At 44.5% G+C, this 144,179-nt stretch overlaps 1 protein-coding gene and 1 pseudogene across 1 annotated transcript; both read right to left on the bottom strand.

Annotated features, from left to right (window-relative positions):
* Positions 1-38,111: 38,111 nt before the first annotated feature.
* LY86 (lymphocyte antigen 86) lies at positions 38,112-102,580 on the bottom strand. Its single transcript, XM_059686052.1, has 5 exons — positions 102,368-102,580; positions 66,393-66,479; positions 64,691-64,819; positions 45,540-45,592; positions 38,112-41,654 (listed from the first exon to the last, which is right to left on the bottom strand). Exons 1-5 carry the CDS (start codon positions 102,492-102,494, stop codon positions 41,571-41,573), a joined length of 480 nt encoding a protein of 159 aa, XP_059542035.1. The 5' UTR covers positions 102,495-102,580; the 3' UTR covers positions 38,112-41,570.
* Positions 102,581-120,861: 18,281 nt separating this feature from the next.
* LOC132229705 (guanine nucleotide-binding protein G(I)/G(S)/G(O) subunit gamma-5-like) lies at positions 120,862-123,855 on the bottom strand (annotated as a pseudogene).
* Positions 123,856-144,179: the final 20,324 nt, after the last annotated feature.

The following is a 144,179-nucleotide window of genomic DNA, read 5'->3' as shown; positions in this document are numbered from 1 at the left end:
TTTTCAATATCTTGCACTCTCTCTCTTCTCCTTCTGGCCACCCAAAATGTGAATGTTGGTATGCTTGAAGTTGTCCCAGAGACTCCTTACACTATCTTCATATTTTTGGATTCTTTTTTCTTTTTGCTCTTCTGATTTAGTGTGTTTTTTTTTCTTCCTTATAGTCCAATTTGTTGATTTGATTCTCAGAATCCTCTATTCTACTGTTGAATCCCTATAAATTATTCTTTATTTCAGTTAGTGTATGCTTAATTTCTGACTGGTCCTTTTCCATGTCTTTGATGTTCTCACTAACGTTCTTGAAAGTCTCATTAAGATACTTGAAAGTCTCACTAAGTCCCTTGAAGCTCTCATTAAGATTCTTGAGCAACCTTGGTAAATTAGTCCATGCAGCTGGGCCCATGCATTTAGTTCTTTTTCTGGATATTTCTTCTGTTCTTTCATTTGTGACATGTTTCTTTGTCTCTGCATTTTGGATGCTTCCCTTTGTTTGTTTCTTTATATTAGGTAGAGCTGTTATGTCTCCTGAAATTGGTAGAGTGGTGTTGTGTAATCAGTGTCCTGTAGGGTCCAGTGGCTCAGCCTCCCCATCACCTGAACTGTGTGGTCTGTGTGCACAGTTTTGTTGTAGTTCAGCCTTGATTGCTGTTGGTGTCACTGGGAAGAGTTGAACTCCAGGCCAATTGTCTATAGCTGTGACTATAGTGGGACAGCTGCTGTGCAGGAAATACCCTTATGGAGTAGGACTTGCTTTAGTGGGGCTTTGGTGCTCACTGAGTCTTCCCCTTGAGTGTGTCACTCGTAGATGTGTAGAGTTGTAACCTAGTATGGTCTGAAGCTGTGCACTGGCTCTGGGGCCTCCTGGGAGGTGCAAAGTCAACTACTGCTTAGGGCTACCTGGCAGGAGCTTATGAGTGATCTTCAGATGGCTGCTATTTGTATTGGGCTTGGAAGTGCCCAGGTGAGGCCAATCTGTGAAGCAAGGCAGACCGCTGTTAGTGCTGAGTCTCGCTGATGCCAGCTGCTGCTTGTTTGAGAGATCTGAAGCCTGAGCCAGGATAGGCCATTCATATGGAAAAGCTGCTGCAAACAGCTTGGGTAGGGCTAAAAGTTGGAGGGGTGGGGTCTCAGGAAATCAACAGGATGGAGGGAACAGTGTTAGCAAGGCTGATGAAAACTCAGATATGGCTGCCAGTCAGCTCTGCGTTGGGGGGAGGTCTCAGCATAGGAACAATGACTTCTGTGAACACCAATGTCTTGGAGAAAGCCGCCCCTGAGTTCTTGCTCCTGAGTTCTTATTCCAATGCCAATGCCAGCCAGTCCAGTTTCTTTCTGTATGTCCCTGGATCCTCCCAAAGCCACTGCTCCAGTGCTGGAGCTTAGAGGAAGAAGGACTATGTAAGTTCATGTGCTTGCCCTCTAAAAGTAACTTTCTGGGTCTCCAGTAGCCTCTGTGCCACTCAGCCACATCGCTGCTGCTTTTTACAGCCCAAAGTTACAGGGGCTTCTTTTCCCAGCTCCGGAATCCTGGGCTAGGGATCTGGTGTAGAGCTGAGACTCATTGTTCCTCATGGGAGGCCTCTGCAGCTAAAATATCCCTCCTGATTAAACAAACATGGGTGTAGGACCAGCCCATTCTACACCTCAACTCTCCTACCAGTCTCAATGTACTTTCTTCTTTACTTCACTTTCATTCAGCCAGATTTCAGGCAATTCTGAATGATGGTTATTCTGTATTTTATTTGTAATTTTGATGTGGTTGTGGGTGGTGGTGAGTACCAGCATTTACCTATGCCATCATCTTGGTTCTCTATTCCTCTTTATTTTTAATTTATTTTATTTTTATTGATTTTAGAGAGAAAGGGAGAGGGAGAGAGAAATAGAAACATCAGTGATGAGAGAATTATTGATTGACTGCCTCCTGCATGCCCCTCACTGGGGATTGAGCCCACAACCCAGGCATGTGCCCTGACTGGGAATCGAACCATGATCTCCTGGTTCATAGAATGATGCTCAACCACTGAGCCACACAGGCAGGGCTCTAATTCTCTTTCTTGATTGAAATTGAAAAGATGTGCAAAAACTACCAGGTTAATGAGTGAATGCCTCGAACTATGACCAGCATAGCACCTGTGATCAGGGCTACTATTTGTTTAATTTGTTGTAGATTATAGTCATTCCCTAGGATCTATTCGGTTTCTGCAGGGGCCAAACTGGTGAATTAAATGGAAATATGATTGGTACCACCACTTTGTACACTTGAGGTCTTTAATGATGGTACAAAGTTCTGTCAGCCACCTCAGAATACAATATTATTTTTGATTTACCACCTTGGGTGATAGGGGTATTTTCATAGTTTTATATTTGGTATTATTCACTATGATAGGTCTTACCCTAAAGCGAGGGACCCAATGTTGAAGCTAATCCAACTACTGGGAATGTCAATTACAATTTTACACTTAGGGATCAAGGAAATGACCAAAGGGATGTCAGTGGACTCAGCAGGACCACAGTGAGCTGTACATTAACCAGGACTCCATTTATTGCCTGGCCTTGTAGACTTCCACACTAACAGGGATATCCAAATGTCAATGTCAATACAGACCCTATGTGTCCATATACCTTGAATTGTCTTGGTCTTCCCTTTTCCCCATTGATTACTCACTAGTGAAAGACCTTTAGGAAACAATTATTATCATGGGTTGAATTGTGTCTCCTCAAAGAAGATATTTTGAAGTCCTGTGAATGTGAATAGGATCTTTGCAGATTTAACCAGGCTGAGATGAGTTTAGTTCATCAGGGTGGGCCCTAATCCAGTATGACCCAAGTCCTTATAACAAGAGGAAAGTTGGACACAGAGACAGACATTCACAGAGGGACAATGGTGTGAAGACATGGAAAAGTTAATGTGAAGATGGAGAATTGGAGTGATACACCAAGGAATGGCAAACCACCAGAAACTAGCAAAAATACAAGGAAGAATTCTCCTCCAGGCTTTAGAGGGAGCATGCCCTGCCAACATCTTGACTTCAGACTTCTGGCCTTCAGACTGAGAGAGAATAATTTTTGTTATTGTCAACCACCTAATTGTAGTACTTTGTTACGGCAGCCCTAGGAAACTAATACAACTGTTGTCACAGTACAGCTTGCCATGGTGTTGCAGAGTCCTACCTTTTTAGTCAATGGATTTCAACTCTGCAGATTGGCTCAGATCTAGAAACTACATAAGGGATAATGATATTTTACTGGGACAGCCTTTGCAGCCTTCTGCTACTCTATTTTTGCCTTTGTTGTTGTTGCAGATATTAAGCAGCACCTTCCTTAGAAGCCTGTTTTTTGCCCTTGAGGACACCAGGCTCTGTTAATCAATTCCACAACTCCCTGATGGTCATGCCTCTTCCGCTGCCTCTGTGACCTCACTAGTGGGTAGGGTGGTTGCAGCCTTGTGGCTTCTGGTGGTCAAGCACAGCTTCCTGGCTGCTAGTGTTTCAGGGCCCTCATTCTAACCATGGATATCTACGTCCAGCTCTGGGGCCACCCTTCCTATGGTCAGCCTTGGATTGCACAGCCTTGGGATGCACTGAGCATCATGGTGATGCTGGTGCCCCCTCACCAGTGTATTCCTAATGCCTTGGTGAAGGTGTGTCCTCTGGCCTCCTATGGGGAATCATCCACTGGTCAATCTTCTGCCTCACCCAGTGTGCCCATTCCAGCATGCCCTCAGCCCCTTCATCCCTTCCTTGGCCACTTGCCAGGGCAGCTTGGAAACTTCTCCTCCACCCAGCATCGCCCAGTCGTTTATTCAGCAGAGCATTTGTCCATCCCCTGGAGTCCTTGCCAAGATATTAAATTCTGACTCTGGGGAATTGCCATTGAGTCAATGAATTTCTCCTTTCTCCAGTCTTATATTCTGGCTCTTTTGATCAAGTCCCTTCATAAATCAGTGCCAGGAACGCTTTCCTAGCTCCTGCCAGTAGATGTGACTCAATCTCAAGGCAACTTTGGTAGGTAATATCTTTCCTTCCTTATCAGGCACAGCACATACCCGAACAGGTTATGCGGGACTTGACTGTAGTTATCACTTAGGAGTGGAGCAAAGAGGTGGGGAGTTCCTCAGGGGCAGTAGCTACCTTATAAGGAAGACTAGGAAGACCCTCAAATGAGATGGAGGTGTCATCCAGTGGGAGAGAAGAGAAAAAGAGCACCTGCAATGCAGGTCTAAGAAAGTTTCCACCAGGCTGGTGGGGAGTCACAAAGCCAGAGTCCTTCGTTAAAGGAGCCCATATCTTCTAGACACAAGGCGTCCCTCCCTTCTGAGTGCAAGACACCCAGGTCCTGGTTAGTGAAATGAGGCTGATACTTATCATACAGGAAGCTGTGAGGACTGAATGAGACAGTGCCTGAGAATGAACCCCATTGAGGGTGACAAAATATACCACTTTCCTTTTCACATCCAAGGCAGATGACACAAATTCATGATAGCATTTTTCACAGGGAGGCCTGATTCAGCCCCTGAAACATTCTCAATATAAAGTAGCAAGTAGTATATGAAATAAAGTATTATTCTTAAATAGGATCTAGGCACTGACCTAACTCCCTAACCTCAAAAACTCTTTGTTGGGAGTCCCAAGACATTTCAAGGGCTTATTAAACTGGTCTCTGTGAGCATATTCTGTAACTTCCAGGTATTCTGTTAGGATACTGTTATCTAAACAGTGCACAGCAAAACTTTGGTTCATGGGGAGGACATTCATTTCCTTGAGTTCTTTGCCAATTTTTGATGTAGGGAAGTTGAGGGTGGGGGCTCTGGTAACCATGGTGTAGAGAGGAGGGAGGACAGTTGTGTGTGTGTGTGTGTGTGTGTGTGTGCATGTGCATGTGCATGCAGAAATAGAGTTGGTGGAGTTGTGGATGGGGTTGTAAAGGGTCTATTTCTCTATAGGGTGTGGGGGAAGTATGTGCTTCTCTGAGGGTTCCCACAGGGACACAGACCTGTGTTAACTGAGCAAAGGTTTAGAAATATTGTGTTACTAGAGGCCTGGTGCATGATATTAGTGCACGGGGTGGGGGTGGGGGTGGGGGCGGGGCATGTCCCTCAGCCCAGCCTGCGCCCTCTTACAATCCAGGACCCTTTGAGTAGGATCCCTAGGCCTTGCGGGCAATCAGGGTCTATCAGGTCTTTCCTTCCCCCAGCTGCTGGCAGCTGGTCCCACCCCTGCCCCTGCCACCAGTTGCCTCCCTCTGCAGGTGACAGGAGTAGAGTGTGATTGCTTGGCTGGCCTGGGCCTCCCTCTGAGGGGCGATTGTGGGGCATTGGTGGGGCCCCCTGACCAATGGCATTGCACCGCCTTGGCTGGCCTGGCACTAGTGTGTGTCATAGTGTGATCGTCTGCAAGGTCGTCCAGATGGTTGTTCTGGTGTTAGTTCGGTCGGTCGGTTTGCATATTACACTTTTATTATTATAGAAAATGGTATTCAACCCCCAAATCTTCTGTGTTTAGTTGAGTAAAGATGAAGGGAAAGGGAAAACTTTCTTCTGTCTGCTTCTTTTTCTTTCACTCTCCCAACTAATCAGACTGGTTTGGGCAGCTCTGGATGGAATGGAAATGGATTCTTCTCAAAACAGCCATAGGTCCTATTGAGACACACAGACACACACACCACAACATCACCACCACAACCAATGTTTTCAGCAGTGTTCATACAAGAGACATTGCAAAGAAGCCGGAAGTATTTCCTGGGTCAGCAAAACTCTGACACACATACACGATGTCTGGTAGTGACACCATCTTCTCATTGTTTTATTGAATCTTTTTTTTTCCTTTTAACTGATGGAGGAAATGGGTCACATTCTCTTCCCTTCCTCCTTTCCCCTAAAAGCTGTCTACATGTACACTTTTCTATTTACTTGGTGTCAAGGAACAAAATTCTCATTATTTTCTGGCATATAAACTTCTGCCTTTAATGCCTATATGACAGCCTCAGGGAAATCTCTTTTCCTAGCCCTACTTTGTCCTTCCGAGGAAGAATCTGTTCGTGGAGGCCTCTCTTAGTGCAGGCTATAAGAGGCCAAGAGGTTATTGGTTAAAATTTGGGATTTCTATACTTTCTGTATGCTTCTTTTTTCTCTTGCTCATTGTATGACATTGGCACATCTTGATTTTTGCTGATTATTTCAGAATACTTCTCTATTTAAAGAGGTAATTTGTGTGTGTGTGTGTGTGTGTGTTTGTGTTGAGAAGGGAAATGAAGGAAGAAAGGAGGATAGGAAATCAAATATAGGGGTGGAAATATGGCACAATTCCTGCTGGGCCAGAAACATTGGCCAGTGTTACCAAAGAAGGAACCCAGGAAGGCTTTTCTAAAGCAGAACTCTGGATTTTCTAAAGGTGTGGCTGCTTGGCTATGTGGAGAGCTGGGTTGCCCAATTCTAGAGGACTCTGAATCACAGGGTGAGATGTTTGCACGTAATGGAGAGTGAAGAGCAATCAGAGCTACATATGCCAGGGAGTGCCATGTGCAGGCTGGCCCAGAGGTGGGGGATGGGTATGGGTGGGGGAGCTCGGTGGGGGAGGTGCATAGGTGCTGTTGGAATTCCCCAAGCAGAGGGAGAAAGACTTGAACTGTGATGGGGCAGTCAGAGAGAACCACTTCAGAGATTTATACACAGCCACTGCTTGGAGGTGAGTCAGGGAAGAGGGGGGAGACAGAGGCAGAGCCTCCAGAGTGAGGAGGGTACATCTGAAAGGTGACAGGGCCTTCAGGGGAGCAGGAAGATCAGAAGAAAGGAGAGCTTTCGTGTGGAGGGGATGATTTTTGTTTTACATAGGTAGAGCTGATGGTGCCAGCAGAAGGCTTGGCAGGAAACACCCAGTTTGACACGACACGTGTGGATCAGGCCTTCAGGAAAGGAGCTAATGTGGCTATAAGCTCATCTGCATGGAGGGGAAGATTGAGAGGAGATGAGACACTGAGGGATCATGATTAGTTAGAAAGTTTGGATCTCTAAAATCCATGTTGACATTTTAAGGATTGATCTGTTTATCTATCTATCTATCTATCTATCTATCTATCTATCTATCTATCTATCTATCTATGTTATGAGCTGAATTCATATTTTAAAGTCCTAATCCCCACTACCTCAGAATGTGGCTGAATCAGAAAATAGGGGTGGCTAAGAAATTTGGACAAATAAAGAGACACACACACATACACACAGAAGATGACTTGGTGAGGACTCAAGGAGAAGGAAGCCGACTACAAGCCCAGGAGGGAAGCTTTAGAAGGGACCAACCTTGCCAACACCTTGATATTTGACTTCTATACATTAGAAAATGTTTTTGCCTACAACAAAACAAAAAATACCTAACCTTATAGTTGAAAAAGAGGCTAAATAGGCTCAAAGGGGCTGCCTCGAAGCAGGAGGTCTAACAAAGATATCATATTAGCACTGATCATTTTTGAATATGCAGCAAAGTTAGGTGATCCTTTTATATTTTTTATGCCAAAGGAGTTTTCTAAGTCCTAATGAATAGATTAGAAAGCATGCTAGATATTCCTTCCTATGCAGCAACTCACTGCATGAATGTGCTCTCATGAAATTAGATCAGTATGGGAAAGATGGGAGTACACCTGCCTAAGATTCAGTTCAAAAACTCCACACACATTTGTATGTTGTGGGACCATGAAAAAGCAGTGGTAGATGCAAAGATCTGCCATCTTCCTGATGGCAGGACACTGCTGTGTTCTGGGCCCATATAAGCAGCACCTGTCTTATGACTCACATCATCCTCAGCCCTTGCCTTGGGGCTTGTAAGTGTGGAAAGGAAAGATGGGTGCTGTGTTGCAGGCCAGGCCTATCTTGAGCCGCAAGCACAGGGCACTGGGCATAAGCAGAGCCTGAGCTCACAAGGGTGACATCACCGTGGTTCCCTAAGGCCTTGCTGAGCCTCCCTTCATCTAAGCCAAGCATGTCAAACTCACAGCACCTGGGCTGCATGTGGCCCACAATGAATATTTTTGTGGCCCAGCCAATATAAAGGTATGTAAGAAACGTTTTAATAAAAATTTCATAACTTAATTTTTATAATATCCTGTTACACATGATTATTCATAATTAACAATATTTGCTAATGACTAATTACTATAATCGTGTTGCGTTCATTTCCCTTATGCACCTTATGTGCAGGCGCACCATTTCTCTCCACTAATACTAGCAGCAGATATTTTAGCAGCCGATTGCCATGTCATTAGTCTTGGACTGACTTGTTTGGTGTGCGCAACAGGAAATGTTTTGCTTTTGGAGAACAAGAAAAAATAGGTTTATTTGCATTATGCTTACTAATTTGTGCAGTTCTTCAGTGTCTGGTAAGTTAATATTCAATAAAAATATTAATTTTTATTTAAATGTTCTATTATTTTATGTTAACAATGACTCATTAATCTCAGCCCTTTGTATTCAGCATGTCTTTATTGAAATAAACCTATGTTTCTATGAAAATTGAAGCTTTTGTTTTTTTGTGGCCCACATAAACTTCAACCTTGTTTATTTGGCCTGTGTTAGCCTTTGAGTTTGACATGCTTGATCTAAGCCATCAGAACTCCTCTGTGGTCCTTGGAAAGGTCCGCTTGTGCTGAGGTTATTAGGAGGCCATGCACTGCAAGAAAAATATTTAGCACTGTGCCCAGAACATGGAAAGCAATCAGTCAATAATAGCGTTAACCATTATTAATGCACTAGAGGCCTGGTGCACAAAATTCGTGCATGGGGGGGGGTGTCCCTCAGCCTGGCCTGCACCCTTTCCAATGTGGGACATTCCTCTCACAATCCAGGACCCCTGGCTCCAAACCGGTCGCCTGCCTACCTGATCACCCCTAACCACCTCTGCCTGCCTGCCTGATCGCCCGTAACTGCCTCTGCCTGCCGGCCTGATTGCCCCCTAACCGTTCTCCTGCAGGCCTGATTGCCACCTAACCGTTCTCCTGCCAGCCTGATTGCCCCCAACTGCCCTCCCCTGCTGGCCTGATTGCCCCCCTAACTGCTTGCTCCCCTGTGCTGGCCTGATCTCAGCCCTAACTGCTTGCTCCCCTACTGGCCTGATTGCCTCTAACTGCCTCTGCCTCGGTCCCCGCCACTGTGGCTTTGCCCGGAAGCAAGTCAGACGTCTGGAAGATGTCTGGTAGATCCAGTCTAATTAGCATATTACCCTTTTATTAGTATAGATACTTGCCATCCTTCTTACTTAAGCTATGTTTAATCTTGGTATTTGGGTCCCTTATATAACTTAATCATGGTAGCTTCAAAAATGTTTGTCAAATAATTAAGAGTAGGACAGCAGGAATTTTCTTTTTTAACATCATAGTGTTACAAAGTAATGTTTGCTTTGCACGGTAGTGTGGGACTGGCGAAGCTGAAACTGTGCAAAGCAATCTCAATAATAATGATCAATGATCAATAAGATTCTTTCCTGAATTTCAAAATTTTGTCAAAATATTAAGAACTCTCTTATCATTGGTTATAAATATATAAGGAGAATTATAAATTGCAAAATGAATATTAACTTAGCATACTATAAAACCTTAGAAATACTGAGAAATAATGTTTTATTTCTTTGTTAAAAATTTCCAGAGTTCTAAACAGTAATTTTTTATTATAAAGCTTATAGTATGGACCAAGCCTCTCTTCTATGCCTTGGTGAATGGTCATACTCCTTTCTAAATCTGGGTCAGCTTCCAACATTCAATTTTTTTACACTTTCAGTGCCATGAAATATCTCCAAGAGGTCCTTTACTATGGACTGTTTTTTGCAGCATCTTCATCCTTTTTGTCACAGCCACTTCCCTCACTTTTTTCAGCAAGTTCACTAAGTCCATCGGCTGTGTGTAGAATCTCTTGAACAATAGCAGCACCAGCGGGTATTACTCTACAACTCTGTTTACATTTGATTAAACTTCCACTTCCAGCCTTATCACTTTTTTGTTTCTCTCTTTTGATTATCCATTTCTGTAAAATGTCACATGGGTTTATCACCGGGAGACAAGAGGCCATGCAGCGACATGCTCTGCTGCCTGTGTGTGACCTGATAACAGATGCACAGTGACCAGTCGCCCATGGACCCTGAAGGAAGTGACAAGACTGGTCCCTGGTTATGACGCACGTCTGTAATTTATGTAGTGACCTGTGGCCTGGGGAGCGGCAGCAGAGTTGTACTTGATGAATTATGTACAGTTAAGGTACTGTAGTAACTGAATTTGGAACCGTGTTGTTGGGGGCTGGTGTTATTTAACTCTCGTTACCATGGAGTAACTGAAATTTGTGCATCTGGGAAATGTGTGAGGGGGGACGGCCTGTATATTCCATCATGTGATGTGTTCCTGATGGAATAGTATAAATGAGCTTTTCTGTTATTCTTGACCTTCAAGTTATAGAAGTTCTTGTTGATGGCACCATGCGTGAATGAGCTTTACTCCTCCAAGAAATGGCATTTTCAACCCTCCTACTCGAATCCATTGCTCAAAAGGCATCAGAGGGCAATTTGTTTCCCTGAGGCTTTCTGCAGATGTGTCCGTGCTGTGCTACTCAGAGTGGGTTTCTGGATGGTGACTGAGCGTGGGAGCAGGGTTAGAGTTAAAGAGGCTGCAGGCTTTCCCAGAAAGTTCGGTATGTTCATGTGCATCATGATGCTCCCGAGATACATCATGTTTCCCAGAGTGTCATTGGTTAATAACAGCTTTATGGGAAATATCTTAGTCTGCTAGGGCTGTCATAACAAAACCCCACAGGCTGGGAGGCTAAGCAGCAGAGGTTTATTTTCTCACAGTTCTGGAGGCTGGAAGCAAGTTAAGCTGCAAGCAGGTTGGTTTCTCCTGAGGTCTCCGTCCTTGCCTTGAAGACGGCCACCTTCTCTCTGTGTCCTCACCTGGTCTTCCCTTTGTATGCACATCTCTCTGTGCCTGAATATCTTCTTTTGAAGACACAAGTGAGATTGTATATAGGGCCCACAGTAACAGTCTCCTCTTAACTGAATAAGGCCTTATCTTCAAATGCAGCCACACTCTGAAGTATTAGGGTTTCAACATACTAGTATGAATTGAGAGAAAGGGACATAATTCAGCCCATAAGAGGAAGTAAGGAAACATAGCACACTAATTATTAAATGAATTCCGATTTTAGAAATTTAAAAGAACTAGAAAAAAATGAGCGATAGAATCAAGGAAGTGTCCTAGCATACACTATCCTATCTAATAAAAGAGAAACATGGTAATTAGCCATACCTCCGCTACCCTTCCCATTGGCTAATCAGGGTGATATGCAAATTAACTGCCAGCCAAGATGGCGGCCGGCAGCCAGGCAGCTTGAAGCGAGCATGAGGCTTGCTTGCTTCAGTGACGGAGGATTCCAACGTTCCCGGCCTGCAGCTGCTGGCCTCTGAGCTTGCAATTTGAAACATTGTTACAAATATAGAATCTAAACAAACTCCAGAAACCTGCTTTCAGCCAGCCTGGATCTCAGAGCTGGAGTTGAAACAGTGTTTCGATTATAGAACCCAAACAAACCAGATACCTGCTTTTAGCAGCGGAGGCCTAAGAGCTGGAGCCAAGCCTCAGAGCTAAAGCTGGCCCAGAATAAAAAAAGAAAAAGAAAAAAAGGAGCGGTTGGGAGCTTCAGTCACCTGCCAGCCTGAAAACAGTCCTCAGCCCCTCACCCAGGCTGACCAGGCACCCAAGTGGACCCCCACCCTGATCCAGGACACCCTTCAGGGCAAACCAGCTGGCCCCAACCCATGCACCAGGCCTCTATCCTATATAGTAAAAGGGTAATATGCCTCCTAGCACCGGGATCAGTGGAGCCGTGAGGCCTCCCGGCACTGGGATCAGCGTGACAGGGGGCAGCACCTAAACCCCCTGATCGCCCTGCGGCTCTGTGTGTGACAGGGGCATGGCCACAACCTCCCTATCTGCCCTGCTCTGTTCGTGACAGGGGAAGGAGCCCCAAACCCCTGATCAGCCCTGCTCTGTGCCTGATAGGGGGAGCTCCCCAACCCCCTGATCGCCCTGCAGCTCTGTGTGTGACAGGGTGTGGCGCCCCAACCACCTGATTGGCCCTGCTCTGTGTCTGACAGGGTGCGGCGCCCCCCCTCCCCCCCACGGGCCCTGCTCTGTGTGTGACGGGGTAGAGCCATAACTTCCCCATCGGCCCTGCCCTGAGTGTGACAGGGTGCGGTGCCCCAACCCCCTGATCCACCCTGCTCTTTGTGTGACAGGGGGCGGTGCCCCAACTCCCCTATCGGCCCTACTCTGTGAGTGACAGGGGGGAGCTCCTCAATCCCCTGATGGGCCCTGCTCTATGCCTGACAGGGGGCAGCGCCCCAATCCCTTGATTGGCCCTGCTCTGTCAGTGACAGCGGGTGGCGCCGAAACCTCCCCATCGACCCTGCCTTGAGTGTGACAGGGGGCAGTGCCCCAACCCCCCAATCGGCCCTACCCTGAGCGTGACTGAGGGTGGCATCGCAACCTCCCGATCCGCCCTGCTCTGTTCATGACAGGGGGCGGTGCCCCAACTCCCCAATCAGCCCTGCTCTGAGCCCAACCAGGGGCTGCACCTAGGGATTGGGCCTGCCCTCTGCCACCCGGGAGCAGGCCTAAGCCAGCAGGTCGTTATCTCCCGAGGGGGTCCCAGACTGCGAGAGGGCACAGGCCAGTCTGAGGGACCCCCCCCCCCCGAGTGCACAAATTTTTGTGCACTGGGCCTCTAGTTTATCAATATTTGACCCTGGCACACCTTTTTCATAAATCATCTCATTAAATGGTATTCTTTGGATCATACTTCATATAAAATGTTGACATGGCTGTTAAATAGTAAGAAATAACTCCCACATTTTTATAAAATATAGAGAAATATATCTACTAAAATAAGATTTGGTTTGGGAGCTCCTGGTTGTCTAAATATGTTCATAGAAAAGTTACTGCAACCGTCAGAGGCTTAAGCTCTTGGTCTTCAAGTACAAGTTTAAGGGCTCCTTTACTGTGTCACTTGCAGAATGTTCCTCTCCAAGGGGTGTGATCCCTTCCTTTCCGATCCTTACTCTGCGGGTCTGCTTAGTGCTAAATCCACTCACACCAGTCAGGACTCTCTGGTTTGCACATGTGCCTCCTCCCAACTTGGGGTGCCCCTAGCTTCCCAATGCAGTTCTCCTGAACCCTGGTGAGGGACATATGCAGGACTTCCCCCACCACTCAAATATGCTCAACTTGGAACTCGGGGCCAATGGGGTGGGGGCAGGGACCAACACATAAATGCTCCTGTCACTCATCCCTCAGGCGGATGATTCTGAGATGCACTCCAAATTCACCAGCAAGGTCTTTCTCCAGGCATCTGCCTTGGTGGGCAATTTGATAACACCTCTTTGTATTGACTTCTCCTGTTTCCCTCACCCTTTCCCTGGACCCTCTTCCCAAATAAACTACTGCCTGTAACACTCTGCTTTTGGGGAAACCCAGGCTAAGGTAGATGGGCTCTCATAACTGGCCAGGCCCAAGTCCTAGGCCTTTGCCTGGGCTCCCCAATGGGAGTGGGGTAGGATGAGGTGCTATGGTTAGAGTGGGGAAGGCTGGATGCCCAGTGGAAAGGAGGGCTGTTTCCAGAGGCAGAGTGGAAACAGCTGCACAGACCCAAATCAGGAGGGAGCGAGAATGAGAAGGATTACCCACTACACATAATGGCTGTGAGCAGTGGTGGGAACCAGACTCCTAGGAACATGCTTTACTGAGTGGTCAGGCTGGAGGTTCACCCACAGTAACGCCAACGTGGTATTTAGCATTCCTTCTGTGTTCCACCCGTTAGGATATGAAACAGCCACGTCTCCCAAATTTTCAGTCCCCAGAACACACTTATAGAAGAGGTAAGACTATTATTTTCATGATAAAGATGGAAAGCCAAGGCAAAGTGAATAATTGAGCTCCCCAAACCAGAAAAGAAAGTCGCTGCTGAGTCTGGGATTACATGTGGGCGTCCTGCCCAGGCAGTTGAGCCCCACCTTTTACTGGAACCAACCCCAGGGAAGAAGTTTGCTGGTTTCCTGGAAGGCAGAGGTTTGCATGTGCATGCCCCGTGCAGGGCCTCTATCTGGGTGCAGCCAGGACAGGGCTGCAGTGGGTGCGCCTAAGGAAAGGGAGGGGAGAGAAACCACTCCGAGTGAGCCAGGCTTGGGATTGGCCGCGTCATCACTCACCGGGTCCCATGCCAGGACTTGCCACCAGAGAAGTCTCTTTGACTTTGTCCACGGACACCAGAGGACAGAAAGGAGCTCGTTTTGTCTTCAGACTTGAGTCATGCTAACATCCTATTCTTAAAATAAAGATCACTGTTTGGTAAAATGCAAAAGAAAATGACCCACTCGTTAGCTGTTATTTTTTTATGTGTTGGTGAAAAGCATGATTTTCAGGAGGAATTGTCTCCACTCAGAAGTCTCTGTGAAATACAGACAAAAACAGCCTTCGGTGGTTTTTGTTGTTTTTTTCTGATGGTGGTTTTGGTTTACTTTCAGTCCTTGGGCTGTATATTTAAGGAGAATAAATAGGGGATCAAATGTGTTTGGCATTTATGAATGGCATTTACATGGGTTACTTTCTTTGCTCCTATGGAACCCTATGGGCCATGTACTATACTCACCCTTTTCCAGATGAGCAACCTGGAGCTTAGAGAGGATCCGTCACATGAGCAGCGCTGGGCAAGTTGAGAGAAAACCAGCCCCCCAGCCTGGCTGTGCCTGACCCCCAAGCCAGTGCTGCTCCGCCCTCGCTGCCTCCAGGCTACCTAACTGCACCTGGTCTGGCTTCCCGCTTCCCACACTGCACTGCTGACCACACAGCGGACACGCTGCAGACCTTCTGGGCCGAGGCAACAAGAATCCCAATCATGAAGTTAAGGGCTTGTCATGTTTTTTCAGACGAGATCGGGCGCGTTCAGGGTGGTATGGCCGTAGACTGTCATGTTTTTTCAAATGCATTTTTTCCTAGCTTTTATTATAGATGTCAGTTTTTTCTCTTTCCTCAAAATCTACACACACACACACACACACACACACACACACACACACACCTGGGAGGGAGGAAGTGGATTCAGGAGACAGCAGAAGTCTGAGTGACTGTATGCATAGTTAGGCTACAATAACAAAGTACCATAGACTGGGTGGCTTAAGAACAACAGAAATTTAGTTCTCACAGGTCGGAGGCTGGGAGTGTGAGGTCAAGGTACCAGCAGGGTTAGGTGAGGGCCCTCTTTTGGGGGGGGGGGTGTCTCAGACTTCTTGTTGTGCCCACATGTGGCAGAAGGTAGGTGAGAGAGAGCTCCCTGGGGCCCCCTCATAAGGGTGCAATCCCATCATGAGCACTCCACCCTCATGACCTAATCACCCCAAAGGCCCCACTTCCTGATACTGGGGGTTGGGTTTCAAGGTATTAATTTTGTGAGCAACACAAACATTCAGTCCATTGCACCCATTTTGTTGATTCTAGAAGGAACATTTTCTCATGCCGTAGCCATCTATAATCTCTGTGTCTTACACTCGCTGTCAACTAAACAGCTCATGTCATAGTTGTCATTGCCACTGGCTGAGCATCAAAGCTCAGGGAAGACAATTGTGGAACACTTTTAAAAGAAACATGGCCTACGGCTTCACCAGAACTCTCCTGAAAGTGCTTGGTGACTCACAGGACGATGATGTCTGGAAAAACATGGATTTCCAAGTCCTACATCCAAGAGCGACCCCCGAAAGATGAATTCTGGATGTGACGCAGTTTTAGCCACACCTTAACCAAGTTGTTAGTTAGCCTACATTTCCTTTCTGTGTGTGCAGGAGAGTGAGTGACATATGGTTTAAAATTCTGTGTCCAAATAGGTCTAAAAGAACTCTTTTAATACATTTAAGATAAAAATTCTAAGTGCTAAGAAAGCATTGTGACACTTATTTAGTGTTTCATGAAATAGCAATGTGTCTGACATAGTGAAGTTTTAGATTCCATGAAATGCAGTAGGATTCATGTTTTATGTTTCAATATCATCAATCTGTTTCTAATGTATTCCTGGAGAAGCATGTGAGCCATCTTGCCATTAAGCTATTTTCAAAATCTCATGGAAGCCTGCCAATGGTTTTAAATTGAGCTACGCAACTCTTGCTCTTGGGTGGAGAAGTTCCAATATTGTAAGGCTACATTTCTGGGTATATTTTTTGGTAAGTTTTTGTTAATCCTGGCATTTGTCTAAAGCAAAATAATAATAATAATGAAATAAGAGCAAAATGCTTGCATCATAAATTGTGCCATCCAGAGAACAACAGCTCAGTTGTGCAGAGTGAATGTAGCTTTGACAAAAGCACTTCACTTCAAAGCCTTGCCTCTTTGCTCCTGCATTGATGAACTCGCCACTAGGGACATGAGTGTCCTTGAGTTCCCTTGGTCATGTCCCATGGGTTTATTTATTAATGTGTTTAAATAGAACCTTTAACTTTACCATTGGTGCTTTTAGAAAAACACTAATATCATAAAAAATATTTCAACTTTAAATTACTTCCCACCCACCTCAAGTTTCATGAAGTTCATATCTGGGCATAAAGAGAAATCAATATATTAGTCTAGCTCAAAGGCCAATGGACTTTGGTTTTGTCACACATTTAGAGATAACAAATGTCTCATAAAACAGACCTTTGTTTCCTCTTTGCACCATTCTTTACAGGGCCATGCAGCCATTATGTCTGGCTGAGAGCAGCTTCTAGGCTGGCAGGAAGCTGTCTTTCCAAGAAAGCAGGATGCAGAATCCCCAGTTGGTGTGCACCTGCGTTAAACACTGCTCCCTCCTCCACCCAGCTCCCCATCTGGGATCTGGTGTCCTGTGGGCCTTTCGAACAAGCAGCTCCTCTCCCTCCCCAACACTGAAGCCAAGGTCCTCAGGGTCCCCCCTCTGCCCACCATGGCGGGGAACCCGGGCTCTTCCTTCCACGGGCCCTCTCCTCCCTGCTGGCCTGGAGCCTCTGGGGATCCAGGTTGGGGGCCAGAGTTTGCTCCCAGTGTCCCAATACCTCAAGAGGGAGAAGTGGCTCCTCTGCTTAAAACCTTTCCATGGAGCCCCAATTGCCCTCAGGGTAAGGTCCAAAGTCTGAAAGTGGCTTCCAAAATCCTCAAGATCTCCCCCAGCATCTGTGCATCTTCCGCCATGTGCTCTCTGTCCCCTGGCCCCCGCATCACTGCTTCTGCCACTCTGAACGTAGTTTGGTCCCTCAGACTTGTCAGCTTGCCCTGGTTCCCTGGTCTCTGCACAAGGCCTTGCGTGGGCCGATTGGCTTTTAGGGAGTCCTGCAAGTGCACCGCCCCAAACCTCATTGTTCTGATGGGAAAACACATTTCAAACCAACTTCAAACCCACACTTGCAGTTGTCCGTTGGCTGTAAGCTGGGGCCTGTGCAGATTTTGTTAAACAAATCGAGTTACATCAGAGGACTTTGGGCCTGGCAGCTAACCCCCTCCTCCTGTAGGACCCGCTTTGTAGAGCTTTGCAATTCCCACACGGAAGTGTGACCCATTGTGTGCTTGCCTTGTTTGGCAATAGATCCGGGCAAATGCTAAACTCCAAGAGTGCAAGCTCTCAGGGGCCATCAGCCAGACAGCCAGCACCAGGCCCTGAAGCAATGGTAAGTGCCACACCCACTCCTCAAAAGACAGCTGGGCCAGTGCAGGCTCCTGCTCAGGGGTGAATAGGTGTGAAATTGGCATTGACAAGCCGGTGCTTTTCATTGTGTGGCCTCTGCGAGTGCCCACCTTCTTTCTGACCTTGGCAGGACACCTTCCCTTCCCTGTAATTCAAACCTGTGTCATAGCCTTGGCTGTGCCCCCAGGTCCCTGATGCCATATAAGCAAACATTTCTAGTTCCTCTTATCGAGTCGGCAGGTGACTTTTCTCTGGCCACAGTGAAAGCAGAAGCCCGTTGAGGTAAGCCCTGGGTGGGGGGACAGAGTCAGGGTCACACCAGGGGGTAGCATCTGAGGGGCAGGACCTTGGGTGGGCTCTCTGGAAGCAGATCATGGATGGAAAGGGTGAATCTCAAGGGCATCTTGGCTGAAGCGAAGGCGTGCCCAGGCAGACCCAGTGGGTGTGTTTGGTGGGGAGAGGGACTCTGCGTGTGCGCACGCGCGGGTCTTTATAGATTGGCGGGTATGACCAGCCCCGGGGCTGGCTGAACGATTTTGTGACCATTTTCAGGTCAGGTCTCCCTCTGTGATAACTGCTGTTTATTGAGCGCTGATATAGCTCTGCTTTGTCCTAAGGACTCATGCGCGTGACTCCTTTAGCCTCACACCAATCCCCGCAGCACGTGCTATTTCCCACGTGGCGCCCAAGGAAACCCGTGGGAGAGTTACGCTGCTTTCCCAACCCCCCAGGCCAGGTCCTTCTGAGCTCCGGCCAGAGTATTCTCTCATTTGTTTTCCTGGGGACGATATGGAAATGGGGACTGCTTCCCCTCCAAAGACGCGGTAGAGAAAGGAAACCCGGAGCACATGGCCAGGATTTCCCTCGGGCTCGTCCAAGCATGTCCCAGTAAACCCTCCAGTTTGTGGACCTCGATTTAACGAACTTCGGATTCAACAGACAAAATTCCCGGTCCATATGTCATGTGACGATTAAGACGCCATCAATTTTAAAATGGTTTTAACCAAGATTAGCTTATAATTAAATTAACAGGTTGTTGTTTTTTGTTATTAATTCACTTATTTTAAACAAATTTTAGTGAATAGGCTACATGTTGGAAAAACTTTAGTAATTTCGCCTGCATAAATACATATTACATATATACAACTGTCGTCTACATATTTAAATCCAAGAGTCAGCGCTCATAGACAATGCTCGGGGAATGATTAGCTCATGACCACACCGCATCCTATGTGGTGACTGGTTCTGTTGTCGGGTGGCGTGACCTTCTGCAGCAGTTTGGATGCACACAGGCCAACGTTCCCACGTGCGCTAAACCTCGGCCCAGCCGTGTGCACGTTGACTCTGGTGACTGGTGAGTGCACGCGTTTACTAGACCTATTCAGTATAAATGCAAAATTACAGTCATACATGTAGAAAACTTTTCTGTGAAATTAAACTTCTCATACACTCTCGATTTTAATTACACAAACATGTCTGCATAAATAAACAGGTAAATTAACCAATTTGTCAATTTTTCAATGTGCGCACATAGAAAACCTACTTTATTACATAATGGACTTTCATCTTTAACAGACACCCCCTCGGCCAAATTAGTCCATTATATCGAGGTTTTACTGTATTAGAAATAGAATAAAAATGTCTGGATGCTGAACACATCTAAGGCTAGAAAAACCCACTTAACTTGTGCCCTTCCTACTGTCTTCTTTCCATTGCCACCTTATCCCCTGCTCAAAGCCTTCGAATGACATCCACTGACCACGGGCACAAGTCTCAACTCCTAACGTGGCTTCCCAAATCCTCCAGGGTCCCTTGCAAAGATAGCAATGATACCATTTCAGTTAAACCCCTCGCAGGCGACACTATCAGACCTGTGTTGCATGAGGAAGACACTTGGGTGCTGCTGATGGGAAACCACTTGGTCTGAGTGACCCAGAACAGTTATGTCCTGCAGAATCCTTCAGCGTGCTAAGCCTTCCTGAGCCGAGACCAGTCTCGCAGCCTCCCACCATCCTGAGGGCCCACCTGACAGTGCTGGGCTTCCCTGCAGGCCAGTGTGCCCGCTCCCGCTGCCTAAAACGCGCAGCTCATCTTGCTTCTGGGAACTGTTTATTGAAGATCTAGCTATAGCTGGGATAGTTTGACAACGTGTGAGGCACAAACATTCTTTATCGGCAGGATGAGGTTAGTTTCTGTTTGGGCCTGGTGTTTTTGTAAGAAGGAAATAGCTTTCATAAGCATCAGATTAGATCCAGGAAGCATCCACAGGGCAGTGAAAGCTGATAGAGGCAGAGCATCAGGATTTCTCATTGGTCACTACTGCCACCTCCTGGCTGATTCTGTTTACTACATAGCATGGGCTTCCTGGGAAACCTTAAGATCACATACCCTATTTTCTCTCTATTTACAAGCTCAGTGTGGTACAAAGAAGAAAAAAAAAAGAGCGAGAAAGTATTTAGATAGAGTATTTATTGGTATTTTTATATTAGAACAATGTAAATCAGAGATAAGGATGATTAATAAAAACAGGGACTATTCTCATTTGAGACAATGAGGAAAAGAATTCATCTGAGCAATTTATTATACCTTCTGACTTGCCTTTGTCCAAAGTAAGTGTTCAGCCCTTGTATGAGTTTCTTAAATCTTCTTCCCATTCTCTAAAGTTGCCATCTTAGCAATTTTAGGGAATTTTACCAATCATTTTGGAAAATGAGTGTAAAATTAAGGACTTCAGTAGAATTACAACATAAAAATTATTTGGTCTAAAGCATGCCTTTAAATTATGCAATAAAATATTAGATTTAATATTAGTCCTCATCATCATTTCATATTGGTTTTATTCTTAGGGTATTAATCTCTAGAAATTTAAATTCTAAGTTATAAAAAGGTTTATTGTAGCACACTTTATTTAGCCTCACCTGAGAATATTTTTTCCATTGAATTTTTTCTTTTTTTGAGAAAGAGTGGAAGGGAGGCAAGAGGGGGAGAGAAAGAGAAACATTGGTGTGAGAGAGACACATTGATTAATTGCCTCCCACATGCACCTTGACCTAGGCTAGGGAATCTGTAGCCAAGGTACATGTCCTTGACCCGAATCCAACCCAAGACACTTCAGTCTGCCAGCCCACACTCTAATCACTAAGAAAATAAGCTAGGGCTATAACACACTTTCAATCTATAATAATAAAAGCATAATATGCAAATTGACCAAACGACTGAACAGCAGAACAACTGTCTGGATGCCCTTCTGGATGGCCACATTATGACACACACTGGTGCCAGGCCAGCCAAGGCAGGTGCAATGTGATTGCTCAGGGGGGCCCCACCATCGCCCCACAATTGCCCCACAGAGGGAGACCCAGGCCACTGGCCGGTGGGGCAATTGATGGTGGAAGGGGGCTCCGTGATTGCGGAGCCTCAGCCGCGTGGGCAGGGCCTCTCTCTTTGGAGGAGCCGCGTGATTGATCACCCCACAGAGGGAGGCCCAGGCCACCCAGCCAGCAGCCACAGAGGGAGGCCCAGGCCACCTGGCTGGCGGCACTGTGGTGGGTGGGTGGGACCTCCCTCTGCGAGGTGATTGATCTGAGGACCCCACAATCGATCGCCCACAGAGGGAGGTCCAGGCCACCACCCAGAGATGCTGTGGCATGTGTGCAGGCCGGCCAGCAATGGCCTTGCAGAGGGAGGCCCAGGCCAGCCAAGCGATTGCACCCCACACCTGTCATCCACAGAGGGAGGCAACCAGTGGTGGGGGAGGGGGAGCAGTGCCACACAGATGGCAAGCAGTGGCAGCAGTAGGGGCAGGGCCAGCTTCCGGCAGCTGGGGAAAGGAAAGCCCTGATAGGCCCTGATCGCCAGCCAGGCCTAAGGACCCTACCTGTGGGGTCCTGGATTGGGAGAGGGTGCAGGTCGGGCTGAGGGATACTCCTCCCGTGCACAAATTTTGTGCACCGGGCCTCTAGCGCACATATACTGACAGAGGTAAAGCTAAGTTTTTTCAGTTATTTAAGTTACATTTTGGGGGGGAGGTTGCATTTTACTTTTAATATCAAATGTGCTGAGATCACAGGCGGGCGGTTTCCAAACTGTATTAAGGATATGGGCAGAAACTGCTCAGAATCCTTAGTCCCCTTCTCCTCAGCAGATTCTCAGCTGGCCCACGGCCACTGTGTTACTCTGGGTATTATGAGAAACAGATGCTAAGAAGGAATTAAACATGCAAGGATCTTATTAGGGGGACCATCTGTTAGCGAAGATGGGAGGAAGCTAAGGAGGACTGGCAGGGCCACCAGGCCCCGGTGCAGGTCTGACCACAAGTGCAGGAGAGAAGGAAGGAAGGAAGGAAGGAAGGAAGGAAGGAAGGAAGGAAGGAAGGAAGGAAGGATCTTAAACTCCTGTGTGGTTCTAAGGAAAGTTCTGCAAAGCTCTCAGCAATCCCTGTGACAGGCAGATTTCAGAGATAACCCCTGTGACCTCTGCCTCCTGGTACCCATGCCCTTGTGTAATCCCTTCCCTTTGAGGGTGGGAAGACCTAGTGACTAGCTTCGAATGAATAAAAAATGGCAAAAGTGATGGGATGTCACTTCCATGATGTTGTTATAAAGGACTGAGACTTCCAGCTTACTGGACTCTCTTGCTAATTTTGGTGAAGTTGACTGCCATGGGAAGGTCCCATGTAACAAGGGACTGAGGGCAGCCTCCAGCCAACAGCCAGGAAAGAGCGAGGCCCTTAGTCAACAGCCCACAAGATGCTGAATCCTGATGCCAACCACCAGGTGAGCTGGAAAGCAGATCCTTCCCTGGCAGGCCTCAGATGAAACACGGCCCTGGCTGACGCTTGAACGTTAGCCTTATGAGCGTTCTTGAAGCAGAGGATCCAGATAAACTGCACCTGAATTCCCGCCCCACAGAAACTGTGAAACAACCCAAACTGTGTTGTTTACCCACTGCATTCTGGTGTAATTTGCTACATAGCAACAGATAATTAATGCAGTTCTCCGGTAAATGTTGCCCATCAATGACGGCTCACGGACTCCTAGAAACAAAGCCGCTTCAGTCTTCCCGATGCGCTCTGCCTGTGGCTGGCTGGAAGGAGCCTGCAGGAAGCATGATCTCAATGCAGATGTGGTGGTGGATTTCACAGTTACACTTCCTCACTCAGAGATCTGAGCGGCGCATTCTCATTGCTGCCAAAGACACTCAGAACAAAGACTACGTTTCCCATCCTCCCTTGAAGCTTGGATGGCACTGTGATTGAGTTCTGGTCAATGTGGCATATGTGCAAGCCATATACTGTATACTGTATACTGTATACAACTTTCGGGAAGTGCCCTTTAAAAGAACTTAAACAGAACTTAATTCTAATTTTTTAAAAACTTACATTTTCTGTGTAAAGTCTGAAGGTTAAAGGAGTAGATATTTCCCAGAAGATAAATCATGGTACAGAGAAAAGTTTAATTACCTGGGACTATTACTGAGTCACCTTTATTCCATACTAGAGGCCCAGTGCACGAAATTCATGCACTCGGAGGGGGGGGGGGCGGGGGTTCCCTCAGCCCAGCCTGCACCCTCTTGCAGTCTGGGAGCCCTCGGGGGATGTCCAACTGCCACGGAGGCAGGAGAGGCTCCCTCCACCGCCGCTGTGCTTGCCAGCCATGAGCCCAGCTCAGGGCTTCTGGCCGAGTGGTGCTTCCCTTGTGGGAGTGCACTGACCACCAGGGGGAAGCTTCTGCTTTGAGCATCTGCCTCCTGGTAGTCAGTGCGAATCATAGCGACCGGTTGTTCTGCCGTTCGGTCGATTTGCGTGTTAGCCTTTTATTATATAGGACTAGAGGCCCGGTGCACAAATTCATGCACCAGTGAGGTCCCTCAACCTGGCCTGAGGGATTGGTTTGAAATTGGCTCTCTGACATTCCCCAAGGGGTCCCGGATTCTGAGAGGGCACAGGCCAGGCCAAGGGACTCCACCGGGGCTGGGGAGGGATGTGGGAGTCTGTCCAGCCAGGGAGGGACCGTGGGAGGGCTCCAGGGCGTGTCCAGCTTGTCTTACTCAGTCCTGATCTGCCGGACCCCAGCAGCAAGCTAACCTACCCGTTGGAGCATATGCCCTCTTGTGGTCAGTGCATGTCATAGCAACTGGTTAACTGGTTGACTGTCTTCCCCCTGGTGGTCAGTGCACATCATAGTGAGCAGTTAAGTGGCCTTAGCATATCATTAGCATATTATGCTTTGATTGGTTGAATGGCCAACTAGATGACCAGACACTTAGCATATTAGGCTTTTATTATATAGGATGGTGAGTGACGGTGGTGGCAGATAGATCTCACCTTCCTATTGCGAGGATGGTGCCCCCCTTGGCAAGAGCAAGAGAAGGGAATCACTCACGTCCATCATGGAGAAGTCTTTGAAAACAGCACGTGAGAAAGCAGCTAAAACCCCCCTACTGTGTGCCAGGCTAAGAACGTGGGCCTCAGAGGCTAACAGAGTTTGTTGAAGGAAGAGACTAAGAAGGAAACCAGATTGATTTGAATTGCTGTCAAATCTGTTGAAAACTAACTTGCTCTAAACTAATTCTTTCTGAAGCTTTCAAAGATTGAGACCATAAAAATGCTACCCTTTGTCAGACTTGTCTTTGATTCAACCCAGAACCATTCTTTGGCCATGGCCCAGGGGAGGGTATTTTCCAGAAGGATATGAAATCCTCTCTGGTGACTTTCAAACCATGAATTTACTCATCAAAACTTGTTGCACCATTTTTTGTCCTCATGTGCGTTATCAATGTGTGGCATCAGAGGGTTAGCAAGTTTCAGATTTACAAAGTGTCCCATAGGTTGGGAGGCAGATGGAGGGTGGGCCAACACCTGAGCCTGGAAACACACCAGCCTTGCCTGGGCTTGGCTTTGCCACTGAACTGCATGGGTTATTCTGGGCAAGTGCTTAATCTGTGAGACTCATTTGTAACCGAGAGTTAAAACAGCCCCTCGTTTATGGGCTTGCGGTGAGGATTAAGTTTAATAATGCACGAAGAGTCATAGAGGCTCAGAAGAGTGCTGGGCATGTGGTGGATGCCTGGTAAGCATCAGCTACTCCTGTCAATATTAATACCCCATCTCCAGTCCTGTGCCATCAGGATGGTGTCCACTGGTCACATGTGGCCGTTGAGCACTCGACATGAGGCTTGTCCAAACTGAGACACGCTGTAAGTGTAAAATACAGACTAGATTTTGAAGACTTCGTAGGGAAGCAAGAATGTAAAATATTTCCCTGATAATTTTTAAAAATATTGATTACATGTTGAAATGATAAAATGTTTTATATATTGTGTTAAATAAATTATACTATTAAAATTAATTTTACCTGTTTTTTTCTTCTTTTTAAAAGTGGCTACTAGATAATTTTAAATTTCATATGTGGCTGACCTCATATGACACAGCTTGGTCCAGGGCACATAGACGGGGTGAGTGGTAAAGTGAAACAGGAGCTTGAGGTCCATGTGAACAGTATCTTGTGGTTGTCAGGGGTGTGGACAATGAAGGCAGAGGCTCAGGGGAGGAAATCTACTTCTGGGGACACTGTGGATACTGATGCAATTTAGTTCCACAGATATTGACTGAGGTCAAGGGGTGGGCACCTGAGGAAGCAGCACTCAGTCACGGGAGTCTAAAGACAGGCTGACTATCTGGGGTCCAGATGACAGCGTCAGTCTGGAGAGGTGCAAACCAGGGACCAGGGTGGAGCATATTGTTGACAGAGAACCGAATGGCAAGGTATTACCCTCGACCAAGGGGGCAGAGACTTAAGGTTAGGAATCCGCTTCCCAGGGCCGCTGTTGGTGCTGACATAATTCAATTCTGCAGATGATGATTGGAAGTTACTACATCCCGCACCCCCTGTTAGCAGCTGGAGAAAACACTGCCTGCCTGCCTTCAAGGTGCTCACAGTCTTGTGGGGCAGACGGTGGAGGACAGGCAGACAGATAGCTACAACGCAGAGTGATAACATGCTGTGCTAGGAGGCAGTGGGAGCTCATTGCAGAGAAGTGAGTCCATTCTGTGGATAAAGAGCAGTGGCCCAGAGAAAGCAACATCTCAACTAAGATGTGTGGGAAAGTAGCCAGGAAAGAGGGAGACACACATTTAGGGTAAGGGAGCAGCATGTGCAAAGGCCCAGGGGTCAGGAGAGCGTTATGGCTCCAGGAGCTGCAAGAGGCTCAGTGTTGCTTCAGAGCGAAGTGAAAGGTGGGGATGGCTGGAAGCTGGAGAAAGGAAGGGAGGCCAGACTATGAGGGGACAAAGTGCGGGGTAGGGTGGGCTTTAAAGAGTTTTAAACAGAGGGGTGACAAGCCAGTTTTGTGCTTTGGAAAGATCGCTTTGATTACACTGTGGGGGGTCTGGTTCTGGATAACATGAATTAAACACACTCCACCCTCCCTCTCCTACTGGGTCAGCTATAAAACCGGGACAGAATGCGTGGGCTGCTATGTGAGGACTCTGAACGGTAAATAACAGCAAGTGCACTGGGGAAGAGGGCCAGCATCTGAAGGGCCTCTAAGTCGGCAGAGAGTTTACATTTGCACTCTCTAAAAAAAAAAATCCTCAGGTGAGAATTAACGGAACAAAGAAAACACAGTGTCTTAGAACATAATATCCAAAATATCCGGGAAATAACCCAGCATTAGTTAGTATACAAAGAACCAGGAGCAGTTTAACTGGCAGGAGAAGGAACCAACAGAGGCCAAAACCAAGACATCGTGGATGTTGGGATCATCTGACAAAGACTTGAAGGCAGCAATTATAAGAATGTTCCAAGAAGTAAAGGGAACTCCTCTCCAAGTCAGTGGGAAATAGAAAGTCTCAGCAAATATAAAAAATACTAAGTAGAAGAGAGAAACAAATGGGAATTTTAGAATGAAAAATATGGTAACCAACTTTTTAAAAACTGAATGGTCTCGATGGAGATGATAGAGGAAAGAGTCAGTGAGCTTGAAGACGGAGCAATAGAGATGACCCAGTATGAATAATGGAATGCTCAGCTCTGACATTCAAAGCTGATTTTTACAGCCTGACAATAAGCGTTGGTAAGGAGAGCATTTTCTGATACTTTCAGCTCCTATTTAGCATCTTTAAGGACCAAGCCTGGGGGCTCAGATGTTAGAGGTCTTTCCATAGCACAGAGAAGGGCCTGTCTTGGCTCTGTGGCCTACTGCTCTGGGTAGAGGAAAGAGGGAAGATCCATCCCATCTTAAACTGGGAGATGATGAGGGGAAAAATAGTGAGAAAGAGGCGGGAGAGGTAGCTGGTTGGAAGTTTGTTGCAATTTTCCCTCTTTATGCTGGAGAGGGTTGAGTGTCAGAGTGTCCACGTGTGCTGAAGCTGGCTTGTAATTTACCAACTCTTGAGGGCTGATTATTGAAATTTCAGGAATTTATAGGCTGATTGTTACATAGTTGGCAGCTAGAAACTGGATCTGGTGGGAATGTTTGTAAATACATAAAATCCCTGGAGAGCCTGTTGTTTAACTTGCACACCTCTGGGGACAGATGGACCAAGGAGAAATGGGAGTGCTTTCCCTCTGCACCATTTGACAGACGGGAGGAAAGTGCTATGGGGGCACATGTGCCAGCATGGGTGATCCAGCATGGCAGGTGACATGGTTGGACAGGGACTGGGTCTGGTTAACACTCTCAACCTTACCTAGTTTCTCATATGGCAAAATGCTGAGTTGAAAGCCACTGAGTCAGACTTGGAGCCCATTGTGGTAAGGTGAGGGGCCCACCCAGAGCCTGACAGAAAACTCAGAGGCAGCAGTGAGAGCTGAGGAAGGCTGAACCAGTGGGAGAACTCACTAACCGTGGTCGGCAAACTGCGGCTCGTGAGCTACATACGGCTCTTTGGCCCCTTGAGTGTGGCTCTTCCTAAGCCTTAGGAGTACCCTAATTAAGTTAATAGCAATGTACCTATCTATACAGTTTACGTTTAAAAAATTTGGCTCTCAAAAGAAATTTCAATCGTTGTACTGTTGATATTTGGCTCTGTTGACTAATGAGTTTGCCCACCACTGCACTAGGAGAGAATGGGTCCCAGGTTCATGAGGCACAATGTCGTCAGCAGACTGGCAGATCTAACAGACAAGGGCAGGCCAACTCCACTGTAGTGCCAGATTGGCCGAGGAGAGCATGGCTGAGGACAGATCGTGGATCCCCCAACTCCTTACCCTGCACCGTGAGGTCAAAGGAGCCCTCCTCCCTCAGACATCAGATCCATCTTGGAAGGGGAGGCTTGGAAACAGGAGACTGAGACATAAGCCACCAAGAATGAATACCCAAGGGGCTGCATAAGTTACTGCATCTAAGGTTGAAAATCAGCCTCTACATCAATGGTCTCTCCTCTGCCACCTGACAGGTGGGCGCAGGAGGAAACCAGGTCAGGTACAAACCCAAACTAAGAAAAAAGGTTTTCTTTCCTCTCCGACTGGCAGTGTAAATTTGCCACCAATGACACTTGGAAAATAAACAAATAGCACAATCGGTGCTTATTCATATGTATAATCATGAATCTTTTAAAAGCTGAGCCTTCCTCAGCACTTCGTCTATACTTTGCAGATGGAAAAGAGGCTGGAGGCACTGCACGTGAGGAAGTTGAGGACACAATGATGAACCTGGGTGCCTCTCCATGAGGTGGGGTTTTGCCCTCAGGCTGGTAAATCCAGAAACTAATTTTTATTATTTCTCCCTGAAATAACCAGGATCAGAGGAAGTGGCTCATCTTCAACTCGGGAGAGGAGAACCGATAAAGAATACTGAGTTCGCCCAGCCGGCGTGGCTCAGTGGTTGAGCGTCGACTTATGAACTACTAGGAGGTCATGGTTCAGTTCCCAGTCAGGGCACATGCCCGGGTTGCAGGCTCCATTCCCAGCATGGGGCGTGCAGGAGGCAGCCAATCAGTGAGTCTCTCTCATCATTGATGTTTCTATCTCTCTCTCCCTCTCCCTTCCTCTTTGAAATCAATAAAAATATATTTTTTAAAAAAGAATACTGAGTTCATTTAGTTGCTGTGAAAAGGTACCTGTAACTGCAGTGGACTGGGATGCTTGAAGATACAAGGTGTTAGGGTAAAAGAAAATCTGAGGTAATTTAGTCCAGGACACTGACCTCGAAGAGGGGAGAACTCACTCAGAGTTAGGCAGCTTCCCCTGGCGACCCCACCCTGTTTTATAAGGACTCTAGGACTGAGCCAGTCTCTGCTGTTGCACAAAGGGTCTATGTGAGAAACCAAGTCACAGTGAGAAGGTTGCTTAGCGCCCGCAGAATAAACGAGGGAGTAGCCAACCGTCAGAGGCTCACACCTGACTCAGCTCTCTTTTCCTAAACTCCATGAAGAAGACCCGAGGTCATGAAATGTTTAGTTAGGGCATATTCATTCTGAGTGAAGTGCTAAGCCCAGCGCACATTCTCGATTGGATTTCAATATGTCCCAAGTCACTTGTGATTATAACAAATGATGACAGCTTCCATTATCGAGCATTTGCTCTGTCATGTTGCGTTGAGCACTTTACTGCCTTTATCTCTATTGACGGACTTACAAATTCTCGCTAAGGGTCTGCTATTTCCACCTCGGAACGTGGCCTTCCCCACAGCGGTGGCCTCTGGGAGCTGTGGAGCTGAACTCCATCCCCGCCTGGGTGTCCCGCCTCCTCTCAGCCCCGACCTGCAGGCCTGTGAGTGTGGAAGGGCTTTGAGGGCTGGGGAGTTCCTGGGGCCCACGTGGCTCTGGCAAGCTCACACTTCCTCTTTGACATGGATTCAAATCTCCATGTTGGCTGCAGAGCTGCTTCAGAGAATAAATAGAGGCACTGACTGAAAGTTGGAAATGTTTACGCGATATTGAATTTTCCAGAGATACAAACACAAGATGAAAAGTGTGTGCCAGTGGTCTGGATTCATGGTCTACACCAAGCCTGTCAAACTCAAAGGCTCACACGGGCCAAATAAACAAAGTGTAAGTTTATGTGGGCCGCAAAAAAACAAAAGCTTCAATTTTCATACAAGTGTAGGATTATTTCAATAGACATGCTGAATACAAAGGGCTGAAATTAATGAGTCATCATTAACATAAAATAATAGAACATTTTAATAAAAATTAATATTTTTTTCTTGAACATTAACTTACCAGACACTAAAGAACACAAATTAATAAGCGTAATGCAAATAAACCTATTTTTCTTGTTCTCTGAAAGCGAAATATTTCCTGTTGCGCACACCAAACAAGTCAGTCCAAGACTAATGACATAGCAATTGGCTGCTAAAATATTCACTGCTAGTATTAGTGGCAAGAAACTGTGCACCTGCACATAAGGCGCTTAAGGGAAATGGATCCAACACGATTATAGTAATCAGTCATTAGTGAAAGCTGTAGTTCGTTATTATTAATTATGTATAACAGGATATGGTAAAAATTAAGTTACAAAACTTTTATTAAAACGTTTCTAACATACTGTTACATTGGCTGGGCCACAGATATATTCGTTGCGGGCTGCAAGTTTGACATGCTTGGTCTACACCTTGGGATCTGGAGCAACGTGGGTCTCTGTAAGAGCAAATGGCAGGAGAGTCACTGTGAGCTGCCAGGAGCCTCCAGGACCGGGCTGGAAGCAGAGAAGCTACCGGTGCCTGGGTGCAGCTGAGCAGCCACAGAACTCCTAAAAGCTGATGGAAACAGGAGGCTGGGGCAGAGGGATGTGTGTGTAGGGAGAGGGAAGTGACAAGGAAAAGAGTAAAGAAAACCTGGCTTAGACTCCAAGGCAGAAGATGGCATGTTGGGGATAGGCTCCTGGCCTTTTTGCTGTCTCCTCCGGGTCTGGCCATTTAGATCAATAGAAGAGCTGATAACAACACACTAGAGATTGACTAAGAGCTTCCGTAGTATTTCTGTTTCATTTTCTAACCAGTGATTGAAATTTTAAAAAAATCCACAAAGACCTTTCTTATTGTGGTAAAATATGCATAACATACATTTACCATTTTAAGCTCTTGTTCAGCGGCATTGGGTACCTTCATATTGTTGTGTAGCCATCACCACCTTCCATCTCCAGAACTTTTTCATCATCTCAAACTGAAACTCTGTCCCCATTAAGCACCTTCTCCCATTTCCCCTCCCCAGACCCTGGCACCCACCATTCTACACTCTGTCTCTATGAATTTGACTTATCTAGGTACACGTTATATAAATATAGGGTGAGCAAAAATGTATACACACAATTGGAATAATTATAAAGGCAGTGTTTACTAAAATACATTTCATTTTCAAAATTGAGCTATCAGCTGTTAAAATGTGTATACATTTTTTGGGATACCCTGTAGAATTAAATTAAGTCCTTTTCGTATGACTTATTTCACTGGTCATAAGTCCTCAAGGTTCATCCATTTGCAGCATGTAGAATTTCCTACCTTTTTAAGGCTGTGTAACTTTCCATTGTATGTGTATGCCACATTTTGTTCATCCATTCACCCCCAGATGGGTACTTGGTTGTTTTCACCTTCGGTTATCGTAAACAATGCTGCTATAAACACGGGTGTGCAAATATCTGCTCAAGTCCCTGTTCTCAGTTCTTTTGGGTATGTACCCAGAAAGGGAGCTGCTGGGACATGTGGTAGTTCTGTGTTTAATTGTTTTCGGGAAATGCCATACCATGCACAAGTACTTTTACACTAACTCTGGCTACTCAGACAAACCTATTATCTCTCTATAACTAACTATGAATGATTCAAGATTATCAGATACTTTGTTACTTGGTGGCCGTGGGTTAGAATTTTTTTTAAAATTATTTTTTAGAGACAGAGGAGGGGAGAGGGAGAGAGAGAGAGAAACATCAATGCAAAAGCAAAATATCACAATCCCCCCACTGGGAATGAGCCCACAACCTGGGCAGGTGCCCTGACTGTGAATCTAACCAGCAACCTTTTCAGTGCAAGGGATGACACCCAACCAACTGAGCCACGTGGGCCAGGGCTGGGTTGGAATATTTTAATTTAATACGGGATACATTTTATTTTTTAAAAAATGTGAAAATGGTCTCACTAAATCAGCTTCTCCTTTGAGAGCCCGGTCTGTGTCCCCCAGTCCTGTTGAGTGAGGAAGAAAGAACAGGGCCCCAAAGATGTCCCCGGGTGAATCCCCAGAACCTGCTACCTTACATGGTAAGGGGACTTCGCAGGTGTGATTGGGGCCTTGACCTGAAAGCATTCACCATGCCGCCTGTTCACAGAGCCCCGGCCTCCAGCGCAGGGCCTCCGGGTGGGGCATGACCATCACGCACTGAAACACGAGACAGGTTTGCAGGCATGTCAGCACCAGGGGGAGACAGGCCAGGCTAGGCCGGGTTGGGGAGCCAAGTGGCCCCAAAGCAGGACGGCAGTGAGGCTGGGACTTTTAGTAGCTTCAGGAGCTTGGACAACAGCCCCAGTGCGGGCTGACGCGCTGCTCACGCAAACTTCTCGCCTCCAGACTTTATCAAAACGTGGTTCTGCTAAGAATGGCTCTACTTAAATTGCTGATACTGGTTTCAGTCACAGTAAATGGGTCATTCATTTAACCTCTTTGAACCCAATTTTTTTAAAAAAAAACAAAAACTTTTAAGTGGGGGTAGTATTACCTCCCAGAGTAGCAGTGACTTTTAAATTACCTAATTTATGAAAAAGTGCCTAGTAGGTTGCCCCTAAAAGCAATCCCATCATAAGCACTAAGGACTAAAAACACCATTTCCGGCGAAATGCAGAGCTGAGGCGTTCTAGGTCACCGATTCTCAGTGAAGCATTCTCTTTTGCTTTCACTCTTTCTGGGGTATTTGAACAAATTTGTTTGCTTGCCATGCATCTGAGCCTCCAGTTTCCTTCTTTTCTTCAGAAAAAGGGGAAGAGGGTGAGAGGGGTGGGTGGAGGGAACCTTCTCAGTGTTATGAATCTCAAGCAGGCCCAGAGCTTCGCTGTCTGCATTTCTCTGATAAGAGGTATTTTCCTGTCCCATGAAGAGAGTTTGAATCTGTTCCCAGCCTCAGTTAAAGTGACTGCTACCCTCACAAAGAACAAAGATTTTTGAGAACAATTTAAACAATGTCTTTGAATACGGTTTTATTTTAGTGTCAATATCTGCCAAAATTTTAAGATCAAAGACTTCTGAATAGATTTATACAATGCTTTGCAAAAAACTTAGATTATTGGAAGGGTGTGTCAAACATTCACGGTTCCGTTTTCTTTTCCTTGCCCACTAAGAAAAATAGTTTCAGAATTAATTCCTTTTTCTTTTTAAAAATTAGTTGGTCAACTATATGTAACATAAAAGTTACTTTTTAAACCATTTTGAAGCTTCCAGTGGCACTAAGTGCATTACTTTGTGGAACCATCTCCACTGTCCATCTCCAGACTGTGTCGTCATCCCAAAATCAACTTCGTGTTTTTTCAGATGCAACTTGCATCAGGGAATTGAGAGCCCACGTTTTCTTTTTGACTGCATTCAGAATTCCAATGTTCTACATCAATATCACACAGTTGTTTGGATACTTGTATGTAGCTAAAAATGACTCAAAGGAGGAAGGGGAGAGGAAATATGTATCAAGTGCCACCAAGCCCAACGTGTTACATATTTCACACAACAATCTGTGAAGCAGAAACTGTTATCCCATTTTACAGATAAGGAACCTGAGGCACAGAAGAATTAAGCAGCTTGCCCAAGGTCACGTAGCTAGGAAGTGATGGAGCTGAGACTCAATGCTTGTCAGTTTTTCAATGGAACCATATTCTCAAGTTGAAACCACAAACATTTTTTTAAAAATCAAAAGGAGTTAATTCTGAAACTATTTCCTTAGTGGGCAAGGAAAAGAAAATGGGACCATGAATGTTTAATACTTGACACACCCTTCCAAAAATCTAAGTTTTTTGCAAAGTATTCACTAAATTCTTTTTTGCAAAACATTGTATGAATTTATTTCAGCACAAAGGAAAGGAGGGGGAAAGGACTGGGTGAAATGTGAACTTTAGGACTGTTGGATTGTTAGCTACTGAAAGATACTTCCAGCAAAGCCTGGGTTTTGTTTTGTTGGAAAATTTTAAGAGCTAATAGTCAACTCTTTTCTGGCCTCACGTATCCTTGGACTGAAAGGACCTCTAAAGGATTTCTGTGATTTGTGTTTGCATTAAAGTAGCTCCATTGTTACCTTTCTTTGTGAAATAGTGACACTAGGGACAAAGATGAAGAAGGGACAGAGACAGAGAGCGAGTGGCAATGGGATACGGCAGAGGGGTGGATGCCTGGACAGGGCCGTTGCTCCCAGACGTCCCTGTTTTGCTTGGAATGTTACATCTGAGCTGGAGGAGGTGAGTGCTGAGAGGAAGCAGATGGTTCCTTCACTCATACAAGGATGCGTGGACTTTGCAAGGGAAGTTTCATCCTCTACAGAGATGAGCTGGAAACGTATGCCTGATGTCTCAGTTCTGGTACTGTTCCTGGGGCTGCTTCTTAGGAAGATGTGGTTAGAGTTGTATCATATGATATTAACTAATTATTGTCAAATCTTTGTAATAGATAATATATGGTAATTGTTTTACTTGCATTGTATCTCCAAATGACATGAAGACATAGGTTCTGTTATTGTCGCTATTTAACAGACGAGGGGATGGAGGTCACAGAGCCGAGAGGTGGCAGGACCAGGACTCAGCGGAGACCCACCTGAACTCCAAGTCCATGCTCCTTCCCACCATGACGTTCTGACACCTAGTGCCGAAGTCACATTCTCATAGGTACTGAACTTGGCTCCACTACTTACTGCCCTGTGCTCTCTCATTAAGTCTCAGTTCTAGAATGTTATGAACAATGGGAATTGGCCTACTTACTTCACTGGATTGCTATGAGGATTAACTAAAATAATCCACGAGAAAATATTGGCTACATTGTAGGTACATGATATGGATTGAATTATATCTCTCCCCCAAAAGATGTGTTGAGTCCTAACTCCCAGAACCTAAGAATGTGATCTTATTTGGAAATAGGGTCTTTGAAGAGGTAATCAAATTAAAATTAGGTCATTGAAGTGGCCCCTAATTCAATATGACTGATGTCCCTATGAAAGGGGAACTGTGTGGACATATGCAGACCTGCACCGAGGGAAGATGATGTGAAGGCGGCAGCGAGAGGCCACGTGAAGGTAGAGGATGGGAATGATGCATCCATAGCCGAGGGATGTCTGGGGGCACCAGGAGCGGGAGCGGCACAGAATAACTCTTCCCTTCCCTGGCACCTTCAGAGGGAGCATGGACCATCGCTACCCTGATTTTGGACTTCTGGCCTCCAGAACGGCGAGACAATAAATTTCCATTGTTCTAAGCCACTCATCTGTGCTACTTTTTTGTTACACCAGGCCTAGCAAATGAATACAGTACACAGTCAATGTTTTTCTCCCCTCCTTAGACCAGTACTTCAACAAAAATCTTAAATCAGGTGCTGGAGATTTATTCAAAGGAGAACAAGGCCTTGTTCTTCTCTCAAGATGCTTATGTCCCAGTAGGGCAGACAAAAGGTACACACGCGATTGCAATTGAACGTGGCAGTGTCATGATGCTTCAGTCAAGGCCAGGGGAGGGTGCCAGGGGAGCCCCCAAGGGCCGCCCTTAACCCAGCCTGGGCATCAGAGATGGACGGCTTCTTAGAGGGAGAGGTATTCCACACATGATGGAGTAGTGTTTCTGACAAGAGCAAGGCTGTCATGGAGCCAGGTTGCTAATGACTTTGTTGTTATAATGGAACAAACTCAGTTCCAAGCTGATGTGCAAAATGACCTGGGACAAGCAAGGTTAGAGACAAGCCTATGTGATTGGTTCACTTAGCAGTTTTGACTCCAGAGTAACTTTAGCGAGGGTGCCTCCCCGTGGAGTTTGGTGGGTTGGTAATGGCGCGTGGGGCTTGGGGCAGAGGAGGGTGATAATGAGATCAGGGCACATCGATCACCAGGCAGAGGCCAAGGTCTTCCTGAGGCAGAATAGTCCCCTTAGTTGGCTCTTTCTTCAACACGGTCCATATGGAGGGACAAGATTCCAAAGCTTGAGCTAGGCCCTGGGTAAGGCCGTATAGGCTGTGGACTGCACAAGGGGAGATGCGGGACTGAAATCCACATGCACTCACTTACCAAGCAACGTGCCGGGCCTGGGCCCAGGCCTGCCCAGAGGACCAGTTCCCCTTCGCTTTGCATTAAGGTGTCATCGGGCAGGGAAGCCCTGCTCAGCAGCAAAACTGGAATTTCTTATGTGTCGACCTGTGGCTTCCTAGGAAGACACTGGAACAATGATAACGTAATAGATATCACTGACTTACCACTTCACTTGCCTATTACAGAGTCCCTCACACTCTTCTCACATTCCCTGCTGGTTATTTCTGGACACTCAAGTCAGCTCAAGAGCAGTGCTTTCCTATTTCATTCGTTAGCACCCTCCTCCCGGGGCTGGTGTCCAAGTTCTTAAGGCCACTTGGAGGCAGACCATTGCTGCTACTGCTGTTTGGGGCGGGGGTGGGGTGGGGTGGGGAGGGGTGGGGGAAGCATGGCTCATGCCCAGGCCTGGTTCTCTCTCCCCTCTTTGTGCTCCCTCCCCTCCTGCCCTAGGTTCATGGAACAGGCCAAGCTGTGCTAAGCCCTCTTGATCCTGTACCACATGGCCATGGAGGCCCCCCCCAAATGCCACTGGTGTCCTCGAGTTTCTCAGAAACCGTTGTGAAGTCAGCTCCTGGCCTGACTTCTGGCTGCAGCTTCTCTCTCCTCGTGACTCTGTCTCGCATCTGAGTGGCTGGGTGGGGACACAAGGCACCAGGTCCTCCTTCCTCCTCTCCCTCTGCCCCCAGGAGCTCACCCACAAGGTGATGCCACCATCATCACTTCCACCCAAATATCCAGAAGAGATGACACGTGGGCTTTGCCAACAGGATTGATTTCCTTCCACAGTTGTGCTGGTTTTAATTCCTAATTTTCAGAGCTGTTATTGAGATTAAGTATTGAATGCAGGTGAAATACCTCACACGTGCCCAGCACATAGCAAATGCTCAAATCATTGGTAGCTTTTAACGAATTGTTGCTGTTATTGCTGCTGTTCTGCCTTCTCAGATGTTGTCTTTCTACAACTCACACATCTTAACCTTTTTAGTCCACCTTTATGTGGAAACCTTGCTGTATCCCTTTGATCATTTCAATAATATTCTCTGGCCCCTTCTCAAATGTGCCCCCACCACCTCTGAGTGGAAGAGCAGGGGGAAGGGGGGGACGAGGGTGGAAGCCACGATACAGTGACACAGTTCACGTGCATGGATGTGTTTTCCTCTGTTGTTAGCTGGGTTTCAGGGAATCCATAAAAATATCAGCTTGGGGAAGAACTCATTGTTTTCAGCTAAAGTAACATTGATACATACATTCTTTTCCTCAGCAACAAGGAGACCAGGAGGCTGAAGGAGAGGATTCCGTCTTGTCATACATGTTAAAGAAAAGCTGGTTTAGAGGAGAGAAAAAAATTCAGGCTGGTCCATGTGAAGGCAGCTGAAGGCTTCTGTCCCAGAAGGAACAACTGAAGTTATTTACTGACTAGAAGTGAGTAGCTCTTTCCCACTCCTCTGGAGCCACCTCGGCCAGATAAAAGGGTCGGGAATTAGGCAGGAGCATGTTTGCTGACTGGGAGCCGTGCAGCTGGTGCAAGCCTGAAGTTTCCCTGCTGGCTCCATGAGCTCCCTCTCCCGAACGAGTCCCCTGAAATCAGGACATGGCCCTTCCCGTTCTCTCACTAGCTAGTTTGGGTTATTTATTTATTTTTATTTCTTTTGGAGGCAGACGTAATTGTTAAAGTTGCAGATGTCACATTTAGTTCTTCACATCTTGGACATATATCTTTTTTCTTTTCTTTTTAAAACAAGTTTAATTAAAAATGACACACATTTTCTTTCCTAGGCTCTTTTGGCCCAGTTATCTTCTGTTTGGGGGGAAATTTATATTCAAATGTTTCCCTTAAATTCTTTTCCAAATTAATGGCCAACGCACACAGCTCAGCAAATAAGACTCCACCCCAGGTCTAATAAAACCAGCTCCATTTAGAAGAAATCAAGGCGCCGAGGCACCATCCAGGCCTGGGCGAGGACTGTGGGCTGTGGCTGGAGCAGCCCCGTAACTAGGAGAGGGGAGTTAGGAGAGGCTTCGGCTCTACGGGGGAACACCGGCCCTTAGGGACCCACCGGTCAACTTGCAGAAAGCCTAACTCCCAGGGTGATGGTATTCAGAAGTGAGCCTTTGTAGGTGATTAGGGAATTAGTGCCCTTCTAGAAGGGCACCCCACCCCCCACCCCAGCCCTGAGCTCCCTCCCCCCTCCCACCAGCTGAAGACCCAGTGAGAAAACAGCTGCCTATGCACCGGGGAGCAGGCCCTCCCCAGGCACCAAATCGGCCTGCGCCTTGACCTGGGACTCCCCAGTCTCCAGAACTGTGAGAAATAAATTTCTGTTATTTAAATAAAGTCACTGGCTTATGGTATTTTTATTATAGCAGCTTTAAGAGATTAGGCACCAGCTTATAACAGTCACTCACTTCATGTTACATGCAGGCATTGTTCCAAGCACTTTGCATGCATTTTCTCATTTGATTTTCACCGTATTCCTATAAGGTAGGTATTATTATTGTCCACACTTACAGACGAAGAAGCTGAGGCTCAGAGAATTTAAGTCACTTGCTGAGTTAATAGCTAGGGAAGTTAGACCAGAAACTAGCCTAATTCTAGTTGTGTTCTGGACTCTAGTATCCCTCCCCTCTTTTTTCTTTACCTCTTTCACTCCCCTTTCCCCCCAGTTTCCACTTAGCGAAATGGGTTCCAGAGGGACTAACATCAGTCCAGCTCTGGGGGTGGGCCATGTGACTTAGGCTAAGCCAATCAGTGCCAGGCCAAAGTGACTGGCCAGGATTAGTCATGTGACCCGAGACCTTGCACTCAGAATGAATGACAGCATTTTGGATAAAGTTGTCTCTCATTTTTTTTTGTACTTTGGACATGTGAAATTATTTGCAGTTATAGGAAAGACTGTTTGAGGGTGAAACCAATATTTAGGGAGGTGAGAGGCGAAGGAATTATAGAGAAATGGGGGTGAAATGCTGAGGACAGTGTGAACTGCTGCAGCAAACCACGGCTGAGCCAGAACCCTGCAGCTGGGCAGTCACAGGGGCCCAGAGGTCCCCATGTGTGCAAGCCAGTTTGAAAGGGGTTTTTTCTCAGAGACCAAACAGGTTGAAAGATGTGATCACACTGTCCCAAAGGAATCTTCAGCATTCTGCTGAACACTAGCCTGGCGAAGCTTCCCTTGGGCACCCGCATTTCCTTAAAAAAAAAGTAAACACAGAGAGTTACAATTTCCCTTAAAATATAAAGGAGGTCTGTGGCACCATGGTGACGGGCTGGCTGGTTTCTGCAGCGTCCTTTGGTTCTGGGGGCATAGCATAATCTTGAACCAACTCACCGTTTTTAGGGAAGTTTATTGAGGAGAAACTTTAGAATTCTTGATGATGTTTTTGAAACAATAGCAAACTTTGTTTATGAGAAAATGAAAAGTAAAGTAAGTTCTCTGTTCATGCACACTCGCCCTCACCCTTAGGTGCACACATAGATGGTGCACACTCGCCCTTACCCCCAGGTGCACACATAGACGGTTCACCTAAGAGAGCTTGCCTGGAGCTGCCAGCTCCTCAATGCCTCCTGCTTCTGGAGGGCAGCTCCCAACTTCATCCCAGTCACTCTGTTCTGCCAGAGGGTTAAAGAGTGATCATGATTTTGGGCGTTTCTCCCACCAGGACTTTGTATTTTAACAGGAGACTTGTAGACAGTGGGTAATTTTCTCAGTTTGCAAGAGTGAAACTCAAAGTGAAATTTAAGGCCCAGGGCAGGACACTAAGGACAGACATATTTTGGGCCAGAGAAACACTTTCCTTTTCTCTCAGATCACAACACCCTTAGTGCAACTGCTGTGCATGCAGTCATGGCCAAGGTTAGCTCCGCATATGAAAATCCTTGTTTAACCCACACCTATAGCATCTGAAACTCTCAATCACACACACACACACACACACACACACACACACTGTTGAATTTTTAAGAAGAGGGCAAAGCATAGGAAAGGCAACAGCTGAGCTGTAGAACTATAAGAAGTGAGCTGTCCCTATTCCTCGGCCCATCGTTGGAAGGCTGACAGCTGACCAGCAGCTGGCACATGTGGGTACCCAGAATCTACCCCAGGCCTTTGCTAGAATAGGGATGCTTACTGAAGAGGGTGCAGGGGAGAGTCTTGCTAGAGGGAACCGTAAGGGTCAGAAACTCAGCTTGCTTTTTGTGTGCTTAGCAGTATCACCCTGTGTGTGGTCAGAAGTTGTCTCCTGAGCCTGGCACGGCCACAGCTGGTCTTTCCTCCTGAGCACTTAGGGGCACAGGCAGGCCACACTGTAATTTTGTCTCTCTATAATCTCAAAGAGCCTCAGATTCTGGTTTTAAAGTTTGGATTCACCAGGTATTTATGGATTGCTATTCTAGGTAGCTTAATTATATGCAGACAGTAATTGACAGCAATGAACTTTTTAAAATGATGGCATGTTTTCCTCTTTAATCTCTAATATAGTGGCACTGTCATGGATAGAAAAAAATCTGCAAATGATAAAGTCAACCCAGTCACCTATCTCCAGCCCCTTTGCAGGACAACAGGTCAGACAGGCATTGGGCCCAGGGACATAGGAAGGGGGGTTGGGGAAGACTCAGGATGGCAAAGGGGTTGTGGGGCCCACCAATTGGTTCTGCAGATGCCAGGACAGGAGAAGATGGGGCTGCCAAAATGGCTTTGACAGCAGGCCAGCCACCGGCTCATAACAGAGGGCACTGAGGTGCTTCTGTGTGTGAATAAATGTGTCCACTGGCCAACATGTGGCTTTGTAATATTGTAGGGGACCGCACGCACCAGGAAGGCAGGGACAGTGCCTGCTTTGCTCCCTGGAGTACCAGGCTGAGCGCAGGGCCTGGTACATAGCTCTGCAGCTATCCATCAAATAAGACTTTGATGTCACTCTTTATGAGGTTTCATCAGCTTCTCTGCCCTTGAGGTCCAGGGCGCGGCTTTCCCAGTAGAAGGGTAGGCATGTTTCCCCAGTGCACTAGCTTTAGCAGGGCCACCATCCTCCGGAATCTCTTAGAACAGCGGTTCTCAACCTGTAGGTTGCGACCCCTTTGGGGGTCGAATGACCCTTTCACAGGGGTCACCTACGACCATCGGAAAACACATATATAATTACATATTGTTTTTGTGATTAATCACTATGCCTTAATTATGTTCAATTTGTAACAATGAAATTGGGGGTCACCACAACATGAGGAACTGTATTAAAGGGTCGCGGAACTAGGAAGGTTGAGAACCACTGTCTTAGAACCACCCATGCTGCACCAGGCCCCGGCGCTGCGTCTGCAGGAAATGACATAACTACAGGACTGTACTCAGATTCTGTGAAGAACCATGACCGGCTGTCGGCCAGCTTTCTTTATTCTGGTACCTGAGGAAGTGCTCCTAGGGAGCTGCAGCGGGGCGTCTGGTGTGAGGTGCCCACTTACAGAAGGATGGGCCCTCAGGGCAGCTTAGTGACCACCAGGAGGCTCCTTAGAAGCAGGTGATTGCGGGCGCTTCATTCCACATGTGGGGTCTGGGGCCCACGGTGCTGGGCTAAGTCAGCGCCCGCACCTTCAGCAAGCCTTCTCTCAGAGGTTCTGCTTACATGGTAGGTTCAGTTGGAGATGCCTGGAATTTCCACATGACAAGGCTGCTGTGCTATTGAGCTGCTCAGGAGCAAATGATGGTCGCATTGGCACAGGCCACCATGGAATGGTTTTCATTATACAGTTTCAGCAAAACCTGGTGTTCTCCCTGCAAGGGACACAAGGAGAGCATGAGGTGTGTGAGCCATCGAGTAATCGACCACCCAATAAAGAGCCATCAAGCACCTTCCATGTGAGGCACTGCTCTGGGCCCTGGGGATAAAGTAGAAGCAGACAAGCCGAACCTCGCCCTGTGAAGCCTATGGCTCGCTGGACACGCAGACAGCACATGTGATCACTAGCTGTGTATGAGGTGTGTCACATGCTGACATTACACAGGAAGGGGTGGTGGGAGTGCGGGGCAGAGCTGGGAGGGCAGGGCAGGATGGGGCTAGGGATGGCTTGCAATTTTAAGTAGGCTGGTTAAGGCAGACCCGTGGAGAAGGTGCAGAGGCCGCCATGCTGCTTGGGGCGAGGTTAAGGACCAGTGAAGTGTTCAGTGGGGTTCAGGGAGAGGGAACCCCAGGGGCAGGGAGAGGAGATGAGGTCAGGGAGGTCTCACTGGCCATGGGAATGCTGCCTTCAGCCCTGAAAGGGATGGAGGTCATGAAGTGTTTTTCCCGGGGGAGTGGTTTGACCTGGTGCATGTTAACAGGTCCCTGTGGCTGCCTCTAGCCCGAGGCTGCAGGGAGAGAGGGGGCAGCAGGAAGGGCAGGTGGGAGGCGACTCAGCAAACAAGGTGAGAGATGCTGATTTGGAGCTGATGGTGGACAGGGAGTGGGGGTTGGATTCTGGGTAGATTTTGTAAGAAGAGCTGATATGATTTACTAAGGAAACCCATGTGGGTGGGAGAGAGAGGGGTGAAGGGTGACCCCAAGGATTCTGGCCTGAGCAAGTAGAAGGATAAAGTGTCATTTGCTGAGACAGGGAAGACCTCTGGGGGAGCAAAATTCAACTCTATGAAACCAACATGCTCTGTCAGAAAAAGCATCGCTGTCTTTCAGGTTTCCTTTCTGGCAACAACACTCCACAGAGGGATCCTTCTGTCTGTGATAGTGGCTGCTGCACAGGCCTGTGTGGAGCTGCAGAAAGATCCCAGGGGTTAACCACATCTGCTTTGCTCCCAACAGAAGCCCTGCCCAGCCCCCACAGGTCCACATGGCAAGCGTCTGTAGACTCAGCAGTCTGGAGAGGAAAAGCTTGAGGCGGGCAGCGGCAACACTAAGCAGGGCAAGGGCCCAAGAGGGAAGGACGCAGGAGGCTCCTGGCACATCTTCGAGGCGCCTGTCACGGGAGGAAGGAAAGGGGTCCAATCTGTGTAAGCCAGAGGGAAGGGTAAATCAGATCGCCGGGTAGAAGTCGCATGAAAGGCAGTTTTTGTTAGAAGAGAACAACTTCCTAGCAATTAGCAGAGGTCCAGGAGCAAGCGGGTTCCCCCCACTGAAAACTGTATTCGAAGCACCCAGGTTCCGGTTCCACTTGGGATGGTGTCTTGGGCATGGGGATTGATTGGAACACCCCAGGCACCATTCAGCTCGAGGCTTCTGTGCTGTATAGGCTCCCGTGGGTCTGACTGCTCACATGTGGAGCAGCTGTGGTTACAGGAGCAGTGTCAGGAATTTAACCAAAGCAGTGTAAAAGAGAAGTAATTATGAGTAAAAACCAGCTCAAATTTGCATCTGATTATGTTTAATTATCACCATCTATTTTTCTTGTAACTGCCCATGTGCATTTACGTCCATACCCTATAAAATTATTGAAAACAAAATAAAGTTTTTATTATTGCTTTATAAGCCTAATGTCAGATGTAGTATTTGAAGGAAGGGTTTCTAGATTATGAACTACAAGCTATAGATACTCTGGCTTAAGAGGCAATAGTATTTAGGCAACTGTGCCCGACTCTAGGCAGGTGGAAGGACATGCTAGAAGACAGGGGGCAGCGGAGGGACAAGGGACAGAACGGTGGCCTTTCTGCTGTTGAGGCTAGCACCGAATGTGTGAGTTAGGAACATGCAGTCCCTGGCACTTATGCAGTTCGGGCTGTACCTACAAGTTGTCCATGTGCTTTGGAGGCCCAAGGATCTTGAGCTGTAATCCAGAAAACAGCAGTCACAGAGAGATGCAGGGCCCAGGCGGGCTTCCATCTGGGCCCAGGCACCGCTTATGAAAAGTAAAGAATACCGAGACACCGAAGATGGACTGCTGGGCGGAAGTTTTCAGCCAAGCTGGTACCGAATTAGCACAGAGCCCATCTCCAGGGGATTTGGTGGGAGGAGGGGATTTTTTCAAACCAAAAGGCTTCGCACTGTGTCTGTCCCATATTAGGAAGGGAAGCCTTTGAGCCTTGCAGGCTGGCCGTCAGCCAGGTACCCTGAGCTGACCGCAGCTGGTCCTCGGCCAGCATGGGAGCCCACGTGGGGATTAAGCCTCCAGCTGCCTCTGCTGCTTATGTGACAGGCCGCATGTGTCCCACTTGGGTTATTTCCCCTGTTGGGTCTGGCAAGGTGTCAGCAGGCTGTGGGGTGGGGGCTGGGGGAATAGCGCTGGCCAGGTTTCTGCTTCCCAGGCCCAGGCCTCAGAAGAGGAGGAGGCAAGAGGACCGGGCAAAGACAGTCTGTAGATGCTTAAACATCCAGACACAGAGTCAGGAGACCTCACTGCATCTTTGCCCTCATGTTGGGCAATAATCTCATTGAGCATTTTTCCTGGCAACAAACCTTTGTACAGCTCTGGTAAATTTTATTTCAGAGGGATTCCATGACTGTAAGGAGTTCTCTACCCTTCTATTTCATAGCAATTGCTAACAGAAACTGGTTTATTAAAAAAAAAAAGCCAATAATGCAAGATGAAAGTCAATTGTTTGCAAATTTTAAGTCAATCTCCAGTGTGTGTGTGGGGGGGGGGGGGAGGGAGAAGGTGGTATCAGAAAGAAAATGAGTAAGGAAAAAGAATTCAAATAGCAAAGATTTATAGAAAAATTTATCTGGAGAATTTAGACCCCACATTTTAGAAATGAAGAGAATTTGCAAAACTCATATTATACTGAAAGCTTGCAGAGAAAGCTCTGGAGAAGAAAAACCCGGGGCGGGCGGGGTAGGCGGGGGGAGTTCCCAGCTACTCGAGCGATGCTAGTGCAGGTCCCAGATGGCCTACAGACAACACAGCTTTGACCTTAGGAACCAGAGGCTAGGATAGAAAGGAAACACAAGAGAAATGGAATGAAATTAAACACATTTTCTTTTAATGAAGAAGGACCCTTTTGGAGGACAAAAATGATGATGTTAAAAACAAAAAATTTAAAGATTATTACATTTTTTCTGCTTATTTTTATGTTGTTCCATAAGGTTCTCTGAGGAGTAGCATATTGAAAATGTATTGCTTATGTCAGAGCTGTTTGCATGCAGCCATCTAATAAAATCACATGGTTTTGAGAAAAAATGGAATTAGTGGAAAATTCTACTCTTAACTGTGAGGCTCTCCCGTGAACACTCAGGATGTGGACACTTCATTTACTCAGTGGCAGCCCCTAATAGCAGTGTAAGGATGCGAACTGGGGCACCTGTCAGCCCTCGTGGTTGTGTTTATTCCTTTCTCTGAAAGGCCAGCCTTACTGAGCGCTAAAGACAGCCAGCCTGTGCCTGCCTCCCACACCCCAGAAGCTGCAGTTACATGGAGTCCCCACAGGCAGGGCAGCCCTGAAGGGACACATCCCTCTATGCAGGAGGTGTTGACCTAGAGGATCCCCAAAGGTCTGACATGACATAAAATGTCAAATACCAAAATGACAAAACCAGTTCATCAAACATTTGAAATTGCCCACTATGAGGTTGAGGGTTTTCTTACTGGTGGCCTATGAAGGGTTAACTGTTTAATTCCCTATTCCTCCTCCTCCCCCACCTCCTTCTCCTCTACCCCCCATTCTTCTGTTCTCCTTGGAGAAACTGCTCAATATAATAATTAAGTAACAAAAAAAAATGGAAAAACAAAACCTTACCTTGGGAATTTCAAATCCAAGATTAGTGGCAGGGCCAGCATAATAAATCTGCTCTGAAAAATAAACAAAACATACATAGTGTTATACAACCATTTAAAACAAAAATGATTTCTCATATTTTCTGTCCTCACTGTGCCCTGGGGATCCAGTAGTGAAGAAAAAGATCTTTGTCCAAACACTGCTGATATTCTAATGAGGACACTGACAGCACATAAACAGTAGCTAGGATGTAAAAAGTGCTGGAAGGAGACATCAGGTAAGACGAGCCAGGCAGGTGGTGTGATGGTGAAGAGGCCAGGCTGCAGCTAGGCTGAGCAGGGTTAAATCCAGAAACCATCTCTGAAGATTGTTTGACCTTGGACAGTTCTTACCTCCTTGGGCTCAGTTTCCTTGTTTTTAAGATGAATATAATAATGACAATAACAGTGCTCACTTCATCAAGCTGTGAAAAATAAAAGAAGTAATCATTGGAAAGCACCAATGTCTGGGAAGCAGTCAGTAAATATTTCTAAAGGTGTGTACTGGAGACACCATGTTTGATAGGATGGCTGGTCAGGGAAGGTGTCTCTAAGGAGATGACATTGGAGCTAAGCCCTGAGGGAGGAAAGCGAGGTGGCCATTTAAACATCTGGGAGAAGAGAACCCCAGGGCACCAGAAAGAGGACAAAGGCCCTGATATGGACAAGAGTTTGGGGAGGAAGGACAGAGGGATATGAGAGTGCTGAAGTATAGTGAACAAAAGGGCCCATGTAAAAAAGTGGTAAAAAGTCGAATGACAAATGTGTACAGAGGCCTAGAATGGAGGCCATTCAGTGGCTAAGGAGAGTGATGGATTAGTGAAGCATGAGGGTGGTGATGGAGAAAAATGAATACAATCATGACTACACTGGGAGACAGGACTTACTGATGAGTTGCATGTGGAGGGCAAAGGAGAGTTTAGGCTTGAGCACCTGGGTAGATAGGGGTGTTATTTACTGAGATAGGAGAGCCTGGGGAGGAAGACCTTTGCGTAGGGACAGTGATTAAAGATAATACCCCAGTGATTATCTTTGGGGTGATTATTAAGGGACCTTGAGAGCAGTAGGATGCATGAATCTGGAATTTTTGAAAGAGATTAGAGGTGGAGTATGAATATTGGAGTCATTAACATGTATATGGTGATAAGCACATAGGGCAGTATGAGAGCACCCCCCCCCCCCATTCCCAGGAAAATAAAATTAATAGGTAGAAAAGGGAGAAGAGCCAGAACCACTCCTGAGGCCCTCTAACGTCCAGGAGAGGGACAGAGGAGAAGCCAGCCAAGGCAATCAAGAAGGAACAGATGTGGAGAGGAGGGCAACCAGAAGTGGATCAAAGAAGCCAGATGGATATTCTTCAAAAGAGGAGGGTGTGGCTCAGTTGGTTGGAGCATCATCCCATACACCAAAAGGTGGCAGGTTTGATTCCTGGTCAGGGCACATACTCAGATTGTGGGTTTGATCCCTGGTTGGGGCACATTCCAGAGGCAACTGATTGATGTTTCATTCTCATGTCAATGTTTCTCTTTCTCTCTCTAATCAATTAAAAAAGGAGGATATTATCAACTGTGTTGAATGATATTCAAAAATTTGTTTAAGGACAAAAATTTGCAATAGATTTGGCAATTTGGATGTCATTTAGTGACCTTGACAAGATCATTGGAGAAGTGAGAACAAATGCCCAGATAGGGTGGGTTGAAGAGTGATATGGAGGTAAGAAAGTAAAAAAGTTTTTCTATAGAGAGAAGCAGAAAAGAAATGAACAACAATTAGAGGAGAGTGTAGGGTTGAGTGGCTTCTTTAAGACAAGAGATATTGCTCCATGTTTGTAATTTGAAGGGAATTATCTTGTAGAAAGAGAGGGATTGAAGATGCAGAAGAGATGAAATAACTGAAAGAATGAAGTGTTTAGGAAGATGAGAGGGAAGGGATTTGCCTTTGAGGGGAGCACAAAGATTGCTCCCATAGTTATGAGGTTGAAAAGATAGTAGAACAGATTCAGATATAGATATATTTGTAGATTTGCCAGTGGACCAATGGCAGGGCTCCAAACTGATTACTTCTGTTTTGTTTTTGTTTGTTTTTTGTTTTTTTCAGTGAAGGTCATGGGCAGAGATGTAAGGAAAACCTGAGGGTGACGACTATAATCCATTGAGGAGCAAGAAGATGGCATAAAATAGTTATGGACAGTGGGGAAGAAATTTACTTGAAAAACACAGTAGGACTACTAGGCAACGTTGTTGAGTGTGCTTTTTTTTTTTTTTGAGACTTGTGGCTATGAATTTAAAGATTCTCTGGTTGGTTAATATTTATATTTTCTCAGCAACATTCAGTAGCTCTGATGCAAAAATAGAGAGGGTAGATGGTTGGATTAGAGTTTTACTGGACAAAAATGATAAGGAGAGAAAGGCAAGGATACTAGGAATAGACACAGGGAAAAGCTTATCATAACAGCATGGGACCTAAGGAGGGTAAGGAAAAAAATGAAGGCAGGAGGAGTTGGTTAATAGCAAAAACAATGTTGGAGTCTGTTGAATGAAGTTTCCAGTATTGCAATTAAGGTCATAGAATAGCTAAGCTGGGAGGATATGGTGAAGCCAGAGGTCAGAAGGCTTGACTCAGATTTCAGAAGTAGAGCATTTACTGGCAATGACAGGATGCAGGGCTGATATGGGAGAGCAGTTGAAGGAGAATGATGGAAATGGTTATTAGAAGTAAGGAAGTTTAGGAACTGAGGTATCATGGTGCTGGGTGGGCCATCCATGTCAACATTAAGTCAGGAGAAAGGATGGAACCTTGTCCAGTTCCTCAGATGGTGACTGTCTCCCCGCACTGTGCACGGAGCATATTATAAGCAGAGGCTAAGAGCAGAGACTCTGGAGCCAGAATCTCCTGGCTGGGTCTGAATCTTGGCTCTTCTTCCTACTAACTGGGCAAGTCATCCAACCTTTCTGTGTCTCAGTTTCCCTATTAGGAAATGTGGGTGATAATAACATCTATCTCACAGGGTTCTTGTGAACATCAAATGAGTTCATACATGTAAATCTCTTATAACAGCACCTGGCACATGGTAAGCAATCATTAAGTGTTAGCCTTTAATATATTCATCCACCAATCCACATGACTGGGGTCCATCTGTTATAAACCAGGTATTATTCTAGGTGCGGGACATGACAGTAGACAAGAATATTATGGGAACCATTTGAATCACTGATCACCTGGAATTGTAATCATTTGCTTACAGGCCTGCTTTACTCACTAGACTGGGCTTCTGTGCCTTCTTGTTTGCATGGTTCTGATCACATTGCACAGAGTCTGACACACAGCCAGGTGCAATATATGGTTATTGAATGAGGTTACTGTATGAGCAGATCCAGAGTCAGGACATGGGTTTGCCAACCAACTTCATTCTTGCTCTTGCTATTGTATCCTTCTGGAAGTGTCTGGGCCTGGGATGTGCTGACACAAGAGGCTGGGTTAGGGAATGAGTCACTCGGAACAAACGACAGGGTATGAGGGAGGAGGGATGGTGGAGGAGGAAGGAGGTGATAAATGCTTATTGCTGTTAGCTACTGAACTCTTTTAATGACACAGAGACTTCCTGCTTCACACAGGACCTGTTCAGTAAATATTTGGAGACAGATCAAACTCTCCACATTAAAAGGGACTTTGGGCCAGGGGCAGCATGGCTGGGGCAAGAGCAGCTGTCCACGTGGAACAATACCAGGAGGGTGAGGATAATATTCCTTTAAAAGGCTTCCCCAGGGCCATCTGAGGCTGAACTTTTACCAGGAGATCGTTGTGAGTACAGACTTTGGCTTCTGTTAAATGCCCATGTCCTCAGCATATAGATCCTTCCTTAAGGACCACATGCAAATGCAGCGTGTGCCAGGTGGCCGACGCCCCCATTTTATGGCACTCTATGTACTGGTCCAGTCATGTTTAAAAGGAAGTACATATTTGGGTATGGATATGGGGAGTTTTATTGGAAATTACTACTCTATATTGTGTGGTATTTGAAACAGAGATGTTAACATTCTGGACCTTGTCCTTAATAATCTTCCAGTGCACCAGGAGGAGAAGCAATAATTAAGCTATACAGACGTTAACTGTGAGAAGTCAGTGGTGTGGGGGGGTAGTGTGCATCACAGGTGCAGAGGGCTCAGAGGGGCGGTCTGGAATTCATTTGTACTGCTGGCGTGTTGCAACCTGAGGGCAGACCATTCACATTGAATCTATGGTGCCCCCTGGAACTGGGCAACACAGTGCCCCAGCTACCAGTACATGATTTCATTTTAGGAAAGAATCTCTTTCGCAGTGGGTACTCTCTGACCCAAGCCAGGACACTCTGAGAGAGGGACAGAGAGACCCAGGACCAATCTCTTCTGGCAAGAGACGGTTTGTTTCATTTCAACTCACCAGTCTCTAGAGCTGCCCGCTTTCTGCCTGGCACAGCAGCCTTCTCACTGATTCTGTGATTCCTTTTGAGAAAATGTCTTTGTTTTTGTTGACTAGAATAGGTTTTACCTTCTGCAACTCAGGGATTTTGACTGCTGAGGGCATGAACCAATAAAAAATCACTCATGCTGGACATCAGGGCATGGGACACAGTGTGGCTCAAGAGCAAAGTCCAAGGATGGGGACTGAGAGTTCCCGTCCATGTCTGGTCCGACTGGATGCTCTTGGGCATGTGTCCTACCTACTTATGTTTCTACTTATTGTTCTAAAGTGGCATCATGCTGACGACCTGACCTAGGAGGCACACACTTGGGATCAGGACCTGCCTCTCCTAGTCACTAAGTGCTGGTGGGCCATTTGCTTAACCATCCTGTGACTCAGCGTCCTAACTGCAGAATATAAATAGGGCCCTCTCCTGCGGGGCGTTAAGAGGACTTAAGAACTTGTATGCGAACTCGCTGAGCAAAATGGGATGCCCCGTAAGGGTAGAAATAGTAATCATTTGTTATATTATTGTTCCTGGATATGACGTATGAGGGCTCACTTGGCGGCTGCTGAGGAGCAGAGCGAGACTAGGTTTGGGAGCTTTTTGCCAAGCCCATGTACACAGCTAAGACCTGTTGCTGCCCTTTCTTTTTCTTTCTTTTTTTTTTTCCTTTTTAAATTTCTGCCTAAGTAAAAAGGCTGAGCATGGCTCTTTGAAGAATACCATGGGAATGATATCAAACCTTTTGCTCATTTAATGTTCAAAGATTTGGTAATTTACTGATTTGTGCTCTTCACTATTAATGGGCTCTTTACTGGGGTGAGAGGGAGTTATTAAATCAAACACTTTACCATTTCAACAGGAGCTGTTCTGGGGGCCCATGAAGTCATGAGCATTGCTGCAAGCAATGCATGAAACTGTCTTTTTTTTTTTTAACCTGATGAAACAACACCTAAAATTAAATTCCTGCTCCTTCCTTCCTTCCTCAGATCCTCTCTGATTCTGTGATTCCTTTAATTAACATTTTCACACCCCAGTACTATAAAAAGAGCCCCAGTATATCTCTACCACTTCTTTCTTTCCTTCATTTAAAATCATTAGCAGTTTAAATGTACAGTGAATTAAAGGAATTCACCCTCTGGCTCTGAAGACCTGAAGTCATTTCTGTGAATAGGCCTTTTGACCCAGATCATTGTGTGGTTGGCACATAGAGTCTTTTAGAGAGGAAATTGACTTGAAAATTGTGAAGATGAAACATCACAGAGGGTTTTGGGTTAGACTGACATGAGACTCGGGCTGCCGCCCGGCCCTTTGTTCTCAGTAACCAGGATGTGGCCTGGTCCAATGCATGGCCTTCCTGCCATTTCCTAGTCCTTCTATTGAAATTCCCTCATTTTCCAAATTTATTACAAAAATGTCCAATTTATAAATATTATGAGGGTGCTTGACAGGAAAATATAGAGTTCAATTTATAGATCGATTAGTATATTCAGAACAAGTTTTTAAAAATTATCACTTATTTATTTATTCAGCATTTGAGTCTGTTTCCTACCTGCCCAGCGCAGCGGGGGTTGGGAGACAGCAATGCCTGGAGGAGCACAGCCCTCACCCTGTCCTCCTGTGCGTGGGGACCTCCAGGTCTGGGAAGGCCCATTGCAGCAGCTCCTGTGGGCTGTGGTCCCACGGTGAGGAGGGAGGAGGGAGAATGCTGCAGGCAGACCAAGAGTCTCCTCTTTGGAGTGGGAGGGAGCGAGTGTATGAGGCCATTGTGGTGAGCTCTAAACACGGTCTGCTTTTCTCTCCCTGCCTTGCGTATTTCCTTAAAGAGACCCCAGGTCTGGCAGCTGGAGGGGCCAGTCCCCCTGCTCCTCACCTCCTCCTCGCTGCAGCCATGAGCTCTGTTTTTTTCTGTCTCTGGCCTGGAGGCTTTTGCATTTCTGGTCCCACAGGGTGCAGAGCCGGTTCTTGGTTAGACATCATTTAAATTAATAATGAGCTTGCCTGGGGCTGGGGACTCAGAAGAGTGCCCATTGCCTCCAGGGTGACTGCCTGTGCCAGAATCCCCGTGGGGCCGGAGAACCTTGAGGTTTCAAGGTTTCAGTGGATTCCAGGCAGTGTGAGTAGGTAGCTCTAGGATAGGCCCAGGTCCAGTGTTTATATTTTATATTATTTTTTAGTCCTAATTGTCAGTTTCCTCTTCATCTCCCGGCCGTATTTCCTGTTATTCTCTAGAGCAGCTGCAGTCCTTTTTGTCTGTCCTGCAGTGCATAGCCCTGCCTGCACCATCTCAGAGGTGGTCCTGCAGCCACACCACATACAGCTGTACAGACCTGCCCGGCCGAGGGGGTAGTAGGAGCAGAAATCTAGCTCCTGTCCCGCTGAGCCGGACTGTGCAGCCTGGGGCTGGACTGGCTCCCACCTGCAGATACTTCTGGTATCCTGTGCACATTCCCTTGCCCAACCTGACGTCACGCCAGCCGTGGTGAGCATCAGCTGCACTTCTGCCATATCCCAGGCCAAGTGCTTGCCCCTCCACAGTAGTCTGCTGCAAAGCAGCCCATGGGGGGAAGTTCAGGGGCTCTATTGCCCAGGGAAATCCTCAACTTAGAAGCCTTAGAACCAGGGATAAATGCCATTGATTCCTAACCTTCAGAGGGATAATTCTGAGACACACATTATAGCTGCCCAAGTTCTCCACACTGGTCATCAGCTCTTTGACCCCTCACTTCTTGGCCCTTCCTTTTTCACTGAGTCCCTCTTGCTCCTCTCCTACTCTTGCTTCCTGGTCTCACATCCCAATAAACGATTCACCCCCAGGGTTTTGTTTCTGACTTTGCTGGGAGGACCCCAAACTAAGAACGCTTCCTGGTGGAAAGTACACCTTCTCTTAAAATTCATATGAGGGCCCATGGGAGCTATGGGTAGTTCCAGAAAACTGTTTCTGATGACAGAGCCACCCAGCCAAGAAGCTAAATCTGAACACCCTATAACCTGTTCTATGACTTTTGTTCCGAAGAGCAGCAAGGAGAATGAATGCCCTGGACTGCCCCCGTGGGGCTCTGAGCCTCCCACTTTGGGAGAAGACAGAGGCTGTCCACATTTGGACAAAATGGAAGGTGCTTGGGCCGACAGCTGAGCTAGAGAGTAAAATTGCTAACATAAACTAATCCAGATGAGTTCAGGACAGACTGTTAAAAACACTTAGAGCAACATAGAAGGCACTAGGTGAGTGCTGCCTAACAGAGCATTCTGCAGAGATGGGGCTCGGCTATGCTTGCAACCTCAAACCTGGTGGCCACTGGCCACGTGTGGCCATTAAGAACTTGAAATGTGGCTAATGTGACTGATGAACTGAATTTTAAATTTAATTTAAATGTAAATTATTTTAAATAGCCACACGTGACTAGTGACTGCCAACCTGGACAGAGCAGATTTAGATTAGCACTGTCCAACAGAAATATAATGTGAGCCATTTATGTAATTGAAAATTTTCTAGTAGCCACATTTGAAAAATAGGAAAGAGAAACAAGTAGAATTAATTTAATAATATATGTATTTTAACCTGAATATTTAAAATATTATATTTTCAATAGGTAACCAATATAAAACATATTAAAGATGTTTAAAATTATTTTTATACTTTTATTTTGCACAAAGTCTTTAAAATTCAGTGTGTATTCTACATTTAGAGCACATCTCACTTTGGACGGGCCACATTCCTGGCGCTCTGTGGCCACAGGTGGCTAGTGGCTACATTCTAGAGAGAGTGCCAATTATGAAGTCATTGAAGAGGAACTGAGGCTCAAAAAGTGAAATGATTCATTTCAACGGTATTCCTCCTTCAAGACCTTTCTGTCTTTACTGCCCCAGTTCCCTCCAGGAGATACATAACTCTGGCAGTTAGGAGGGAAAGAGAATTTCAGCTATTTTCTCTATCAACCTATTTCTGGATTTCTGTGGGTAAACACTTAACTCTCAAAATACAACTTGTGAATTGGTGGGCTGATTGGATTTCCAGAAATGGAAATGAAGAGATGGTGATGGGAGGAGACAGAGGAGAAGAAATGGAGTTGATCTCCAGAAACCTGGGACAGCCACAGGAAAGAGCAATGTGATTAGAAATAATGAAATAGACATCACGGGGCCGGGTGGGGAATTGGAGGGGGCGGGGCTTTTGCAGGTTGAGGGCCTCTTGGGTCCACACACATCAGAGCTCTCAGGATGCTGTTAAAATGCAAACCCACTGATCCCTGGGATCAGAGCTTTGATGTGATGTGGGGAGCTGGCAGTCAGCCTCCTTAATTAGCTTCCCAATGATTCCTGCACGCAGGTGAGTGTTTGAGTCATTGAGCAAACTTATGAAATTCCATAGGAGGCCCGGATTTGTAAAGGAGCTTGTATTGTGTTAGAAAATGGAAAATGCTTCTGGCCCTAGATCATCACTAGTCTCAATGTGCTGAGCTCAACTATAGCAGACTCGGCTGATGTCACGGTAGTTTCCCCGTATTATTAGCTCCTGCTAAGAGGCTTCAATTTGAGGAAGGAGGGGAAGCTCCCAGGCTATAGGATTTCGTAATAGGCAATGCGTTTCCTTTTGTTTGTTTGGTTTTTATTTGTTCTTAGAAAGAAAAAGTCCTCTTAGGCTTGGTCACTGCTGGTGCCTTTTCTATGGTGACCATTGTTTCTAGCTCTGTTTTTTACAGAGTAAGAGTGGGAAGTTTCTGTTAATTCAATACTAAACTGCTGTTTTTGCTGACTCCCTATGAATTTGTAGCAGCGGCTGCTACCCTGTACTCATAAGAAGGAATCCACAGCTGCCCGAAACATTTTGAAGTGTGCAGACAAAGAATAAAACATGAAGAGAAGAGAGGCTGAAGGCTGAGGAGATGGTGCTGCCAATCTCCATTTCCCTGAGCAGTGCACATGGGGCTGTCTCCCCAGGGGTGCAAACGGGCCTGCAGCCCCCACTTTGTCAGCCGCTAGAGGCCACGCAGCTTGGACCAAAGTCAAGTTTCTGCTACCTCTGAGGGAAAAGGCCTTAAATTCTAAGCCTCAAAAGCTGTACTGCCTCTCCGGGCCTTGTGAAAGCGCAGACTTGCACTCGGAGATGGATGACTTCAGGGCTCAGTGCCCTTGCTTGAGAACTCCCTAATCAGCTGCAGGAAGTGGCAAGCATTTATCACTTATCGAGTGCTTACCCTGTGCCAAACAGCTTTCTGCGCTAACGCCTTCACACAGATGATCCCATTTTGTCTTTATAACAGTTGTTTAAGGTTACTTGTATTTTCCTCATCGTACAGATGAAGAAACTGAGGCTCAGAGAGATGAACTTGCCTGCAGTCACATAACGATAAGTGGCAGTAGAGGTCCAGCTCTGTGCGTCTAGCTTCAAACCCTGTGCTTATTATGTGCTAGGCTGGTGGCTCTCAAGCGTGGTCCCTGGATCAACAGTTACTGGGGACTTGTGAGAAATGCAGATTCCCCGGCTTCTCCCCAGCTGTACTGAATTGCAAACTGGGGGTGGGGCCCACAGTCTGTGGTGGAGCAAGTCTGCCAGGTGATGCTGACGCTCAGGCAGGAGAACCACTGACTGGGCGGGACCCTGCTCCGGATGCAGCAAGTGTGATGCGGCAGGCAACAGAACACTCCTTCAGAATAATATTGGTTTTGGTAGCATGCTGCCTGCAACTACAAAATGACAGCGCAAATGATGATGGCGGGAGAAACTGCCATTTCCCAGGTGGCAGAGAACATCACTCGCCCTGCAGGCCTATTGATTCATCCATGGCAAGCGAAGCCACGAGTTCCCACCGAAGCCACTTTGTCATCGGGGCTATTAGCAATAGTTGATGAAGGATGGAACCAGAAGCTGCGGTTGGGAGAGACTGAGAATAAGGTGCGGGACCAGCAGAGCAGAAAGCCTGAAGCAAATGAGCTTATAGAGCAGATGGTCTAATGGCCCAGAAATTGAAGGTGAACAAACAGATAGGACAGAAGTGCTATCCCGGTAAAGACAGGCTTTAAAATTGAGGCCTTCGCCTTCTCCTATAGCACAAACCAATGGCCGCACTCCTGGCACATGCATTTGTTAATGGTGGTGCAGCGGGTGTTAAACAGATGAGAGGCGAGGCCCCCTGTAGGGGTGCGTGACTGTGGGTGTGTTTTATGGAGGTGCTAGGTCATCAGCATAGATTAATGGTGGAGCTTCTTCCAGGTAGCACTTGGCCTGGAAGGTGGTTTTTGCCTGTCTTTTACCAGAGAAATGCAATGTGTAAGGCATTTTGCAGAGAGCATTTATAGGAATTTTTCCAAGTTAAGGCAATTTCCAAATGTCCTCCATTATATAAACCTGTGAAAAGGAGCACATAGAAAAATAGATATCTAAGGCAATAGAAATCTAGCCAATGAAATCTGAATTGCTATTCGGACTGAATTTTGTATAGTTACAAAGATTGAGAAAACTCAGCAATTAAAGATGTTTCAAGGATGGCGAGACACATGTGTTCAGTATGAACTGGGACAGATGAGAAATGCTCTAGCAGTGAGGAAGGACAGGGAGCCAATGTGAGTACCTGCTATGCTTGTATCTTCGTCTTATCTGTACATGTAAAATCAGTATTATTGCAGAATCTTGTAGCTGCTATCAGAGAAAATATCCACCCTGTGGACAATCTCATGTCAGACTTTAAATACATTTCTCAGGGGATCTACTCTGTTGTGCATTGAAATTCATCTAATTATGATGTATTCCCCACTTTAAACAAACAGTGAAAGCAGGAAAGTTCAGATTTACACAAAAGATACATCAGGGAGCAGTTATTTTTTCATCTAAAGAATTCTTCAGCTTACAAAAGGTGTCACTGCAATATTTAATTGCAAGCTTTCCAGATGCATTGAAAATTAAATCCACAACCAATTTTTTCTGTAGCTCACACACTGCATGAAGTGAAGTGTATCCATATCTGGTACATGTATTTCATAATTGATTTTGCTCCTACTGAAAGTGGTTAGTGCTCATGTACAGGGGTGGTGCACCCCGCACCAGCAGTTCTTGTGGGGCCTGCTGTCTTCAGCACCTTTCTGGGATCTGTCACACATGTAAGATCAAGTCCTCACAGTTTTCATCATGTTTCAACCATTTCAATCACAGTCTCCTAGTTTATAATCATAGTATGTACACACACACACACACACACACACACACACACACACACAAACACACTTCACTTATTTAACTTCTCCAAGCCTTTATTTTAATTTTAGTTGGTTTTGGCAAGAGGGTAGGTACAATTGATATCCACAAGTCAATCCATAAAACAATAAACAAGTCATTTTTGAAAGCCAATTACTACTTAGTGCTGTGAAACCAATGCCTTTTGCCTGGGTTGACCTACCCTGGCTAGAACTCCCAGAGGCTTGGGCTGAAACAAGCATAACAGTTGATGTGTCTTTTGTCATCAAGAGTGAAAATCCTGTCTTCATTCTATTTACTTTATGACCTTAATCTGGGTCTTTGCCCAGATCTCCAGGCTTATGTCCAGTTGAGAGTCTGCTTTCTACATAGTCCTATACAATATATTCTAGACAGCCAAAACATGAGCCACTCTGTTCCTTTGAGTAATTTTCACCCTAGATGTATTTTTGGGAGGTGAGCGGGTCTTAGAGGGACTCATTCATACTTCCCAGATTATAAATCCTACAATCAATTTTTTGCTCTATTTCACTTATTGTTTCACTCTCATCTTCCTAAAATGGGATATTCTAGGAAACTTGTTTAACAAAATGAACCCCATTTTGTTGAGAATGGACATCAATGTGTGTTGAACTCTTGATAAATCAGAACAGAATAAAAGAGACTGGGGTGAACTCAACTCATTTCCAAGCTAGACAGGCTGTGGGTGCCTTGTTTGTGGTGTTGCTTTGTGCTGACAAACCCAGACTTTGGGAGAAGTCAGACAATTGTGGGATAATCTTGTTGGGGCTGTGGGAATGGACCACACCTCCATGGTTAAATGTCAGGTTTCCCTGAAGAGAGTGGGCATTTCTATGGGCACTTATTCTGAAAGGAAATCAAGCCTAGGTCAGAAAATGAGAACTGTAGGGGCTAACCTTAGACAGAGGTGAGAAAAAAACCCAGCACAATTCATTTCCATATTGTCTGTAGCCCCTTTCACACTGTCACAGCAGAGTTGAGTAGAGAAAATATCATCTGCAAAGCCTAAAATGCCTGCTATTTTGTCCTTTACAGAAAAAGTTTGCAGACTGGTTACCTAAAGGGCTTGATAAAGTACAGAATTGTAAGCTCTAAACACTGAGTTGCTAATTTAGTAAGTCTGGGTAGAAAGTAAAAATTTGCATTATCAAAATTTCTTGGATGAGGCTGATGTTGCTAGTTGGGGGACCACACTTGGAGAAACACTGCCTTATGTAATGGATGGTTATGCCCCAAAATGATGATTTGATTTCTATAATTTGGTCATGTCTTTTGATCACTTCTCAGTCTTAGTGGAGGGCTAAAATGAGATATACTTCTCCAGCAGTTTCATTTATGTTCCAAGAGGATTGGTAGCAGACAGGATAAGAGCAAGTCTCTGGAACCCAACGTTTTGGGGAGAAACCCAGCTCCACTGCCTGCTTTCTTTGTGACTCAGGGTAAGTTACGTAACCTCTCTGGGTCTCAATTTCCTCATATGTTAACATGAGGCTAGTAGCAGTAGTTTCTATATGTCATAAGGTTGGTGCAAACAGTAGAGTAGTTATTGCCTGGAAAGGTCCCTGACACATATTGTGCAATGCCTACCTGGGGCTAAGGTCCTACTCCTTCCTCAGCTTTGGCTGAACATTGAAATCACCTGGCTTGGGTCTTACCACCAGAGATTCTGAATTAATTGGTCTGGGAATCTTGAAAATTGTAAAGGGAGATTATAATGCATCATTGCCTAATCTATATATATAAAAGCCTAAGTGACTGGATGACCGACCGGTAGCTATGATGCACACTGACCACCAGGGGGCAGATGCTCATTGTAGGAGCTTCCCCCTGGTGGTCAGTGCACTCCCACAGCCAACCTCCTGCGGCCAGCCAACCTCCCACAGTCTCTCCTCCTGACTGGCCAGCCCAGATCAGCCCCAATCAGCTGGGAGGGACCCCACCCATGCATGAATTTGTGCACCAAGCCTCTAGTAGAAATATAATGATGGTAGCATGTATAATTTCATGTGGTTTTTATTTTTTTTTGGGGGGGGGTGCACATTTAAATAGGTAAAATTAATTTTAACAATTTGTTAATAATATATTTTATTGCTGATAAATGTAATAATGATATATTTTATTCAAGTCAATAGATCCCAAATATTATCATTTAAACTGATGACCAATATAACAATTTGATTGAGATATCTTGCTCTTTTTCATATTAAGTCTTTAAAATTGAGTCTGTATTTTATACTTGCAGTACATCTCAACTTAGACTAGCTATGTTTTCATGGCTGAGAAGCCACATGTGCCTAACGTGTAACCAAGACAACAGCATGGGACTAAGTAATGTGTAACCTGGGGAAAGGGCACAGTTGGTGACTGTGGACGAGGCAAAACCTGACTAACCACATAGAGGTTCTACCAACATTACTGTTCTTAACTTAAATATTAAGAAAGTTACTGCAGCTTCCTTCCTTAGGGTTTGTAATTGGGTGTAGTTATTAAGGACATTCAATTTAATTGGTGTGGAGCTTATGGAGCTAGTTTAAAAGCATGAAGATCAAGTAAAGCAGATTAATCTATGTGATGAGTAGAGAAAAGACCTAAACTAGCATTAACGGAGTGGGAATTAAAATAGTGGCCCATTTTGATCCCTTCTCAATGAACCTGGGTACAGGGGGCTAAAAGTATCTCAGAGAAAGGATATAGAATGTATATAATTAAAGGAGTAACCATGTATCCTATATAATAAAAGCCTAATATGCAAATTGTCCCCTCAACTAGGAGTTCAACCAGGAGTTAGACCAGGAGTTTGACCAGAGGGTGGGACCAGCCAGCCGACCACAGGAAGTGAGGCCCCGGCCTGCGGCAGGCAGCTGCCAGGGAAAGGGAAGTCCTGGCTGGCAGCCGGCAGCTGCTAGGGACCCTACCCATGCACCAATTTTGTGCACTGGGCCTCTAGTATTTATTATAAAAGCAAAAGAGATTTCCAAAAAAATAAAAATAAAGATCTGCAGTTCCATCACTTAGAGATAACCACCATTCAGCATGTAGGTGTATGCTATTTTAAAGCTTTTTTTGGTGTATACACTTACATACACTTAAACAAAAACAGGATGTAATAGTGATTACTCTTTTATAGCAAGCTTCTTTGTCACTTAACAATAGCCTTATATGTTTATTTTAATGTAATTTAATATTCTCCTACAAAGCCATTTAAATACCTTTGTTTGGCCTGACAATAGTCTACTTAGTCAATCCTCTATGATTGGAATTAGAAGCTATTGCGCCCAAATTACCAATGCCAAAAGACTATCACTTGGTTTTCAAATCCAATTTGCTCTTGTCTTAGCTAGCTAGGAAGATGCAGAAGGAAAGAGAACATTTTGTCCACACAGTCTCACTAAGTCTGACCCATTTTATGTTTTTATCTGGCTCGGATTACAGTCAGCGGTGTGCAGGTTGCAGAGGGGTGAACTCTAATGCCATGGAAGTATCAAACAATTCATCTGCAACTGACACCATAATGGGCTGTCCACAGGGGATGCCAAGTTTTCTCACTGCTCTGCTAAGAAGAACCTGTGAACCCCAGAGGGACTTTGCTTTGGTTTAAAATGTCAACAACAGCTTATGCTCAGGTTTGTATTGCCTTAGGTACTCCTTGGTGCATGTTTTTCTCTTAATTCTGGTCTTAGAAGTCCTCACTTCTTTTCAGCAGCATCATTCCTGCACTGGGTTGATGGGTGAGTTAAAAAAATGTAATAACCCAAGAAGCCTCTGAATTTAAGGTTTTGGTTTCTCTGGTTTAGTAATTTACATAATTATTTGTGCATGTAGCATTTGTATATTACTTTTCTGATCATTATATATATATATATATATATATATATATATATATGAAATTTCTTGGCAATTTCCCGAGTTCTGGCTTCTCAGCTTGACTACGAAGCTATAAACTCCATGACAACAAAGCAAATAAATGTCTGAAGGGCTGCCCAGCATTTGGATAAGGCAAAACCAGGTTTTTGAGCTGCCAAACAGAATTGAACACTTTAATTTGGGGGACAATATCTCTTCTGTTTTATTAATTCTACTAGAGGCCCGGTGCATGAATTCATGCACTGGTGGGGTCCAGCCAGCCAACCCCTGATGGGAGCCATGGGCAAGCAACTGCGGGCAGTTTGTCGGCCCCGCCCCTGATCAGGTTCCAGGGACCCGCTCTGGAGCAGAGCCTATGGGGTTGAGGGGCCACTGGCGTTGTGGAGCTGTTGTTCCGCTGTTCAGTCAATTTGCATATTACCCTTTTATTCTATAGGATTAAAACCACTCACTGAGGAAAAATAGGTTTTCTTAAATGTGGAAGATCAAGATAATTTACTGGTTGCTGGGATTGGATGTGCCTGTGTCTTTGTGGCATGTGTAAGCATCATAGATAGTCACTTAGGAGGTGGAATACTTGCATTCATTTTGTCACATGCAAATTCAATAAAACAAGAATTTATTGCATCTTTACTCTGTGCTGGTCTCTCTTTGCAAAGTCTACAGAGACAGAGAGGAGCAAGAAATATTCCTGTCTCCAAGGAGTTCAAAGTTTGAAGTGCCTGCTTTCAAAGGACACACACATACTAGCATACATGCACACACATAATATAACTAGAATACAAAATACAACGATGGCTGAGATAAGTGGGGATGGGATACACCAAGGGCATCCAGAGGGAACAACTAACTGGCTTGGGGTAGGAGGAAGGTTTCTGAGAGGAGGTGATACTTGAGTGAAGTCTGGAGGCGAAGGGCAGCATCAGAATAGCACCACGTGTGTCAAAACACAGGGTGTGGTCAGAAAGTGGCAAATAACTCAATGAAGCTGTAGCTGAAGGTGCATGTGGGCCAAGATGTGGCAGGAGAAGCTGATTAGAGTGCAATCCGTGATGAACCTTGCTCACTGAAGAACTTAGACTTTGTTCTATAGAAATGAGAACCCCTGAAATGGAACTCCCATTTGACCCTGTGATCCCACTTCTAGGAATATATCCCAAGAAACCAGAAACACCAATCAGAAAGGATATATGCACCCCTATGTTCATAGCAGCACAATTCACCATAGCTAAGATCTGGAAACAGCCTAAGTGCCCATCAGTAGATGAATGGATTAGAAAACTGTGGTACATCTACACGATGGAATACTATGCTGCTGTAAAAAAGAAGGAACTCTTACCATTTGCAACGGCATGGATGGAACTGGAGAGCATTATGCTAAGTGAAATAAGCCAGTCAATGAAGGAAAAATACCACATGATCTCACTCATTCATGGATAATAAAGACCATTATAAACTTATGAACAATAATAAATACTGAGGCAGAGTTGCCTCAAACTGATTGTCAAACTGCAGCAGGAAGGCCAGGGAGGGTTGGGGGGCAGGAGGGAGCGGGGTAAGAGATCAACAGAAGGACTTGTATGCATGCATGTAAGCATAACCAATGGACATAAGACACTAGGGGGTAGGGGAGGCCAGGGGATTGTCAAGGGCGGGGGAAAAAAAGAAAAAGGAAACATATGTAATACGCTTTGTAATACTTTAAGCAATAAAATAATAATAAAAAAAAGAAATGGGAACCCCTGAAATCTTTTGGGAAGGGGGTGACACGATCAACACTGTATTTGGGAAGACTACCCCTTCCCGCAGCAGCAGTAAGGAACTAGGAAAACCAGTCTGGAGGTCATTTCCACCTTCCAGGAAGGAGATGGGGAGATTTGATCTGGAGAATAGAAGGAAGTAGGAACGTAGGAACAAAAGGACAGCCCAGTATGGGTTCTTTCTTACTAAGTTAGTAGTACTTCCAAGCATACCTGTTTCCACATTTGGGTTCAAAAATAATTATTTTGGGGGAAAATTGGAAAGATAAGCAAACATGGGAGATAGGACTGTAGATGCTGACTCTAGGTGGCAGCCTACTGAGTTGTCAGTCTTCTCGGAGGTTATTATTTAATTATCAACTCAAGATGCTTTGAATTCCTCAAAACATTTTATAAAATCAGGAATGCTTGTAGACTACCAGCATTATTATGCTGTGCACAAACCAGATATACTAGTATATAATGAATGCTGAAAAGCCGGTAACCGAATTTCAAATAACTTCAAGGCAAACAGGAAAATAATTCTATATTACATTTTTCAGACTTTCCATTTTCCAAGAGGTCAACCTGTTGGGAATGAACTATAACTCTCACGTTTCCTTGGCATTTTGTTTGTGCCTCTGTAATGCACACACCACACAGAATTTTGTGGGTTTCTAGTCTCCTCTAGGCCCTCATCAATGTCCTTGAAGGCAGAAACCATCCTTGGTCCATCTTCAGGCTCCCCAAAGTGCTTTTCACACAGTAGAGACTTAGTATTGAAGGAAGGGAGGAAGGGAGGAAGGGAGAAGTGAATGAGGAAGAAGGGAAGGAAGGAAAGAAAAAGTGGCTGATTGTGGGGTGAGGAGTCTGAGACAGGAATGGCTGAGGACAGGTAGAAAAAGTTCAATAGGGACCAGCTACTGAACAGCCCTCTGTGCTGAGGAAATACATGGATGCGCCTGCGTTTGCATCGTCACTATGGGAAGGGGATCCAATTTCTTTAGAGCCTTTGTTTGGAAGCATAATTAGGTGATTTCCCTCCAGCTTCCCTGAATGAGGAAATATATGAGTGAGTATCTCAAGGGTGTGGGATTAGGGGCATGTTCCCCCTTGGCCAATGGGAATGGTAAGGAGACCCTGGGAAGAGGAAAGGAACAATTTCTGGGGAAGGAAAGTCACAGAGCAGACCCAACTTTTGGTTAAATAAACAGAGGCATCTCAGGGTCTTGATGAAGATGGGGGTTGGGGGTGAGGACTGGGAGGAGAGGAGAGGTGGAAAAGGCTGGCGGGGTCTCCTGGGCTCTACTGAGGTATGGATGGCAGGGATGGCGGCCTAGTGGGTGGAGAAAGAGTGATAATACCATGGGTTTTACACATCTGTACTTTGAATGTAGCCACCTACTGCCCCATCAGTCAATGACTCAAATGAGAAAGACTACAGTAAAATGCTGACAGTCAGAAAGTTTCCCATTTTTTTTCTTTTTCAGTATCCATTGCTATATTGAGGAGACCCTGCCAGTAAAGAGATTGCTGAGGAGAAACTTGGAAACACTGAACAGCAATGGATTTGGAGAAGCTACTGATTCTGTTGCCAACCTTCCTTTTTTTTATTTTAATAAATGAAGTGCCATCATTAACACATGTTGTATTTGTAAAGTACCTTATTTATGGGTGTTTAATTTGATTTTCACACCCACCTTATCAGGTAGGCCCTGTGGACGAGCCTTATGGTTATTTTTATGTAACAGCATACGACACAGCACTTAGATGCTGACATGTGAGGTGAAACTTGTCCACAGATTCCCGCCAGGGTGTCCTGACTTCAGCAGGACCTGGGCCTCAGCCATCAGTGAGAAAGACAGACAGCTTACCTCCTTTCCTTCTTCCACAGAAAGAAAACTTGGGGAGATCCTCTTCACAGATGGGATAGGAGTAATTCAAAAAGGGCACTCCTTCCGTCAGGAGACTTGCATCAAGAAACAACTCTTTTATGTCCTCTCCTAAAGGAAAAGAGATGGGCTTTACCTAGTGTGGGTTTCTGCATATCAAAGCATTCAAAATTTATACAAGTATGAGCCCCAAGAACTTGCATTTCCAGCAGTCTGTGCTGCACAGGGAACCGTTTTCTTGGTAAAACAACATTTAGGCCAGTGGTTCTCAGCCTGTGGGTCGCGACCCCTTTGGGGGTCGAACGACCCTTTCACGGGGGTCACCTAAGACCATCGGAAAACACATATTGAATATATAATTACATATTGTTTTTGTGATTAATCACTATGCTTTAATTATGTTCAATTTGTAACAATGAAAATACATCCTGCATATCAGATATTTACATTACGATTCATAACGGTAGCAAAATTACAGTTATGAAGTAGCAACAAAAATAATTTTATGGTTGGGGGTCACCACAACATGAGGAACTGTATTAAAGGGTCGCGGCATTAGGAAGGTTGAGAACCACTGATTTAGGCAGTGGTGCAGGGGACTGTGGTGCCAGCCCTGAGTATGAGATGAGGTGCTTTCACAAACTTGATCTGCTTGGAGGAGATAGTTTATCTGGTGCGCTCCCCTGTCCTGATGCCATGTCCCCTTAATGTGGTGGCTGCAGGTCTGGCTTCTATCACTTTTCAGCCCCATAGTATTAGATACCTCACTGACAGCGCCGGGGTGTGGGCAAGCCTGCACACCCCCACTGTTGCTGGGCAGATGTGGTAGCATAGTTACACAGGAAGCTTCAGGGTGCTCTGCAGTTTTGGCTTCCAATTCTTTCTGAAACTTTCTTTCATTCCTCTTTTTATGTTCTGCTCCATTCTCCTTTCATTCTGCATTTCTCTGTCTCTCCTCATAGCATTTATTGAGCTGCTGCTATAGAGTCCAGACGTTGTGTGAGGTTTGAGAAATACAAGGATGCATGAGAGTCCTTAGACTCTGGGAATGTTCCCTCTATCTCTGTGGACTGACTCCCCATGCTAAGTTTATTAAATCCTCTGCTCTGGTTTTGATAAACTCTTTTAGAAAAGCGATACTCTAGTAACTATAGCAATATGACGATTAATTGTTATGGCATGACCATACAAATGTAAACAATCAGAAAGCATTGGAGCTCATTGATTGGGGTGGAGTGAGAAGATATTACACGCGTTTCACTGAGTCAAGATTGAAGAACTTATATTAGCTGTTTGGGAAATGAAATAACACAAAGACTAGCCATGTTGCTGGTTGTAGACTTGTTCGTTGCTGAAATAACTAAACAGAAACTCTCTCCTGAGCAAACATCAATGCTTAAGCTCAAAATATTTTCTTTCTCTGTTGGGTATACTGATTCCAGGTGCTTATATCATACAAATGAGTGCCTAGAGTCTTTTCAGTACAAAAATCACAACATTAAATGAGAGTTTTACTCTATCTGGATGCTACCCAGAGAGAGAACTGAAGAGGAAGATGGAAGTAGATTTAATTCCACAGAGTGCTGGGGAGCAGGGGCTGAGCCAGCCACACCAGTTAATACAAGTAATTGGGTGAGTGAGCCAGGAAGAGGTTGTTTTATTTCATGTCAATAGTTTTACTTACTCAGAATGATTCCAAATCTAATGTTGATATTTGATTTTAAATGTTCGGAACACTGGTCAATAGAAAAGCCAAAATCTTGTAATGGATCTGCCAAGAGAAAAACAGCAGATTAGGTGTGAATACACCATATACTCTGCAGACTCATATTCAAAATTCACACCATTGATATTAATTTTTCTATATGAGTCACTAAGCTTGATTAAAAAACATACTGCCCAATACATTTTCTGCATAGGTCTATGATGCTTTCAACAACCCCTCCCAGTCTCTGCGAAGCCAACGCTGCCCAATGTCACGTTCAGTCTGAGAAGTGAGCACGGTGTCTTTTTGGTGGGTTACATCTTCACTTGTTAAATTTTTATCATTGCTTGAATCTTTTTATTTCCTGAACTTAGACTTAAAATTGCTCATTGATTACTCAAAACACTTCCCAAAGTATTTATTATTATAATTAAAACAGAAGAATCTATATGCAGATTTTCAAAATTAAGACCTGCCTTAAAAATTCCATCCCAGTCCATCCCATCCTATTCAATGTAATACTTTTTCCTCAAATATTTCACTATATGTAAGGTATCATGTTAGATCTGATAAGGGCTACAAAGATAATTTTTTAAACACATAACTTCTACTTATTCAAAAAACTCCAATGGCTTATCTATCCCCTAGAAGAGTGTCAAGAAATGCTCTACTGGCCCCATCTTCCACCCTCCATGTCACAAAGCCATCCTCCATTCCCTGAGGTCGGGGCTGCAATGTAAGCACCCAGGAAGTTCCCACCATGTTTGAGTTACGCACGCGCTTCCTCCCATTTATAATGGTCTCACCCCTTTGGGCCATTGTCTAAGTACTAAGGTGTTGCTCATTCTCCTTGTCTTTGTGAAGGCTTCCCTGATAGTCCCCGACATATTTGTTTGCTCCTGAATTCTTAAAACAGTTATGTCTGAAATACTTTTTAAAGTGTACAAACATGTATGAGTTTATACTTTGCTCTTTGATTTACCCCATAACGCAGAACTCCTAAAAAGTAGGAGCTGGTGTTTTGTTTTCCATTCCTTTTTCCTTATGTTTCTCACCGGGCCTGAGCGAGGAGAGCTGGGTCTACATTGCACTAGTCACTGAGCTGTGCACTTTATTTATGAGTTTTCCATTGAATTCTTCAGACTCCTAGCATCTAGCAGAGAGCCTCATGATCAGACACATGGCAAGCACTGGATAAATCACATAATGAATGGATGAAAGGGCCGTGTAGTAAGCCACTATCTCTCAGCTCCAAACCCAGCCTCGAAACTCTTGCTTTGTGAAGCTGGGGCTCTTTGAAATAACGTTTCTCCTCTGCTAGAGGTGCCAGAGGGAAACTGAGGCTGAGCGGGAGGAGGGACTTGCTCCTTCCTGAGTACTTGCTGGTGCTTGAGAGTGTCACCTGGCAAGGGCGTGTCACCCTGGCAGTGGCAATTGGTTCATGTCCAGCTCTCGTTTGCACCTTCCTGGAATCAGCAGAAGCTCAGCTTTGCAGGCCCCGAAGCTCCTGTGATGACAGTTCCTCAGAAGCTGTCACCCCTTCCCCCAGAAGTGGGTGTCTCAGCCCCACAGGGCTCTTCTTTCAAGCATCTAGTCAGCTGTGGGCAAACTATGGCCCGCGGGCCGGATCCGGCCTGTTTGAAATGAATAAAACTAAAAAAAAAAAAAAAAATGCCGAAACCGGTTTGGCTCAGTGGATAGAGCGTCGGCCTGCGGACTGAAAGGTCCCAGGTTCGATTCCGGTCAAGGGCATGTACCAGGGTTGCGGGCACATCCCCAGTAGGAGATGTGCAAGAGGCAGCTAATCGATGTTTCTCTCTCATCGATGTTTCTAACTCTCTATCTCTCCCTTCCTCTCTGTAAAAAATCAATAAAATATATTTAAAAAAAAAAAAAAAGACCGTACCCTTTTATGTAATGAATTTTACTCTGAATTTATATTAGTTCACACAAACACTCCATCCATGCTTTTGTTCCGGCCCTCCGGTCCAGTTTAAGAACCCATTTTGGCCCTCGAGTCAAAAAGTTTGCCCACCCCTGGAGGTTCTAATAGCTCCAACCACTGCCCTCTGCTCTCCCAGCCTTTGGGGTGGTAACTGCATCTTCACTGCCCCCTTTTTGTTTTTTTTGGTTCTCTAAGAACTGCTTAGGCAATTCCCTATATTAAATTCTCTGTGTTAAAATAACTGACGTGGTCCTGTTTTCCTGACCAGGTCCAGACTGCTGCAACAAATAATGATCTTGAGAGATAGGTATGATTTTCCCCGTTTCATAGATAAAAACATATAGACTCAGAGAGGTGCTATTAACTAGCAGGGTCAAGATTAAAACCAGAATAAAAAACAAAGAAAGAAAGAAACAAACGCAGAATTGCCGCTTAGTGTTGTGCAGAGGCTTTCACAAAGCAGAGCCTCAAAGATGCATGTTAATTACTTGATTTGCAAGATCGCCTGGAATATTTGTGTGCAGGCCTGTGGCATCTGCTAGTTCTCTTTCATAACTGGTTTCAATTTCAGCTGAGCTATGAGCTCACATTTGTCAGTGATAGTGTGCCAGACAGTTTTATCACCCACATTGCTGACCTGGAGGATGCATAATTGTCTGTGGTTTTGCTGTGGAAATGATCGCTAGGCAATTTCAGCCTTGCAAACCGAATCTAGTGACCTTTAATCTGGCCACTAACTTTTCTAGGGGGAAAAGCCTTTTTCTCTTCTGCTCATTTTACTTCCTAAACATCTCTGTGCTGCCCAAGGGCTTCCTTCAGCTTGGAAAGTAGGAGCAGCGGGTAAAAATGCAATCTTTCTGTTACATATTTGGCACTCGGTGTTGAAAAAGAGAGTCCAACTAACAGATGTTTAGAAAAGTACATCTGAAAATTGTGAATACATTTAGGTTGCTATCTGAGGAAAAATAAAAGAGGCCAAGTGTGTAATGCTTAGCTACTTAGCAGTTACAGAATGATACTGTACGTTTATTAATATTTAAAGGTAGAGATAGAGAGAATAAACTAAGGACAAAATAAGGAAATAAAATATGTCTTTGATACTGGAAAAATATTGTTAGGAAAATAATCGTAATAAGGAACAAAGTCACAAAGAAAGCAGTAGGCTACTTCTTTCTGAAGATGTGTTTATAAACACAGAAAATGAGATTTCTGGAAAAGCGCCCTGGGCTTGGCGATCTTTCCTATCAGTTATTTTCGTTTTACATTTGAGAGTGAATATGCAGCTTGCAGTCATCTTGGGGGACATGATATCAGTTCCTCCCATTCCCCAATTCCATCCTTAGAATCTCATATCCTCCCCCTATTGGTTTGTGTTTGCACTCAGGGACTCAGCATGCTCTAATATCGTCTGTAGGCCTCTGACATTCCTACGTCAGATGCTGCCAAGCGGGGTCCCCAGCCTCAGGGCCCACATAATGCCTTAAGATTATAGGGGTTCCACATAGTTGTTTGCTGAATTAATAATAGGAGTTACATGCACGTTTTTTGTGGTGTTGTGCATCGTGGGAGGCATCTTTAGCCTCTCCCCACTAGATACCAGCAGCACGCCTGCCCCCAACTCCAGCTGTGAGGACCAAAAATGTCTTTAGACATTGACAAATATCCCCTGGGGGACAAGCTAACGTTGTGGAGAACGGCTGCTTTAAAGAATTGCTTTGTCAGTTACCAGATTACCAACTGTCTCAGAATCACCTGCCAGAATAAAAGGTGGTGGATTGCATTTTTAAAGTTCTCTTTATAAAGAATTTGAACTGATCGGGGGCGAGGCGAGACTTTCCCTTGGACACTTGCTCAGGTGATTTGTAACACATGCACATCACCTGCACTTGGATGTTGTGAAAGAGTAAATTGGGAAATTTAGTGCGAATTGGTGTTCTCAGGCTTCCAGGGCAGAGAGAATGTTTCCTCCAGACTCATCATTGTAGAGAGAGCAGCAAACAAACTGAGCAAAGAAGCAAAGCTTCATGGTAAAACATACAGTCTGTTCATGTGAAATATTTTTCCTCAGCTTCTAAGCTCCTTGTTGACATGTATGGCTTCCACCCAAAGGAAGACGGTACTTAGAGTGAGTGAGTCCAGCTTGCCCCAAATGCCCTGCTGCCCCCACCATCCTGGGACATGGGTGCATGGAAGCAGCCTCACCCCCTACCCCCCAGACAGTTGAGAGCCAGTCCCTGGGACTGAGAAGAGGCTCTTGGAAAGCAGCGCAACATCTGCCTGGCTCGCCAAGGGCAGCAGCAGTCAGCGTGTCCTGGAACTGCTTGGGGATCACCCACGGAGTAGAACAGCCCTAGGTAAACAGGAGGCGTAGCCTGTGCAGGGTCTGACGTGTCTCAGCTCTGGGAACATGCTTGTGCCTGAAGCTCTGGAGGTGGCCTGTGCTCTCCGGGGCCGGCTGGGACTGGGTGGTCGTCCAGGAGAAGACAAGCTCGCCTGGGTATTTTCTAACCAGTGTTCGGGTCTCAGCTGGACCCAGGGGAGGGAAACAAACCCACTGACACAGCCTTGGGAGGGGCATTCCCCACCAAGGACAGGGAGGCTGCGAGCCTGGGGGCCCTGGGCAGTGCAGGCCTCTGGGCCCGGCAGTGTGGTCCCAGGCTCCATGGCATTAAGTCCCGAGCCAGGGCATTGCTGGGCAACCTGCAGCCTGGCCACTGGTTAGGTGGTTTGAGGGATAGAGGAGGAGCCGACTCTCAGGCTGCTCATGCCATTTTTATATTTCATGGCTCTGCTTGAGGGGTTTTGTTTGACTTCATATTTGGACATAATTATATTTGCACAGAAAGTTGCAAAGAGATAAAGAGAGGTTTTAGGTACCTTTTACCCAGCTTCCCCCCATGGTAACATCTGACATAAAATATAGCACAGTATGAAAACTAGGAAACTGACATAGATATAATCCACAGCACTTATTCAGACTTTTTAGGTTTTAAAAACTAATGCGAGGTGGGTGAGCATTGGCTCTCCTGCCCCCTGAGAGGTGGAGTTCTTACAGCAGCGCCACCCTGAAAAGGAGCTGGTACTCCTCCAGCCTCATCTCCGCTCGCCTCCCAGGTTCATATCCAAGTCCATCCCCAAGCTTGTCCATGTCCTTCCTGCTACATGAAGTTTGTCTCCCTCTCTCTTCTCTTTCCCTCTCCCTCTTCCTGCTGCTCTCCTCTCTTCTGCTCTCTTCCCACCTCTCTCTTCTTCTCCCTCCTCTCACTCCCATACTTCTCTACCCCTCCTTCCAGGCCCCCTCCCCCTCTCTCTCTGTCTGTCTCTTTTTTTCCCTTCCCTTCACCCTTCCCCTCTCCCTTTTTGTCTTTGCACCCATCCAGTACTTAGATGGATGACATCTGAGACCCAGAACACTGCCTTTTCTTCTAATACTATACCTTAACCTTCTGGTTCACCCCCTGGAACCCCATTACTTTAGGAACTGGTGTTGCTTCCTACATGTTCTGTGAGCAGAATACAGGCTGACTGTAGGAGTTAGAAATTACAAAGCATATTTCATAGCATGCTTTTAATAGAGGCATAGCTTGGGGAGGGGAGGGAAGGACAATAGAGAATGGGAAGGCTTTACCATTAACACACAGCTTAGCTGCACTGGCGAGATCAACTCTAACAGTTTATGGTGAGAAGAACACTTGGGCAAAGAGACTGTGAGTGAAGCTGGTTTGCTTCTGGTTGCTTAATAAAATAGTACCAGGTAGCTTCTTGTTATTTAATAAAAGGGGTATATTAGGGTTCTCTAGAGAATATATATATATATATATATATATATATATATATATATATATATATATTCTATTGTATATGTATAATATTCAGGGTGTCCCAAAAATGTATACACACTTTAAAAGCTGATAGCTGTTAAATGAAAATGAAATGTATTTTAATAAACACTGCCTTTGTAATTACATCCTGTATATGTATTACATAGAGGATATATATAGTAAATACATATAGTATATCTAATCTATGTATCTATCGTGTATTTATCTACCTGACAGGTTTATTATAAGGGATGGCCTCACACAGTTTGGGGTGGTGGGCACAGCTGACAAGCCAGCGGGCCAGAAATTTGAGATTACATGTCGCAGTCTTGAGACTGGACTGCGTCTTCCTCAGGAAACCTCAGTCCTTTATGGCAAGGTCTTCAGCTGACTGGACCAGGCCCCCACACAGTGTGGACAGTCTGCTTTACTCCAAGTCTTCTTATTGGAAATGTTAATCACACCCACATGCCTTCACAGCAACATCCTCACCGAACAGCTGGCGCCAGAGCCTAACAAGTTGAGACATAGAGTCCCCCACCACAGGGGCCTTTTGTGTCACGCTGCCCGAATCCTCCACAGCTCTTCCAGTTGAGCATTCACAGCCCTTCCGGCTCTTATCTGGTCAATAGTTAGTTAGCTCAAGATTAAAATGCCTCTAAATGGCTTCGCACGTTTGTGGGATGAAGTTTTGGAGCCCCTACCAGGGTCAGGAAATATGTGGAGTGCTTGGGATATAGAGGTTAGAAAAAGCCATCTCAGTTTCAGGAGGACTGTGAATGGGATGACCTGGTCCTGTGGAAGCACCAAGAGTGAGCCAATAACTTCCTGGGAGCCAATGATGACTTTAGAGGGAGTGGGTGATGTGATCTGATCTGTGATTTCACTGCTTTTCTATCCAAATCCTGACCTCTATGGGAAATGTCACCTCACCCCACAGCTTCTTCCTCTCCATTCCTATGAACTTATGATCTATGCCAGTTACTTACCACGTAACAGACTGCCTTGTGTACTTACTCAATATGTTATATGATAATGCCTTGCCTCTCCAACGGCTGTCTGATCTTCCAGGGCAGGACTTTTCTATTATATCTTATTATATTATATCCTCTTATGTCTTTGATTACCCTCCCCTTCTCATTGTGTCTGACATGCACCTGAAATGGCAGGTGCTAACTCACTATTTGCTGGATAGATGGCTCTTGTTTTAATTCTCTACTTTCAGAAGACATATTTACCTCTATCTGCTGTGCAAAAATCAATTTGAACAATTTCCAATAAATGTCTTGTGAGAGGTTTAGGTCTCATACAGGAAAAATTTGATCGCTTCTCTGGGGCCTTTGATCCTTCACAATCCAGCTCAACTGCATGCCTCTCCAGGATGCTGTCTGCCCTTTCCTCATCTGTCCTTCCTCTGGTCTCACACTGCAGGCTGTGTATATCTTTATCATACCTTTATCATTACGAATGTGCTAAGTATTGCTAGTTTGCACCTCTCATAGATTACACTAGGGTAGGAACTATGTTTTATTCATCTCAGATAACTAGAGTCTATTCTAGTAAATGTGTCCAGGAATGTCACTTGGTTGGATAAATAGATGGAAAGGAAAGAAAGTCAGATACTTTGATGATAGCAGAAGGGAAGTTGAGCTTGTACTTGCAGGTTTGCCGGGCACCAGCTATTACTTGGAAAGCCTAAGTTGTGAGGCCACTAATATTGATCTCTCCTCACACTCGGAAGGCTTTCTGAGAAGGTGCTAGTGCATTAGCTTCGTCATCATAATAGAGGGAATTTGCTTTGGCACTTAGGATAGAATTTCTGAGTGCAGCTGAAAACCCAGTCCCAGTCCAAATGGTAGCAGATATTCCTGTCATCTTTCAGAATTCTTTTCCAAATAAAACAAAATAAACAGAATTTGCTCTTGACATCTTCCTTTAGGTTGGATGATTACCAATTCTTCAAGCTTGTACTCTGTTTACAATACAGGTCTAGTTATGCATGTATCTGAAAATTTGCCTTCTTGTGTAGCTGTATTTTGATTGGGGTGTTTTAATTTTCCTGTGTGATTCATAGGAAAACATTAAAGGGTCACTGTGAATCACTGAAAGGAGTATGATGGGTAAGGTCAGTGAGGTGCCATTGCTGGAAATTCATTACCATAACAACACAAAATTAGCCTTTATTTTGTCTGTCCTTGATGCCACTGTGGTGTGTTCCTTCCACTCTTCTCCATACTCCTTCCCTGGCTTGGAAGAGAAAGACATGACCTACAGTGTGGCAAATATATTTTAATTATATGTTGTTCTGTCATTTCCTGATCTCTTCTTTTTTTACACCTGTCAAATCTTGTCACTATAGAATGGCACGGCAAGGACCCTTTGGGCCACTATTTCAAATAAGAGTAGTTTCATCCCCATTCAAGTCTTTTTGGTCAGCATTTCATTGGAAACACACACACATTTAAAGTCTGATATATGATCTGGCTTCTTGTCTAATCAAAATGCTTAAATATGTTCTTGATATTGACTACAACAAAAATGGAATGGACATCATCATAGTAGATTATCTATTGTTTGTAATGCAAGATGGTTCCAACATCTGCAGTCTATTTGGTAAGCTTAGTGAAGGCATTATTGAGTATAAAGGTATGTTTGGTGCTACCAAATTCAAAATTCTAGATCCCTCAACTTGTCTGCTTCTAACTGCAAAAGAAATGAAGTTCAATGGAATTCATTATTGATGGAAAGGGATATTTACCTGCATGGCCCCTTGGCTTCTGAATTCCACTCCCCCAGAATAACCTGAGATTGGCTTCCGTCAGCTTAGGAGGAGATGGCTTTGTATCATAAGGTAAGCATTAGAGACCACCGCAATGAAGACAAGCTTTTACCCAAAATACCTCGTCAAATGTCTTAAGAAAAATAAGGACCCATTAGAGGCTGACATGCTTGATCCTTTGAGTCTTAGGAGTAGATCAACAATGAAGACTAAATGCACAGTTGTATTGTGTGTTACCAAGAGGGCACCACAGTGCCACCTAGCACAGAATCTTAACATGAGGATGAAAGAAAACTAGAACCTGTCCTATAGGTGAGATAGTGGCTTGAGACTGGGAATTCTACTGTAGCTTCTCATTCATTTCACTGAGTATCTGACATTTGGCAGGAAGAGCATCAGGCCTTGGGTGTACAAAGTCAAATCAGAAAATGCATCTGCTCTCATCTGGATTGCAACACTTCCATCATGTAATTACAATGCCATACACCTGAATGATAGATTCATTAAAAGATACATGTATACTTCACTCTCTCCTTTATAGTCAACATAGAGTCTTCTCTGTGCAAGGTATGTCTTCCATGGGTGCACTTCATTCTGTCTATTTTGGCCCCTTTTTAATCTTAGTGACAATGTTGCTAGTCACTCTCTCAATAATATTTATTAACTGTGACATACGCACCAGACACTGCTAGCTAGACCAAGCGGGGCAGGAGGCTCTTGACCAGGCCAGATACCCTCAGAACCCCGGTATTGGTTAAGTAGTGATGAAACTGCCAGGGATCCTCCAAGTCTAGAAGCATTGGGGTACTTTTCTATTCTGTTTGGTATTGATAATTGTTTAACTTTCTGTAACTAATCTGGAATCAGTCCACCTGGGATAGGAAAACTGAGTAAAGCTAGCTTGTTTTGTTTTGTTTTTTGTTTTGTTTTTAATGGGAGAGTAGAATTCAGAGCATGTCTCCACTGCACTTTGAGGGTGGGGGTTTGGGTTTCACAAGCAGGCAGACCCCACTTCCCAGGGGGGGATTCTTGGTGACTCCATGAGTCCTGGGCTGAGGAATAGTGGGACCCATGGCAGTATTTGGTGACATCGAGACACCACCAGATACACCTGTCATATTTCATTTCTGAATTTAGCACAAATCTGTTCATCTCTGACAGGGGACCAGAACTGGGTCCTGATGTGCAGGGAGTTTCACCTGATGGTGTGTGGCTGTGAGGGTGAGTGCTGGGCTTTTTTGTTTGTTTGTTTTGTTTTGTTAATGCTGGAAAGAAATTTCCTTCAACTTCTGGAAGTTGTGAATTGGGTATGGTGTTTGTTTTTTTTAAAGAGCTAAGGTGTTTGTCCTTGGCGTCTCGTGCTGTGGAACATGATGCATGAATGACAGAAACTGATAAGCTGGCTGGGAGGTAACAGCCGAAGGCAGCCCTGGCCTTGCTCATTTACAGAACTGCATCTGAGCCCAGAGTACTGGGAGTTCCCAGGTGTACTTGAATCATCCATTCTCTCCCAATCTTGTGAGTGGCCAGGACACCAGGTATTAGTATCTCCATCATGTGATGAAGAGGCTGAGATCTACGGCAGGGAAGGGACTGTTTTATCTGAGGACTCAGCCTCCAGTGCTCTCAGTCTGCTCCTGTGGCTCGGCCCTCACGCTGCCACGTGGGAGACACAAAAGGCAAGAGAGGCCACTAAGAAAAAGAAAGAAGCAGAGCTTTGGACAGAGGCAAAATGAGTCCAACCCCTGCGCCAAGACCCTGCTCCTCTTACGCTGCAGGTTGATCACAGGAAGGAATAAAAACAAAAACAAAAACAAAAAAACAAAAAGCCAGCTTCCCAATTATGCTAGCTTGCTGGCTGGGGTCGGGTAGGTCACTGCTGCCCTGCAAAGGGGCACCTGCTCCTCTACCCAAAAGACACTGACATGGCACAGAGTGGAAAGCAGAGGCATCGGAAGGTTTTTGTAGGAATCAAGAAAAGCAAAGTTTGTAGAGCATCTAGGTCAGTCCCAGGCAAATAGTAGATTCTCAATAGAAGGGCAATGCTGACTATTTTCATTGCAGCTATAGAAACCAACTTCTTTTAGAAATTTTCTTTTTAATACCAGAGCACTCTAGGCTTAAAATAATTTAGCCAAGTTCAGTAGATATTTCTGGAACAAAACCTAGATGTCAGTGAGGGCCTTGCAGCCCTTGGGGTATAAATAGGATTGCATTGAACAATTCGTGGTCCGGATGCTTGCCACCACTGGTTCTCAAACTTGACTGTAGATTGGGATCACCTGGGTGGCTCTAAAAATACCCATGCCTGGGCTCCACCCCAGGAGGCTGGGTGCTGCCTGGGCATCGAGCTTTTTCAGTGCTCCCAGCTGATGCCACAGCTCAGCCTCATGGGAAACCACCATTGATAAGCCATACCGAGTTCTGCACTCAGTCCTGGTGCATGCGCTTGTGGGTGGGCTCCCAGATCTCCAGTGCATCCCTCCAGGCTAACGTCTCACCCCTTCAAAGATTTCTTCAGAAATCTTACAAATCTTCTCATAAGTTTAATAGAATTTATGAAGATTCGGGATTTCAGGAAGGCATGCCCCTTCCCATAAGCTACCTGTCACCATATTCCTGCCTCCCTCCCTCTCTTTTTTTAAAAATTATTTATTTATTTTATTAAATTGATTGGGGCGACATTGGTTAATTGGATCATATAAGTTTCAAGTGTACATTTCAAGGACACATGATCTGTATATTGCATTGTGTGCCTGCCACCCAAAGTCAAATTATCTTCTGTCACCATACATTAGGCCCCTGCACCCTCCAGCCCCCCGTCCTTTGAGCAAGCACCATCTGCTGTTTGTATCCACAAGTTTCAATTTTATATCCCACATATGAGTGAAGTCATATGGTTCTTAGCTTTTTCTGACTTATTTATTTCACTTAGCCTAATATTCTGAAGATCCATCCATGTTGTCACAAATGGCAGCATTTCATTATCTCTCTAACTTTTGTCTCTAGAGGAACAACGGGGTATTTCTGTCTCAGTGCCGGGGAAGAAGCCCACCAGGCCCCTGGGCCTCAGCGGCTGCCCCAGTGACTCCTTCAGGAAAAAGGCAGGGCTCTGCTAGTTAGAATTCTTGTAACAGCTCCTAAGAGAATTATTTTCGATCTCATTTCAGGCTTATTGACTCTGAGCCTAACACTAACCTAGACGCAGAAAGGTTTGAGATGGGATGAAGAGGGTAGAGCTAAATGATGGCCAGTGAGAGCTGTTGTGGAATGGGGACATGAAACATGGCGTGTCCATAACAAACTCCAAAGGTGGGGAAGAACTTCCATGGAAGCACAGCAGGGTTTTGGCAGATGGGAGCGGGAGCGGGGGGCCTGTGCGGGAGAGGCGGCCCCCTGCAGGGCTTGGTCAGGCCTCTGTGCTGGGGTGCAGAGCATCATTCGTGGGTGGGATCAGATCAGTCCCTGAAATCAAATTAAAATGAAGCAGCCTGTGGTTTTAAATGAAAGACATCCAGCCTTAATTAAGGAGACAGCTGCATCTTTTACAGTCTGGTCAGCTTTGTCTTTCTCTGCTCTCTGTGTTCAAAGAGGCGGCCACCTCTGCAGTCTGGGAGTTTGGGCACCCTCTTCCTGTGGTGGGGACTTGGGCGGAGTGTGTTGCGTTGTGTTATGTTGTGTTGTGTGTCCAGTGTCTCTCCAGGACCTTTGGGAATAGAATAGCACCTCATCCATCTCCTTATTCCTGACACCATTTCACTGCCTGAGGCTGCCTCTGGTCCTGGACACAGGGCTACACAGACAGAATAACTTTCTTCTTTTGAGAGAGGTAGCAGGGTTTAAACTGAGGATTCCCCGAACAATAACTCCTTAAGAGTTTGAGAATGAGAAACCAAAAACAACACAGTCCTTTTACTATTTCTGAATCCCCCCACTCTGACAACACCTGTTGGGCTCGTTGCACTGTGATCGGTGGGGGAGAAATGTTTGTTGAGAGAATGAAGGTACATTAATCAATAATCAGACAGGGAAAGTGAGGGAACAGATCTCCTTTGCAGTAATTGAGCTGACTTTGAAAAAGGCCCGCCTGCTTATCTCCTCAAATGTTTTGCTAACACATTTCCTTTTTTAATAAGTCAATTAACCCTAAAATACCCTTAGTTTGCCTTCTCTTGGTATACATGAAGTAAGGATTACTTTCCCTTCATAGTTCTCAATCCTCAGACTTGGGAATAAATATTCTTCCAATTAGATTGTGTTTGGGATACATGTTTGAAGTCAGAGCAGCTATCTGAGCAAGCCAGCAATTTGATTTCCCTATTTTTGGTAAATGCTGAGAAAATAGAGTGGGAGATGCAACTTAGACAGGAGAGACAAGAAACCTGATACCTGTTGTTTATTGATCAAATCACAGACCTGTTTCCAGTGCCTACTATGTGCAGAACACTGAGCTACATGTGAGGGTACTAAGAGATGATTCCATTTTGGGCATAGCCCCTGACTTTTCGGAACCTAGAGTATAGAAGGAGGAAGAGAAGGTAAACACAGTTGCCACAAGATGCCACAGAGCCCAAGAGAGGCCCTCAGACCCATCGTGGGTGGTCAGGGACTGCAGGAGGTGACAGTGACACCAGAGCCTAGTCTTCAAGCTGCAGGGGGCCCAGGGGAGTGTGACAGGAGAGGTCACTTTTATAGTTTTGACCACATGCAGGTGCTGTTCTAAGCACTATATGTATATTAACTCAGATCCTCAGTAAAGTTTTAAGAGAGAATTCCCTTCATTTTAAGAGTCAAGGCAACTGAAGCAAAGAAGGTTTAAAGAAGCTGTGCACAGTCACCCCTCTGGGAGGGCTGGAGCATGGGCCCAGATGGGGCATTTGTCTCCTGAGTCTATAGCAACTCTTCCTAGTGAGCCTTCAGGCAGAGAACAGCATGCACACAGAAGCGAGTTCTAAAGAGCCTGTGATTTCTGGGACCTCCACAGCTGCTGACAAAAGCCCCTGGTGAAATCAAGCCAGTCCTACATTTGTGCTGTTCACTGTGAGTATCATAAATGCAACCAGTTGAGGGTTTTCTTTGAAGACGTGAGGTCAGAGGTGGCAGGTGTTTTCAGGAACATGGGTGGACCTTAAAGATCCTGGAGTCACCTCTGGCAGGATGCTGGGAAGAATGTAGTGTTCTTTCCTCTACTGCTAAAGTGGCACCAGAAAGGCAGGTCTCCGCTTTCTTCCCATGACTTCCAGAGAAGGAGACACTTTGGTGAAACAGTTTCCAGCGTCATCATTGGCCTGCGTTTTACAGGTAAGCTCTGGCCTTCTCACCCTTTTCCTCACGTTGCTGATCCTCTGCCCATAATTAAATGGAATTAAATTACATTGATGCCCATAGTTTATCCTTTGAAGCCTTTAAATAAACACACACACACACACACACACACACACACACACACACACACACACACTTCAGAAATACAACAACTCCAGCTCACTTTGGCCCGCAAGGCTGACCATGTTAGAGCACTCATTGTGGGAGTGGCTCTGGGAACAGCTGCTTCCACTTAACTCAGAATTTAAATTAGGATGACAGCTGGCCATTACCTGGCCTCACTGAGCTGCCATGTCCTCACCTGTAAAAGGAGGAACCTGGCACCAACTTAAGCTGCACACTTGTTCTGGTGCCAGCTTCTCAGATGCCCTAGAGCAGGGGTGGGCAAACTTTTTGACTCCAGGGCCACAATGGGTTCTTAAACTGGACCGGAGGGCCGGAACAAAAGCATGGATGGAGTGTTTGTGTGAACTAATATAAATTCAAAGTAAACATCATTACATAAAAGGGTACGGTCTTTTTTTTTTTTTTAGTTTTATTCATTTCAAACAGGCTAGATCCGGCCTGCAGGCCGTAGTTTGCCCACGGCTGCCCTAGAGGCAAGGGCTGTGGGGCCTGCACTCGGGGGGCAGGATCTGCACTGTGGATGGTACCCTTGCAAGTGAGATGCAGGGCATTAGGCTCAGAGCTATAGGCCAGACCTTCATTTTATAATTAACTTTTTATTTTTAAATAATAATAGATTTCCAGGAAGTTGCAAAAAGTCCTTTACTCACCCCACCTCATGGTAACCTCTTCCATAACTGGGTTTCAAAGCCAGGACACCGACACTGGTGAAGTCTACAAACCACCTTCAGATATCACCAGTTTTTATGTGTCCTATGTGTATGGGGGAGGGGGGTGTGCATGCATGTGCACATGTTCACATATAGTTCTATGCAATTTTCTCACATGTAACCACCAGCACAATCAAGATGCAGATACAAAGGGTTTTTCTCATGCTGCCCTTTGTTAGTCACTCCCTATCCATCACCCCTTTCCCATCTTGAGAGTATTACATCAGTACAACCATGCAATATGCAACCTTTTGAGACTAAACTTTTTAATTTGTTATAATGCCCTCGAGAGATCCTTGCAGGTTTTGTGCATCAATAGTTCATTCATTTTTATTGCTGAGTAGAGCTCACAGTGTGAATGCACTGCAATTTGTTGAACCATTCACCTGTTGAGAGACATTTGGCCAGAATGGGCCTATCTTCTATAATAATAAAAGCATAATATGCTAATTAGACCAGACAGCCGAATGACCTTCTGGACATCATTCCACATCTCTTTTCGGATGAAGCCATGACGGTAGGGGCCAAGGCAGAGGTGGTTAGGGGCAATCAGGCAGGCATGCAGAGTGGTAGGGGCAATCAGACAGGCAGGTGATTGGTTAGGGGTGATCAAGCAGGTAGGCAGAGTGGTTAGGTGTAATCAGGCAGGCAGACATCCCCCAAGGGGTCCTGGATTGTGAGAGGGTGCAGGCCGGACTGAGGGACCCTCCCCCCCCCCGTGCACAAATTTTGTGCACTGGGACTCTAGTTATAAATAAAGCTGTCATGATTTTTCACTTATAGCTTTTTGTATGAGCATAGTTTTTATTGCTCTGTGATGAATACTCAGGATTTGGATTGCTGGATTATATGGTATGTGTTTAGTTTTATAAGAAAAGGCACAACTGTTTTCCTGAGTGGCTGTGATTACAGTCCCTCCAGCAATGCAGTCAGGTCCTTTCAGAGAGAAACCCTTGTCATAGAAGCTTGTTCCCCAGGGATAAATCAGAAGAGTGCCTTGTAGTCCAATGTGGAGTTGACAACTTTTATACCCATAAGCCTTGGAGGTTGTAGCTAACTTCCCCTGTGACACGAGAAGGATTTTTCCAGAAGCAATGCAAATGCTAGGAGCTGTGAAGTGCACAAGCAGCCATGGCTAATTGTCCTTAATGCCTGTACAGGAGAGAGAGAGGCTTGAATCACTATGATGGGGGGTTTCTTACTTAGCCACCACCCTTCCTTTTCAATGCCACACTCAGAGCCCCCGATGCAACTGTGGCCACTCTTGGCCATACAGAGGCCTGCAGAGCAAGTGTTAATTCTTGAGATTTGTTTCCCAATGCTTTCTAGTATGAGATCAACTTCATATATTTTTCTTCCTCCTTGAGTACTGCTGTCCTGCACATGATAATGAATTGTCCACTGCTGCTTCCAATCCCCCATCAGGCTCACAAGAGAAAAAAAATCAATTTACACTTTTTCTAGGAAGCAAGCCCACTGATGGAGCTGACGTGTTGTCTATCAGGCTGCCATAACAAAATATCACAGTCGAGGTGGCTTGAACAACAGACATTAATTTTTCACAGCTCTGGAGACTGGGAAGTCCCAGGTCAACATGTTAGAAGGTTCAGTTCCTGGTGAGGGCCCTGATCCTGCTTTGGAGATGGTGACTTCTCCATGTGTGCTCACACCAAAGGGACAGAGCTCTGCTCTCTTCCTCTTAGAAGGACAGTACTCCTATCAGAGGTTCCACCTATAGGCTCCATCCTGAGATTCTACTATAGGATGTCTTGGACTGAAATCAGGGAAGCAGAATTCCTCATTTCTAAAGCCAGGCCATCATTTCTTCCTGCACCTCTCACATGGTGACACGGACCCAGAGCTCTGCAGGGAGCTCTCCCTGACGGGAAGGAGAGAGGTGCCTCCAGGGAAACTCCACACTTCTCCTTTGCATGTTGTCATGGGTGTAACACAGACCACCTGAGTCTAGACTCCCACAGCGCAAGTAAGACAGGACTACAGACCTTACTGGTCAATGATGGAAAGACAAAATTCCTTTGCCTTCTGCCGGCAAAATTCCTCTCTTCCAGCAAAACAAATTCTTAACCAAGTAAAGGACTCATTTCTCTATTTTCTGAATCAACACAATTTTAGTGTTTCCCCCCTGATTAGAGGGTTAAAAATGCTTTTGCTAAAAATATAAAAAATTATATGGGAAGATAGCAAACTGACATGAAAAGTAAGATGAGAGACCTGACTTCAGATTAGCAAATGAGAAGAGTGCAACCTGCCAATTAACCACAGCTTCCCTTCCCCAATCAATCCCACACACAAGTTTAAAATAACACGTGAGTGGATCACAGCAGAATTTCAAGTAGACCCCAACCCAACCCTTCACCCTTCTCCTTCACACCATCGCTGTCACCTTTTCTTGCCATCTGTTTGAGTTTTCAGAGCATAACATTTTAAAACTGTCCTTGTGTGGAAACATTTCTAGACAAAACTGGTGAAACTAAGAGCAGTTCTCCAAAATCCCTTTACCTGGGCTTAAGCTTCAGAAAACTGGAAAGAAAAGTCCCTAGCTGAGAAATTGTCTTTTGACACAGAAAAGATCTACACTAATAAAAGAGAAACATGCAAATTGGTGTCACTCCACTACACCCACCAGCCAATCAGAGTGACTATGAAACCCGATAAAGATGGCGGTTAATTTGTATATGCAGGCGCAGAGCGAAGACTGAAGGCTCCAGCCTGAGTGAAGACTGAAGACTGAAGAGGCTTGGCTTCTCTGCTGCAGCTGCAACGGAGAAGCCAAGCCTTGCTGCGGCCAGAGAGGAGAAGCCAAGCCTTGAGGCTTGGCTTCTCAGCTGCAGCCGGACCAAAGGACTGGGTCCTGGGTGCCGGAGGAACACCGGTGCCAGCAGTCAGGGGAAGGAACGCCTATTGCGTGAATCTTTGTGCAACAGATTTCTAGTAAGTAATAAATGCTCACAACAGTTTGTAACTGTAAAAAATTGGAGGCAACCTAAATATTCATCAAAAGGGGAATAGATACAATTGTCATCTATACACATAATTATATACTCTATAATCATGAAACCAAATTAACCAAAGTTACTTGTGCTATCTCCTGAAATAATGTCATAAATTGGCCCCAAAATAAGTTGTTAATGCAACTCTTTCATTAATTCAAAGAATTTTTAGATTAGCTTAGACCAGGGGTGGGCAAACTTTTTGACTCGAGGGCCACAATGGGTTCTTAAACTGGACCGGAGGGCCGGAACAAAAGCATGGATGGAGTGTTTGTGTGAACTAATATAAATTCAAAGTAAACATCATTACATAAAAGGGTACAGTCTTTTTTTTTTTTTTTTTTAGTTTTATTCATTTCAAACGGGCCGGATTCGGCCCGCGGACCATAGTTTGCCCACGGCTGTCTTAGATGATCATACTGTATGCATATAATAATGTTTTTGTTTCCTCCTCCTTTCAAATCCTTAAGCATTTCATTTTTCTTGACTTACTATGCTGGGTAGGGTCTTTGGTGCAATGTTGAATAGAAGAGTGATGATGGGAATTCTTGTCTCATCCTTAGTTTTAAAGGGCTTGCTTTTAGTGAATCACCAATAAATGTGATGGTCACTGTAGATGTATATTTTAGGAGCATTTCTGTAAAGAACACAGAGAACCAATTTTTAGAATTCAATCTGGCATTTTTAATCAGATTACTTTAATCAAATTATATTTCTTTCTAATATATTTGTATTATTTCTCATTTATATTTGAGTTTTCTCTCTGTTATGCCAGATCTTTCTATGTTCCTTTCTCTCTTCTTTCCAGCATTCTTTGGGATTTATTAGAGTGTTTAAAAATTTTTCTTTTTATTAATTTGAAAGTTACATACTAATTACTAGTTTTTAATAGTTACCCTTGAAATTTTAATATGCATGTTTTAGTTAACAAAGCTTAAAGTTAAACATTATCTTTTTAAAAAACTTTTTTCTTGGCATTTATTTATTTTTTTTATTGTGGTAAAAAGCACATGACATTAAATCTATCACCTTAATCACTTTTAAGTGTGCAGTGCAATAATGTTATGTATATTCACATTGCTGTGCAACAGACCTCTAGAACTTTTCATCTTGTAAAACGGAATGTTATCTTTCTTGCCCCCTGAAAAATACAAGGACATCAGAATGCTTCCCGCTCCATCACCACCCTCCTCCATTGTTATTATTACCCTATAGTTTTGTGCTGTGTTGTGCCCTGTGGTGGCCGCCTCCAATTGGGCCCCCAATGATCCCTCCTCCTAATTCACACTGTTGTGAACATCTCTCGCCTTGAGTTACCCAGTGACTTGCTTCTAAGCAGTAGTAGAACATGGCAAATGTGTTGTGATGTTGCTTCTGAGATTAGGCTGTAAAAATCGGTGTCCTCTGTCTTTCTGGCCCTCTCTTACTGTCTTTCTCAGAGCCCTCACTCTGGAGAAGCAGGGATGCTCTGTTGTGAATAGCCCCATAGGGAGGCCCATGTGGCAAAAAACTGGTGTCTCTGGCCAATAGCCACTGAGGACCTGACCCCTGCTAGCAGCCATGTGAGGGAGCTTGGAGTGGACCTTCCTATGGCCACATACACACATGAGTTTGGAAGCAGATCTTCCCCGAGAGCCAAGCCTTGAGATGGTGGTAGCCCAGACAACACTGATTGGCAAGTGAGAGACCCTGTAGCACAGGGACCCAATTAGCCATGCCCAAATTCCTGCCCAGAGAAAAACTGTGAGATAATAATGTTTTCTGTGTTAAGCTGCTGGGCACTAGAGTAATTTATTATGCAACAATAAGACAAAATATTCCTGTTTCAGATTAGACATTATTCACATCCTAACATTCACTCCTTATTAAAATTTCCTGATTCTTTGCTCACTATTCTATCTTGCATCTCAGAACTAACTTCTGGGATCATTTTGTTCTTTCTGAGATATCCCTTAGAAAGTTTCTTTTCTGGGAGTCTTGGTGGCAAACTATAGATTTTGTTTGTTCAAAAAATTCTTTATTTTTGTTACTGAAAGACAATTAGCTATATATAGAAGTCTAGGTTAATTTTCTCTTTTCTCTGCTATTGCTATTTAGAAATCTTCTATTAGTTAAAACATACTTTCTTAGTAGGTAATTTTTCTTGCCACTTATACCAGTTGTGTGTGGGTTTTTTTTCTTATTTTGTTATATATATATATATACACTTTTGTTGATTTAAAAGATCTAGTTGTGGAATTCTTTTTATGAATCCTACATGGAAATTATGTTTACTGAATTTTAAGATTCATATTTTTCAATGATTTTAGAAAATCCCAGCATTTTTCTTCAGACATTACTTTCTCTCTATTTTATCTATTTTGTTTTTAAGCTATAGAACATATTTTCCATATCTTTATTTTTATGTGATACATTTTGAGTATCTAGACCTTTCATCTAGTTCAGTGGTTCTCAACATGTGGGTCGCGACCCCTTCGGGTGTCAAACAACCCTTTCACAGGGGTCACCTAAGACCATCGGAAAACGCATATATAATTACATATTGTTTTGTGATTAATCACTATGCTTTAACTATGTTCAATTTGTAACAATGGAAATACATCCTGCATATCAGATATTTACATTATGATTCATAACAGTAGCAAAATTACAGTTATGAAGTAGCAACGAAAATAATTTTATGGTTGGGGTCACCACAATATGAGGAACTGTATTAAAGGGTCGTGGCATTAGGAAGGTTGAGAACCACTGATCTAGTTCATTAGTTCTCTCTTCAGCTATTTTTAAATCTGTGTTTTAAACAAATGATTAATTTTTTATTTCAACAATTAAATATTTTATTTTAAGGGCTTCTATATTATTCTTTTGTCAAATCTTTCTTATTTTTTTGACATATTTTCCTTGTTTATGTTACAGAAACCCTCTTTTATTTCTTTAAACAAATGATAATTTCTTTAATCCTCACCCAAGGATATGGGTTTTTTTGTTTGTTTGTTTTTAGAAAGAGAGGAAAGAGGAGAGGGTGAAAGAGAGAGAGGAGAGAGAGAGAAAGAGAGAGAGAGAGAGAGAAACATTGATGGGTTGCCTCCCCTACGTGTCCCTGACTGGGAATCAAACTCGATGCCTTCTGATGTCCAGGAGGACAGTCCAACTGACTGAACCACCCAGCCAGGGCCAAATGATACTTTTTTAATTTTATATTCTGAATGTTATATTTTCTAAATCTTAAATATTTAGGGGTGCGATTTTGCTTTGTTTTTTTCTGCCGACTCTCCCTCCTGGATGTATATTTCTTTATATTTTAAAATTTTGAATTTTCAGTTCAATCTTCAGAAGTCCTGTGAATTGAGAGTGTGTGCCCTTCAGAGGACATATTTCCTTATGCCAATATTCCCCAGGTGTTCCTAATCAAGACCACTTTAACTTAATTCTTAGGGTTGGACTTTTCTGGATCGTGAAGACTATACATTTGGATTCCAAACCTATGTGATATCAGGTCTGGAGTTAACTAATTCTCAGGGAAGACTTATTTTCCCTAGAGGCCAGGTAGAGTTAAATGAGCATTCTTGTCTTCTACTTTTGCAGAATAGTATATATTTTTTCTTATCCACTTGTTTTTATTGTGGATGTAGCTCTTTGAAGGTCTGAGGTTCATGGAGGAATCCATTTCCCATCTTGCACAGCATAAGACACCTTTGCCAGACTGCCACACAGCCAATGAAGTCTAAGTCATGGTTGATGAAGACACACCTGTACTGCAGGCAGACACAGTTTCAGTGTTGGCTTTCCTCTGTTTTGGGCTTTCAGTTTGTTTTGGCTCCTGGAAACCATCCTTTCTTGCAAGCTCAGCTAAGCTTTTTAAAAGATTTGTGTCACACATTACCCATTCTTTTCAGATATCTCATAGCAAGACAGTTTTCATATGTAGACCAGGAGATTGCCCACTCCATACATTTTCAATTGAAGCATCGACCATTTTTGGTGCTCTATATTGGTCTGTCTTTTGCCAGTGTCCTATTTATGGGAGCTTTATCAGTGTATATCAGAGGTTCAAACACACAAGGACACTGCAGAAGGCCATTCATTCTCTTTGAAACCTTCTTCTTGCAAACACCAATGGCTGCCTGAGGGCTTTCTCTGGGTGTGGACGTGAGCTTGCCCCCATCACAGTCAAACCAAAGTGCTAGGAGTTAGCATCTCTACGGACAACCACAGCCAATAAGAGTTGGTAGAGCAATACTCCAGTTTCTTCTCCCTTCAGATCTTGACCACTCGAACTTACGTTTCACAGGTTCTCCCAGAGATCCCCAGAAGGACCAAACCCTAGTTGCCCATTTTGGTTACCTGGATTGGTTTCCTTTACTTCCATGTCTCACTTCTTCACTCTATGTTAATGTTTCTTAGGATCCTGCCTCAAATAAATTTATATTTTGTAGGTGGCAAAAAACACTCTAATAAATTTGGTCAAAATTGGCACAAAATCTAATTAGCTATTCCAGTTGTTTGGGTGAGATGGAAATAGCATGGAGTGTACATACCTGAGTATTTGATTGTTGGGCCAGTAAGGATATTTCACATTGAATGCTTGGATACCTAACTATTATAATTTGGCATGCTCGGGGATATATGTGGGGACATCACTCTGATACAGAGGATAGTGATGGTAAAACTGAAGTGTAACGTGGTTTCTTAGAGATGCTTTGAGTGGTGAAAAAGGCTACAAACTGCTAGCCTATGGGATGCTTTTAGCTTTCAGATATATTTTGTTAGCCTTCATAAACTTTAATAATACTTAGACTAGTTGCCATGCTTATAAATTAGGAAATTGTGTGTCTGGATTAGAAACTTTAGTTTCATTTAAAAAAAAATTAGAAGATTGGACATCAAAGGTCCCACAAGCTCTCATGACGATCAGATGGGGATGAAGAATAGTCTCTTCCAGAGATGAGGCAAGTGCTGTTGTCTCTGTCACTTTCTATTGTATATTACAACTGATCCACTCATTCATAATTTGCCTTTTCCAGGAGGGTATTTGAGGGTTTAAAACATATACATATGTTTTTATTGATTTTAAAGAGAGAAGAAGGGAGAGAGAAAGAGAGAGAGAGAAACACCAATCGACTACCTCCTGCATGCTCCATATTAGGGATTGAGCCTGCAACTTGGGCATGTGCCCTGACTAAGAATTGAACTGGTGACCTCTGGGTGGCTTAGGATGCTCAACCACCTAAGCCGTACCAGCCAAGGTGGCATTTGAGGGTTTTTTTTTAACCCCTGCTCTGCATCTTCTGGAATGGGTGAGATGTATGGAGATGACAAGTTTTGCAGGAAGTAACTGCGGCCTTCTCTCTCTTGCTTGTTCTCCTGCCCTGCTTTCTAGAACTCTGAAGGTCCACACTCCAAGAAGGTAGCATGCTGAGTCCCTGAGAGCAGGCAGTGCTTGCATGGCAGCCTGCTGCTCATGATTTTGGTTATTCACTCTAAAACAGTGGTTCCCAATCTTTTTTGGCCATGCCCCATCTAAGCATCTCTAAAACCCTGATGGCCTCCCTGTGACATATAATTCTTATTATTCAAACAGTGCACTCTAAAAGGAGCGCAGGAAGCCTAAAAGGCCACCAACTTGGTCTAAACAAGCTTCTAAAGAACATAGCATCCATGAAAGAGAAAAATAAAAGAACGAAAGGACAGTTGAAGTACCGAAGAAGAAATCACTAAGAAATTGTTTAAAAATAATAATAATATACAGTGACATGAAAAAATAGCAAATAAAGTTTCAAAACATATAATAGAGAACTGAAATGCATAAATAAGTCACAATATATATTTATATACTGTATATGAGGCCCCTAGAATCCTAAGAAATGAAAAAAATTCACTGTTAATAACTCATTCTCGAATTGCCCCCTTTAAAAATCAAATTGTGCCCCACGTTGAGAATCACTGCTCTAAAACCTCAGGCTCATTTTTGTTAGGACACTTGATACTAACTAACAAGTCTGTGCTCTGCTTAATCACTGGTTTAAATAAACCAAGAGCCATTGGCAATTTTCTCCTCAGGTTTTTTTTTTTTTTAAATGTACACACTCACACAAGAATTGCCCTTTAACTTAGTTAAAACCATAGCCAAGTGTGAGGTAGAAAAGCTATTGTTCACCCTGGAGAAATAATCTTACTGCTGACTTTCCACTCCACTTGGATCTCAAGCAGCTCAGTGTAGGTCAGGCTGAACTTGGTCTCTGGAGAGTTGAGGCTCCTAGTACTTCCGTTTGGAATAACCTCCATCTACAGCCCAGACCCTGCGAGCTGACCCCAGTGGCGGGGGAGGAGAGGGTGGAAGGATTTGGCATTTGCCTGATGGCTCAAGTTGGCTGTCCTGAGCAAGCTTTTTTTTTTCTTTTTTTTTTTTCCACATGGAGAAAAGACCAGGAGAAGCAGGTTGCTGGCATCTATCTTCAGGGCTTTAGGGACCCGAGTCACCTGTCATACTTTGGTCAGCTGTTCTCTGTCTTGGTTATTTGTTTTCTAAAAATTGTTAGAAACCCAAACGAGGCTCATATCACACAAGAAAGCAGCTCTTATCTAAACAAGCTCTTGTTTTTACTACTCCATGAAACTGTCATTTCTATGTAAAATCTGCAATGATCGTACATTTATGAACTGTTGGTCATCTCAGTGTTATCAATGAGCCCTCACAGAGCTTCTGCATATACAAAGGCTCTTGTTTTATAGGGTCTGGGCAAGCAGGGATGTGGGCCGATCGCCTTAAGAGAAGGGCTGCATAGAAAGAGGATCCTTGGCACTTGGGGGATGTGGGTGTGGGGAAGAGGCCTGGTTCTGGTGGACGTGGTATCTTTAACCTGAAACTGGTGAACTCACTTCATGGCCTTGGTGCTGAGAGAGGAAGCAGAGCTGCTGGGAGGGTCCTATCAGGTTCTGTGCCATCTAGCCTGGTGTCTCAGTTTCCTCTGAACAAGGAGATGCTTGGACTGGAGCCCTGCGGTTCTATCTGGCAAGAACACCTCCCAGCTCTGTAAGAGGTCCTCCGTCTGCCCTGAGACTATGGGCTGGGACTGGCAGGATGTTGACCCTCCCTACATGCCTGCACATGCTAGGACTGTGGAGAAATAGATGGCTATGTAATAGCCCCCACCCCAGGACCAAATAGCATCCATTACCACAATAGGTGGCCACAGGCCTCTTAGAATCCTAGAAAATGATCTTTCGGTCTTACAAAGCGTAAGGTTGTTTCCAAGAATGTCTCCAGCAACCTCGCCCTGCCCTGGAACATTTTCCCGTCTCTTCCATTTACAGCTACTCAGCCATGTGAACTGTAACTGTCTACACTGGCCACAGCTTTGTAAACAGACTGCAAGCCAGTGCTAGTGTAGCCTGTTATGCTCATCTCTGCCTCAGAGTGGGGAGGGCAGGGGAGACCACTGGGGACTTCTCTCTCCTTTTGGTTGGAGCAGATGGCGTTACCATGCCAGGCGGTGGCTGGGAATAGGAAGAAAACCACACTGTTGTTTGGGGCTCTTGAAGACCTCATCTCTCCCGGTTCTCTTTTTAATAATTACTTAGCAAGCGTTTCTGAGCGATGCAGCTTGAACAATGACAGGAAGGAAGTTGGGTCACATCCTAAGCGCTAGAGGAGCATGAGGCCTTGTGCTTAGTTATTTGGAGATTTAGAATGTTTCCAGCCCTTGGAGAGAACAGACAGAACTACGTGGTTTTCTCTATCTTCGTAAGTAGGAAGGAGTAAGGACAAAGAGCTGTGAATGAGCCAGAAAAAACTAGACCAGAAGGCCTGATCAGCTCAGGTGGTCTCACATAAAAATTGGATAGAATGCTGGACAAGAGTCAAATCAGCAGCAGCGATCACATAGGATATACACATAGAAAGAGCATCCTAAGATGATGAGTCAGCTAAATGTTGTACAGATCGATCTCAACTGTGCAAAGTTTATCAACTCCTCTAAATAACTCCTCTCATTATATTTTTGACTTCACCACAGCAGACAGAAGTTTCCTGCTGACAGACCAGGTTGATGGGTAATAATGCCAGGGCAATAAGGAACCTCACAGTGATCCAGCAAAACACACATCATCTGAAGAAAAAGCACCAGGATACTGGGAACTTTTGAAAGGAAAGGACTTAAAATAGTGGTTCTCAACCTTCAGGCCCTTTAAATACAGTTCCTCATGTTGTGACCCAACCATAAAATTATTTTCATTGCTACTTCATAACTGTAATGTTGCTACTGTTATGAATCGTAATGTAAATATCTGATATGCAGGATGGTCTTAGGCGACCCCTGTGAAAAGGTCATTCGACCGCCAAAGGGGTCGCGACCCACAGGTTGAGAACCGCTGGTGTAACAGGTCTAGTTTAAGTAAAGAGAGCTTGCTGACTAACCAAGCCCAGAATCAATTGATTGGTCTGAGGTGACAGTCTTCACCTCTGGTCTAGAGCACATGAGACACCTAGGAAATATGGAACTAAGTATTACTATAACCCCAGGAACATTAGAAAACAGGTAAAAACAAAAATCAATGTAAAGATGATAAAGAAGTAAATGTAAACCCATGTTATTAATATTTGGAAACTAGTTTAAGAAACAGGTAATAAACAGAATAATCATTGTGATAATTTGTGTGTGCTTTGCCTGCTTTTAAGGGATTTAAGTCAATCTGCTATATTAGATTAAAAGCTTAAAGCTATGTTAATAAATTTGTGACCAATGTATGTATGTCAGCAATAAATTTAATTTACAGTTTTCATTTATTAATTATGCAAGCAGTGTTTAATTGTGTGAAGGCACATTTTTAATACAGTAGAGGAAGACTACATTGACCATATACAGGAGCCCTTTGAATACGCAAGTTCCCAGCTATGGGGAAGGAGCCTGCTGGCTGACCGGCCATGGGAACCTGGACACCAGGTTCTAGATCTCTCGATGGGGCTGGTGTAGCTCCTGCCTGGCCATCAAGGGGAGGTGTCAGGCGTCAAATGGGGGAGCCCACTGGCAGCACTTTGGCTAAGCAGCAGCCTGTGAGAAGGAATCTTCAAGTACAAACTGTGCCTGAGGCAGCACTTTCTGGGCGAGGAGCCTTTTCTTTCTCCTCCTAGCCATTGGGTGGTTACCACTCACCCGCGTCCTGAGGCAGAGAGACACTAGAAGGGCACCGGCATGGACTCTCAGAAAGGGACGCTGATGCCTTCCTGGATCCCACACAAGGAAGCTGACCGTGCATTGCCCCCGTTGACTGCACTCAGATGGACATGCACACAGCTGTCCCCGGGTAAACCCAGAGTACATCTCCCGATGCCCATGTGGCTTCTCTGGGATCCCAGAACGAAGCCACTGGGTCAGGGGCCTGGGATAGCACTTCACAAGGAACCTAAGAAAAGGATCGAACACCAACCCAGGTGGCACAGAGTTCCTGGGCAAGTCACCCCTTTGTCACCTGGAGCCTGGTGCTTGCAGGCTCTGCCAGCTGCTCCAGCTGCACAGCTGGGGCTGGGAAGGGGCTCTCTCGCCTGTGCCTTTCTTGGCGTGAAGAAAAAAATTTGCTTTGCTCCCCCCACTCTCCCCAATCTGCTACCTGAGAGCAAAGCCACGCCCAGGCCTTCACACTGGCAGCTGCTTTGGGAATGTGTTTTCTGTGTCATAGTTTCTACAAAAATAGCTGCAGAACTGGAGGACAGCCCTCCTCCATCTCCTCTCCAAAGATCCTCCTCCAAAACAGGAGCAAAGCTGCCCATTGGGATTTGGCCTGAGGATGGAAAGACCTGGGGAGACATTTTCTGTCTGCACAGAAGAGGCCTCTTAGAATCCCAGACTCTCAGCTTTTAATCCTCTTTAGGTACCTATTGATAAGTTACTCGGCATCTCTTTTTAAAAGATGGGAGAATTAGCAGGGGGGAACCCGGTGGCTTGGTAGCAGAAACACACCTACAAGCTTTGTTCTCTTCCAGCTCCTGTTCCTCCTGAACATTTTCCTGTTCCCATTTATAAAAATCTGCATCTCAATGTTAAAATGCACACACACACACACACACACACACATACACATATTATATTTGCATGTCAACTTCCTGTCTTTACATGTGGGCCAAAAGGCCTCCATCTGCTCAAAGCGGCGCACTCTTTAATACTGCACACCCAAGGTTAACCCTTTGGAATTGCATCTCTGTTTCTTTGGCTATTTGTCTACTTGTCTTTCATTGTACTTTATTTATATCCCTATTAGTCTTGAAAAATAAACTAAGAGAGAAATGCTTTCTGTGTGCAATATTTTAAAGTACTGCTCAAGGACTACTTGGCCAGTGATGTTTTCCATTATTACTACTATTTTTCAGTGTTGTTGCTTCTTTTGGGTTTGTCTTATGCTCCATTTACTTAGGAGCATAAGGTTTGAGAATAATTAGGTTTGAGAAAAGCAGGTGTTTTCTCTCTCCTTTTCCTCCCAGGGAAGTTTTGAAGAAATTTTCCTATGAACATTTTATCAACATGCCTGTTCATTCTGCTATGCAGCTAGGCCATTTGCAGCGTACCCTTTATTTTGGAGGAGATGTTGCACAGCATTGCTTTGCAATCTTAAAGTCTGACTAATTGTCCTGTTTGATGGATTATCCAGGTGCACCAGACCTGACTTTGACTTTATAATTAAGGACTTTTTGGAAGTCAGAGAAAGTACCGGCCCTGCAGCAAACTTCGGCAACACACAAAACCTATTCAGGCAAATATGGACAAGACTGTTTACCTCCAAGGAGAGGAGAGCGGGTGTTTGTTACAAAGTTGAAACATGTGACCGGATACCATGGTTTCCTGATCCTAGAATCTCCCAGATGGCTGGCCAGCCCCCCTAGGAATCACCCACAGACCTCAACTTACTGCCAGAGATAGGGCTCCTGCTGTGCCCCCCTCCCCACTCACCAACTTCTCCACAGAGGAAACTGCTGTCAGGTGTGGGGGACATAGGGCTTCCTGTGGATTAATAAGCGTGCACAGGAGGGCTCTGATTGAAAAATATGTTGTTACTGATAAGAAAATGGTAGATGTCATTGTAATTTGGGAGATGTTATTTCCAGACACCATTGTAACAAAAGGGGATGTGGTACACATGACTGAAAAATATAGATGTGAGTCCCTCTCTGTGGCTGCTGTAGGCCTGATGCATGCTGGGAAGAGCCAAAATGGCCAAGTTCTGAGTGTGTGCAGAGAGGGGAGGTTGGAGGGGATGGGGCAATCCTTAAATCAGAGGATAAATCCCCCCCTCCCCTCCTCTCTTCCTCCTTCTCCTTCTCCTTCCCTTTCTAGTCCACAGAATACTTGTGTTTTTATCTCTTCACCCAAAAACTTAGTTTTTGAGCTGTGTCTTCTCTCTGTCCCCATCCTGTGATTCTGGGATCAAATGTCATGAGTTGTTCATTATTCTAATTCCACAATCCAGCTTTAAGGCACTGGGCATGGAGTTAGACCCTCAGGTTTGTATCATGGCTCAGGTATGTTACTTAATTAAGATGGTTAATATGTATGTGCTTCAGCTTCTCTACCTGGGAAATGGAGCTAAACATCCTACATACCCCTGAGGGCTGTTAATAAGGATAGAATGGCACTTTATAAACGGAAGGACTTTGTAAACTGTAAAATGTTATGCAGAAGCAGGAGATTTTTATGGCAATGATGATTCTTTCAAAGGCATTCTATAAATTCCTTGCAATCCTGGTGGTTTAGGTGTCAAGTTCACTTGACCATGCAGCCTCTCTATGGCTAGACTTATCCAGGAGACCTAGAACTCGAGGCTCTGATCTGGTGAAGAGCTTCCTTCCTAATCTTGACCAAGGAATAGTCACATTCTTAGCTATGCAACAATCACAGTCAAAGACAATCCATAAGTGAATGAGTGTGACACGTATTTATGGACACAGACATTTGAATTTCATATAGTTTTCACATGCTACAAAGATTATTCCTTTTTTGAAATTTTTAGCTATTTGAAAATGTGTAAACCATTCTTAGAAAACCATTTAGACCAGACAAAAACAGGCAGTAGTTGGGATTTGGCCTGAGGGCTTCATTTGCTGACACCTGTCCTACACAACTCTCAGGAAGGAGCCTCTTAAAAGGCCAGGTTGACTGTGAGTGTCAGAGAGATAAAAAAGAGGACAGGAAGCTATTTAGACGTGTGTCACAGGTCCCTTACTTTTTATGACCCTCCGCTCTGCCTGGTTGATGTCAAAGCATCTTAAATGACAACATTGAGATCTACATTCAAGGCTCTTGAAGAAAATCTCTCCTCTCCAATCTTTATCAAGAATCACATAACAGTGTGAGAAATGCTCACCTGTCTGAATTCAAATAACAAACTCAGAGACAGAAGTATGGCAGAAACAAGACTTTTAATATGTTCTCCAGAGTGGGTGTCTGGTTGTATAGGCACACATGGAGTAGCAATCACAGCCTATTTATCCCCAAAGTATGAGAGTCCCTCCTCCAGTTCCTCATTGGCTGGGTACCATGGGGCTAATAGTTTCCTCATATGTTGCCTAGGTCTTATTGTCTCCCCTTAGGGCATTTAAAAAAAATGGGCTGAGGCCTTTTCTATTTGTGTTCACCTCTCCCTGTCTAGTTGAGGCTGGCGCCTCATGGGTTTCCACCATGATGCTGGTTCACTTACACAGTTCTTTGTTCTTATGTCCTCTTCCCTCCTCCCTACATTCTGTTTACCCTGGGGAAATTCAGTAACCATTTCCATTAAAAGTTGACTATGCTGGAGATGGATCACAGACCCACTTCCTACAACAGCAACAACAACAATGGCAGCAATAATGGTATTTATGGCTGATTTGCCTGAGGCACATACAGCTCATCTAGTCCTACAGGCTGTTCCTTTGAGTAATCCAGACCTGCATGTGCTGCCTACATGCGAGGTTCCACTGTGGCCCATTGCAAAATTGATCCTGAGTTGCGTTTTAGTAATGAGCCCTTGGTCCACACTAAAGGGGACCATGAGAAACAACAAATGTGAGTCACTGTGGCATCTCTTATTGAGATGCTGTCCAGGGTGCCATCTCTCCAAGAAGAACTTTCTCTCATAACACATCCAGGTAGCAGAAAAATCTGGACATCCCCTTAAAAACTGGTTTTACCTTGCAATATTGCAATGTCCTTGTTTCACTTGGTTTCAAGAGAGCTCATAGTCAAATACCTCTAGTGACTATAAAATATCTTATAAATCATGAGCAGCAAAGATTTACTGAGCATGCAGTATGTGCTCAGCACTTTTCATGCAGTCCTTTGCACTTAATCCTCCCACAGCCCTGAGAGGTAGATTAATTTATTATACCTTTTGTAGAGGGATGATGAATGGCTTCCAAAGACATCCATGTTCTCCCTTGAATGTTACCTTATCTGGCAAAAGAGAGTTAGCAATTATGATTAAACTAAGGATCCTCAGAGAGTGAGATTATCCTAATCACAAGTGCCCTCATAAGAGGGAGGCAGAGGGAGATTTGATGCAGAAGAAAGCAATGTGATAGCTGCTATTTTGTTGGCTTTGAAGATGGAAGAAGAGGCAGTGAGCCAAGGAATGCAAAGCACGCCGTTATAGAAGCTGGAAAAGACAAGGAAAGACATTCTCCCCAAGACAGTGTGGCCTTGACCAAGGGAAACTGCCTTTGGACTTCTGACCTCCAGAACTCTAAAAGAATAAATGTGTGTCACTTTAAGCCACCATTGTTACAGCAGCTACAGGAGACTCATACACCTTTTGTATATTCAAGAATAGGTGACTTAAAGCATATTGCCTAAGGGTTGGAATGAGATTTGCTGACTCCAGACACCAAAATCTTATCCCTTATACTGCCTCATCTATTGTATTTGTCCTAACCACCTTGGCATTATTATTTACTTTGTTTTCTCTCTCCTTATCTTGCTTCTCTCACTGGCAGTTCATCTTCCCATCTTGTACTTTTGTAATCTACTGCATGTGTGATAGAGTCAGTGTATAAACATACTGGTGGACATTTATGGCATGTGCATGGGCTTTTTCTAGGCCTGCAAATTTTTTTATGATTTAACTATAGAAAGGCTGCTGATGCTTTTGTTCCCCCTTTGCTTTCATAAAGACTGTTGCTCTTTTCCTTACTGTAGCACTAACAGTTGGACAGAGCAGGACTTCTGTTTTTTTTCAGACAGCTTTGCTCACTTCCTTCTCAGTGTTCAGAGCCCAGTGAGTGTTTATGAGGTTCTTTCTTCTCAAGGATTTTTGTATTATTCAAAATAGTTTATAGCCTAAGATTTCCCATTCCCACTAAAATTATAAAATAAAAAGAGAAGGGGAAAAATGAAACAGTAAACCCAGAAAACAATGAATCCTTTGTTTTGTCAGCTGACCCTCCCACATTCACACGCATATTAGAATTCTTGAAGCCCCTAAACACCAGGGCTGGGCAGGCATCACACATGTAGCCTTTGCACTGTGTTACCAATGTGAAGGCCTTCGGGATGGAGGCTGTGGGGAGGGAGGGTGCCTGTCCCACCTTGAATCCTGAATCTGAAAGGAAACCACCTCCATCTGGGAGGGGGTATGCAGCCCGTTGGTCTCTGGCAGCTCAGTGGCTATGGAGACATGAAACAGGGCCCGTCTCTTGAGAAGCTCCCAGGACTCTGCTTACCTTTCTGTTGACACGAAGTGAACCAAAGATTCCCTCTGACATTAAAGCTCTTAAAATGATGCTGGTTCAAGCTCCTATAGTTTCTTTCCTAAATTATGGATTCTTTAGGCTACAAAGTCTGCATCTAGCCCTAAACAACTTTCAATCTAATACCCCTGCTCCTATCTATTACCAGAGGGATCATTCCAAAATGCATTCTCCTCATTGCCAGAGGGATGCAGCCCAACCTTGTCTGGATCCCCTGGTGTATTAGTCAGGGTTCTCCAGAGAAATATTACCAATGGAATTACATCTGTAATGTATACATGTTACATATGAGATATATTATATATAATGCATATGTATTCCAGAAGAAGATTTATTATGAGGTACAGGCTCCCATGACTATGGAGGCTGAGAAGTCCCATGATCTGCTGGCTGGGAGTTGCAGACCCAGGAGAGCTGGTGGTGTAGTGTGAAGACCTGTGAACCAGGGGACCAGCAAGCAGGAGGTACAGCCCAGCTCAGCAGTCAGGTGGAGAGTGAGTTCTCCCTTCTTCCACTCTTTTGTTCTACCCAGGCCCTCAACTGGTTGGAAGATACCCATCCTCACTGATGAGGGCGACCTGCTTTACTCAGTCCACTGATTTAAATGCTAATCTCTCTGGAAACACCCTCACAGACACCCCTAGAAATAATGTTTAGCCACCTATCTGGGCATTCCCTTGCCCAATCAAGTTGATGCGTAAAATTAACCATCACACTCAGGTTCTGACCCCATTGCCCACCTCATGTCTCATCCCCTCATGTTCCAGCCCTTCCTCAGAGCTCTGAACTCTGTGCCTGGTCACATGCCCCTCCTTCACACATGCCATTCCTTCCTTCTCAACCTCTATTCCATTTGGCATCAGACAGAACAATAGACAGCAGGACATTAAGAGCAATAGCTATAAGACTGTTAAACTACAGCGGGAAGGCCGGGGAGGTCTGGGGGGCGGGAGGGGGGGCGGTAAGAGATCAACTGAAGGCCTTGTATGCATGCATATCAGCATAACCAATGGACATAAGACACTGAGGGGTAGGGGAGGCCGGGGGAATGTCAAGGGGGGTGAAAAAGGAGACATATGTAATACTCTTTGTAATACTTTAAGCAATAAAACAAAATTAAAAAAAAAGAGCAATAGCTATGGAGTCAGAAAGGCCTCGGATCAATTCATTAATTGCATAAATATTTACTCAACATCTTCTCCATGCAACAGGGATGTTATTCTGCCACTGTTGCTTGTGCAGCAGCTTTGGACAATTACCTGACATCTCTAACCCTCAGTTAGCACTTCTATAAAATAACACATAGGAAGCAATTGGCCTGGTGCCTGGCACATATAAATCTTTCATCAACATGAGATGCTATAGTTACTATTTGTATTTTTCTTTAAGGTTGAATTCAAGCTTGGTGTCCCTGCCCCAGACATTCCCCAACATCACCCTCTCCAACTACCATGTCCTCTGCTGCACAACGCATGCATCTATTCCAGCCCTTAATACAGAACACTTACCCTGTTATTTAATTGTTTGACTCCCACTATTCTTGGACAAAAACAGCATCTCCCCCATTTCTTTTTTCTGAGTGCCCAGATCAGGGCTTGTGCCCACATTCCTGGAGCAGAGGGAGGCATTATCCCTAGGTGGGTGAATGCTATGCTCTTGTTCTTTCCCTGATTCATCTGCTCCTCTTGCCTCTCCTGGCAGCAACTTGAAAGGCTGTACCAAGCTTAGCTGTAAGCTGAAGGCTGGTCAGGGAGCTGGACCAGCCATGGCAACTTTTATGGGAGGATGAATTGGGAAAACGAGTCCTGAGAAGTCCATTCATCTCAAGTCTTGTTTGTCATCCTGCACCTAAAATGAACAGATGCCAGCAGAAAGCATCCCATTCCCACAGGAAGAGCAAGAGTAATGAGATCAACACACCAGCATCAACCTTTCATTCTCTTTTACATTGAAAAACAACAAAAAAAACCTGTACACTTTAATGTTCCATGTTCCTTCTTTTAAAAGAATAAAGTTAAGTCGGTGTTGACTCAGAGAGGTCCAGACGGTCATCTCCTTGGGTGGCAGCTGTAGGGATCGTCTATCTGCTCATAACATCTCCACTACTCCCCAGTGTAAAGTACACCAACTTAGATGCTTAGCAAGATCTCCTTTCACCTCCTTCAATCCAAACAACAGTTTGCCCATAGTCTATCTCCAAAGTGTCATATTTCACAATGCCATGCCCTTTCATGAGCCCATCTCTCTAATCTTCATTCAAGAGATGATCCTGAGGCCAGGCTCATTTCTCCCCACTCAGGCCCCCTTAATGGACTGAATTGTGTCCCTTCCCCAATTCATATCTGGAAGCCTAGTCATCAGTACTTTAGAATATGACTGTATTTGGAGACAGGACCTTTAAAGAGGCGATTAAGCTTAAATGAGCCCTAATCCAATAGGACTGGTGTCCTTATAAGAAGGGAGAGACACTAGGACTGTGTGGGCATAAAGGAAAGACCAGGCGAAGACTCAGGGAGAAGACAGCCTCTGCAAGCCCAGGAGAGAGGCCGCAGGAGAAACCAAACAATTTTTTGTTGTTTCAGCCACCACATCCAGGGTGTTCTGTTATGACAGCCCTCATAGACTAATTTAACCCCCAAACTCAGACACTGATTATTGCAATTTACTGCATTCTGTTCATTAGATTGCAATTTCTGTTGGTTTATCTGTTTGCCCTGTTGGGGTAACCACCAGGTTCATTCCCTTCTACTATGTGCAGCACTAGAGAAAACCCAGGCATTAATGCTGCAAGATAAGTTTTTGTCTAACTAATGAGCGATGCTGCTGCAGCAGAAGCTCTGGAAGTGTTATGAGAAGGACAGAAACCTCCTTTTTAGCCCAAGCAATCTTTTCACTCAACTTGCAAACTAAACAAACTATCCAAGGATACAATTTGAAGGAGGGGATGGGGGATTGGAAGCATCTTTTCCTAATTTTGCAGAGGCGAGGTTTCATGACTTGAAGACTCATTGGTCACTGGGTTCCTTTTCAGGCTCTGTGGGATTAGTGGATTCTATACTTAGATTCTCAGTGTCTTTTTCTTGTCCTCTTTGTCACTCTATTCAGGCTCTTTCCTACCCCCACCCTTCCTTTTCCTAAGGACTCCAAATGGCCCTCGCAGACCTGCTGCAAGTGGAGAAAGTGTTCGGCCACTAATTCCCTCACCCTTTACACACCCCAACTAAGTGCTACAGTAACCCATGTTTGTGGGCCTTAATTTCCCCTAAAACACACATGGATATTTATTTAATTATTTTAAATATATTTTTATTGATTTCAGAGAGAAAGGGAGAGAGAGAGAGAGAGAGAAAAATATCTCACTATGTTGCCTCCTGCATGCCCCACACTGGCTGCCTCTTACATGCCCCACACCGAGGACCGAGCCCCCAACCCAGGCATGTGCCCTGGCCAGGAAGCAGACTGTGACCTCCTGGTTCATAGATCAATGCTCAACCACTGAGCCACAAATGGATAGTTAAAGACCTTACCACAACTCTGGTAGAGCACTTCCAAGCTTGAGTCCTTGCAGGCTGTGTGTGTGGGCCAGGCTGGGGTGCCACCACCGCTGGGAGAAATCAGGGTCCAGATGAGGAAGGCAGCAGTGAAACCCTTCATGGTGCGGGCCAGGACTGTGTGTGACCAACGGAAAAATAAGAGGCCCAGTAAGAAGGGCCTTCAGGGTGGTTCTTCCTCTCCCCTCATTAAAAGGGTGACATGTTCGGTTTCACTTCTCATATTATATGCTCCTGGAGAACCACTGTGAGTAGCATAGTCTGTTAGCAGAGCCATTTGAATACTGTTCCCCCAGGACCTGGGACACTTGAATCAGAGTGAAGCTGGTCTAGGTGGGGGGTAGGTTGGATGTTGACTTTCTGCTTTCACAGAGAGAAACTAGGAAGTGATGTGTGGCCTTATGCCTCAGGTCCCCGCAAAACATCCCGCCTAAGAGTCCCCACCCCAGGTGGAACTGTGAACTCAGGGGGGGTAAGCCACAGGCCACCTTGTGCTTTCCATCAGCAGGCCCCAGGTCCCTGCTGGCTTCTCATGCAGGCTGTGGACCCTGGACCTGGCTGGTGCTGGCAGGCAGCATCCGGCATTGGGGATCTGGAATGAGGCTTTTGCCCTGTTGGCATTTTTCTCTCTGGTTTCAGCTCCACTCTCTGGACTTGTGCAGCTGCTAATACGGAGCCTTTTTCTGGAAGCTGCAAATGTGGTCTCTGAAAACGAGGGGGAGGGAGTCGCCCTAAGAAGTGAGCTGTGGGCTACTTTTGGTTCAGCTTGGTGGACGGGGTAGGGGAAAATGGGGAAGTGAGGGCCTCTCTTTTAAGAGTGGGAATCTAATTGGTTTGGTCATTGGCGAGATGGTTAAAGTCATGTCTCACTTTCTTTTCAAAGCCAAGATTCTGTCTCCCTATCCCAGTACGGTTGCCCTGATTCCAGACAGCAAGGTTTCTGAACACTGATTCCCACCCCCACCCAACTGCACCTTCGCTGGAGAGAACTGGAGTCAGAGCCAATACCGGCAGATTTTAGGAGCAACAGAGAACACTATTTCCCCTGGGAGAAAAAGCATTTCACTAAGCACAGTAGGTGAAATTGACAAATTTTGCCGATGGCTAAATAAGAATTAAAGTCACCTCAAAACTGTTTTTGAAGTGGAATGTAATTGCCAATAAAGACAAATAAATGTGTTGACTTAGTTGATGGATGCATTCCATTTTGGGGGGGAGACATCAGAGACTAGTCATTTGGGGCAGGTCTGAATTGATTTTTTTTTTTTTTTTTTTTTTAGGTACTCATCCGCAAATAAGTACAGTGATATTGGCTTTCAAAAGTGGTTCTCAAAGTATGGTTCCTGGGCAATAGCATCAATATCAACCAGGAGCTTATTACAAATGAAAATTCTTGGGCTACATGCAAGACCAACTGAATCAGAACCTCTGGGTGGGGGCCAGCCAGCACTCTGTGTAGTGATAAGCTCTCTGATGCATTAAGAACTCAGGGTGAAAGTTGAGGCCCGAATAAGAGGAAGGTGAGTTGCTCTAAGAGGAGACAAGATAGCACCGCGTGGTCTGTGTGAACAGAGTTCAGCTATGCTGTGAATAAGAGCTTAGGTGAGAGCCAGAAGCTCAATGTTTAGAGTTGTGGGCCCAGGGGAGCATTTAATCTCTGGTAGTTCCAGGACAAGGCCATGGCAGCTTTCCCTGGGGACCTTTGAGGTCTCTAAGGCTGTGAGAGAGCTCTAAACAGTGAGTGAGGAGAGCAATCAAGGCGAAGCCCTTCCACCCTGCAGAGCACAGCACGACCAATACACCAGCAGACCGGCCCAGGGGTGCAGAGCAGGGAGCAGGCAGGCTGGCAGAGAGCTGTGAGTGGCTTCTAGTAAGGAAATCAGGGCATCTGAGGACCGGGCCACAGATATTTGTGAATCAAAAGACCTGGCAATGAAAAGAATCATAATTCAGAGATAGCATTGGCATTCAGAAATGTTCAAAAGGGACCATCCATTGAGAGGCTCTGGAGGCGTGGTGATGCTACAGCCGTGGTCTCATACCTTGGGATGCGGGGAGTGGGAATCAGCATCAGCTGGATGGCTTGTTAACATACAGATTGCAGGCCCCACTTAGGGGCCTGGGGTGGGGCCCTATAACCTGCATTTCTAACAAGTTCCTAGATGCTGCTGCTGCTGGGCTGGGGCCACAGTTTGAGAATTCTGCTCTAGATTATGGAATTTGTTCTCTTGCAGAGTGTACAATCTTTAAAAATCCTCTTATAAACAACATGTTCTTCTGCTATATGACGCATAACATTTTGTAAAACACAACACAGCCAAAGAGGAATAAGGAATGAGCAACTTTCTGGAAGGAGTTCAGCATCCTGAAGAGCAGGATTTGTTTTTTTGTTTGTTTTTTTTTTTTCTTTATTTTTTTTATTTTTTATTTATTTATTTATTTTTATTTTTTTTTAATTAAATCTTTATTGTTCAGATTATTACATTTGTTCCTCTTTTTCCCCCCCATAACTCCCCTCCTCCCAGTTCCCGCCCCACCCTCCGCCCTCACTCCCCACCCACTGTCCTCATCCATAGGTGCACGATTTTTGTCCAGTCTCTTCCCGAATCTCCCACACCCCTTTCCCCCCCAAGGATAGTCAGTCCATTCCCTTTCTATGTCCCTGATTCTAATATAATCACCAGTTCATTCTGTTCATCAGATTATTTATTCACTTGATTCTTAGATTCACTTGTTGATAGATGCATATTTGTTGTTCATAATTTGTATCTTTACCTTTTTCTTCATCTTCCTCTTCTTAAAGGATACCTTTCAGCATTTCATATAATCCTGGTTTGGTGGTGATGAACTCCTTTAGCTTTTCCTTATCTGTGAAGCTCTTTATCTGACCTTCAATTCTGAATGATAGTTTTGCTGGATAAAGTAATCTTGGTTGTAGGTTCTTGGTATTCATCACTTTGAATATTTCTTGCCACTCCCTTCTGGCCTGCAAAGTTTCTGTTGAGAAATCAGCTGACAGTCGTATGGGTATTCCCTTGTAGGTAACTGAGTTACTTTCTCTTGCTATTTTTAAGATTCTCTCTTTATCTTTTGCTCTTGGCATTTTAATTATGATGTGTCTTGGTGTGGTCCTCTTTGGATTCCTTTTGTTTGGGGTTCTCTGCGCTTCCTGGACTTGTAAGTCTCTTTCTTTCACCAGGTAGGGGAAGTTTTCTGTCATTATTTCTTCAAATAGGTTTTCAATATCTTGCTCTCTCTCTTCTTCTGGCACCCCTATAATTCTGATGTTGGTACGCTTGAAGCTGTCCCAGAGGCTCCTTACACTGTCCTCGCATTTTTGGATTCTTTTTTCATTTTGCTTTTCCGGTTGGATGTTTTTTGCTTCCTCGCATTTCAAATCATTGACTTGATTCTTGCGCTCCTCTGGTCTGCTGTCGGAGGTCTGTATAATATTCGTTATTTCAGTCCGTGTATGCTTAATTTCTAGTTGGTTCCCCAATATAACATCGAGGGTCTCATTAGTCTTCTTGTAGATCTCATTAAGTTTATCAGCGGCTTCTAAACAGTTCTTGAGAGACCTTAAAAGTGTGGTTCTGAACTCTATATCTTCCATTGACAATTTTGTCCTGTTTCTTTGTCTCCACATTTTGTTATGCTTCCTTGGTGCACTCCCTAGTGGTCTTTGTTCGCAGTCTTATAGTTAAACCTTGATTGTTGTAGCTAATACCAGGGAGGGTTTGACCTCCAGGCCAAGTGGCTATGAGAATCAGCTGTGTCAGCAGTGAGAGAACTTCTGTCCTCTAGGGAGGTGCTAATCTAGCCTTTGCCTGAGGCTATCCGGCAAATGCCTCTGTGCAGGGCTTGGGTAGGGCGGGTCGCACAGGATCAACAGGGTGCGGGGGAGAGAGCAGTTATGGCGGCTCTCAGTCCTGTCCCCAGGGGCTCTGCCTCTCTGAGTCCCAGCACCCGCTGCAAAGCTCGGAGAGAAAGCTGCACTCGCTCTGACCGAAGCCAGACAGTCCCGCTTCTCCCGTTTGAGTCTGGGTCCCTAAAGACTCGCCTGTATCTGGAGCTCAGAGTCTGAGACTCCCTCCCGATTGAAAACGCTAACTGGGCCCTCCGCCGCCAGCCCGAAGAGCAGGATTTGACTGAAATCATCAGTATGGCTCACTAGTTCCATCAATCCATACTGGCTTGAGGAGTGTTTCAGCTACCAGAGCTGTAGAGTTCACAGAAGAGTTTATTGATAATGTCCTGTTCCCTAACCATAGAATAAAATTAGAACAAATTCATGATATTTATTTTGAAAATGGCCTTATACATGTAAATGACAACCAAATATACTAGTACTGTCAGGCTCTGATCCTGACTCCCAGGACCCTGTAGAAGCTGCGCTGTTCTGGTCTCCTTCAGACTTCTCTTCTACTTCGTTTGCTAATCCTCTTCCTCCATGTTTCAAGCTGCTCTCCTTGCATAGAGTTTTGCTTGGGGACGGTGTCTATATTTTCCTGAAAGGTAAAACGTTATGATCAGGATGGCTGTCACTAAAAATGTTCTTAAGAGGAAAACCCATGTTTAAGAAGAGACTTTATGAATAAAAGGTGAGATTCTGAGGGCAAGCGTCCAACATAAAAGGGTAAGAGGGAAGTGGCTCCACACGAGGAAGTTGGATGGACTAGACCTTGCTGCAGAGAACAAGGCAAATAAAAGAGAAAAGTGTAGAAAGAGTCTGCTTCCCACAGAAAAGGAGAAAGATGTCATCTATTTACCTGCTTCAGATTAATTCACTCGTTTATTCGGCAGATATTTATTAAGCATTCCAACATTCCAGGTACAATTCCAGGCACCAGGAGTCCAGCAGATCAAAGAGCCGATTCCCATAGAGCTAACTTTCTAGGGGGAGAAGACAATCAAAACATTTGCTTAGTAAAAGCGTTTAGTAAAAGAAAAGACACTTCACTTCTTGAAAAATTGCTTGGTTTTCACATAGAAAATTGAACTGAGATTTCTGAAATCCTTTCAGCTTCCTGTTGCTGAAAGGAGTAGAGTTGTGGGCCCAGGCGAGTTAGTGTCTGTAAACACTAACTGCCCCTCCCTTTTAATTTGCCCCAGACTGGTAGTTCATCAGAGCTTTCCAGTAACTGTTCTAATAGACAAACTCTAGCAAGCCTTTCCTCTTAAGAACATTTTTAGAGATACTGCCTCTTCCAACTTCCTTATTATTGCTCCATTTATTAACATTCCTATTTATTTATTCTGGGGATATAATATGCAAAGTATGGGGCCATAAACTCTATGATGAACTACAAACAGAAATGATTTTTTTGTTTTGTTTGGGGACAGGTATGCTGGGTCAAGAAAGAAGTGGGCTTTATAGTATAGTCTGATCAATTTCCCAATGATGAAAATGGCCAGGAGTTTCCCAATGATTAAGGCACAATAAACTTCTCTGAGATTCAGAGAGGGTGGGCCTAGTCCAGTGATGGTGAACCTTTTGAGCTCGGCTTGTCAGCATTTTGAAAAACCCTAACTTAACTCTGGTGCCATGTCACATATAGAAATTTTTTTATATTTGCAACCATAGTAAAACAAAGACTTATATTTTTGATATTTATTTTATATATTTAAATGCCATTTAACAAAGAAAAATCAACCAAAAAATGAGTTCGTGTGTCACCTCTGACACGCGTGTCATAGGTTCGCCATCACTGGTAGTCTGAAAGGACTCATGTATACTGTCTAAAATTTCTCTGCCGCCTGGGACAAATTAGCAACTTGTAGCTAAAACTCTCTCCAGATTGAGAGGTTCTCAAGATTTCATTCTGTTAAGATTGAAATGACTTTGATAAGCTGAAGGAAAAGCATTAGGAAGGAAACCAAAAGTGTGGGTCAGAATGAGGAGAGTTCTCTTACGTGCTATGAAGAGGGGTCCTAATTTGCAGTTGTAGCTTGTGCCTTGCCTCTGGCTTCAGTATGTACCTCCCACTCTGGTTAGTTCCAGATTTGCAGCTGGTCATCATGGGGTTTCCATGAGTCACTTTGAGCCACATTGTTGGAGAGCATATTTTGCTGGACTGGCAGGTGGTAGTTGGAATGAAATAACTTGCCCATTGTTTGCATCAGAACTCAGAACATTTTCTTGACTTCTCTCTCCTGGTGTTGGCTATGGGATGGATCCATCTAGAATTCTCCCTGAAGTAGTAAGCTTACTCAGCAGTAATTTTGACATATAAATAATAATCTTTGAAATAGCCTGTTTATTTCTTCCCTGGAATAAATAAGAATAGCCAAACGTGCTGGACTGCTATTAGGTGCCAGGCATTCTTCTAAGCACTCACTATGCATTCCCTCACTTATTTAATCCTCAAAACAGCCTTGCAAGATAGGTGCGGTACCATCATTCCACTACCACAACTTTGAAATCCCAAGTGTTGGAAAAGGAGTCTTTTTTTTTTTTTAAGAGAGTTCTTCCTTACTTTTTATTTTTATTTTTAGATTTTTTTTGATTAATTAAATCTTTATTGTTCAGATTATTACAGTTGTTCCTCTTTCCCCCCCCCCCATAACTCCCCTCCACCCAGTTCCCACCCCACCCTCCTCCCTCACTCCCCACCCACTGTCCTCATCCATAGGTGCATGATTGTTGTCCAGTCTCTTCCCTCATTCCCCTCACCCCTTTCCCCCAGAAGAATAGTCAGTCCACTACCTTTCTATGCCCCTGATTCTACTATAATCACTAGTTCATTCTGTTCATCAGATTATTCACTTGATTTTCAGATTCACTTGTTGATAGATGTGTATTTGTTGTTCATAATTTGTATCTTTACCTTTTTCTTCTTCTTCCTCTTCTTAAAGGATACCTTTCAGCATTTCATATAATCCTGGTTTGGTGGTGATGAACTCCTTTAGCTTTTTCTTATCTGTGAAGCTCTTTATCTGACCTTCAATTCTGAATGATAGCTTTGCTGGATAAAGTAATCTTGGTTGTAGGTTCTTGGCATTCATCACTTTGAATATTTCTTGCCACTCCCTTTTGGCCTGCAAAGTTTCTGTTGAGAAATCAGCTGACAGTCATATGGGTATTCCCTTGTAGGTAACTGAGTTTCTTTCTCTTGCTGCTTTTAAGATTCTCTCTTTGTCTTTTGCTCTTGGCATTTTAATTATGATGTGTCTTGGTGTGGTCCTCTTTGGATTCCTTTTGTTTGGGGTTCTCTGCGCTTCCTGGACTTGTAAGTCTCTTTCTTTCACCAGGTAGGGGAAGTTTTCTGTCATTATTTCTTCAAATAGGTTTTCAATATCTTGCTCTCTCTCTTCTTCTGGCACCCCTATAATTCTGATGTTGGTACGCTTGAAGCTGTCCCAGAGGCTCCTTACACTATCTTCACATTTTTGGATTCTTTTTTCATTTTGCTTTTCCGGTTGGGTGTTTTTAGCTTCTTCATATTTCAAATCGTTGACCTGATCCTTGCGATCCTCTAGTCTGCTGTTGGGTGTCTGTATAATATTCTTTATTTCAGTCAGTGTATGCTTAATTTCTAGTTGGTCCTTTATCGTCACAACCTCGAGGGTCTCATTAGATTTCTTGTAGGTCTCATTAAGTTTATTGGCAGTTTCTAGAAAATTCTTGAAAAACCTTAAAAGTGTGGTTTTAAACTCTATATCCAGTAGTTTGCTTTCCTCCATTTCTGTCACTTATGTCCTTTTTCTTTGTCTCCTCATTTTTTATGCTTCCCTGTGTTGATAAAGTGGTTTTCTGTGCTAAGTGTCCTCTAAGGCCCAGTGGTTCAGCCTCCCAAATTACACTCTTGGTGCACCCCCTTGGAAAAGGAGTCTTGAAACATACTTTTGCTGGAAAAATCTGATCTAAAATATATAGTCTTATCAGTTTAATAGTCTCAATTTAGAGACTTATTTTATTATACCTAACTGAATATTAATTTGTTTCACTGCAAAAATATTAATGTGATTGATTAATGAGCAATGGACCTTGTACCAGACTCCACTTGGAGTGTTATAAAATATAAACCCTATTACCTTTTTAAAATCAAGAAATTCTGAGTTTTAAATAGATCTGTACTACAGATTTCAGTGAAAGGGTACTGGACTTGTTCTGTGGTGATCCTCATTATCAAAATGAGGAAACTGAGGCACAGTTAGAAATTAGTCCAAGATCACACATTGGGTAAAGCCAAGTTGAAAGTCAGACAGACTCCAGAATCCAAGGCTCTTGACCCCAGAGAAAATGGCCTCTTTACTACTGAGCCTTTATGTTTGCTTATCCTCTTCTCTAGTGAGATCAAAGCAAATTATCCCCACCACTTAGAGACTGATGGGACTGGCCTTTGTAGCTTCAAGGAGTAGACATCTCTGTCAGAGAACTGCCACAATGGGAAGTTGGGTGCTGGGACAAATAGGGGCCGTGCACGTGGAATGGGTTTGTAGTCAGCTGGCTTGGGCAGAAATCTTGCCTCTGCTGTGTGGTATTGGAATGTCACATAACCTCTCTGACTGTAAGTTCTTTACCTTTGCAAAAGTCAATAATAATCAATAAATGGTACTTTTTTTTTTTTTTCCTATCTTTTACTCTTAAAGGAAACCAGATTCTGGGAGAGGCTTGAGAGGCAGGCTGGAGAGTCTCTCAGGAGTCTAGTTTGCATACTTTGCTCTTTAGCCAAAGCCAGGCCCTCCACCCCATGGAGGTGGCTAATTGGATGAGCTTATGTGGCACATAAATATATTCTTACTAGAGGCCCAGTGCACGAAATCGTGCGCAGGTAGGGTCCCTAGGCCTAGCCTGTGATCAGGGCCATCTTCCACCTGTTCATCAGTCCCCAGTCCCGCCCTGCCACTGACACCCACCCCAGTTCCCCATTTGCCATCTGGTGACCTATAGGAGCCTGCAGGCTGGGAGGAGGGACCAAGAGGTCTGCCTTCCACCCACTCTCCAGTCCCCAGTCCTGCCCTGCCACGACCCACTCTGGTTCCCCATGGTTCCCTGTTGGCCATTCAGCGATAGGAGCCTGTGGACTGGAAGGGGGGACCAAGAGGTGGTCAATGCACCTCATAGCGACTGGTCGATTGGTTGTTCTGGTCATTACACCTTATGGTTGCTGGCCTTTTATTGTATAGGATGGGATAAATATATTCCCATTAGAACTGTGAAGTGACTGTTTAGGAGAGAGGCCATGGGAGTGGAGCCAAAGCAGTCTAAGGATGCGCCTTTCCTATGGCCACGGCCACTGCCGAAACAAAGGCTCAGGTGATTTCACTGCAAGCCGCTTAGCATTCAGAAGCTGAGTTCTTCTCTTTTCCTTTAAAGCTTGGATATGTCAGGAGCAATCACAAGGTTATTGATGAATAAAGTGGGGAAACCCCCAACTTTGCGCTTTCCAGGCAAACCGTGCTTTCCATGGCCGTGGCCTTGCTCACCTGGAATTCAACTGTGTTAAAAAGCCGTAGCCCGGAGTTCACTTCTTACTCAAAAATTGGTCTTCCCCTTGTTCATGCTTTTGAACTCCAAGATTAGAGACTACCCATCAGGGAGTCAAAGATGAAGTCACTTAAAAATAGTCTGTCCATCACCATGTGCTTTCCGTCTGACTGTGTGAGGGTCTCTCCTCCTGTCTGTGTCTGGCCATCCCCGCTGTCACACCCTCTATGAGGGTCCTCAAGGTCTCCCAGGATCCAGCCTGGCCCCTCGCAAACACACTCTCCAGCTGGCACTGAGATACCTGCTGAGATGCAGAGCTGTGAAGGGTTGCCCTGCAAAGCCCTTCAGAGGGGCCCCATGTAAATGTCCACAGGCCTTGCCCGATTTGGTCTCTCCTATTCCAGTGCCCCAAGCCTCTCTGGGTTCCTGCAGCATCTCCAGCACCTGCTGTTACCTCACCCTGGAATGCTCTGTCTTCTCCTGCCTTAATGCTTACACTTCCTTCAGAGCTCAGCTCTGCGCTTGCTTCCTGGAGAAAGCTGCTCTGCCGAGACAGGGTAACTCCCCCTAAACTGAGCTTGTGCCAGGGGGACCTCAGTTCTTCACAGCACTGTTCACAGGCCGTTATTCAGTGAAGGTCAGATTCCTTTATACTAATCAGTAACTCTCCCACCCTCCTTCCCTCCCACGTTCCCATCCTTCCTTCTTTCTCTCCTTTCCCCCTGATGGTTGTATGCCCAGTGCCTAGCACATAGTAAGAATTTAGTAAAATAGCTTAGTCTGAATGGATGAAGAACAGGATGGGTGTGGCCCAACAAGCTTGTCTTTTTAGCTGAGGTGACCATACCTCTGGGCTTAGTGGGCCAGCACAGCAAGGCAAAGCAAGCAGCTCTCTGTCACTAGGGAGTCTATGGTCCCCACATAGTCAACCAAGTGTGATGTCATCTTTTCCCAGGAGTATTACAGTTTCCTTTTCTCTCCTTTTGCTTCTCATTCTTAAAGTAATATATTCTAATTGAAGGACTTGGGAGATATACAGGACAACCTTTTCCTGCAAGGAGATGGGGCGGGGAAGCTGAAGAGAGAGGGAAAATAACCACTTGTAGTCTCAATATCCAGATAAACACTACTGACATTTTGTGAAATCCTTTCAGTCCACACACACACAAGACCACACTGTACAAACTGCGTATACTGTAACATGCTACATCACTTACACTGGTCACTTAGAATTCTTCCATGACATGACTTTTAATGACTTATAGTATTTTACTGCATGGATTAACCACAATTTATTTAATCAATTTAGATTGTTATTAATAGCAAACTAGGAGGAGATAATGAAGCAGCAAATCTCCTTGTTGCTGTATTTTTGTGCAGGCAGGCATGATTACTTCCTCAGGGTAAACTCCTGAAAGTGAAATACTTGGTGAAAAGAATTACCAGCTTTTAAGGCTCTTCATACATGCTACCATATTGTTTCCAGACACAGTAATAATACAACAATCCCACCAGCAGTTAGACATTAGTATTTAAAAATTGTTTTGCTTATATTTCTTTCAGCACAAATAGAGTTGAACATGTTTTCATCTTATTGTTATTGATCATTTGTATTTCTTCCTATGAAAATGCCTGTGCATAGCTATTGCCCATTTTTCTATTTTGATATCAAAGGTAAAGACAAGAAATGGCAAGTAAGAGGACTAAATTTAGATCTTCATGAGAATTTAATTAACAAACATTTATTGTTACCTCCTCTTTGCATGGTGCTCGTTATCCTTGGATAAATGGCGTTATGAGCTGGTGCAGGTAAAGAAAAGCCTGCCGTGAGAAATGCTTGACACTCAAGCTTACTAGGAGGAGGATGCAGGCTATTAATAAAAGACATAGTGCTGATAATATCCATAAACAAATAAAAGTGCTTTAGATAAGATACTGTATTTGCGTGGGTAATTTCTTCACCTTTGTGATGATTACCTTAGAAGTTGTGTGGAAACAGGATATTTCTCCAGGCCTGTTGCTGCAGCTGCCACTCTGGACTGTGAACTCGGGCCTGGACTGCTGCTCCACTGTTGCTGCTGCGCCTGGGAGTGCGCAGTCTCCTTGGAGCCCCTCCAAAGGTTTGCCAAGAACGATTGAAGGCGTGGGACCAATTCCTTACACTTTGAACATATAGGAAATACCATTACTCAGCAAGTGTTCTCTCCTAAACACCCACTAGAAGAGCAAGCTTGTAAGGGGGAAGTTGGGCGGGGCAATTGGGTTCTGGTCCCACCTCTGACCACCCTGTGACCTTGGCAGGTCACAGAGTCATCTGTAAAGTGAAGCTCGCCAAACCCACGGTTCAGGTTTGAAAAAAACACACACTAGATTGAGTATGTATGGAAAGTGCTTGTTACATATTTGGCACTAAAAACCTGGTAATCCTCATTAGGGGATAATTCTCTCGTAATTAGCAGCTGGGTCTCATAAAGGAGCACAGTACTTTGTGAAAGGATGCTGATAAGGAAGACTATCAGTACAATACTACTTCCTGACAACTCTGAGTAAGATTCAGAAGATTTGAGCTTCTTTGTGAACGAGTAGAAACTGCTCTTTTAAGTTAAATGGAAATAATTTACTCCCGTTCACTGATAGAATAAAGCCTAATGATTTTTGGAAACAATAACTATGAAACCAAAATGTGGGGTTTGAGTCCAAATTCATTTGTCTCATAAAATTGAAGAATAAAGTCATGGACCAAAAGCAGTTAGTGGAACTGAAGTTTATTGAGAAGCCAGTTCTGGAAAAGGTGCAGCTGGGGTTCCAGGAGCAGGCCAGTGTCCAGCTTCCTTTCCATGTTGCACTGGGAGTAGGTTAGCATCCAAGTTAAGTCTATTAGTCCCTGTGTGGAGGCCCACGTGGCCATAAGCCACATGGGTGCAGGGAGTGCATCTCCTGCCATCAACCCAAGATCCTAGCAAGTCTGGGAGAAGAGAGAGGAGAGAGGAAGCGCATGCCTTTTAATTTAGGGGGTAGAGATAGCCTTGCTAGCTCCTGATTGCTCTTTTCAAATAATTCTGCTTTAGCAACATCCTTGGAATTGGCTTATGCACCTTACTATCTTGTGATGGGTTATCTGCATGCTGCCTGTCTTAGAAATAGCCATACATTTTACAGCTTGTGCCTCCGGAGCACGCCCTTCTTTCCTCACCCAATAGGTGTGTCTTACTTAGTAACTCCGCCTAGTTGGGTTCCTCCTCCCATGGTCCTGCCCCAATCTGCCTAGCTTCTTTTGTCTCCTCAACTGAATCAGAATGATATTCATAATTTTTCCAGGCTCCTTGGTTACTGTATTTTACTTAAAAAAAAGAGTACACATCACAATAGGAACACTGACATAGCAACATTTATATGGTTACCCTAATGGTTCTGTTAGGGGCAAAAATAGAATTTTGGGGACTAGCTATAGTTATAAGAAATATTAATATGTCCTATTAACCATGATTACCTTGTTCTGATTAAAGAAAGGATATTCTAACCTGGCTGGGAGTTGTATACCTCTCATACCACTGGGACCTGGGAGTTAACCTCAGACCTGGAGGTCAACCTTGGAACCTGGGAGTCAACCTTGGAATGTGGTCCATTCTCATTCAAGAACTACCTAATATAATGGAAAGATTAATAACCTTATTGCCCAAACAATGGAGTCCCACCCCAGCTGGCATTGCCTACTTCCCCATGCCTGTAATTCCTACTTCCCCCTGTAATATTTGTCCTATCCAATATAAGCAGCTGTCTTACGGAATGTTGGAGAGCAGACTTTTGTTGATGACCCGTGGCTCTTCCATACTGCTGGCAGTATTGGAATAAACACTCATATATGATTCAATCCTGTCTCTGTTTAATTGACTGAAGTAGTGACAAGCAGCCCAGATCCATTGGTTGTCTGGTTTCACTTCTCTGAACTTTCTTACTTCAGCCTCAGAATAACCATTTCTGTCAATCCGATATCACATGTCTGACCTCTCTGTTGAAGAAAAGGCCTTTGCCATTCACCTTTGAATCCCTGCTGCCTTGAATGGTGTCTACCTCATAGTTCATGGTCTTTAGAGTTAGTGGGGTGGATAATAATAATAAAAACTAATATTTTAAGGGCCTCCAAGATGATAGATACCATGTTTTACATGGATTTAAAGTAAGTATTATATAATACCCATTATACAGTTGAAAAACTGAAGTTTATAGCAATTAAGTAATTTGTTCAACGTCACACAATGGCAGAGGTGAGACTCAAACCTGGGGCTAATATTCAAGTCCATTTTCTTAACTACAACATTCTATGGCCCCAGTAAGGGAGAGATTGGGTGGGGTGGGTGGTGACTTCATTCTGGCCCCACCTCTGATAAATTATTTGGTAAAGGAATAAATGCAGGAGAAGAAAGATTGGGCCTCTCTTCTAAGGCCAGAAAGCATGTTAACACATTGTGGATGGATCACGAGAATTCTCACTTCATATTACACAGTGTTTCACAAAGTATCATACTTTAAAAAGATATTAGCTTGTAAGAACATGTAATAAATAACTTCAAAATGCAATGGGTATTTAATTTCAAAGCGTGCCTTTAACATTGATGTAAAATAGTTTTTGTGTTGGCTTTTTAGCTCTCCCTCCTTGTTTTATGTTGTTAGTGGTTGCTGTAGAGCTGTGCTGTCCAAAAGGCTAGCCATTAGCTACATTAGCACATTAATTGAAAGCAGGGACTCAAAAAAATACATGTACATCCATGTTCATAACAGCATTATGCACATTACCCAAAAAGGGGAAGACAATGGGTCCATTAACAAATGAATGGATAGACAAACTGGTACATATGTAGAACAGAATATTATTCAGCCTTAAAAAGTAATGCAGTTTTGATACATTCTACAACATGACTGAACCTTGAAAATATTATTCTAAGTGAAATAAGCCACACGCAAAAGGATAAATGTATGATTTCACTTATATGAGGCTCCTAGAATAGGCAAATTCATAGAGACAGAAAATACAATAGAGGTTACCAGGGGCTGGGGGAGGGAGAAATGGGGAGTTACTGTTTAATGGTTACAGAATACCTGGGATGATGAAAAAAACATGAAAATGGTGATGCTGGTTGCACAACATTGTGAATGTAATTGATGCCACTTAATTGTACACTTAAAAATATTGAAAGTTGTTAAAAATAAGCTGAACTAGTATTGCTAAACTTCTTATTTTGCAATAAATGGCATAAAAGCAGAAATCCAAAATTATCATCTACTATACGGATAAAATTGTTTTTAGAGAAATGACCAAAAAAAAAAAAATGAAAGAAAGACACATTCTTATATTAAAACAAAGTTCTTCACAATCAAGACAGTTGGCAGCCTCACACTGACATTGATATTATTCTTATTTTATTTATTTTGCTGAGACCTGGTAAAAATGATCCATGTACCTCCTCATGTCTGTGGGCAGGCACTTTGGAACCACTGCTTTCTGAGCTGACGTGGCGACACCAGGGCCATGTTATAGTGGCAGAGTCTAGAGTGATCCAATGCATCACAGTCTAATTTCACGTTATCCCTGGAGTATGTACTATAGATTTTATGCAGAATATTTACATGTAATTTTCACAACAGTATAATAACCTGTGAGAGACAATAAAGGAAGGGATATTTAGACTTATGTTTTATGACATTTGTTGCTCTTACAATGACCACATAGCACTTGTGCGACTTAAAAAGAAGATTTAAAAAAATATCCACCTAGATGGTGCAAGTGGAGATTGTTACTTTCTTTTTTTAATTTATCTTTATTGTTAAGAGTATTACAAATGTCCTCTGTTGTCCCCCTCCACCCAGTTCCTGTCCCACCCCAGGCTTTCAACACCTTATTGTCTGTGTCCATGGATTATGCATATATGCATATAAGTTCTTATTTCACTTCCTCAAACCTTAAAGAATGCCTACAGGATCTTTAAAATCAGCTTCCTGTTGTAGGACTACCGTTTTTGTGTTTCTTTAATGTTCACGCTTTCCATAGAAGAGGACAATTTAAAGTGATTAATCAGCAATTTTTGTTTTTGCAAGAGGGAGCATGTTTTGCAGCTGTAGTGAATTGTCTTTGGAAGATTAATGTAAGATATTAAAACTGACTTGTCAAGAAATAGTTAAATAAATAAACATGTCTTTGTTAAACTGTAAATTGTGAAAATACGTAAGTATTTCTTTCTTTATTGGACAGGAGAAGTACTCTCTCCTGAGCATACCCCTGTGACTGTATTCCCTCCAAGGACTGAGCTTCGGACAGTTGGAGGAGACAAAGAACACACATGTGGAAGCAGTATTATGATCACACTGTATTCGCTTAACTTCAAGTGTGACCATGGCCTAGCTCTAGGGGCAGAAAGGCAGAGCGAACCCCTCTTCTGGAGTTAGATATGTGGCCGTGGAACTTTGGCTGGCCCGAGATCTTATCTCCTAGACTTTCCTTCACTGGAGACAGGAAGGCCTGTTTATATTGCACATTTTTTATTTAGAAGGTCAGTTGCAACACGGAGAAAAAGCTGAAATAAACTGCTTTCTACAACCTTTTTGGCAATAGCTTTCATATCCAAGAATGAAGACTTAACTTAATTCAAACTGGGAACAGATTTAAAAATGTCAGGGACAGCTGCAGGATGCTTCTGTCTTAGTCTCGGGGCTCAAAATACTTGTCAGGCTGGGAAAACAAGGAAAAAGAAGCTGTCCTCCAGCTGTTCAAATAGAAATCAATTCCTGCAAAAGATCCCAGTTAAAATCATCCATTCCTCTCCTTCCCCCCCCTGGCTCCCTGGCAGGCCTTTCTCGGTCTCCATGCTGCACACTGCTCCACTGTCTCCCCTCCCAGGGGCTGTGCCATGAGCTGAAAGAGCATGAGCTGAAAACGTGCTCACGGGGAACCCCTGGAATCCTGCCTGCTTGGCAAATGTCACTTCACTGAGCCCCACGTTCCTTACATATGGCATGAGGATGACGGCCTCCATTTTTCCAGGTAGCTTGTAACAGGGTATCGGGTATAAAAAAACCTCACATGTAGTTAAGTAACTAACCAAGAATTAAAAATAAGAACATACTAATAAAACTTAGAGTCTAAAATATTAATAGTTTCACATGTAAGCATGTTGCAGGCAGCAGCAGTTCCAGTTCCTCTTTTTGCCGGCCTCAACCATAGAGGTGTAGCAGATGCTCATGGCTGACCAGGCCTTCAACATCCTGTGCCCAGATATCAGCAATGAAACCCACAGAGAAATAAAACACCAGACACGGACACACACTAAAGAGAACAGTGAAACATCTGAAGACTGGAATTTGAAACTGGACTTTGACAGAATTCCTTAGTTTTCCTCTTTCAACTACCCCCCACCAAAGAAACCCCTGACTGCCTTGAGATGCTAAGATGGGCTTTGGAACAAGCGTCCCCCATCTTCTCAGGTGACCAGCACTTGAATGAAGTAGTTCATGAAAAAGCATCTGTTGCACACTAGGCATTCAATGAATGTTAAAACAGAATAAAGCAAAACCCCAAGTCTCTCTCTTTTATATTGTGCCTCAGTGCCATCCTCCTTTGCTATTGTTCCCACATCCTGAGCCCTGAGCTATGTTCCTTTGCTCCTGAGCTGGTGGAGTAGCCTCTGATCTGGTCTCCCTGCCTGGAGTCCCTTTTTCCAAGCCTTCCTCTGTGCCATGGGGACAAAGTGTTCTGCACCCCACTGGACACTCATCTCCCATATTCAACCCTCTGCATGCTCTTTCCTATGCTTAGGATGGTGCCAAGCCGCTTGGTGTGGTATTCTTGGCCTTCATAGTTGATTTTCCCAAAGAAGCTGCAATTTTTTCCTTCAGGACTTGCCTATTCACACCAAGTGGTTTGCCTTCTGTCCCCCTTCAAGCAGGCCACATGAGTTCCCACCTCCACCCTTTTCCTGTCCCACTCTTCTCCCACGTCTCCTTTCTTCTGTTTCAGAGTTACTTTTCTATGAACTTGTACCAATTACATTGGCCCAGGGTGTTCTCTCTCCTCTGATGTCCATCAGGCTAACTCACCATCCCAGTTGCACTATTTTATATAAGCTTTTCCCCTCATCTGGACTTAGAGCCCCTTGAGGGGCTGTCATGTAAACCTTTAGGCCTCTGGAATCTAGCAGAGTGTGCTTCACAGGACCAATAAATCTGAGTAACTGAGGAGAAGCAAAATGGGGTATGTATGACTTGTCCCCTAGCCCCTCACCCCACACATGTAGCTCTGTCTCAGATAATTGCTCACCATTATTCACTCCTGGGCTTTACTCTTCATTTACTCTTTAACAACTTTTTATTAAGCACCTACTATGACTAGGCACTGTGGGTGCCATAGCAGAGAAAGCATTTCCTAAGTCCATTTGCTTATAGAACATTATTTCAACTCACTTCATAAGTACTAAGAGAAGGTCAGAGGCAAAATCAGGTTTTGTAGAGCCTAATACTTTCATGATTTGTGGGCCCTCTTGAAGAAAAAAATTTGCAAACATAAATTAATATTTCAAATGATAAGATAAATAAGATATCATTCAATTTTAAACCATTAAGTTTAAAATGCTGACACCACAAGTATCACAAAATCTATAAAAATAACATTTCAATTAGTTAATTCTCTGGTTATCCTCTCTAACTACTGTTTCACCTAGTGTTTTGTTTTTTGTTGTTTTTTATTACTTCACTCTCTTCAGATGACAATTTTAAGAAGATAATTTCATCTTTCCTCTAGCATTATTTTTGTTGTTGTTTATACCTAGTATTTCATTTGTATGCTGTTGCCAGTGTATATAAAATAATCATCTTTGTGAAATAGAAATTCATGAAATTTAGAGTGGAAGATGTTAAGGACTAACGAAAGCAGAAGTTTCTGTAGTATGGCACATGTTAGAGGGCAAGCTTTTTGTACAGGCTTCAAATATAGCTCTCTTTGAATATTCACCAGTTCATGAAAAGTGGTTTAGAACACCTTCAAAGATTCATTTCACTTCAAAAAAGAACAGCCTTTCTGGGGTCCAAAGGGATTGGTACTTGAAGTTACTCACATCAGCAGGGGGTCGTGTTGAGCATTCTGCAGGCAGAATTGTTTCCAATCTGCAGCTGCCTGGGAAATCTTCACACAGTTGAGCCCGGCCTCTAGCCGGAGTTGTTGAATCACTGTCTTCATAAAGGTGGCGCTGGCAGAACCAGGTTGTACACATGAGAGCTGGCAGATTTGTGGGTAGTGGGGTAGTGGGTCTACAGGTTGTGAGTCCTCAGAAGCCAGACAGTGGGACAGTGAAGCGAGGGGCCCCTTCTAGCATCATTGATTAAAGTTTTTTTTTTTAATTATTGATAGTTTATAAAAAATGATTAGTTTCCCCATTTGTTTCTGGTAAAATTTTAAGATTATTGTCAAATTTGGGAAAATATCAACTGAGTTTTTTCCTTACAATAACTGGCACTGAGGACTTTTCAACTTTTTGGGTATACTAATTTCTAAAAAGAGTTTGCGTTAGAAACACTTATAAACCATCCTGTCACCAGGCCTTCATTTCATGGCTTCTAATGAGTTTTAGGTTTTTGTTGTTACTAGCGGTTTGTGACAAATCAGTAAGAGTTCAATGTTTTCCCATTTTGCTATAGGACTTACTTCTCTTCATTAATTGGAATATCAAACAACCCAAAGAGCCTACTCTTTACTTTCATTCAACATAATGAGTTAATACTTTAGGTTTAATATAAAGACAAAAATTTCTACTACTTACTTCTCAATATCAGAATAATTTCTACTAATTACACTGCTCATCTCTATGACTTTTGTTTTAGATTCCATTTATTTTTAGCTGATTCAATAAATTTAATGATGATCAAAACAAATATCTAAATTTCAAAATAAATTACAAAAAACTGTAATTTTTCACTTTTTAAAATATACATTCCAAAACCTCTTGCCAAATTGCAAGTAAAACAGTATTAGGGAAAACAACTTTCTCAAAATATCTGTCTCTTTAAAAAAAACACACAAAAACAGCCAACAACAACAGAAAAGAAAATGGTTTGTTTATATTGTATTCGCTGAATCAAGCTCATTTCTGTAAGAATGAATTTCCATTTTGAATAGGTGTCTATAAGTAACTGAATCTCCCACTTACAATTATAAATGTTAATGATTGAAAACATCCCACAGATTTCATTTCAAACCTTGTTCCTCCCCTGCAGTCCACATACTTCTGTCTGGTGGTGTGGAGAGTCTGTAAAGCAATGAGCCATCACCTCAGCGCCAGCAGGCCAGCAGAGTGGTTGATAGGAGCAGTCTTGCTGCAATTCTTACACAAAAACCAGCTGCCGTAGTTCTACACATGCATGTAACTGGAAACCACAAAAATATACCCACTAGGCAGCTAAAAGGAAGCCAATTAATCTCCCCTTAGCACCATTCTCAAAATGCCATTAGCGTCTCCACATCAGCCAATGGGAGAGGGAGAGTGATGGAAAGTTTGTCAGATGGTCGTCTTAACCAATCTTGGGTTTTTACTAATTTTACAAATTATGACCTGTGTGAACACATTGCTGAAGACCCTCTTAAGTCTCCAAATGGACCATAGAAGTGCGGGCTCTGGAGCCCACTTCATAGTAAGTCTACATGGCAAAGGATGGGTGTTAGCCCTATGGTGACTGCCAAGGACACGATTCCTTTAGAGATCAGTGCTTCTCAGAGTGAGATCCATGGACAAGCAGCATGAGAGTCACCTGGGCTTATAAAGATGCAAATTCCTGGGCCCTCCTCAGATCTATTGAATCAGAACTCAGAAGCTCTTTAGGTGGTTCTGATGCAGACTAAAGGCTTGAGAACTATTGTTTTAGAATGATGCTATCCACTATGGTAGCCACTGGCTACATTTGGCTACTCAAATTAATTAAAATGAAATAAACCTGAAAATTTTTAGTACTCAATAGCTACATGATGCCAGTAGCTATCATATGGGGCAGTGCTGCTTTAGAATATATGTCATCTAGGTTCCCCTCTATCCCCAGTTGCTACACACTTAGGGTCCAGTTATCTATCTCATCTATAGCATTTGCACACATTATGTATATCAGCATTATTTATTTGTGTCTACTTCTCCATCTACAAAATGCACGAACTCCAGGCCTCTGTGCTATTCATCTTTCTGGCATTGCGCCTAGTACATAATGATAGTTTAACAAATGTTTATATAATAAACAATAAGTGAAAAATGCCAACAAAACTATTCTTATTAAACCACCAAGACATTTTCCATGTTCCTTCTGTAATTATAATTTGTGTGCTTATCTTATGTAAGAACGCTCTAAATGTACTATGAGTGCTCTGATTTGAAGAAGATCAAATCTACTTTTCAGTTGAGGAAGGCCACTGGCCTCACATTTACGCTATTATTCAAAGGGTAAATGGGAGCAACCTCTATAAACATAATCTTTACTGAAATAAAATTATTTTTTGCAGCAATCCCAGGTTGTTCTTGAAATAAATAACACAGGAGGGAACAAACATTGATGATAATGCCATTCAGTTAATAACACTAAGATAGCCAAATTATTCCACCTACTTAAATCATTTTTATCTAGCTCATGAAAGAAAGATAATTTCATTTCAGGAGACTGGAAGCATTGATTGAGCTGTCAGCCCCTAAGGCATTTATTAGACAAATGAGATCAATGAAAAAGAAATGTGTTTTTTTCATCTTTAATTACCATAGGATTTATAGCTAAACTTGGGAAAGTTGATTTTTAAAACATAACATTTCCCTAAAAGTTGATATCCACAGGATATTGTAGATAAAAGCTTTGACAGTGGATCTGACAAAAGGTGGCCCTTGGGTTTTGTGCTGTATCAGCACCTTCCAACCTGCAGTCTTCGTTCTGAAGCCAAAGGCGGCAAAGCCTAGGAGCAGCCAGGGCTCCTGTCTGTTGCGTTTTGAATTGCACAGACCTTCGACAGATGAATTTTAGCCATTATTGCAGAGTGCACCAGCGACACACAATATTTTCCCTCTAGAATGGAAGAGATTTTTTAAAAAATTTAAAATTCAGTTCTAATAAATGTCTTAGGTTTAGTGGAGATGAAGATGGAGAGGAATTTGTCACATTGCATCTCAGCCTTTTTCAGTGTTTAACTACCAGGAATAAAACAAATAACTTGCCTTAACTAGTTTGGTTCAGTGGATAGAGCGGCGGACTGAGGGGTCCCGGGTTCGATTCCAGTTAAGGGCATGTACCTTGGTTGCGGGCACATCCCCAGTGGGAGGTGTGCAGGAAGTAGCTGATTGATGTTTCTAACTCTCTATCCCTCTCCCTTCCCCCCTGTAAAAATATCAATAAAATATATTTAAAAAACAAACAAACAAACAAAACACAAGTAACTTTTTTCTTCCCCACCAGGCTGTATTTACACCAATGTAGCCATATCATCATGGCAACATCACCCCATCTAGCTTTTTTCCAATTTCAATCATGTTTGCTTGTGCCAAAGGTGAGGAAGCTTCACTGAGGGTGGGCAAGACTGGCAGGGGGGCAGTGAGGATAATCACATGCCATGTTCAGGCCAGGCCCAATATGTGCCTCTAAAGAGATGAGGCTGTGATGGGCAAGGTGAGAGGAGAGAACCCTGGGCAATACTGGTCAGATAGGTTGCCTCGTCTCTGCAGTCGGACATCCCTCCCACAATCTGGGACTGCTGGCTCCCAACTGCTCGCCTGCCTGCCTGCCTGATCGCCTCCTAACCACACCCCTGCCAGCCTGATTGATGCCTAACTGCTCCACTGCTGGCCCGATTGCCCCCAACTGCCCTCTCCAGCTGACCTGGTTGCCCCCAACTGCCCTCTCCAGCTGACCTGGTTGCCCCTAACTGCCCTCTCCTGCTGGCCTGGTCGCCCCTAACTGCCCTCTCCTGCTGGCCTGGTCACCCCTAACTGCCCTCCCCTGCCAGCCTGGTCACCCCTAAGTGCCCTCCCCTGTAGGACTGGTCCCCCCACCACCCCCAACTGCCCTCCCCTGCCAGCCTGGTCACCCTTAACTGCCCAGTAAACCCTAACTGCCCTCCCCTTCTGGCCTGGTTCCCCCCACAACTACCTTCTCCTGCAGGCCTTGTCCTCCCCAACTGCCCTTCCCTGCAGGCCTGGTTGCCCCCAACTGCCCTTCCCTGCAGGACTGGTCCCGGTAAACTGCCCTCCCCTGCAGGCCTGGTCCCCCCCACCCACAACTGCCCTCCCATCTGGCCTGGTGACCCCTAACTGCCCTCCCCTGCTGACCTGGTTACCCCTAACTGCCCTCCCCTTCTGGCCTGGTTCCCCCCACAACTGCCTTCTCCTGCAGGCCTTGTCCTCCCCAACTGCCCTCCCCTGCTGGCCTGATTGCCCACAACTGCCCTCTCCAGCTGACCTGGTTGCCCCTAACTGCCCTCCCCTGCCAGCCTGGTCACCCTTAACTACTCTCCCCTGCCAGCCCAGTAAACCCTAACTGCCCTCCCCTTCTGGCCTGGTTCCCCCCAAAACTGCCTTCTCCTGCAGGTCTGGTCTCCCCAGCTGCCCTCCCCTGCTGGCCTGATTGCCCACAACTGCCCTCCCCTGCCGGCCATCTTGTAGTGTCCATATGGAGGTAGGGTGGCCATCTTTGACCACATGGAGGAGGCCGTCTTGTGTGAGGACGTGATGGTCAATTTGCATATTACTTCTTTATTATATAGGATGGCATCACAAACATGAACATGTCAGTATTTACCTTAAAAGTAAATGGTCTAAATACATAAATCAAAAGAAAGAGTTTTTTTAAAAAATATGTTTTTATTGATTTCAGAGAGGAAAAGAAAGGGAGAGAGAGAAACATCAATGATGAGAGAATCATTGGTTGGCCGCCCCCTGCACACATCCAACCGGGGACCGAGCCCGTAACCATGACATGTGCCCCTGACTGGAATTGAACCTGGGATTCTTCAGTATGCAGGCGGATGCTCTACCCACTGAGCCAGACCAGCTAGGGCTGAAAGAGGTTTTTTAAAATAAATTTTAAAAAAACAACCAATATTTATATTGCTTCTAAGAAGCTCACTTTAGATTTCATGACATAAATTAAAAGTAAAAGAATAAGAAAAAGATATATGATAATGAAATCATTAATAAAGAAATGAGAGTGGCTATATTAGTATCTGATAAAGTAGACTTCAGAGCAAAAAAATTGCCAGAGAAAAAAAGGTATATTATATAATGATAAAAAGATCAATCTATGAGTGAGGTATAATGGTCCTAAATATGTGTGCACCAAAAACAGGACCTCAAAATATTCAAATTAAAGCTGATAAAGCTGAAAGGAGAAATAAAAAACCCCACAATTATAATTGGAGACTTCAACATCACCTTCTAGCAACTGGTAGAGCAGCTAGACAAAAAAGCATCAAGGAGATAGCACATCTGGACAAACCATATGATCAGCAGAATCTAATCTATACTAATAATAGAGAAATATGTAAATTGCTGGACACCGTCATGTAATGACCAATCAGGATGGGGGTGAGGCCACGGTGGAGAGCTCTCAGCATTCCTGCACTGGGGGTCCAAAAGGCGCAGCGAGGAAGGGAGAGCAGATAGGCAGTTAGAGGGATCAGGGCAGGAGGGGAGCACAGATAGGCAGTTAGGGCATTCAGGCCAGGAGGGGAGAGCACATAGGCAGTTAGGGGGATCAGGCCAGGAGGAGAGAACAGTTAGGGCCATCAAGCAGGCAGGCAGGTGAGTGGTTAGGAGACAGTGGTTTTGGATTGTGAGAGGGATCGCGTATTGGAGAGGGTGCAGGCTGGGTTGAGGGACCCGCCCCCCCCCACCACCACCCATGCATGAATTTTGTGCACCAGGCCTCTAGTTGACATATAATATATAGAATACCAATAACTGCAGAACACATTTCTAGAACCCCCATAGACATTCACCAAGATATATCCTCATATCCTGGGTCATAAAACAAGACTCAGCAAATTTCAAAGAAATTATACAGAACGTGTTCTCTGACTCTGTTGGAATCAAACCAGAAACCAATAACAAAATGTAGATGGGAAAATCTCTAAACACATGAATATTAAACAACACACTTTTAAATAATCCATAGATCAAAGAGGATTCTCAGAGGGAAAATTTAGAAAACATATAATTGAATGAAAATGATAACACAGGATATGTAAAAAAAAATGAGATGCAGGTAAAGCAGTGCTGAGAGAGAAACATTATAGTATTAAATGAAGAAATGTCTCAAATCAGTAACCTATACTCTTGCTATAAGAAACTAGAAAAAACACACCAAATACGGCATAACAGAAGAGATAATAGAGAACAGAAATCAAATAAGTGGAAAGTGGGAAAATGATAGAGAAAATCTCTGAAACAGAAAACTGGTTATTTGAAAAAAAAATCAATGGAATTAAAATACCTCTAGCAATATTGACAAAAATGAAGAGTGAAAACATCAATACCAACATCAGAAATGAACTAGAGGATTTCACTACAGATTCTGCAGCCATTGAAAAACTAACAAGCGAATGTTTTGAACACTTTTGCTCATAAATTTGAAAGTTTGGCAGAAATGGATTATTTCCTAGAAAACAAACTACTCAACCATAGCCAAGATAAAATAGACAATCTTACTATACCATAACCATTAAAGAAATTGAATTTATAATTAAACCAATCTGAAAAAGAAATCCATAGGCTCCAATGGATTCACAGCATGTGTTGGGAGCCCTCGAGGCTACCCCCAGGCTTTGTGATTTGCCAGCAGGACTCATAAACTCAGCATGCTGTGAATTTATGGTTATGATTTATTACAGAAAAAGGATCCAGAATAAAATCAATGCAGGGAGATGCACCCAGGGCACAGTCTCGAGGAAATCGGGTACAAGCTTTTGAGAGCCATTTTCCAGTGGAGTGAAATATTCTTAATTCCTCCAGCAAAGGGTGATGACAACACATATGAGGTCTTGTCTATAAGGGAAGCTTGCCAACCTAGAAATCCAACGTTTTTCACCAGGGTTGCTTATGCAGGCACCTGTGTGCCCGACCACAGTCACTGAGATGCCAGACACCCAGAAGGAAAGCAGTGGTTTAGCATGAACCACATCCCAGGAACAGTTCGGGCACAGTGAGCCACTGTTAACATTCAGGGAAAGTGCGCTATCACCATAGGGAACTATCTGCCACTTAGCCAAGGGCCAACCTTACAAGCAGCTCTTTGTAAGAATCACAGTCTCAGGTCTCCACGTTAACTCTTTTCTGCATACTGGAGACTTCTGCCAAACAACTACAGAAAAATTAAAACCAATTCTATACAATCTCTTCCAGAAAACACAAGAGAAAGGAACACTTCCTAACTAATGTTAAAAAAAATATTTTTAAATTTATTGAGATGACATTAGTTAATAGGATTATATAAGATTAGCCTAGCTGGTTTGGCTCAGTAGATAAAGCATTGACCTTCAGACTAAAGGGTCCTAGGTTTGATTCCAGCACATGCCCAGGTGGTGGGCTCGATCCCCGCCACCACCCTCCCTCAGTAGGGGGCATGCAAGAAGCAGCCAATTAATGATTCTTTCTCATTGATGTTTTAATTCTCTATCCCTTTCCCTTCCTCTCTGAAATCAATGAAAATCTATTTAAAAAAGATTCTATAAGATTCAAGTATACAGTTCTATAATACATCATTTATAATACATTGCATTGTGTTCACCACTCAAAGTCAAGTCTCCTTCTGTCACCATATATTTGACCCCCCAGCCCCTCTGGTAACCACCATAATGTTGTTTGTATCTCTGAGGTTTTTTGTTTGTTTGTTGCTTTCTGTTTTATATCTCACATATGAGTGAAATCATATGGTTGCTGTCTTTTTTTCATCTCACTTACCTTGCTTAGCATGATATTTTCATGATCTATCCAGGTTCTCTCAGATGGCAGTATTTCACCTTTGGCTGAGTAATATATATACACTAGAGGCCCGGTGCACAAAAATTTGTGCACTCGGGGGGGAGGGGAGGGGGGTCCCTCAGCCCGGCCTGTGCCCTCTCGCAGTCTGGGACCCCTTGGGAGATAACGACCTGCTGGCTTAGGCCTGCTCCCGGGTGGCAGCGGGCAGGCCCAATCCCTAGGTGCAGCCCCTGGTTGGGCTCAGAGCAGGGCCGATTGGGGAGTTGGAGCGCCGCACCCTGTCACACACAGAGCCACAGGGTGATCAGGGGGTTGGGGAGCTCTCCCCTATCAGGCACAGAGAAGGGCTGATCAGGGGGTTGGGGCGCCTTCCCCTGTCACGAACAGAGCAGGGCAGATAGGGAGGTTGTGGCCCCGCCCCGTCACACACAGAGCTGCAGGGCGATCAGGGGGTTTGGGTGCTACCACCTGTCACGCTGATCCCAGTGCTGGGAGGCCTCTTGGCTCCTCTGATCCCGGTGCTGGGAGGCATATTACCCTTTTACTATATAGGATAGAGGCCTGGTGCACAGGTGGGGGCCTGCTGGTTTGCCCTGAAGGGTGTCCTGGATCAGGGTGGGGGTCCCGCTTGGGTGCCTAGCCAGCCTGGATGAGGGTATGATGGCTGTTTGCAGCTGGTCACACACCCTTCAGGGTGGGGGTCCCCACTGGGGTGCCTGGCCAGTCTGGGTGAGGGGCTGAGGGCTGTTTTCAGGCTGGCGGGCGACTGAAGCTCCCAACTGCTCCTTTTTTTTCTTTTTTTTAATTCTGGGCCAGCTTTAGCTCTGGCTCCAGCTCTGAGGCCTCTGCTACTGAAAGCAGGTATCTGGTTTGTTTTGGTTCTATAATCGAAACACTGTTTCAACTCCAGCTCTGAGGTCCCGGCTGGCTGAAAGCAGGTTTCTGGGTTTTGTTTAGCTTCTATATTTGTAACAATGTTTCAAACTGCAAGCTCAGAGGCTGGCAAGGCAGGTGGGGAACATTGGATTCCTCCATCACTGAAGCAAGCAAGCCCCATGTTAGTTTCAAGCTGCCTGGCTGCCAGCTGCCATCTTGGCTGGCAGTTAATTTGCATATCGCCATGATTAGCCAATGGGAAGGGTAGCGGATGTATGCTAATTACCATGTTTCTCTTTTATTACATAGGATATATATATATGTGTGTATATAATCTCACATCCTTTTTATCCAGTCACCGTCTAAGGACACTTTTGTGTTTCCATGTCTTGGCCACCTTGAATAATGCTGTAATGAACATGGGGATGCATATAGAGCTTTATGAATAAATGATTTCAATGTTGGGGGTAGATGCCCAGAAGAGGGATTTCTGGATCCTCTGCTAGTTGTATTCTAAAGGTTTGAGGAACCTCCATACTGTTTTCCACAGCTGTTGTACCAATGTACATTCTCACCAGCAGTGAGCAAGGGTTCATTTTTCTCCACAACCTCTCCAACACTTGTTATTACTTGTCTTATTGATAAAGATATTCTCACGGGTGTGCAGTGGTATCTCACAGTGGTTTTGATTTGCATTTCCTTTATAGCTAGTGAAGTTGAGCATATTTTCATATAATTGTGGTCCATTTGTATGTCCTCTTGGGAGAAGCGTCTGTTTAGGTCTTCACCCATGTTTTAATTGGGTTGTTTGTTTGTTTTTTGTTGCTGAGTTGTATGAGTTCTTTATATATTTTGGATATTAGCCATGATTTTTATATCTAAAACCCTAAAGACTCCACAAAGAAATCTATTGGTAATAATAAACAAATACAGTAAAGTTGCAGGATACAAAATCAATGTATAAAAATCCATTGCATTCCTATATACAGTACTATTAACAATGAAATTTCAGAAAAATAAATAAAAAAGACATAATTCTACTTGCAACTGCAATAAAATAATAAAGTACCTAGGAATAAACTTAACAAAAAATATGAAGAACCTATATACACTGAAATCTACAAGACATATTAAAAGAAATTGAAAAAGACACAAAGAAATGGAAAGATATTCCATGTTCATGGATTGGAAGAATCAGTATAGTTGGGCATATTATCCAAAGCAATATTTATATTTAATGTAATCCCCTTCAAAATCTCAATGGCATTTTTCAAAGAAATAGAACAAAGGAATCATCAAATTTGTATGAAATCACAAAAAAACAACAAATAATTAAAGCAATCCTGAGGAAAAAGGACAAAGCCAGAGGTATTATACTCATACTCCCTGACTTGAAACTATACTACAAAGCAACAATAATCAAAACAACATGTTGCTGGCAGAAAACAGACACACAGACCAATGGAATAGAATTGAGAGCCCAGAAATAAATCCACATATAGAAGGTGTCCCCAAAATCTATAATAATAAAAGTATAATAAGCTAATTAGACTGGATGTCCTTCCAGACCAAGCTGCTGCAGGCTGGGGCCGAGGCAGAGGCAGAGGAAGAAGCAGAGGCAGAGGCAGAGGCAGAGGTCCGCTGCTGTGGCAGCAACCAGGGGCCGAGCCTCTTGCATGAATTTCGTGCATCGGGCCTCTAGTGTATAATAATTAAAAATCATATAATCATATTAATTGATGTTAGGAAAAGCATTTGACAAAACCCAACCCCCTTTTATGATTAAGAACTCTTAGCAAGTTAGAAATGAAGGTGAATGATCTGAGCTGGATAAAAAGCATCTGCAAAAATAACTATGCCCCACCTCATGAACACAATGCCTTTTTCTAGGATCAGAAATATGGCAAAGATGTCTGCTCGCACTACTCTTATTGGTAGTAACTAGGAGTTCTAACCACTGAAACAACTCAAGAAAAAGAAGGAAAAGGAATAATTATTAAAAAGAAACTTATTTGCAGAAAACATAATTGTCTGCATAGAAAACCTCAGAGAATCTACCAAAAAAAAAAAAAAAAAAAGTCCTGGAACAAATAAGTCAATAAGATGAAAATGTTCAGCATCGTTAGCCAGCAGTGCTAGAATCACTACCCAAATGTTCACAGTGGTTTTATTTACTTGCCAAATCTTGAGGCAGCACAGCAGGGATGTATTCTAAGAGGCGAATGGTTAAGCACTCTGTAGTGCATACAAACTGTTGACTTGGATGAATCACCAGGGAATTACAGAGTAAAAAAAAATCCAATTCTGCCACGTTACATACTGTATTATTCCATTCATATAATATTTTGAAATGGCAAAGTCTCAGAAATGGAGGACAGATTAGTGGTTGCCGGGGCTTGGGAGAGAGATGGGTGTGATTATAAAAGGACAGCACAAGGAATCCTTGTGGTGGAGGAAATGCCCAGTGTCTTAACTGTGGTGGTGGTTGGGTGAACCTATCTATATATATAAAGAGCCAGGGGCTGTCACATCTGAAACAACAGAATGGAGGACTGAACAGGCTGAGTGAGGCAAAAAGGCCAGCAGGAGGGTTAGTGAGGGACGACCAAACAACTGAACAGCAGGCTGCGTGGGGCAACCAGGCCAGCAGGGGGGATAGGAGGGACGACCAAACGACTGAACACCAGGCTTCATGGGGTGACCAGGCCGGCAGCGGGGATAGTGAAGGATGACCAAACAACTGAGCAGCACGCTGAATGGGGCGACAGGCCCACAGGGGTGTTAGTGAGGGATGACCAAACAATTGAACAGCAGGCTTTGTGGGGCAACCAGGCCGGCATGGGGGAGAGTTGGGAGGTGACCAAATGATTGAACAGCAGGCTGCATGGGGCAACCAGGCCACCAGGGGGACAGTTCGGGGTGACTAGGCTGGCAGGGGGGCCAATGAGGGGCGACCAGGATGTCTGGGGGGCAGTTGGAGGCAACCAGGCTGGCAGGGGGGAGTTACAGGAGACCAGACCAGCAGGGGGCAGTAAGGGGTGACCATGCTGGCGGGGGCATCAGTTAGGGGTGACCAGGCTGGCGGGGGGGGGGGGGGAGAGGCAGTTGGGGGCAATTGGGCTGGCAAGGGGCCCAGTTAGGGAAGATCAGGCAGGCAGGCAGGTGAGCAGTTAGGAGCCAGCAGTCCTGGATTGTGAGACGGATGTCTGAGGAGTCCTGGATTGGAGAGGGTGCAGGCTGGGCTGATGGGATGCCCCTGTGCATGAATTTTATGCACTGGGCCTCTAGTAGGTAATAAAATTGCATAGAACTACACACACACACACACACACACACACACACACACACACACACACACGAGTACAAATAAAGTTGGGGAAATCTAAGTAATCTAAATAAATAAGATCAGTGGATTGTATTAATGTCAGTATCCTGGTTGTTGTAATATACTATGCTTTGAAAATGTTAACCATTGGGGAAAGCATACATGAGATTTCCTAGAATTATTTATCACAACTGCATGTATAATTATCTCAATTAAAATTCCAATAAACAAAGAAGACATTTGATTCTTCCCTACTGAAATATTCTGTTTGAATAGCTCTAAAACTACTTCCACTCCTGCATGGACACAGAATGCCCTGTGCCCACATTTCTGGGATAGAGTCCATTCTAGTGGCTTTCTTCAGAAGGTTTGCTGCGCAGTATCTTGCCACCAATCCACACCTTATTTCAATACTGCTGGCCAATATTAAATTCAAAAGCAAGTGAAAGTAAAACAATGAGTTTAATTTGCTCATTATTGGGAGTATGCCCATTATTAATGCTTTCTACATCTTTACGGAAGGATAAAATAAACAGTTTGATAAATCATGCCCAATATATCAGAAAACTTCAGGGACTGAGCCCTCTGGCTCTGACAAATGTTAGCAGGGCACCCCCTAGTGGATATCTGGCTGGTCTGCAGCTTTTTGCAAGGCTCCTGGAATTTCAGCCACCTGTTGGAGGGTTGACTCAAATCTTTTTTTATTTATTTACTAGAGGCCGGGTGCATGAAATTCGTGCACTTGGGGAGTCCCTCAGCCCAGCCTGTGCCCTCTCCCATCCAGGAGCCCTCGGGGATTGTCCAACTGCTGGCTTAGGAGTGGGTCTAAGCCGTCAGCCAGACATCCTCTGTGCTGCTGCGGAGGCGTGAGAGGCTCCTGCCACCACCACTGGGGACCACCAGGGGGCAGCTCCTGGGTTGAGCATCTGCCCCCTGGTGGTCAGTGCACATCATAGTGACTGGTTGTTCCATCGTTCAGTTGATTTGTATATTGGCCTTTTATTATATAGGATTGTTGACACTATTACATACCCTCCTGTCCCCTTCCCCCTTTACCTACCTCCACCTAGCTTCTGCCCCCTCTCCATCTGGCCATCACCACACTGTTGTCTGTGTCCATGGGCTATGCATACAGGTTCTTTGGCTAATCTCCTCACCTTTGATCAAGTCCCCCCCCCCCCCCCCCCCGCAAACCCCCCTTCCCCTCTGAGTTCTGTCAGTCTGCTCCATGTACCCATGCCTTCAGGCAGGCCCTGCTTTAGTCCACATTAAATATAGTGTGGTGGGTAACCGGGGTGTATCAAAGGCCGATTTTCTTGGCTTAGATCGCACACAGCAAATGTGGTGAGGTGGAGCCTGTTCTTTTTGCACCTGGGTGAGCATGAGCTGCTGCAGCCCTTAAATGGGCCGGCTGGGTACTCACAGACCATGGGGCCCTGTTGCACTTTTGTTCAGTCAGGCAACAGCATGGGAATGAGAATCACAGCAACTGTGTTGCCACATAGACTGGGGGGAGGGGCGGCAGATGGGGAGGAGTGGGAACCTTTAATACACTGGGCCAAACAAAGGATTCTGGTGTGGAAAAGAACTGCTGTTATTTTCTGTTCCAGAAAATCATCCAAGTGCTTCTGAAGGGGCTTAAGTATTCTACCTGTACATTCTGGTACATTCTAGGACAGTCACCCCAGAATGCTATTTTGGCCTTAGAAAGCCAGGTGGACCTTGCACAAGGTGGAGAGGTGGAGGTGTTAGAAGGGAGCTGGTGAGCCACTCAGCATTGCTCAGGAGTAGTTAGGAGTGATCAAATGAGGGAACATGCCCAGCTGGCAGTTTCTAGCAGCTTTGGGAGTGGCTGTGTCCTGGGCTATGTATGTGGGCTGGAGCCTGGTGTTATTATGCTGAATAAATCATAATTAGTGTACTATAGATTTTAAGTTGAGATCAAATAGCCCATAAACTTTAATGTAAAGTCCTCTGGATATATATATATATATACACGAGAGGCCTGGTGCACAAAAATTTGTGCATTCAGGGGGTCCCTCAGCCCGGCTGGTGCCCTCTCGCAGTCTGGGACCCCTCGGGGGATGTCTACCTGTTGGCTTAGGCCCTCTCCCCTGGGGATTGGGCCTAAGCTGGCAGTCAGACATCCCTCTGGCAGCCTGGGGGAACTCAGGGGATGTCCACTTGCTAGCGGGGAGCAGGCCTAAGTTGCTGTCGGACATCCTTAGCGCTGCTGAGGAGGTGGGAGAGGCTCTCGCCACCACCACTGTGCTGGCAGCCATCAGCCTGACTTGTGGCTGAGCAGAGCTCCTCCCATGTGAGAGCACCCTGATCACCAGAGGGCAGCTCCTGCATTGAGCGTCTGCCCCCTGGTGGTCAGTGTGTGTCGTAGTGACCAGTCATTCCCAGTCATTCTGCTGTTAGGGTCAATTTGCATATTACCCTTTTATTATATAGGATAGAGGCCTGGTGCATGGGTGGGGGCCAGCTGGTTTGCCCTGAAGGGTGTCCTGAATCCCGGTGGGGGTCCTGCTGGGATGCCTGGCCAGCCTGGGTGAGGGGCTGAGGGCTGTTTGCAGGCTGGTCAAGCCCACAGTGGGGATCCTCACCCCATGGGGGTGTGGCCAGCCTGGGTGAGGGGCTCAGGGCCATTTTCAGGCTGGCCACACACCCCCGATGACCGAAGCTCCCAGCCTCTCCTTTTTTTCTTTTTTTTTTCCTGGGATTTATTTATCTTCTATAATTGAAACTTTGTAGCCTTGAGCGTAGCCCAGGGCTAGTCAGGGCATGTGGGAAGCTTGGCTTCCTCTATCGCCGGGGGCAACCCAAGCCTCCTGCTTGCTCCAGCTCTGTGGCCGTTGCCATCTTACTTGGGTTAATTTGCATGCTCGCTCCTGATTGACTGGTGGGTGTGGCTTGGGCGTGGCTTCAGCATAGCAGAGGGACAGTTAATTTGCATGTGTCTCTTTTATTATATAGGATACTAGAGGCCCAGTGCATGAAGATTCATGCATGGGGAGGGGGAGTACGGGGGGTCCCTCAGCCCGACCTGTACCCTCTCCAATCTGGAAGCCCTCAGGTGAGCCCTCTCCAATATGGGAGTTTCTGTCTGTCTTGCAATCATATGAGCGAATTGTCTGAGACCCCCAACCAAGTTTGATTTGTTGCTCACAGAATAATAGAGGCATTTTTTTTCTTTGCTTCATTGGTGGAGATTTCCTGGAAGTTTTAGGATATCTTCCCTTTAATTTTTCCTAGATACTCTGATTTTACTTATGTCTCTCATCTTTGCTTTCCCTCCATCCCCTACTGCAAGAGTAACTTGCTCCAGGCTCACTTTGCTCTAGTGTCTAGGAGATCTGTCTGCCACCAAAACTATGATTCCCAGCATCTCTGATGCTCCCTGCACTCTGGGCTTCCGCTTCTGGTCCTGGGGGTGCCATCAGAACTACTATTCCCAGAATTCCTGGTGCTCTCCTTGCTGGAGCAACCAAAGGAGCCACATCCCCCCAAGGGAGCAACCGAGGGAGCAACCAAGGTTAATTTGCATATTCACCCTGATTGGCTGGTGAGCGTAGCGAAGAGATGGTCAATTTACATGTTTCTCTTTTAACATATATATATCCTATCTAATAATAGACAGACATGGTAATTAACTGTAACTTTGCTACCCTTCCCATTGGCTAATCAGGGCGATATGCAAATTAACTGCCAACCAAGATGGCGGCCGGCAGCCAGGCAGCTGAAGCAAACAGGAGGCTTGCTTGCTCCAGTGATGGAGGAAGCCAAGGTTCCCCGCCTGCCGCTGCCGGCCTCTGAGCTGCAGTCTAAGAAACAATGTTGCAATTATAGAAGGTAAATAAACCCCAGAAACCTGCTTTCAGCCTTCAGAGCTGGAGCGAGCAGGACTGCAACAGTGTTACAATTATAGAACCCAAACAAATGCAGATACCTGTTTTCAGCAGCCAAGGTCTCAGAACTGGAGCTGAGCCTCAGAGCTAAAGCCGGCTCTCAGCTCCAGTGACAGCCATAGAAGGTAAATAAATCCAAGAATTAAAAAAAAAAAAAAAAAAAGAGGTTGGGAGCTTCAGTCAACCGCCAGCCTGAAAATGGCCCTCAGTCCCTCACCCAGACTGGCCAGGCACCCCAGTGGGGACCCCCACCCTGAAGGGGGTATGACCAGCTGCAAACAGCCATCATCCCCTCATCCAGGCTGGCCAGGCACCCAAGCGGGACCCCCACCCTGATCTGGGACACCCTTCGGGGCAAACCAGCAGGCCCCCACCCTTGCACCAGGCCTCTATCCTATATAGTAAAAGGGTAATATGCAAACTGACCCTAACAGCAGAAGGACTGGGAATGACTGGTCACTATGACACACACTGACCACCAGGGGGCAGACGCTCAATGCAGGAGCTGCCCTCTGGTGATCAGGGTGCTCTCACATGGGAGGAGCTCTGTTCAGCCACAAGCCAGGCTGATGGCTGCCAGCACAGTGGTGGTGGTGGGAGCCTCTCCTGCCTCCTCAGCAGCGCTAAGGATGTCCGACTGCAGCTTAGGTCTACTCCCTGCTGGCAAGTGGGCATCCCCCAAGGGCTGCTGGGCTGCCAGAGGGATGTCTGATTGCCATCTTAGGCCCAATCCCCCTGGGAGTGGGCCTAAGCCAGCAGGTGGTCATCCCCTGAGGGGTCCCAGACTGCGAGAGGGCACAGGCTGGGCTGAGGGACCCTCCCTCCCCCCGAGTGCACAAATGTTTGTGCACTGGGCCTCTAGTATATATATATATATATATATATACAGTCACCATACTGTACATTACATTACCATGACTTATTTATTTTATAACTGGAAATTTGTACTTTTTGACCCCCTTTCACCCATGTTTCCCACCACATGCCTGAAATACTCTTCATAAGATTTTAAACAAGTTTCCCATTTTGATTTCACACTCCACACTTACACAAGGACACATCACCTTTCTAACCCAGCCTTCCATGAGGGAAGCTTTCAGTAGGGACTAGTTGCTACTTTAGAAGGATTCTGTGGAAGTCAAAAGAAAAAAGAAAAAGAAATAGTAATGGGTCTTTGCCATCAGAATGTCACAGCATAGTTGAGAAGACACTTCCTGTACAAAAGAGGAGCTAACAGGAAGCAGAAATGCTATTCATGTGACACAGCCAGCTAACAGTGCTGAAGGATGAGAAAGGATCCCTGTGTGCAGGAGGCCAGGGAGGGGCAGGATGAGGGAGGAACCCCTGTGTGCTGGAGGCCTGGGAGGAGCACAGGAACCTCTGTGTGCAGTAGGACATAAGGGAATAAATCAGTTCAGCAGAGAGAGTAGACTAGGGTGCTTCAGATGGGGTAAGTGCTTGAGCAAAGGGGCAAAAGCAGTGGATAGGTTAGGAACTGCGTTGGCTACCTGTGATGAAAACCCAGGTGGTGGCTTAACCCAATTGTAGCATTATTTTTCTCTCATAACCTGAGGTCTCCAGGTAGGCAATCTGGGATGGTATAGTGGCTCTTTGATGCCATCAGGGCCCTGATTTCCTTCTATTTATGTTCTGTTCAGCCCTCCTGGGCACATGGCTTTCGTCTTCATATGTTTTAAGCCTTGTATTCACAAGACAGCAGCTACTCCACACTCTTTGTAAGAAGAAGGGGAAGGACAAAGGGCAGAGGTGCATACCTAGGGAATCTTCCCCTTTATAGAAAGCCCCCAAAGACACATCACCCAGAGACTTATGCATCCTCCTAGAAATGTGTTACATGGCCTTCCACACTCCACCCAGAACAAAATGGAGGCCTCATTGGTAAAGAAATGCAGAGACTGGATGGTGGGTAGGCACAGGCAGGAGAGTGCGAGGCATGCTGGGAAGCTAAAATTTGAGTGGAGCAGTTAATTATTTTGTGTGGCACAGTTAATTATTTTTTAATTCCTCGAACATTTTTTTGTTATTATGGTAAGAAATTGGTCCACATCATGTGGGGTTCAGCTTACTGATCAGAAGCTTTGCATGACTGTTAACTCATCTTTTCCCCTCCCAGGGCAGCAGTGGCCCCTCCAGAAGCACCTTCAAATGCTTGCAATGTGCACCAGCTTGGGCGCTGCCTTTCACAGTCTCACACACTTTGGGAAAAGGCTTTGATTATTTCTTGACTGAGTGGCTCCCTGAATATTTCCCACCTCTTCAAGTGCTTCTAGGAGTAATTTTCAAGTGATCTTATGAATAAATGTACTCCCATGGTCTCGACTCTGCTGTGACAGGCTGCTGCCTCCATCCTGCTTTTCCAAGTGGCCAGCATGTTGTCACCTATCGTTGCTCTTCCTGGTGCTGTGGCCTCTCATAATTTCATGATGGTTAACCTGTAACTCAACACTAACGTTTCATGATGTCACAGCCTGCACCATGCTCCTTCATGGCAGGGAAGCAGCCCTTTCAGTTTTAAGGTCCCCCACTCAGGACTCAGACCTGTGCAGGAGACAACCTGACCACTGATCCTGAATCTCAACTTCCCCCTGATACCTAAGGTGTTATTTTGAGCTCAGTCTTCCTAGACCTGGCTCCTTCCCCACTTAGAGTTCGTTTCTTATGAGAAATCCTTTGGTGGTACCTGAATAGAGACCTCGATGCCCACAGTGTGTAGTGGAAGGGTGCAGATGGCTCTGACATCTCCAGTCTACAGAAAACCTAAGTCAGTTTGAATCAATTTACTTTTGAAAGAATAAAAGAATGTTACAAACTGCACAGGCCCAGCTGCCAGGCCTAGCTGCCTGTTTTATCTCAACTCCCTAGGCTTCCCCCACTAGAGATAGGAACAGAGGGAATGATGCCCTCCCCAAGGCTATTACAGGAGATAGCCCCAACAAAGGATGGGTTGAGTAAACCCAGCTTCAATCAACCTTGAGAGGAACAGGCTGTAAAACACCAGGAAGGAGTGCCTTATCCCTATCAAGACACAAACAATTTCTTTGTTCTCCTCTTACCCTCCTGCATGCAACCCCTCCCTGATGTGTGATTTGAGCATATAAATAGCTGAAAAACCCCTTGCTGGGCGCACAACTCCTCTGCTCTTGTGTGAGTACGGGTTGGGTCCCAGCGCGCTGGAATAAAGAATAAAGCCTCTTGCGTTTTGCATCAAGTGACATCTCCTGCGGTTGATTGGGGTCGCCGTCGATCTGTGGGACAGAGTGAGGGTCCCGCTTCGGGGGTCTCACACTTTCTCACTCAATAATTATTCTTTGGTTGGTTCCAGGTGTTAGTTCTTGTATTAGAGACAGGAATAGCACACTAAGATAAGGAAACATATGATCATTGGCTTCAAAAAGCTAAAAGATTAGGAGTATTATCCTCTCTTCCTGCTCTTCTCTATCTCTTTTTTTTTGGTCTAATATTTGTTCTTCCTACTGGGATTAGAGGAAAATTCTAGTGTTGGGTTTGGAAGCACTTTGTTTACCCCAAAGTAGACACCCTTTCATTCCCCCAAGCTTGAAAACCCATCTCCTCTCTTTTTGTTAACCCTCACATCTAAATCCATCCTCAAATCCTTCTGAGTTTGTCTTTTGGATTTTCTCCTTCCTTTCCAAACCCCAAAAACATCCCAATTCATAATTTCATAGTTGAATCATGGCATTATGTCCCAGGTTGGTCTTCTTCCCCCATCTCTATAATCTCTCTTTTCCAGATCATTTTATATAAACTTTGTTAAGCAATTCTTAAATGATTTACATCACTGGCCTTCAGGGTCCCTCACTAATTTCTCCCTATCGGGATGTCATCCTTTTTATCCCCCTTCAGGAACTGTCATCCCATGCATGCTGATCTTGTCTTCTGCACATTACCTGCTTTTCCCTGGACTGCTCTGTGTGCCCCTATTTTCATCTGGTATATGTTCTTTGCACCTGTCTACTAATACTTGTTTTGCCTCCTACACGCCCAGCTTGAAACACCATCCCTGGGAATCCTCCACTGAGTGATTTCCCCAGTCTCCTTAGTTCCGTGGCTTCAGCACAAGCATGAAATCGGGAGTATATTATTGTGTGTTTGTTGAGATGTTATTTTACAAAAATATTTAACAGTGCTTGTCCATGGTGGTTCTTCTTTTTTGTTTGGGGGGAAATAAATATATCTCCTATTCAGTTTTAGTGTTATGTTGTACTTGCTCAACAATTGAACTCAGCAGGCTTTGAAATAATGTTATTGATTGACCGATTGAAATATTTGACTCAATCTAAACCATCTAACTCCTTTAGGTCTGTTTCCTTTGAAAGCTGTCAGTTAGCTAGGACATGATGACTATTCAGTTGTGGGTTCTGTTCCCTCAAAGTTAAGGTAACTTTAACCAGAGAAAAGATCTGTTATGTGGCCACCTGCTGTACCTCCCTCTCCCAACAACCATCTTAAAGAAAGTCATCTTAGAAGCCTTTGTAAGTGGGTGTGTGAGACTCCACATAAACTCATTGTTCTTATTAGAATCATTGCTTAAATACACCTGGTGATGGATTTATGATGGTGGCTCAGTGAGTTCCATTAATAACACATTTTACGATTACATAGTAAGTGAAACAATACAAAAGAACATTTGGCAGAATAGGTTGGATTATGTTAAAGTAAAATGTACAAGCCAAAATCTCAGGTGTTTAAACAATACAAGTTTATTTCTCAACCACTCAAGGCCACTGAATGATGGGTGACTCCCCCACGTGGTCACTCAGAGATGCAAAACACTGTTACCATCTGACTCTCCTCTCAGTAATCACAAGGCTGGGAGGAGAGGGCTGAGAAGCTGAACACTGGCTCCTAAATGCTTGGCTCAGAGGAACAGATCACTTCCACTCAGCCTACTGGCGGGAAGGTCACATGGCCCTACCTAACTACAAGAGGGTAGATGTTTGCGGAGCAGTAAATGTTTCTGTCCAAATACAATTTAGCTCCAATGAATTAACATCAATTTCAAAGTTATCTAACTAACAATCTTGGCATTGCTGGTAGTCTGAAACAACATGTTCCACATTACCCTTCCAAAAAGGTATTTGTAACTACCACTGCTCATCCGAGAACAGCTAGACTTATTTATGGTAAAGAATACAGGCTAAAGATAATACTTCGCTCTTGCTCAGTCAACTTTTCCTTCCACAAATAAATCATGTCACTCAATGATGTCAAGCATCGCTTTCCTATGACACTAATGGCATTTTCTTTTCCTCATTACCATAAATGTATGTTTACAATGAATGCTCTATGAGTAGTGGACGTTTTGCTTGTTTGTTTTTGGAGGGCAGAAGGTTTCTTTATGAAGTTAAAAACTTCTTATTCAATTTTATATTTTTCAAAGAAATATATGTGCATCGTTAAAGCAAATTAGGTTTATCACCCCAACCTGCAATGCTGTTTCCCCATTCCTCATTCCAGATTCCTACTCCCTACTTTAACTACTCAATTTTTCCTTTGAGGATACAAATAACTAACTTAAAATGCAATTTTATGACTTTTCATCCCAGGCTTGAACTTATGTGTTAAATTATTGCCATGAGAGTTGAAGATTTAGAGCTCAGATTCATTTCATCCACTGTTTACTTACCATTATCCCATTAAAATTATACATAATTTTTGGTAAATTAAAATTCACTACTTATGATATTATGACCATAGAAACATTGCTCACAGCTGGACCAAGTAGCGCATTATAACTATATTTCCTTGATTGTAGACTTTGGGTTTTTTTCCCCCTGGAGTTTGTAATGGACTTATTTTAAAAATTTCATTGCTCTCCTAGTTTTCCATTTCACTACCAATGATTCATTCATAGTCAGTCAAAGACTTTCCTGCTGGTACATTCACTTCTGTTTACCAGTTTTGTCTTCTGTGAGGAGATGCTATAGAAGGTCTCTGCACCTCCTTCTATCTTTCTTCTCACCTCCAGGACTGGAAGCTTGCAAACTGCCTTTGCAGACTCCTTTGACAGCCGACTTCTACTGAAGTCTGCCAATTGGAGGCATTCACAGAAATGAGAGCGTGTGAGAAGACAGAAGCCTTGATGTTTCTGGCAGATCCCCTCTCAGTAGCAGAGTCAGTGACTCCAGTTCGGGGAGAGCGGAGGCTGACTGTTGGCTCCAACAATAGTGCCAACAACCCCGACACCATCAGCAGCCACAGGTAAGAAGGCTTCTGCCTGGCTGTGGCTAGCATATGAGCTCCTGGCGCCACTGAGAAACAGGTCAGGATGAGTGGTGTGAGCTCCTGGGAGCACAGACTCCTGTGGAGGGTGGGGGGCTGGTAGCTGCTTCCTGCATTTCTGGATGTCTGGCAACAACACTTCCCCCTTTTGCTCTTTCAACCTTTATAACACTTTGATAACCCGATCCCGTATGTTAAATCGCCATCATTTTGAAATACCTACAGTGGATTCTGGTTTCTTCTTTGGAAATGAATCAATACAGCACATGGCCAGGCCTGCTGCCCCGAATCCTCGTAATAACAACAAGAAAGAGAACAGAGATAACAAGGTTAATGACTGTCTCAGTAATAAATCTCTTTAGACCAGTGCTGTCCAATAGATATACAACAGGAGCCACATTAAAATTTTCCCCAGCAGCCATACTTTATAAAAGTAAAAAGAAATAGTAAAATTAATTTTAACTATATTTTATTTTTAATTAAATTTATTGGGGTGACATTGGTTAATAAGATCATCTAGGTTTCAAGTGTAACATTTCTGTAATACATACTCTGTATATTGCACTGGGTGCCCACCACTCACAGTCAAATCATCAGCATATATTTGGCCTCCTTTACCCACCCTCTTCCCTCTGGTAACCACCATACTGTTGCCCAAACTCATAACTATATTTTATTTTAACCTAACATATCTAAAATATTTTCATTTCAACATGTAATCAATGCAATACAATTATTAATGAGATATTTGACGTCTTTTTTTCGTACTAAATCTTTGTGATGTGGTTGTTTTACGCTTACAGCGCATCTCCTTCAGACTAATCCCATCTGTGCCTCAATAGCCCCGTGTGTCAGAGGCTACCACATTGGACACCATATCTCGCCTCCCCCCATCCCAAAGCAGCATAAAAGGCAGTGACCTTGTGGTTGAAAGTTATGGTCAGGAGGATTCCTCATGGTGTGGGTTGATGAGATCCCTGAACTATGAGGAAGGAGAGAAGGACCA

Source organism: Myotis daubentonii, chromosome 3, assembly GCF_963259705.1.
Source record: "Myotis daubentonii chromosome 3, mMyoDau2.1, whole genome shotgun sequence".
NCBI classification, from domain to species: domain Eukaryota; kingdom Metazoa; phylum Chordata; class Mammalia; order Chiroptera; family Vespertilionidae; genus Myotis; species Myotis daubentonii.
The sequence above is the reverse complement of the archived record's forward strand: the minus strand, read 5'-3'. Positions and strand labels throughout refer to the sequence as shown.

Coding starts and splice junctions, on each gene's coding strand:
- LY86 (XM_059686052.1), bottom strand. CDS start 102,494: ATGAAGGGTTTCACTGCTGCCTTCCTCATCTGGACCCTGATTTCTCCC. Junction 64,820..66,392: donor TAGATTTGGAATCATTCTGA/GTAAGTAAAACT, acceptor CTTTTCCTTTAG/GAGAGGACATAAAAGAGTTG. Junction 45,593..64,690: donor CTGTGGAAGAAGGAAAGGAG/GTAAGCTGTCTG, acceptor TTTATTTTTCAG/AGCAGATTTATTATGCTGGC.